The sequence below is a fragment of the Lepidochelys olivacea genome (genome assembly GCF_965140295.1).
Source record: "Lepidochelys olivacea isolate rLepOli2 genome assembly, chromosome: 9".
Lineage (NCBI taxonomy): Eukaryota > Metazoa > Chordata > Testudines > Cheloniidae > Lepidochelys > Lepidochelys olivacea.
This window is the reverse complement of record NC_140419.1, coordinates 5,479,298-5,620,266: the sequence shown is the minus strand read 5'-3', so window position 1 is coordinate 5,620,266 and position 140,969 is coordinate 5,479,298. Positions and strand designations below refer to the sequence as shown.

Sequence of the window (140,969 nt, the reverse complement as noted above, 5' to 3'; positions counted from 1 at the left end):
TCTTTGTTAAATAAACGTACACTTGCTTTCTCTATCAACAAATCTCCGTGCTGTGAGTTAAGCGGAGCCGTCTTCTAAGGTGTAACTGGTAAGCTGGGCTGTCCTGTTCCTTTGGGAACAGAGGGGCTGGGAATTCTCTGAGTGTCCAGTGGATCGGAGGCTGGCCACTCCAGAGGGAAGTTCGGAGGACTCAGGGTTGGTGTATGGCTATCGCCTGTACCAAGACAGTGAGGCCTGCAGCCTGGAAGGCAGCGCTTGTGTTGCCAGAGGCTGCTGGTGGATCTGACCCTCAGCAGGCCCAGAAAGGCTGCCCCACATTAAGGGCAGGTGGTAGCGAGGTTCCTCACAACCCTGGGTAGTCACAGCAACCACATTTGAGAAATGAGTCATCCCTGGACAAATCTCCTAGCCTGTGGTGAACCCCCTGGATAATCCAATGAGGATGCTGATGCACTCTAGAGCTGTGGTTCTCAGATCATGGTCTATGGACTCTTCCCTTGTGAGCTGCAGAATGAGCCTTGGGCGATATTGGAGGAGAAGCTAGTCTATGGGAGGAGCTTTTGTCTCACCAAGTGGGTCACAGAATAAATAAATTAATGGGGTACCGTAAGCTGTGTTGAGCCCCCTTTGGCTGGCACAAAATGGTGATTTAAGGGCAATGGAAGCGTAGCAAGTCAAACCGGGGAGCTTCTTGGAGCTCTGAAGAGCCTAGAGGCGTGGAAGCAGGAAGGGGAGTGAATGCTTACACATTCTGAAGAACTGGCCACAGCTAGTAACAGTCTTTTTAAAACACCGTTGAGCTTTGCATTTCTCTGTCCTGTATCAGCCCCTATCAGGGACCTTGTCAAGGCCTGTTTGTGTTAGATGGATTGACCTTCTGCTCAGAAATTGTCCTTGGCTGGGAAGATCCCGAATTATATGGCATGTATTGGGTGTTAGCCTAGAAAAATGAAATGATAAGAACATGCAGCAGAAAGTAAAGAATTTCTTGTTGAACTAGTTGTGAGAGATTGTTACTCCTCTCAGGGCACGGGGAACTGAGCCCCCTGCAGCGTCTCACAGGAGGAGTTCAGCACCTCACAGGACTGGGACCTGCAGTTCTGTGCGGCTACCAATTTTCCAAAGTTGCCACGTCTCCATATGCAAACCTCACATGCTGCGCTCATGAAATTCGAGTGTTTTAAAGGAAAAGTTGATGCTTGGTGTCAGAGACAAGCTATGTTCCCAGAGAGTCGTTATCAGTGGTTCACAGTCAGGCTGGAAAGGCATAACAAGTGGCGTCCTGCAGGGATTGGTTCTGGGTCCAGTTCTGTTCAATATCTTCATCAATGATTTAGATAACGGCATAGAGACTACACTTATAAAGTTTGCAGACAATACCAAGCTGGGAGGGATTGGAGGTGCTCTGGAGGACAGGAATAACATTCAAAATGATCTGGACAAACTGGAGAAATGGACTGAATTAAATAGGATGAAATTTAATAAGGACAAATGCAAAGTACTCCACTTAGGAAGGAACAATCAGTTGCACATATACAAAATGGGAAATGACTGCCTAGGAAGGAGTACTGTGGAAAGGGATCTGGGGGTCATAGTGGATCACAAGCTAAATATGAGTCAACAGCGTAACACTGCTGCAAAAAAGCAAACATCATTCAGGGATGTATTAGCAGGAGTGTTGTAAGAAAGACACAAGAAGTAATTCTTCCACTCTCCTACGCGCTGATTAGGCTCAGCTGGAGTATTGTGTCCAGTTCTGGGCACCACATTTCAGAAAAGATGTGGACAAATTGGAGAAAGTCCAGAGAAGAGCAACAAAAATGATTAAAGGTCTAGAAAACATGACCTCTGAGGGAAGATTGAAAAAATTGGCTTTGTTTAGTCTGGAGAAGAGAAGACTGAGAGGGGACATGAGAACAGTTTTCAAGTACATAAAAGGTTGTTACAAGGAGGAGGGAGAAAAATTGTTCTTCTTAACCTCTGAGGATAGGACAAGAAGCAATGGGCTTAAATTGCAGCAAGGGAGGTTTAGGTTGGACATTAGGAAACACTTCCTAACTGTCAGGGTGGTTAAGCACTGGAATAAGTTGCCCGGGGAGGTTGTGGAATCTCCATCATTGGGGATTTTTAAGAGCAGGTTAGACAAACACCCATCAGGGATGGTCTAGATAATATTTAGTCCTGCCATGAGTGCAGGGGACTGGACTAGATGACCTCTCGAGGTCCCTTCCAGTTCTACAATTCTATGTTTCTATGTACGTGTAGGAAACACAATACAGAGCCCAGGTTCTGTGGTGCGCATTCTCAGCACAGTCACGCAAGAGCAGAGGTCTACTGCGGTAGAGTTGAGGTAGGTTGGCTACTTTAACTGGACTTTTGACACTGTCTCCCACAGTATTCTTGTCAGCAAGTTAAAGAAGTACGGGCTGGATGAATGCACTATAAGGTGGGTAGAAAGTTGGCTAGATTGTCGGGCTCAATGGGTAGTGATCAATGGCTCCATGTCTAGTTGGCAGCCGGTGTCAAGTGGAGTGCCCCAGGGGTCAGTCCTGGGGCCGTTTTTGTTCAATATCTTCATAAATGATCTGGAGGATGGTGTGGATTGCACTCTCAGCAAATTTGCAGATGATACTAAACTGGGAGGAGTGGTAGATACGCTGGAGGGCAGGGATAGGATACAGAGGGACCTAGACAAATTGGAGGATTGGGCCAAAAGAAATCTGATGAGGTTCAATAAGGATAAGTGCAGGGTCCTGCACTTAGGACGGAGGAACCCAATGCACAGCTACAGACAAGGGACCGAATGGCTAGGCAGCAGTTCTGCGGAAAAGGACCTAGGGGTGACAGTGGACGAGAAGCTGGATATGAGTCATCAGTGTGCCCTTGTTGCCAAGAAGGCCAATGGCATTTTGGGATGTATAAGTAGGAGCATAGCGAGCAGATCGAGGGACGTGATCGTCCCCCTCTATTCGACATTGGTGAGGCCTCATCTGGAGTACTGTGTCCAGTTTTGGGCCCCACACTACAAGAAGGATGTGGATAAATTGGAAAAAGTCCAGTGAAGGGCAACAAAAATGATTAGGGGTCTGGAACACATGACTTATGAGGAGAGGCTGAGGGAACTGGGATTGTTTAGTCTGCGGAAGAGAAGACTGAGGGGGGATTTGATAGCTGCTTTCAACTACCTGAGAGGTGGTTCCAGAGAGGATGGTTCTAGACTATTCTCAGTGGTGGAAGAGGACAGGACAAGGAGTAATGGTCTCAAATTGCAGTGGGGGAGGTTTAGGTTGGATATTAGGAAGAACTTTTTCACTAGGAGGGTGGTGAAACACTGGAATGCGTTGCCTAGGGAGGTGGTGGAATCTCCTTCCTTAGAAGTTTTTAAGGTCAGGCTTGACAAAGCCCTGGCTGGGATGATTTAATTGGGGATGGGTCCTGCTTTTGAGCAGGGGGTTGGACTAGATGACCTCCTGAGGTCCCTTCCAACCCTGATATTCTATGATTCTATGATTCTATGACTTCCATAGTTGAAAAGGTCTGGGTGTCTTGTGTGTTTAACCTTAACTCTGCCTACAGGCCCCAACCAGGATCAGGGTCTCACTGTGCTAGGCCGGGTGTGGAATAGATGCACAGTAAAGCTGTATGGTTATCCCGATTTGACATAGCAGGACCCCAGGCACACAGTGATTAAGTGACTTTTCCAAGGTTACAATAGAAGTCTATGATGGAGCTGGATACTGAGCTCAGGTTTCCTTACTCCCAGTCCAGTGACTGAACTGCAAGGCCATTCTTCCTCCCCCACAGACGGACGTTCTTGATCTCCCGGATATACTGCTACCACCCTCACTTCACTTTAGTGTGATAGAGCCCTGTGTGTATACACTCAAGAGGCAAATTGGCACCATTAGACCAACTCATTTGTGTGCATTGATCTTCTTCCATTCTGGTAATGGAACTAATTAACTAGTGGCCTTGCAGTGGGTGGGCCTGCAGGAGAAGGAGATTAGATTGCCACGCACACACTTGTTAGCCTCTTGCCTTTGTCTTGCTGGCTCCAGGGCAGACTAGCAGGACCCTCCCATTATCTGATTGTGTGCACGGCAGTTATGTGCTGTGCTTGTATTTGTTCTGATAAAAACAGAGCACAGCAATGCCTTCCTGCTTTTATCTCACAGGTCACAGTGTCCTGTCTAACTCCTGGAGGAGTGGGGGGGGTGAGGGGGGTTGGGTAAACCTTGAAGGACTTTACAAACCTCTCAGACTATTTTGTGAAGTCAGCAAAGTGAGTTCAACATGCTGGGATCGAAGCTCATGCCCAGCTTCCCAACCGAGGATGTCGGAGTGGGTCTGCAACTGGGACAAAACACATTTGGCAGGCCCTACGTGAAAGACCTACCTACGGGGATGAAGAGCTAGTGTCATTGCTTAACAAAAGGGTTTCAGTCTTGGACACACTTCTCCAGCAAGGATGGGGCCTAGACGACTTGGGGTATTGATACTTAGAGACAAGCAAGTTTTTTGTCTCTGGTTCTCCGGATCAAATCTGGCTAGGGTTTGCAGGGGCTGAAAGTTGACCATACTATGGTGACAGTTTAATACCTTGTATGAAATGAATGTGTGGTCTCAATCCAGTCCCTATTGCAGGCATTCACATCCCTGCCACCAATTGACAGTCTCAGCTAAGGACTAAGAGGAGCCATATAGGCTAGAGTCTGCTCTCTCCCCTAGAGATGGTCCCTCTGGGTCAGTAATGAAAGATATCAGAAGGGGACAGGATGAGGAAGCATGCATATTTGCATCCCAGGCTGTGGTTAATCAAAGAACTTCAGTTTCCGGGGCTCTAAGTGCCACAATTTTCATCAGCACTGAAAAATCGTCTTCGGTTGAAGCAGCCAATTCTGTTAAAGCCTCTGCAAGTGTTTAGCTCTTGAAAAGCTCACAGGGCATGTACATTCACTTAAAAGGAAATTAAGCTATAGGAAAACAATCTCTCATGGGAAAGTTATGGCTAACAAGTTCCTTGCAGTTGCAGTGAGACGCACGTTCAGCTGGGAATTCTGCTCTGGTAATTGCAGTCAGACCATCCCAAAAGAGAAGGTGCCTGTCTGAACAGTTCTGTAATTAGCAATTTATTTATTACTCTGGTAGGAATTTTTCTTCCTACCTGGAGCAAGTAAAAGCTTGACTAGTTCACTGTGTGAACACAGTATTTAGTGCCTTTTCTGGTTGATTTGAAGCACTACTGAAGCCATACCAAGCTCTTGGGTGGAGGAGTCGCTGAGGAGTGAACATAGGCTTGTGGAATGAAAAGGAGAAAAGGCCTGCCAAGCCGGCAGCAGAAAGAGCACGGAAAGACTGGAGCTGTGCAGTTCAAAGCTGGATTTCTAGGTCAGGCCCAAACTACAAAGTTTGGACCCAGATCTCAAGCTTTTAATTTGATTACAAGTTTCCAGTTTGGACTTATCACTGTTATATGCATAGGTGTGAGGAACTGTCTTTGTGCAAAGTAATGCACATTGGAAAACATAATCCTAACTGTACATATAAAATGATGGGGTCTGAATTAGCTGTTACCACTCAAGAAAGAGATCTTGGCGTCATTGTGGATAGTTCTCTGAAAACATCCCCTCAGTGTGCAGCAGCCGTCATAAAAGCAAACAGAATGCTGGGAATCATTAAGAAAGGGATAGATAATAAGACAGAGGATATCATATTGGATCTATATAAATCCATGGTATGCCCACATCTTGAATACTGTGTGCAGATGTGGTCACCCCACCTCAAAGAAGGTATATTGGAATTGGAAAAGGTTTGGAAAAGGGCAACAAAAATGATTAGGGGTATGGAACAGCTTCCATGTGAGGAGGGATTAATAAGACTGGGACTTTTCAGCTTGGAAAAAAGATGACTAAGGTGGAGGGATATGATAGAGATCTATAAAATCATGACTGGTGAGGAGAAAGTAAATAAGGAAGTGTTATTTACTCCTTCTCATAATACAAGAAGTAGGGTTCACGAAATTAAATTAATAGGCCGCAGGTTTAAAATAAACAAAAGGAAGCATTTCTTCACACAATGCCCAGTCAACCTGTGGAACTCCTTGCCAGAGGATGTTGTGAAGGCCAAGATTAAAGCAGGGTTCAAAAAAGAACTAGATTGGGGTGGCCAACCTAAGCCTGAGAAGGAGCCAGAATTTACCAATGTACATTGCCAAAGAGACACAGTAATACGTCAGCAGCCCCCGCCCCCCCATAGCTCCTCCCACCCCGCTCCCGCCCACCGGCAGCCCCACCGACCAGAGCCTCCCGCTCCCTCCCCGCACCTCCTGATCAGCTGTTCCATGGCGTGCAGGAGGCTCTGGGCGGGTGCGGGGAGGAGCGAGGGCACGGCAGGCTCAGGGGAGGGGGTGGGAAGGGGTGGAGTGGGGGCAGGGCCTGGGGCAGAGCCAGGGGTTGAGCAGTGAGCACCCCCCGGCACTTTGGAAAGTTGGCGCCTGTAGCTCCAACCCCAGAGTCGGTGCCTAGACAAGGAGCCGCATGTTAGCTTCTGAAGAGCCGCATGGGGCTCCGGAGCCACGGGTTGGCCACCCCTGAACTAGATAATTCATGGCAGATAGATCCATCAATGGCTAATAGCCAGGGTGGGCAGGGATGGTGTCCCTAGCCTCTGTTTGCCAGAAGCTGGGAATGGGTGACAGGGGACGGATCACTTGGTGATTACCTGTCCTGTTCATTCCCTCTGGGGCACCTGGCATTGGCCACTGTCAGAGGACAGGATACTGAGCTCGATGGACCTTTGGTCTGACCCAGTGTAGCCGTTCTTATGTTCTTTGTTCTTGTGAAAGCCTAGATCACATGAAATTCCCCTGCTTTTGTTTTTCATTGTTTTTCAAGCCACAGGCCAAATTCCCAGAACATCTTGCTGAGGTTTGCAGCATTTCCCATGAATCTCTGGGACGGGTCTGACCAAAGCCAGGCTGGTTTCTGGTTGTCGACTGCAATCCTGTGAAGCTGATCTGATTCGAGTAGTTCAGATGGGAAACCCAGTGGGGCAGTCTGAGTTCTGTTGTATTTGATTTTCGGGGGTTATCTATGTTGTATGCAATGCTCTTCTTTAGTACAGTACCTCTAAAGGCGTGGCTGGAGAGCTCATGGGCATGCCCGGCTCCCCTGGCATCAACAGGGACTGTGTGTGCTCAGCCGCTCACATAGGGCTTGATGAGCTACAGCTCTGAATAGTGCAGAAGGGGTAGTACGGAGACACAATCCTTCCCTAAGCACCAAGGAACACAGGATAGAGTGTATGCCATGTCCTGCCACCCCTGCAATGGTGCAGTGAGCATCCTCTTCCCTGCCAGTTAGCTCAAAGAGCCAGTGCCAAGGGCAGGGGGATGGGATACTGGCCCTATCTCTTCCCTGCCATTTTCGGGACAGTTTGTGTCCACGGGAAAGAATAAAGGCTGGGAGGAGATGAAGGGACAGTCTGGCCCAGTGTGCACTATATTGGGTTTGAGGGTACATGTGTGCAACCCCAAGGAGCCACACTCTGGCCCACGTTTTCCATTCCTGCGTCAATGTAACCCGTGCACATATATCTCCAGCTACATCAATAGTTAACGTGGCTTGCAGAGTAAACTTGGAGGGGGCCACCCTGTGTGATAAGGGAGCATGTTGGCTTTGGAGATTAACAACAAATGTCTCAGCGCTATGTGTGTGGCATTGCCAGCTGCCAGGAGGTCCTTCGAGAGACAGTTGGTGGTTGCTGCACCTGAGAGATTGCTGTCACTTGCAGACACCAGCCTCAAATGTCAGCATTAATCTGCCTGAGTGTTACTAGGTTAAGGCAATCCCTGGTTTCATGGTGTTTGATTGCACAGATGTCTTCTCCTTGGTGGCGTTCCTCCTTTGAAATCACAGCTGGGGTAATTCAGGGCAGCTGCCTGAGAGCCTTTTGTAGCCTGGAGATTTCCCTCGGTGGGATTAATCGCTTGCTGCTACATCTGAAAGAGAAAAAGGGACTTTAATTATGCTGGGATTAGCACAGGCAGGCTGAGCAAGCACTCAGAAAAGCAGGAGGCTCACGGTGGCCTGGCACATGTCCCTTATTTATGCCACCAGTCGCTCTCAAGCCCGCTCCCAGCTGGCACCATATTGATCCTTTCTGTTATGGGCTCTGGTGTCAGAACCCTTTAGCAGCAGCCACTAGAATGAAAATGTTGGGGAAGTCTGTGTTGCAACTAAAAACCTGCGGCCGGCCCGTGCCAGCTGACTTGGGCTTGCGGGGCTCAGGCTAAGGGGCTGTTTAATTGCAGATGTTCGGGCTGGAGCCCCGGCTTTAGGACTCTGCAAGGTGGTAGGGGCCCAGAGCTCAGGCTGCTGTCCAACACCACAAATAAACTGCCCCTTCGCCTCAGCCCCGCCCGCCGCGGGTGTCTAATTGCAGTGTCGACATATCCCTTGTGCAAGCTAATATACCTTTATGGCCGGCTCCTTCCTAATGCTGAGTGCTCTCGATTTCCCAGGGACACACATGGGAATTGAGGTGCTCACTTCTAGGCCAGATCAATTTATATCTCAGGGTGAGGCCCACAATAAGGATGTCACATACTCCCCCTTTCTAGTTAACATAAATTCTTAACACGGAGGATTAATGTACAGTTCTGTTTGTGTCATTAGGATACTAGGAGGGAAGATGAAAGGAAAATCTACCGAAGACCCCGACCCAGCAAATCCTTACTCATGAGAGTAGCTTTATGCACCCAGATAGATCTCCTGACTGCTCACTTCCATTGACTTCAGTGTGGCTGCTCCCAATAATAAAGTTACTCACAGAGGTAAATGTTTGCAGGATGCAAACTCATGGCCATGTAACATTACTGTCCTTTAGCTTTGTCTGCACCACGGGGGTGAATGTTGCCCCCATGTTAGCCATTGGTGGCCAGCCACTGATGCAGCGTCAGTGCAAATGCCTAGAGTGAACTAGAAAGCAGGGTAACCTGCATCAGTGCAAATCACAGCTTAGCCTGTCTGCCCTATGGGGTTTGCCCCAGTGCAGTTCCACTGATGGTTGAAACCAGGGCACCTCCCCACCCCCTGGGGTAGGGAAGACTTTAGCAGGAACTTGAAGAACTGTAATAATTTAGGAGCATTTTAAACTGGGGGGCAGTCAGAGCAGGACAGTTGGCAAGTCTGAGGGCTGAGTTTCCCGGCAAACTTTTGCACAACACTGCAGACTCAGGCTTACCAGCACAGGAGTGGAGTAAGCAATGCCTTCCTTTTGGAGGAGTAGCACAGATAATTCAGTCATGTTCCAAGTAGCTCTGCAGCGAGTCACATGTAAAGTATCCTCTTATGTGCTGTGCAATGCCTGTAGAGTGGCATCTCAAGGGCAAGTCTTTTGCGCTAGTGGAGGGGTGTGAGAGCCAGGGGAGGAGGGCTCTGAACTTTCCTGGAAATGAGAGATAAATGGCATTGGTCACGGCCAAGTTGATTTCACAGTGCTGCTCTTCCAGTTATTCTGCCCGGCAACAGTCCCTCTATCCCAGCCATGCCTTGCTCCTGCCAATTGTGCTGAACTGCCAAGTGAAGGAGTGATGAGGTCAGATGCCCACCTTGGACTAGACAGAGCCCTCCAAACTCACTTCATTTGTGGCCTAGATCAAGTGTCACAGACTCCCTGTTGTATCCCTGTGTGCACGCAGCACAGCTGGAGTGCAGGTCTCCCAAATCGGCACCTTAACCATTTCTCCGAGAGCTTATGTTTTATGGGCAGCAGTTGCGTCCTTATTTTGACTATCCTTCATCTAGTGTCTTCGTTTGCACTGATTTGTGCATGCTCCCGGTATTTCTATAGCTTCCCAAAGAGCAGCGGGTATTGCATATTATTCATTTCTCAGAAATAATAAAGAAGCAGGCATGTGACGTTGCACTCCATATGTTTTATGGAAATATGCTGACGAGTGTGAATATGATGTAACTGGAATATGCTTTATGCAAAAGGTCTCTTGTAAGGTATCATAACAAAAGTTATAACCTACTGAATATATTCCTCCTATTTGTATGCATGTATCATTCATGTATCTTGTCTCTGAAGCTAGAAATATGAAGTATAACTCTGAGGTCCTATTGTACTTATGCAAAGTGTGGGCCATTAACGGTGGTTTAGAATCTTGATGGCTCCCACTGAGTAGGACAATTGGTTGTAAATAGTTTATTTACCTGCATGCCTTCCTGTGTATGTATGGGCCAACCCAGAAAGAATGGAGGCTGGGGTCTTACATTGACATGTGACCATGTCGCATGATACTGGAATCCATCTTAATCCTTGTACTTTTCCATGATGAAGTGGGGGTGGGGACAAGCACAGACAAAAGATTCCCACCTTGTACCAAAGCTATACAACGGGGTTTAGCAGGATAAAGAGGGTCCCAGTCATGAGAAAACCCCTGCTTACCACCTGAGATGTCTGCTGAACTAACAAGGACTGTACCGGGGAAAGGATTGGGCCCAGACTAGAAGGAGTCTAGTCTGTGAAAGAAGCTTATTGCAACATCTCTGATGGTGAGATTTACCTGTAATCAGTTTCTTAATGTATTAGGCTTAGACTTGCATGTTTTGTTTTATTTTGCTTTGTGACTTACTTTGTTCTGTCTGTTCTTACTTGAAACCACTTAAATCCTACTTTTTATACTTAATAAAATCACTTTTGTTTATTAATAAACCCAGAGTAAGTGATTAATACCTGGGGGAGAAAACAGCTGTGCATATCTCTCTATCAATGTTATAGCAGGCAGACAATTTACAAATTTACCCTGTATAAGCTTTATACAGAGTAAAATGGATTTATTTGGGGTTTGGATCCCATTGGATGCTGGAGACAGGTAACCTGCTGAGCTGTTTTCAGTTAAGTCTGCAGCTTTGGGGGTGTGGATCAGACCCTGGGTCTGTGTTGCAGCAGGCTAGCATGTCTGGCTCAACAAGGCAGGGTACTGGAAGTCCCAAGCTGCAGGGCAAACGGGCTCAGAGGTAATTTCAGCACATCATGTGACATTCCCAAGGGGATCTCTGTGACCGAACCAGTCACAAGGGGGGCATGTGTTGTCATGTCATGAGCATTTCATGTCATGTGCATTAATTTTAGTCATCTGGAGGAGAAAGGCAGCCAGGCCCTGGGAGAACTCTGGGAAGTCTTTGTTTCCTGGATTGCAAGCTCCCTGGTGCAGGAACAGTCTCAATTTGTTGGTACAGCTCCTAGCACAACCGGATCTCGCTCCTTGATCGGGAGCTCACTGCACTGCTGTAATACAAATAATACTTACTACATGCATGAGAGAAGCTTGTTTACTAATATGCCAGCCCCATGTCTTTAATGGTTATATAATTTAGGCAGAACCCTTGTCGAGCCTGCATAGCAAAATATTATGCTAAACTATACCTTGCATTAGGCAATACAAGCAGCTCCTTATCAGATCAAGACAAACCGCGCAGACGGTTAGAACACAGTCATTTCTGCCCGGAGGCTGCACATGCTCAGTGTCCCCTGCTTTGGGGGAAATTGCTTCATTCATAGAGCCAAGCACCTGAATTACCCTCTGCAACAGTCTCGTCTTTTGCTGGAACAGGATGTGCTCTAAACGAAATAGAGGCGAGCGGACTGTGCAATGGCTGAGGTTCTTTTTCTAAAGTCCGGGAAGCTCCAGCCACCACAGCCATGGCCACAGAACAAGGCCCTGAATAGAAGAGAACCTCAGCTGCATGCAACCGGAGAGAGCTCCCACGGGATAGCAGCTGTGTCTTCAGTGGGATTTTAGCTTCTAGGATAGCTGCACTGCAGCAACCCTCCAGTGTAGATACAATTTACATCAGCTCAGCATGATTCCAAGCCACGATGAGTTGCCCCAGTGCAAACCCCCATGCACAAGTGCAAGTTGTGTCCACACACAGAGTCTGCACAGGAGGCTAAAACCCAAATCCACTTAAGGCTGAAAAGCAAGGCAGAGAAATGCATTCCTGCAATGTTGCACAGTGTTAGCGGGTTCAGGAGGAGTGAGAAGAGTTTGCAGCTGTGAAATGCTCGTGATTATTGTGTTTCAGGGGCAAATGCAGGATGAATAATCCTAGTTTATGGAGCGTGGGCTGGGTGTGCTGACATGCCGAGGCTTATTTCATGTTCATTTGCTTTCGGTGTATCTGGGTGCCTTTCTGAGCTGTTACATCAGATGATTTAATGATCTCCAGCAGAGCAGAAGAAAAGCAAAGACCATCAACAGCTTTCCTCATTGCTGGTGAAGTGCAGGGAGCGAAACTTAGATACCACACGGTGTGAGCAGTGGCTAAGCCAGCTGTCCCACGCCAGCCTGCCATCGGAGCTCCGTCTAAGGCTGAGAGACTAGCTCAGGGTCCATTCACTTTAAGCCTCAGTCTCCCCACTGAGCCTGCCAGCAAGAGAGCTAACTAGTGCCCGTTGTGGCAGTAGGTTTGTGATGGGCCTGTAGGTGCCACTGAATAGCCCTGCTGACCTCGGCTGGATCTGAACCCCTGACCATGGGGCAAAATCTCATTCCCCAGGCCCTGAATTACCCAGCCAGGAAATAAAGGTCCGAGGTCCTGCTTCTTTGTCTTTGAGAGAAGAAGGGCAGCAAAGAGCATTCTGCCCCAGCTGGCACCAGGCTGCGCAGAGGCCCTAGAGAAGGATGTTTTACTAGTGATGGTGAGAAGATTTCACCAGCTTGATAGGAGCTGAGACAGCACTACCCATCGGTAATTCACTTGCATAGCTTCTCCGGCCGGAAGGGAGCGTTTTGGTCATCTGCTCTGACCTCCTGGGTCACACAGGCCATAGGACTTCCCTGAATTCATTCTCATTTGAACAATAGCCATCTTGGCTTAAAAATTGCCAGTGATGGAGAATCCACCATGACCCTTGGTAAATTGTTCCAGTCGTTAATTACCATTGGTGCCTTATTTCTAGTCTGAATTTGTCTAGCTTCAATTTCCAGCCTTGTTAGACCTCTGTCTGCTAGATTAAAGAGCCCTCTATTATCAAACTGGTCAGTTTGGATGAGCTATTACCAGCAGGAGAGTGAGTTTGTGTGTGTATGGGGGTGGGGGGGATGTGAGAAAACCTGGATTTGTGCTGGAAATGGCCCACCTTAATTATGCACATTGTAGGGAGAATGGTCACTTTGGATGAGCTATTACCAGCAGGATAGTGAGTTTGTGTGTGTGGTTTTTGGGAGGGGGGTGAGGGGGTGAGAGAACCTGGATTTGTGCAGGAAATGGCCCAACTTTATTATCATGCACATTGTGTAAAGAGTTGTCACTTTGGATGGGCTATCACCAGCAGGAGAGTGAATTTGTGTGGGGGGGTGGAGGGTGAGAAAACCTGGATTTGTGCTGGAAATGGCCCACCTGATGATCACTTTAGATAAGCTATTACCAGCAGGACAGTGGGGTGGGAGGAGGTATTGTTTCATATTCTCTGTGTATATATAAAGTCTGCTGCAGTTTCCACGGCATGCATCCGATGAAGTGAGCTGTAGCTCACGAAAGCTCATGCTCAAATAAATTGGTTAGTCTCTAAGGTGCCACAAGTCCTCCTTTTCTTTTATCAAACTTGTGTTACCCTTGTAGGTACTTATAGACTGTGATCTAGTCACTCCTTAACCTTCTCTGAACCTCTTCACTGTATCAACATCCTTCCTGAAATGTGAACACCAGAACTGGACAGTGTATTCCAGAGCAGTCACACCAGCGCCAAATACAGGGGGAATATGATAACAGGAAGCTTCCTAATATTTGCTGCCGATGAAGAATTAAGGAAAATAGCTAAACTACTCTGCGTCTGAGGGTAAATAACCCAGTGCTCATGGTCTGGATTCTGTCACTGTCAGGTGAGGTACAGTACATGGGGGCAAAGGAAGGGGCTGCAGTTAGCCCTGAGTTTCATGGCTTTTTTGGTCTGTTGCAGATGAGCTTGTGACATTTTTCCAGATTCTTTTGTTTTATCTGTGGTATTTCTTTCCTGATCTCGGTTCCCTTTTCAAGTACGCCATCGCTTCGGAGCAGATTACACATGTCTTTGGGACAACAAGTCATATGCCAGATTTCCACAGGTGAGTCCAAGGGAAACAGGGGGGAGAAGCGGGAATTATAAATCACCATCATTCATTTCCTGCCCCATCGTAGCTGTAACACAACTCGTCCAGTTGCTGAGCTGAACTCAGGAAGTCATCTGAGTCCTTGAGAGAGGTTCTGTGACCTTCCTAACACCACAGAGCTTAGCAAAACTGCCTGCTTCGTGATCTCACCTTTGTAATTGCACGCTTGCATTCTGGACTCTTTAGCCTCGGTGTTAAAACAATACGGACCATCCAACTGAAGCAAAATGCTTGTCAGGATTCAGAGATGGATGAGACAGTTATGTGACTGACATTAGCCTCTGGAGTTACAGAGACCAAAATGACAAGAAATCTCAGCCCTCATGCTGCAGAGCATAAGGGGATTAGCAGATGAGGTCAGGAAGAAATTCACTCACTCCCATGTGGTAAAGCATTGGGCATTTCAGTAGGTGCTTTATGTTTTCTTCTAAGCATATTGTAAAGCTGCTGGCAGTGACTCGAGCGTGAGTACCAGTCTCAGGGCAGACTGCCAAGAAGCAGGGCACAAACACCAAACTGGCTGTGAGCTCTATACTTAGATTTCACTAACCAAGTGTCAAGTGTAAATTCCTCAGGTGTTGTAACAGCCTTAACATGGAATCACAGACGGTCCCCTTGCGTTCTCCGATCTGTCTTGCCACCCTGCCTTTGTTATGGATGGTCCCTTACACCAAGAATCACAGCAACATTCAGGTTACTCTGAGTCCCAAAAAACCGGTCACTTATCCCAGGTCAATTGTACCTTAGATCTTACACCAAAGACAATTCTTGTAGCCAATCCTATAATAAAGTATGTACAGATTTATTAAGTAGGAAAATGAAATGAGAGTTATTTACAAGGTAAAAGCAGGTAATCATAGATACACAAATGAGTTACATTCTTAGCCCTGGTCTACACTAGGAGTTGAGGTCGAATTTAGCAGCGTTAAATCGATTTAACCCTGCACCCGTCCACACGACGAAGCCCTTTTTTTCGACTTAAAGGGCTCTTAAAATCAATTTCCTTACTCCACCCCCAACAAGGGGATTAGCGCTGAAATTGGCCTTGCTGGGTCAGATTTGGGTTATTGTGGACACAATTAGACGGTATTGGCCTCCGGGAGCTATCCCAGAGTACTCCATTGTGACCGCTCTGGACAGCACTCTCAACTCAGATGCACTGGCCAGGTAGATAGGAAAAGGCCCGCCAACTTTTGAATTTAAATTTCCTGTTTGGCCAGCGTGGCAAGCTGCAGGTGACCATGCAGAGCTCATCAGCAGAGGTGACCATGATGGAATCCCAGAATCGCAAAAGAGCTCCAGCATGGACCGAACCGGGAGGTACGGGATCTGATCGCTGTATGGGGAGAGGAATCCGTGCTATCAGAACTCCGTTCCAGTTTTCAAAATGCCAAAACCTTTGTTAAAATCTCCCAGGGCATGAAGGACAGAGGCCATAACAGGGACCTGAAGCAGTGCTGCGTGAAACTTAAGGAGCTGAGGCAAGCCTACTATAAAACCAGACAGGCGAACGACCACTCCAGGTCAGAGCCCAAAACATGCTGCTTCTATGATGAGCTGCATGCCATTTTATGGGGTTCAGCCACCACTACCCCAGCCGTGTTGTTTGACTCCTTCAATGGAGTTGGAGGCAACACGGAATCAGATTTTGGGGACACGGAAGATGATGATGATGAAGTTGTAGATGGCTCACAGCAAGCAAGCGGAGAAACCGTTTTTCCCAATAGCCAGGAACTGTTTCTCACCCTGGACCTGGAGCCAGTACCCCACGAACCCACCCAAGGCTGCCTCCCGGACCCGCCAGGCGGAGAAGGGACCTCTGGTGAGTGTACCTTTTAAAATACTATACATGGTTTAAAAGCAAGCATGTTCAATGATTAATTTGCCCTGGCATTTGCGGCTCTCCTGGATGTACTCCCAAAGCCTTTGCAAAAGGTTTCTGGGGAGGGCAGCCTTATTCCGTCCACCATGGTAGGACACTTTACCACACCAGACCAGTAGCACATACTCGGGAATCATTGTAGAACAAAGCATTGCAGTGTATGTTTGCTGGCATTCAAACAACATCCGTTCTTTATCTCTCTGTGTTATCCTCAGGAGAGTGATATTATTCATGGTCACCTGGTTGAAATAGGGTACTTTTCTTAAGGAGACATTCAGAGGTGCCCGTTCCTGCTGGGATGTTTGCCTATGGCTGAACAGAAATGTTCCCCACTGTTAGCCATGGGGAGGGGTGAAGGGCTAGCCACGTGGTGGGGGGAGGCAAAATGCGACTTTGGAACGAAAGCACATGTGCTGTGTATGTAATGTTAACAGCAAGGTTTACCCTGAAAGAGAGTACCCATTGTTCTATAAAATGTGTCTTTTTAAATACCACTGTCTCTTTTTTTTTTCTCCACCAGCTGTATGTGTTTCAAGGATCACAAGATCTTCTCCTTCCCAGAGGCTAGTGAAGATTAGAAGGCAAAAAAATCGCACTCGTGATAAAATGTTCTCTGAGCTCATGCTGTCCTCCCACACTGACAAAGCACAGACGAATGCGTGGAGGCATACAATGTCAGAGTGCAGGAAAGCACAAAATGACCTGGAGGAGAGGTGGTGGGCTGAAGAGAGTAAGTGGCTGGCTGAAGAGAGGAAGTGGCGGGCTGAAGAGAGGGCTGAAGCTGAAAGGTGGCGGCAGCGCGATGAGAGGAGGCAGGATTTGATGCTGAGGCTGCTGGAGGATCAAACTAATACGCTTCAGCGTATAGTTGAGCTGCAGAAAAGGCAGCAGGAGCACAGACCGCCACTGTAGCTCCTGTGTAACCAACTGCCCTCCTCCCCAAGTTCCATAGCCTCCTCATCCAGACGCCCAAGAATGCGGTGGGGGGACTCCGGCCATCCAGCCACTCCACCCCAGAGGATTGCCCAAGCAACAGAAGGCTGGCATTCAATAAGTTTTAAAGTTTTAAACTTTTAAAGTGCTGTGTGGCCTTGTCCTTCCCTCCTCCACCATCCCTCCCAGTGCTTCTCTCCTCCACCACCCCTCCCAGGCTACCTTGGCAGTTATTCCCCTATTTGTGTGATGAATGAATAAAGAATGCATGAATGTGAAGCAACAATGACTTTATTGCCTCTGCAAGTGGTGATCCAAGGGAGGAGGGGAGGGTGGTTAGCTTACAGGGAAGTAGAGTGAACCAAGGGGCCGGTGGTTTCATCAAGGAGAAACAAACAGAACTTTCACACCGTAGCCTGGCCAGTCATGAAACTGGTTTTCAAAGCTTCTCTGACGTGCACTTCGCCCTCCTGTGCTCTTCTAACCGCCCTGGTGTCTGGCTGCGCATAACCAGCAGCCAGGCGATTTGCCTCAGCCTTCCACCCCGCCATAAACGTCTCTCCCTTACTCTCACAGATATTGTGGAGCGCATAGCAAGCAGTAATAACAATGGGAATATTGGTTTCGCTGAGGTCTAACCAAGTCAGTAAACGGCGCCAGCGCGCTTTTAAACGTCCAAATGCACATTCTACCACCATTCTGCACTTGCTCAGCCTGTAGTTGAACAGCTCCTGACTACTGTCCAGGCTGCCTGTGTACGGCTTCATGAGCCATGGCATTAAGGGGTAGGCTGGGTCCCCAAGGATAACTATAGGCATTTCAACTTCCCCAATGGTTATTTTCTGGTCTGGGAAGAAAGTCCCTTCCTGCAGCTTTTGAAACAGACCAGAGTTCCTGAAGATGCGAGCGTCATGTACCTTTCCCGGCCATCCCACGTTGATGTTGGTGAAACGTCCCTTGTGATCCACCAGAGCTTGCAGCACTATTGAAAAGTACCCCTTGTGGTTTATGTACTTGCCGGCTTGGTGCTCGGGTGCCAAGATAGGGATATGGGTTCCGTCTATGGCCCAACCACAGTTAGGGAATCTCATTGCAGCAAAGCCATCCACTATGACCTGCACATTTCCCAGGGTCACTACCCTTGATATCAGCAGATCTTTGATTGCGTTGGCTACTTGCATCACAGTAGCCCCCACAGTAGATTTGCCCACTCCAAATTGATTCCCAACTGACTGGTAGCTGTCTGGCATTGCAAGCTTCCACAGGGCTATTGCAACTCGCTTCTCAACTGTGAGGTTTTCTCTCATCTTGGTATTCATGCACTTCAGGGCAGGGGAAAGCAAGTCACAAAGTTCCATGAAAGTGCCCTTACGCATGCAAAAGTTTCGCAGGCACTGGGAATCGTCCCAGACCTGCAACACTATGCGGTCCCACCAGTCTGTGCTTGCTTCCCGGGCCCAGAATCAGCGTTCTGCCACATGAACCTGCCCCATTAGCACCATGATGCCTGCATTGCCAGGGCCCCTGCTTTGAGAGAAGACTGTGTCCATGTCCTCATCACTCTCGTCACTGTGCTGACGTCGCCTACTCACCCGGTTTCGCTTTGCCAGGTTCTGGTGCTGCATATACTGCTGGATAATGCGCGTGGTGTTTAATGTGCTCCTAATTGCCCAAGTGATCTGAGCAGGATCCATGCTTGCCGTGCTATGGCGTCTGCACAGAAAAAAGGCGCGGAACGATTGTCTGCCGTTGCCCTGACGGAGGGAGGGGCAACTGACGATATGACTTACAGGGTTGGCTTACAGGGAATTCAAATCAACAAAGGGGGTGGCTTTACATTAAGGAGAAACAAAAACAACTGTCACACAGAATGGCCCCCTCAAGGATTGAACTCAAACCCCTGGGTTTAGCAGGCCAGTGCTCAACCCACTAAGCTATCCCTCTCTCTGGTATTTCAGGCAGGACTTCATGGAGGGAGGTAGGGAGGGGGGAGCAAATGAATACAAAACAAATCTGGTCTATTTCTTGTTTTGATCCACTCCATCTATCTTTTACATCTTTGGCTGGCAGCAGATGGTGCAGAAGGACTGCAAGCCATCCACATCTCCTGACTGCTCAGCAGAAGATGGTACAATAGGCCTGCCATCCACATCTCCTGGCTGCTCGGCAGAAGACGGTGCAATAGGACTGCTAGCCATCCACACCTCCTGCCTGCTCACCATAAGATGGTACAGTAGGACTGCCTGCAGGACTAAAGAGAATGACCTGGTCGAGTCACTCCTAATTTAGTCCCTGCACCCATGTCTGCCGAGGCGCTCCTGACCGACCTTACCGAGGTGGCCAGGAGCACCTCGGACACGATGACGATGGTTTTCAGGCCTCTTGCACCGTCTGCTGCCACAAGGCAATGAGTTGCTGCTGCTGTTTAGGAATGCAGTACCGCGTCTGCCAGCACCCAGGAGACATACGGTGAAAGTGAGCTGAGCGGGCTCCATGCTTGCCTTGGTATGGCGTCTGCACAGGTAACTCAGGAAAAAAGGTGCGAAACGACTGTCTGCCATTGCTTTCACAGAGGGAGGGGAGGGAAGGGGGGCCTGATGACATGTACCCAGAACCACCCACGACAATGTTTTTTGCCCTATCGGGCATTGGGATCTCAACCCAGAATTCCAATGGGCAGTGGAGACTGTGGGAACTGTGGGATAGCTACCCACAGTTGGTGTGGGATAGCAACACTCCGGAAGTCGACGCTTACCTCGGTACTGTGGAAGCACTCCGCCGAGTTAATGCACTTAGAGCATTTTTGTGTGGGGACACACACAATCGACTATATAAAACGATTTCTAAAAAACCGACTTCTATAAATTCGACCTAATTTCGTAGTGTAGACATACCCTTAAGTTTCAAAAGGTAATAGAAGCTTCTATAATCATCAAGCTCTCTATGTCCTTTAGGGCTACCCCAGGCTAAGGACTGGGGACCTCTTGCTTGTGCCTAGAAAGCTGATGAGAGGAATCCACTTAGGCTGACCAGACAGCAAGTGTGAAAAATCGGGATAGAGGGTGGGGGGTAATAGGCGCCTACATAAGACAAAGCTCCAAATATCAGGACTGTCCCTATAAAATCGGGACATCTGGTCACCCAAAATCCACTTGCATGACTCGTCTTCACAGGCAGGAGGGCAGAACAACCAGTGCCTTTTGGCCTCTTTAACGTCCCACAATTGTCTGGTGTTGATGGACCTTTCCTACTGGGCAGGACACCCATCAACACCTTCTGTCAAAGATCAGCCCATCACACTAGTTAATGTCTTTCTCTTGTCTGGTGATTTACATAGGATCACAAAACAACTGCTCAAATATTCCCTTACAATACAGATTGTGACAAAGTTCCTGCTCTACCTTGGTGGGTCTTGCACTTATTGGCAGATTTGCTCGCCTTGGAGCTTCATGGCAGCCCTCAGCTTGGCCGTTTTTCTGAACCCACAGTCCAGGTCGACTCCTCCTGTGTCTGACCAGGAGTTGGGAGGATTTGCGGGGGAACCCGGGCCCGCCCTCTACTTCGAGTTCCAGCCCAGGGTGCTGTGGCATGCAGCTGTCTAGAGTGCCTCCTGGAACAGCTGTGTGACAGCTACAACTCCCTGGGCTACTTCCCTATGGCCTCCTCCCAACACCTTCTTTATCCTCACCATAGGACCTTCCTCCTGGTGTCTGATAATGCTTGTACACTTCAGTCCTCCAACAGTCCGCGTTCTCACTCTCAGCTCCTAGCGCCTCTTGCTCCCAGCTCCTCACACACACACCACAAACTGAAGTGAGCCCTCCTTTTTAAAACCCAGGTGCTCTGATTAGCCTGCCTTAATTGATTCTAGCAGATTCTTGATTGGCTGCAGGTGTTCTAATCAGCCTGTCTTAATTGTCTCCAGAAGGTTCCTGATTGTTCTGGAACCTTCCCTGTTACCTTACCTAGGGAAAAGGGACCTACTTAGCCTGGGGCTAATATATCTGCCTTCTATTACTCTCTTATAGTCATCTGGCCTGACCCTGTCACATGATGTTGTGAGTGAGATTAATGCAGGCAGCAGCTGACAAGCATTCAGTAAAGTCTAAACACTTTCTTTTCATTCTAACCCCTATTTTAACAATCCTAGCACACAGGTGAGCCAGACTGATTCCAGCTCTGAAGCTGGCAGTGTTCCACTGAGACCTGGGGACTCTTGCATGAGCTGTCCCCTGGTCTGCCAGCATCACACGTTGTGCTGGGCAGTGCAGTTTTAAAATTTCTGCCGAAGCAGCTGACATTAAGAAAGACAGGAAACGTGGCGCTTGATTGGGTACTGGTCTGAAGTGGAATCTCCATTGGCTGTTAGCAGTACAGTGCCTATGACACACAGGTGAATAGTTCTGATTCTATCCAGTAAAGGAAGCGATGCACCTGCCCACTCTCTCTCTCTCTAGCTGGTTTGTTACATTGCGTTCTTGCGGTGATCTGAGAGACAACAGAAGGCTTGACTGCGAGGCCAGGAATTGCCTGCTAACCCCGCCAGGCTAAGCCTGGCACAGTGAACAAATGGGCTTGGGTAACTTTTGGACAACCCTAATAACTCACTTGGTTTGTCTGTTCCGTAACTGTGGAAAAGCTGTTGTGAAAAAAATGAGCTGGTTTCCCTGGCTTCCTCTGAATGCTGAATGCTAGTGCTGAGCACTTACCTACTGCTTTCCCTCTTCCACTTGCTGCGGCAGGATTCACGGGTGAAACCCTCACGATACTCCTGGTGAGTCAGTGCTATGATCCTCATTTTACAGATGGGGAAACTGAGGCACAGATCAATGCTATGACATGCACGAGGCCACAGATGGAGACACTGTCAGAGTGGAAGTAGGACTCAAGGGCTCGTCTGTGGTGTTTATGGAGGTACAAGGAGGCAGCCCAAAGTCTCTTCTGTTCATTAGGGGGTGTATGTTATCTCTAGGGTCCTATGTAACGAGTAATATATTAGGACTGCAGCTTTTATGAATCAATTGCATAAGTCACTTGTCATTCAAGAGTGTAACGTCTTGTTGGCTGGGAAGCTCCGCAACTGATCTCTAATCACCTAAGTGAGGACAGAGCTGCACTGCACTTGAAAGCCGGGGGGTAGATGAAAGTGGGGTGCACGCACTGTTGCTTTTTGGAATATGCTAACACACAGCTATACATGATCTCAGGTCACGGCCAGGCCCAGAGTGTTGTGCGCTCTCTATAAGAGTGGAGATCAATCAATCAATCAAATGATTACACGCCATTTTTAGGTTTCAGAGTAACAGCCGTGTTAGTCTGTATTCGCAAAAAGAAAAGGAGTACTTGTGGCACCTTAGAGACTAACCAATTTATTTGAGCATGAGCTTTCGTGAGCTACAGCTCACTTCATGGGCCAGATCATCAGCGAGCGTAAATCGGTGTCGCCCCATTGATGTCAGTGGAGCAATGCCAGTTTGCACCAGCTGAGGATCTGGCTCATGTTGTCGAAGAGAGGTGAATTTTTCACTCTGCTGTGCTTGAGCCATGAAAATTCTCTTAGTGGAAATGTGCTATGGTGACTCTGGGGGTGAATTAATTCTTCCGAAGAAATGGGGGTTTGGGGGGCATCATCCCTTTTTGCTGATTTTCCCTTTAAAAGTAGTTTGGGTGCTTTGGGGGCACTTTTTCTTTTAATCTTCAGCATTTTGATCTGAAGCCTCCTTGTCCGAGACAGACTATAAAAATAAAATGGAAACCAAATAAACCACTCCCAGCCCCAGTTCATTTACCGGGTATGTTTTTTACACCCTCGCTCTCAAGAAATAAAACCATCAGCCCCGACATATAATATTTCAGGTGGCTAAGGAAGAAAAAGACCTTCTGTTTTTAAACAAGGCACCTTTGATTCAGAGGCTGGATTTCATTGAAAGAAATCTAAGGGGTTTAACTTTTACCACCTCTGAGATAAACGCTAACCTTCAGAGCGGGGAACTACTTTCTATGTTTTTTTTGCAAGTGTGAACTGAGGTATGAATGCATAGATTTCAGGCATTGCCTCTCCCTCCTCAGGGGGATCGAATGAAAGGCCTTGCAATTAACAAGACTGTGTTTTAAGGACACAATGCTTTCAGGACGCTGCAAAGCTCCTTGCTGAATGTGCTCGCGGTTTCATTTCAGACAGGAGTAGCACAACACAGGAAATGGGCTTCTGAAGGAAAAGCAAACAGAGTTCACCAGGGAGGAAAAACCAGCGAGGAATTCCAAACTGTTTTATTATCCAGGACACACGCAGCCTAGCTCATTGCAATGGGAATTTAGGATCATGTAAAACATACATTCAGCTTTAAGAAGAGGCATTAGAAAGCTGTTAGATTTCATTGCTCACCGCCTACCTGTGCAGCTGTTATCGTTTGCTGAACACCCACGTGCTAGTTCTATACAGGATATGTCTACACCGCAGAACCAGGCGTGACTGCTGCACCGGTCGGCACACCTGTGCTAGCTTTCATGTAGCTAGAGTGGGTAATAACAGTAAAGCAGGGATGGCCACCTCAGTCCAGGCCTGCCTGGTACCCTGGCTCTGTACTCAGCCTGCACTGATGTCTGGTCCACCACATCTTCACTACCATTGTTACCCTTGTCAGCTAGATTAAAGCCTTATGCTACAAGCACACCTGACGGTGTTTGACAACCCGCAGACAATTAAAATAGACAAGGGCTGACGGTGCAGGTCCCCAGTCCTGCAAACATTTCCTGTGGGCGTAACTGAAGGATGGGAGTTGGCCTATGGACTTCAGTGAGAAGCCTCGTGTATTTCAAGTTCAGTTAGAGTATGTTTGCAGGATCAGGGCCTTAGCGGAGAGGTGATGAGACAAAGAAAGAGACACAGGGAGGAAACAGGCCACGCAACAGCACCCAAGACGGGGAGGCCATGGTGCTGGTGGAGAGACTCCCCACTACGGAGGGCTTAGTGAGATCCATGTCAATATAGCTAGGAGAATTCACCTAGGAAATTTGTCTCAGTTCTCTGAGGACAGGACAGAGTGGCACCACATGGATGAGTGAGGAAAAACCTTCTGGGGATGAAAAGACGTAATCCCAGAAGCACCCGTACTGAAGTATTTTCAGATGAGCAAAGAGCCTAAGATCTCAGTCGATAGGCACTCCTGTGGGCCAGGATTATGTGGGTGTTGTACCCCCATCACAGGGCAGCGGCCGGTGTCTCCTGACTCCAGCAGCTATCCTTACAGGGGCCGTGATGGGAACAGGGGTTATAGCTGTAAGATCAGGAGTTGGCTCGGAGCACCCCCTCCCAGCACTCAGGGAGGAACAGGGTGGTCCCAACTTGGGTTGTGACCCCCAGGCTGAGAAGCTGCTGTAGCGAGAGATTTTACATAGTTGCGTGGCCTGCTGACGCTGAGACAACTCTTAAATATTTCCTGCTGGTGCCTATGTATTGCGATTTCACTTCTCCACGGCACGCCCCTGGCAAGTCTCCAGTGTGCGCCAGGCTGTGCCCTGCAGGGCTGTGTTTGTTACAGCGGATATAGCGGTAGGACCTGAAAATGAATCAAGCCCGTTAGGGCTGCAGCAGAGACCTCTGAGTAGCTGTCTAACTTCACCCCCAGCCCTTGGTGACCTGTGCGCGGCGGAAAGAGGCGTAAGGACGGACGGTTTGCTTGAATTTGGGATTTTAGCCCCACGGCTGGCCTTAGTGGTATCTAAACCCCCCTCCATTGTCTATGCTTGGGAGCTCCCAGCTGGCCTCCTGAATCTCAAGGCAGTCATCCCTTAAGCCCTGATGTTTGGACCCTTTCTGTTCTGGCGGGTTGGGCACCTTCATAATGCCAGTGCTAAGCCTGAGCTACAGAATTCTGATCTGGATCTGGGCCTGGCACACCCCCTCCGCCCCCCAGTGTTCTGCAGAGCTCAGAGCTGGGGGCTCAGTCCAGACCTGTCTCATGAGAACAGCTCGGCCTGCTCTTGTGGTGCGGGACGGCCCAGGTGGGGCTTCTGCTGGCAGCTTTTCCCCGAAGTGAAGCACTAATTTGGTTATCAAAGTTCCCCTGCAAAGCAGGCTCCCTGCTTCTGCCCCGGATGGGGACGATTGACTCAGCAATTGTCAAGGGCACCAGAAATCTTTAGGTCAGAGCCTTTCTGTTTAGTCCCGACCAAATGACCCCCCCTTGGTAGTGCCTCAGTGGCCATTTGCCTCAGCTAGCGAGGGCTGAGGCTGGCAGCAGGAGGAACCAAAGCTGAGCCCATCTGGCTTCAGCAGAAAGCATTGCTACACCCAGGGGAGCCCCCCCAGGCAGGTCCCAGGCTCGCACAGCAGAATTCAAGCCCTGTTCACACCTGCACAAAGGCCCACTGGGGGCCATTCAGGTGACGATGACACTTGTGTCAGGTTGAAGCTAGCACAGGATCACTGACAGCAGCACTGGAAATGCCAGCTCCAGTTATAAATAATACTTGGCACTTCTCGAGCCCCTTCCAGTACTGGCACGCAAGGCATGTTGTTGAATTAAGCCTTGCAACCTTCCTCACCTTTACACGACAGGTCAGTATTATTACTCCTGTTTTACAGATGGGGAAACTGAGGCACAGAGGCAGTCCAAGGTCACCCGGGGAGTCTGCAGCACAGCTAGGCTCTGTGTATGGTAATGACTAGACTGTGCTTCCTAACTGCCACTGATCCCAGAGAGGGATGGACACCCACCCCCCACCCCCAGGATTCTGCCTGCAGACTGTACATCCAGACGTGGCTGCCTCTGAGACCCCACCCAGCGCCTCACAGAGAAGGCCAGAAACCCACTGCAGGAAAATGACAATGTGGGTTCAGTGCTGCTGATTCGAATGGATGGTGCGATTTCCTTCCCAACCCACTACCCCAGTGCCGATGGGCAGTTTAAGCCTGGCATGTATGAGCAGAAACCTGTGTTCTCTGGAAACCCTGCTCCAAAAGTGACAGGCGGTTCCTGGCTGAAGTGAAACTGGTGTGCAATGTGTCTGTTCGCTCAGCCACCTGGATGGCCCTCCCCAGCTTGCAGGCCCTCACTTCCTTTCCTGTGCCATATCTCCTGGGAGCAGCTGGTCAGATTCCAGAAGGGGCCCCGAGAAAGTCATCTGCGGGTAACACATGGCCCCCGGAGGAATCATCCGGCCGTATCGCTCTGCTTGCAACTGGGCAGGGCTCGTTATCGGCAGGAGAGTGGGGCTGGATCCAGAGCGCCTAGGAAAAGCACCACTGTTCCCTGGAACTGAGCACACTTGACCCCCACCCCGGCCTGTGGCATGAGGAGATTGTGACGGGTCCTGTAGTTGCTATCACACTGCGGTGCCAGCCGTGGCTGCAGGGAGGCCTCCCTCCGCAGGGCCGGATTCTGCTCTCGCCACAGCGCAAAGCCGGGCGACGCGTCTCTCCCCGGCCCAGCGGGCTCAGAGAGAGGCGGTGGCCAGAGCAGAGCCCTGCATGAGGGAATTCGCTCCCCTCTTGGTCCAAAACAGCCCGACTCAGCGACCGTGGCCCCTCATTTCACACTGTAGGGCCTGGGTGTGCGCAGGGGGCTGAGATCCCAGGCTGCCTCCTTGAGTCTGGAGACGCTGCTGATTTGCTGTTACTGGGTCATTAATAAAATGAGATGACGGGCCCCCAGAGCTCCGCAGAGGGGCTCTGCTCCGCTCTGTGTCAGCAGTGGTGCTAACCCAATAAACAGACTCACTCCAGAGTGACCCTGGCAGGACTGAAAGCAGCAGCTGGCCCTCCGCCCCTCTCTCCGGGAGCTTGTCACTTCCCCGCCAAGTCACCCCCCCGGCCAGCCAGCCAGCCTCCTCCAAGTGCCAGGAGCAGTAAAGGCCGGGGGGGAGGGGGAGATGGCAGAAACCACCTCGCACTGTGGGGTGCCCATCCCGCCTCCAAGCCCGAATCGGGCTGATGGTACCTGTGCATGTTTGGAGGGACCAGCGGGGCGCACTGCGCTCGGAGGCCAGCTTCTGCTGCTCCCTTAGGACTCGGGAGGACACCCCACGTCTCTGTGATCTGTGCAGATGGACTCTGTGCAATGCCAGACGGACTCCCGGGCCAAGTGCCCCCGGTGTAACAACGGCCCCAGTACAATGACATGGGGGTGGGGAGTGGATTTGCATCAACTCCATGTCTCCTGTGACAGCTCGACCCTAGCTCTTGCTCTTGCTCATTGACACTGGATCCCATGGCCAATGCCGCCTGTTACTCCACCCCTGGAGCGAGCCGGTCTGCCAGGCCATCACCCCCCAGCCTTCATCCACACTCGCTTGCCCTAGCGGCTCCCCGTGGCTTTGTAGCTGCCCCGCTGCAGCCCGTCTGACTACAGGGCTGGAGCAGTGTCTCCTCATTCACACTCGGCGGCACGTGGCACATTTGGGGCACTGTCAAAGATGAGCTGGGGTCAGTCTGAATGAACTCCCCTGGCCTAGATGCAGTTACTCTGGATTGGCACCAGTGTAACTAAGACCAGACTTTGGCCCTTTGATGCCAGCTCAGCTCTTGGAAAAGACACCCTGGAGAGTGGGCAAAGCCCTCACAAACCTGCTGCAGGGGGCGGATCGGTTGTTCCACCCTCTGAAATGTCTCTGCCCCTGTGAACTGACGATCAAGCGAGACCCACAGTGGTTTGGCATGAGCAGGTTCCCCTGCCCAAAGCCAGGATCCTAGCCTGACATGATTCCCTTTTGAGGAGTTTGCGGCCATACGGCAGTCTCCTCTGGTCGGAGGTTCACACCTGTACTTGGACAATTCAGTCCTTCGTTGAGAGGGCTCCCAGGTTCCTTGTTCTCGCTGAGGTCTTGCATAGCAGCATCTGTGAGTCAGGCCTCTGCTAGGCTAGGACACTCCATCCCATCCTGGGACAGAAAGACCTGGCCTCGGTTGCATACACCTGCCCCACCTCGGTGCTGGATGACAGCAATGCGATACACCTGGGCATGCAGCCAGCCGCCCTTAGGAAACGCCAGCTTGTCCTCAGAGCTGCAGCTCAGCTCAGGAACACAGGTGCTGCAAGGACATCAGAGCAGGCCACTCCCTAGAATAGAGAGTCAAGTTCAAGGCCTCAGTCCTTAACTTCATGGTGCCCAATGGCCGGGGCCCAGGATGTCTAACGGAGCCAATGAAGAGTGGGGTCGACAACTCTCCACCATCAGGGGACATTTGTCCAGGGGACAGAGCTTCCTTGGGGGCCGGCCCCCGGCTGTGGAACGAACTCCCTCAGGAACTAAGGTGCATCACAAACCTCCCTGCTGCCTGCCCCAAGGACCAGGGGCGTGCTGAAGACGGTGCAACATCACTTAGTCTCACTGCTGAACTTGGCTGATGTGGGGTGAAAATCCCACTGGGCACGGGGCCAGCATCCCACAAGTCCTTCCTGCGCCCCAAAGGCGACAGAGGCGAGGCCAAGTGAGCGAACGGCATGTACTTTACCGACAGTTGGCCGTCCCCGCTCACACCCGATAACTGATGTGTAACTCACAATGCCAGAGAGCCGCACTGGTGCTGGATGGCCTACGCGTCGCCTGTCCCCCACAAGCAATGCCTGGCTCAGTCCTGGCAAACTCACAGCAGCAAATACGTTGCCTCCACAGAGGACAGCATGGGAGGTCTCCACTGAAAGTGTGTGACTTATCAATGTTCATGATCACAGTGTGATGTGTGTACGGGTAATCGTTAAGAATAAGGTCACTGTACTGAATTTTATGCCCATACAGTCTGAAGGTTAAAAGGAGTCCCCAGGCAGTGATATCACTTGGTGATGGTCTAGTCATGCGGGATGGGGTTGCCGGTGACGTAACATACAGCTCAGTTGTCTACCCTGGCCCCATCCCCGAACAGCCAACGGAAAACCATCAAAGCCAACATCAAAGGCGCGAAACCACTTGGAGGTGAAAAGGAAACGTTGCACCCGACAGAGGGCCCCTTGTGTGTGACTCGGGACGAAAGCCTGTTTCAGTAGCACACCGAGTGGGGAGAGGTCCTCTGCCCCCATTCATGGAGGAGGCAGCTCGCTGAGCGGGGCTGTTCAATGACCATTTGGATCCTGGTTCCCATGAGGCCAGCCAGCTCTGCAACAGCCTGAACGTTGTGGGGAAACCTTTACGAGCTAGGAAAGGGAACTATGGCTAAGCGTAGGGCCTAGTTCGCGGTGGGTGATTTTGTTTTGCATTGTAGCCGTTTGTTTCCATCACTCTCTCTTGTTTCGAGTGGAATCTCCTTAAATAACCCTTTGCTGGTTTCATTACCAGCGTTGAGTGTCCCACAGGAGCTGTGGGCTAAGGTAAAACTGGGGCACGCTGCTCCCCTAGGGGCAGAGGATCTGGGATTTCGGTGATTAGCTGGTGTCAGGGGCTGGGTAGCACAGGGAAGGGATTCCAGGGGATTTGGGGAGTAGGGTCACCCCTTGCTGGCAGGGCTGGGCTGGCCTAGCCCAGAGGAGATTGCTTGAGTGGCTGAAAGGCAGGCGGGGTTAGGGAGCTATCACAAGAGAGATGCCCTCAGGCTGGAGGCAGTTGAGGGAACAGGGTGACTCAGTCCTGGGTACCCCGAGCTCCGTCACACTCCCCACTCCACACGCGCCCCATCGCCAAGTGGGTAACAGAGGCTGGATGCTGCCGGGGGCACCCAGCCTGAGGCTGGGAAGGCTGCGAACCTCTGGCAGGAGACGTCTGGTGAAACCAGCTTAACAACCAACCTACCACTGGGAGCCTGGCCCAGTGAGGGCCCCCCCTCCCTCCCTGCAATTCTGGAGCAATGCCCGGGCTGGGGAAGACGAGGCTGCCTGCCCAGCGCAGAGGAGCTGGAAAGCGGAGTGCGATTCCAGTGCCCGAGGTGCCTCCTCCCTGCCAGCCCCGCCTGCCTGCGCACACGCCCGCCAGCCACTGCAGATAAAGGAAGCTGTTCACTATCGAGACACAGGGCATGTGGGGAGGGAAGGGGGCTGGCAGCAGTTCTGGGGGGGGGGTGGGGTGAGGCAGGAGGTTCATGCCACAGGCTGGATCCTACACCTGCTGAAGTTAATGGGAATTCTCCCGCTGGCTTCCATGGGCCTCGGATCAGGCCCTGCCTGGGCTGGGGCCGTCTGGTGCCTGCAGGCAAAGGGCAAGGCGCGCCCAGCTCCTGCAACCACAAAGCTAAGCCCAGATCCCCCAGCGGCTGCAGGCTGCCCTAGCTGGGCTGCTGTCAGCTGACGCCAGCTGCGGGTCTGGCCCCAAGCCCTTGGCTCCCTAGCGATTACTCTGGTCTCTGTAGCGTTGGCTGCGTGGAACTCGCTGTACCCAGCTCCAGGGATCTGGGTGTGAGGCCCAGTGGGACCCTCCCGCGTGTGTAAGAACAGCCTCTCCAGCTAGCTTCCCTTCCTGCGCAGGGCGACGTCGGGGGGTGGAAGCTTTGCCACTCTCCGGCCCACGGGACACGTGTTGGGCTAATGGGCAGCCAGGTTCTGGTTGGCTCCCGTGCCGTTCCTACGGAGCACGGCTCGCTGGGGCCCGCAGCGTCCCAGGTGTTGCCGGCCCACTGCTTCAGGGTAGCGCTCAGGCCTGCGGAACGGGCCCAACTCATCACAGGACTGGTGGAGCGGCACCTGCTGCCGCGAGATCCTCAGCCCACCTCCAGCGCTGCTGCCATAGCCCACGCCAGGCAGGCCCCCCCGTAAGCTGAGCCCTGCGGGGAGGGAAATGAAACCCAGAACCGGGAACAGAACTGTTGTGATGAACGGGTGGAAACTGCAGCACGCTCCCCGCAATGACTCAGCCCAGGGCACTGGCGACTGGGCCGCTCCTGGCCTGCCACGGCTGCCCCCGTCTCTGCCCTACGTGATCAACGGACCCCCCCCCCCGCGTTGGTGCTCCAGAGCCCCCCCTGGTCCCCCTCAGCCAGAGAGGAATGGCAGATACGTGACTCAAGCCAATCTCTCTGGCCACCTGGTGCCACCCCGCCCCTGCCTCTGGGGCTGGATGAGCTGCCTATGCAGCTCCCCAGAGCCGGGAGTGAGACACGAGGAGTGCCAGGCAGAGCAGTGCCACGCACTAGCTGCCAGGGACCCGGGGGGGCTGAATTTTGCCCTGCCTGCACTGTAGCTGCTTGAATAATTGACGTAACAAATGTCGAGCTGATTTTCCCATCACGCGCCCAGCTCCATGCCTCGCCCTCTAGCATCGTCCTCCCAAAGGCACCCCCCAGCCAGGGCTTGCAATGCACAAGGGCGGGGTGGTGGGGCGGTGGTCTAGGCAGGCAGAAGCTGGGCAGGGCACCAGCAGAGGGGAGCTGCCCCTGCAGGCCAGCACCAAAATGCCCATCATTCTGAGGTCTTAGCCGCTGAGACGTGGACTGAATGCTTGGGGATAGAAACTTTATTCATCAGTTTGTCCAGGGTTTTCTCTTGGGGAACCTTTGTACCTGGAATACAAGGAGCTGCCGTCAGGGGTCCCTTTAAATTTCAGACACTGAAAGGAGCGCGGCTGTGGGCGAGACCACTCTGCTGCTGATGTGTATTTGGGATTTCCAGTGCGCACCTCCTCCGCCATCCGCCATCGCTGGCCACTCAGCCATGCCTGGGACTGGAGAGGAGAAAGCGGAACAATGAGTCCCAGTGAGGAGCAGCTCCCGCTTGTCCCCTGGAGAAGCCACGGCCATCAGCAAAAGAAAGCGGCTCCTGCTGTCAGAGCAGGGCTGGATTCTAGTCCCCTCTCTGCCACCCATCCCCTGCATGGTCTTCGACAAGTCCTTTAGGGCCTGGTTTTCCTGAGAGCTCAGGGCCAGGTTTGCAAGGGCTCAGCGCCCAGCGGGCTGAGCTCATTTGAAAATCTGGCCCCATTTCGATGCTGAAATGGGAGCTGCGCACTTTTGAAAAGCCTGCTTCCCAGCTCTGCTGAGCACCTGACCAGGGCAGTGGCCGTTCAGCCACTCGGTGCCCATCTGTGGCACTCCCTGCACCCCCTCCTCAGGGGAGGGGGCAGCTCAGTTAACGTTCATCACAGAGCCTTTAACCAACAGGCAGAACTGGCAAAAAGAAAAGGAGGACTTATGGCACCTTAGAGACTAACCAATTTATTTGAGCATAAGCTTTCGTGAGCTACAGCTCACTTCATCGGAGGCAGAACTGGGAAATCACCGAGCCGGGAGCACTGGGCCTGGGACCCTACGGAGACCTGGCTGGAGCAGCTGCACTCAGGATCATTTACTAATCATTGATCAAAGCCATCATTACTGGGACTGTCGGGACGGTTTCATGCTAAGTCACCGTCTTTGTCACCCCTTTGCTTTGTATACAGATGCGTTCAGCGCTGAGGGGAGTTCTACGAAAGTTCTAATGAATTCCTGGTCATTAGCAGTGAGCTAAATATTCTGCAATAAAAAGCCATAAAAATCCACATTTTCCAGCAATTAACAAAAAATGCTGAACGCTTGTTTCCCTAGTCACAGGATATACAGGTGTCAGTACAGCACCATGAATCACAGGGTTGGAAGGGACCTCAGGAGGTCATCTAGTCCCACCCCCTGCTCAAAGCAGGACCAAACCCCCATTGTTGCCCCAGATCCCTAAATGGCCCCCTCAAGGATTGAACTCACAACCCTGGGTTTAGCAGGCCAATGCTCAAACCACTGAGCTATCCCTCCCCCCGTAGCCATGGCTTATTGATATGCTGCAGAACCCTGTTTGTCTGAGCCTCCATTATCTGGCGCTCCGTATTACCTGAACCGGGGCTGACAGCCCAAGCCCCGGGTGGCAGGGCTCTGTCTGACAGCCCCAGGCGGGAGGGCACGGGCGGTCAGTCCTGGCTAGGTTAATATGAAGAGCCGGATAATGGAGGCTCGGATAAACGGAGTCCTACTGCATGGTATTATTTTTTAACAAAATGTAAAAGCTAAAGATTCTCTGTAAAAACACAAATTCCGTGTTTTTCCGCAGCAAATGGCTTTCACATAGAAGGTCTGCAAACAGGACATTCCACCCAGTAATGTATAAAACCAAGATCAATCTGCTAAACGCATCTTGGTGTTTTGCTGTCTTTAAAAGCTTTCAGAGTGACGTCAGTTTAACAATCACCTTTCTGCCTGCACATTTTCCTCCCGTCACGGTTACCAAAAGCCCCTGAAGGTGACCAGAATTTGTCTATTTTCTTTATACGTCAGTTTCACCACTTCCCCTTTATAGCTTATTTAGTCAGATTTCCTTTTCCCTGCTGATTGTGTGAGTCCTTCACACAGCAAAGGGGGAGCAGAAACATTTAAAAATAGTTAACTGTGATTGTAAACCTCTCAAAAATAGCAGGAAATGTAGGTGGGTGGGCTGAGGATTTGAATTAATTTAGAATAAAAAATCCATCCTTACTAAGGGGGACTTCAAACCAGTGCAAATCTCCAATGTGTGTTCATGTCTTTTCTACTGTCATTAGAGTCCGGTCGGTCTTGATTAACTTTTTGTATTACTACGGTCCAAATCAGATGGTGATTTATAACATATTTGTTAAAGTAGATAGTTTTAATTTAATAAACACTGAACATTTGCTGGCAAAAAAAAAAAATTCTAAACCTGTTCTTGTTAAAATAGATTTCAGTTTTTCATTGGGTGAATTTTTCTGGCCTGTGCTATGCAGGACATCACATTAGATGGGCACAATTGTCCCTTCTGGCGTCTCAATCTGTGAGTTGGAGCCGGTAGAAGAAAACAGCAAACAGTTCTGTGAAGATCGTCCAATTCTTTGAAAGGGTTTTCAGTACATTTCGAAGTGTGGGACAAAGTGTTTCCCAGGATGGAACTGCGTCGGCCAGCGCTAGTGGCAGGGGAGATGCTCCAAGCATTGCTCTGACTGTTTGTATTGACATTTTGCATTGGGTTGCTGAAATGCCAACAATTGCAGCAAGAAATCAAAACGAGGAAAATGCCAACCAGGCCGGCCTTGAACGGGGCTGACGAACCTTCCTCCAAGGCTCATGACAGCTACTCACATGTCCCCAGTGGAAAAGAGACACAGCGATGCCTGCGACATGCCTGGTGAGTCTTTTCCTTTAAACACGAAAGCCTCAGCCTCTGTGTCGTTGGCTGGGACTTTTCCCATCTTTGTCTCAACCTCCCACCAGCCTTATTGCCTGCTGAAGTGCCGAATGGCAAAGGAAAAGCCTCAGGGCTACAAAAGGCGAGTCAGTGTGCCCTAGGGGATAGACCATCGGACTGGGAGACATAGGCTATATTTCCAGCTCTGCCATTGGCCTTTGATACATCACTTCCCCTCTCCGTGCCTCAGTTTCCCTGCTGTACCGTGGGGATGAAGATACTGCCCTCCTTTGTAAAGTGCGCGGAGAGCTGCTGGTGGAAAGCACTAGAGAAAAGCTAGGTTTCATTCCCATTGTGAACCGGCTACCCCTGGAGCATTGCATGGGTTGTAAGTTCTTTGGGACAGGGACCATTCTGGCCCACACTGAAGTCAATGGGAGTTTTGATTTCAGGGGGCGGGGGCAAGATTTTACCCCTGGACTTTGTGCATGTGTGTGAAGCCCCAGAGCTAAGCCCGGAGGAAAGCAGGGCTCTGGGGGTGCCACGCAGGGTGAGAAGCGGGAGGTTCTGCTCACCTCTCATCGCCGTGTTCGCTTTCCTCTCTGGGCTTGCCGGGCACCAGGTCCTCTTGGCGTCAGCCTGTGGAGAGATGCACTGAGCCATCAACCACGAGGTGCAAACAGAAAGGGACACCCGCCCCCTGCACTGGTGTTGGCATCTCCCCCATACCCCCCCACCCCCGCGGCTTCAACAGGTGCTAAGGGCAGCCGCACCTCTCAGGAGACCACCCATGCTGCTGATGCTTCCAGGCATTCCTGGGTCTATGGTGCCAGCCTGAGGGCAGGGAGCCGGGAATGCGAGGGTGTTCCATGGTGCTGGGCTCAGGGCCTGGAGCCAGGCCTCCCTCACTCCGGCCAGGGAAAGGGGTGCAGGTTCCAGTAAGGAGAGGTCTATGCAGCTGGTCTTGTGACTGCCTCCAGCGGCCACTGGTAACCCTGGCTGAGCCCTCCCCTCCGGGGCAGGCTGCTCTTAAGACCTGGCTCCCACAGGGACCCTGCCCTGCAAGAGGCTTCCCACGGCCGAGAACAAGTAGCCACACACCTTGGCTGCTCTCCCCTGGCCAGGCACGTCCTGGGGGCAGCGGTGGGATGAGAGTCCAGCAGATGCTGTGTTCAGACGTGACATCTGGGGATCGAGCTGGGCCACAGATGCTTTCCTGCTTCTGCAGGTCGCTGCCTTTGGTTTGGCGGCTCGAACCATGTACCTGGAGGGGCAGAAGGCAGCTGCTACCATGCCCCGCTGGGTCACAGCAAGCCAGCTCTGAAGGCAGAGCCCCAGTTGATGCAGACAGAACCAGGGATGGCTCTGATCCAAGACCCACGATAGTGGAACCCCAGCTTTTCTGGGAATGGTGGTGAATTGGCCCCTGCATGAGTGCTAAGTCCAGAGCGCGGCTCTGGGGCAGCCCAGCCTGGGAGCTAGAGAGCCGCAGTGTGTCCACAAAGGATCTCCTTTTCAGCCAGTGCAGCTGAGTTCTGCCTCGTCTCTGCCAGGCAGCAGGGTACAGGCGAGTGTGTGATTCCCAGAAAGGCCAGCGGGGAGGCCGCCTTTTCTTGCAGAAATCCCCCCTTGGAGAGTCACCGGTAACACTCTGCTCAGTACCGCATGGTGGGGGGATGGATCACTGGGAAAGCCCCTCAGCAAACAGCGTGGCTTCTGTCCAGGGACTTTTCCTGGGAAGTGTGCACACGGCCACCTCGATCACTCGTACGTCCCACACCCTCCCACCACCCCGGGTTGGTGCTTGTCTGCTGAGATTGGAAGCTCTTCGGGACAGGGATCAATTCCTCGTATACGTTTATACAGCGCCTAGCACAACGGGGCCCCGATCTTGCCTGGGGCCCCCGGGCGCTAATGCAAGAGAATATGTACAAGATTCCAGGGAGGAGGCACCGGTGGTTGATTACTCAGCCCAGCCGCTGCAGTGCTTAGAGTGGGGGCCTCCAAAGGCTGGTCCATCCAGGGCTGCGATGCCCGTCCCCGCCCGGGCTGGGGTTCGGGACCGCAGCCGATCGCCTGCGTTCTCAGCACGCCCCGACACCCCCAGCTGGGAGCAGCCCAGCTGGTCCCCCAGCCATGGGATTGTGAAAGGAGCGGGGGGGCTAATCAGGGGCCTTGCACTCACTTTGGTCCCTGTGGGGCACACAGGGCCGCGTACCAGTTCCTGGCCCATCCCAGGTCGAAGGGATTCGCTCTGCCCGCCTCGCGAAGCTGGGGACAGAAGAGACACAACGGCGGGAGCTGGGGATGGGGCTCTGGGACAGCAGGGACACAGCGTTGGCACCTGTACCCGCTCTAGTTTCAGAGGCAGGAACTGGCTAGAGAGTAACCAGCTGGGGCGGCCGATGCTTCGCCGCCGGCACCTGTGTCAGCGTGAGGAAGACGACCCCAGGGCCATGCCTCCGAGGCGCTAAATTGCAACGCTGCCTTGCAGCCATCAGCTGCATCCTGGCTGGACTGGTGCAGGGGCTGTGCCCTGAGCATGGCTGGCCTAGCCCCTCCTGAGGGCAAGCCTCCAGCCCTTGCACCCACCAGCGGCCCTGATGCCCCCCCAAGGCGCGGCCTGGAAGGGACCCAGCCTCACACACATGCGCCTTTGATGCAGGCCTGAGCAGGCAAGAATCCCAGTGGTGGGAAAGGGGGTTGGGGTGGGGGGAGTCCATGCAGCAGAGCTGCAGGATCAGGCCCCCTTGCATGCACATCCCATACGCACGCACATGTATCCATGCACGCGTATGCACACATACTGGTTTCTTGGACAGATTTCCCATGGCTAAAGCCTGGAGCAGCTTTTACCCTCTGGTCCTATCACTGCCAGCTGCTGCTCACATGCCCTGAGCCCCGGGCTGGGCTCCCTCCTCCCCGTACCTTGAGCTCAAAGGTGCGTTTAGCCAGAGTGATGAAACTGGCCTGGGATCCCACCAGGACCAGGAGGGGCAGCAGGTAGAGAGCGGCCGGGATGGTCACCATGATGCTGGCAGCAGGAGATTAAGGGAAGGATATAAAGCCCGGTCTGGACAGGATTGTGCTCCTGCTGAGGGGCGAGTCCTCGGCCTGCCCGCTGAGTGTGGGACACAGCCTGTGTGTGTGTGTGTGCATGTGTGTGGCATCCTGGTGGACCACAAAGATCAGCCCCAGCCCCCTGGAGCTCCACAACTCTGGCCTGTGTGGGGTGAAGCTCAGTGTGTGTGCATAGTGCCGGCTGCATGCCCAGGGCTGGGTGCTCTGTCCCGGCTGCGTGCCCAGGGCTGGGTGCTCTGTCCCGGCTGCGTGCCCAGGGCTGGGTGCTCTGTGCCGGCTGCGTGCCCAGGGCTGGGTGCTCTGTGCCGGCTGCGTGCCCAGGGCTGGGTGCTCTGTCCAGGCTGCGTGCCCAGGGCTGGGTGCTCTGTGCCGGCTGCGTGCCCAGGGCTGGGTGCTCTGTGCCGGCTGCGTGCCCAGGGCTGGGTGCTCTGTCCCGGCTGCGTGCCCAGGGCTGGGTGCTCTGTGCCGGCTGCGTGCCCAGGGCTGGGTGCTCTGTCCCGGCTGCGTGCCCAGGGCTGGGTGCTCTGTGCCGGCTGCGTGCCCAGGGCTGGGTGCTCTGTCCCGGCTGCGTGCCCAGGGCTGGGTGCTCTGTGCCGGCTGCGTGCCCAAGGACCCGTGGCAGGGGGAAGCCCTGGCTCATCTCTCCAAGGATACGCACAGATCTTTTCGGCACCGTAGGCCTGGTGGAAGTTGAGCACCAGGTAGGTGATGCATGAAGCGAGAATCACCACGTTGTAGCTGCACAGGAAGGCCACGAACAGGAAGAAGAAGCGGAAGTTGCGGCAGCCAATGCAGTTGTTCAGCCACTTACAGTGGTGGTCGAACTCCTGGGTGTGCAGGGAAAGTGCCCGACATCAGCGCTGCCCATGTCCCCGCTGGGCCACTGCACGGCCCCCCTCCAGGGGCAGCTGCAGCTGTTGGCCCAGTGCCGCGGTGAGCCAGCCTGTCCTATGGCTAGTGGGGAAGTAGGAACAGGCATGGGAGGACTCCCCAGGGCAGCGTACGTGGCTGTGAGTCTATGGAGCTGCGGATCTGTGTGTGCAGGGTGTTGTGTTTGTGTGGCGTGTGTATAGGGGTGTCTGGGCGGGGTGTAGATCTGTGTGTAGAGGGGTGTCTGGGCGGGGTGTGGATCTGTGTGTATAGGGGTGTCTGGGAGGGGTGCGGATCTGTGTGTAGAGGGGTGTCTGGGCGGGGTGTGGATCTGTGTGCATAGGGGTGTCTGGGCGGGGTGCGGATCTGTGTGTAGAGGGGTGTCTGGGCGGGGTGCATATCTGTGTGTATTCGGGTGTCTGGGTGGGGTGCGGATCTGTGTGTAGAGGGGTGTCTGTGTTTGTGTGGCGTGTGTAGAGGGGTGTCTGGGAGGGGTGCATATCTGTGTGTATTCGGGTGTCTGGGTGGGGTGCGGATCTGTGTGCATAGGGGTGTCTGGGCGGGGTGCGGATCTGTGTGTATTCGGGTGTCTGGGCGGGGTGCGGATCTGTGTGCATAGGGGTGTCTGGGCGGGGTGCGGATCTGTGTGTAGAGGGGTGTCTGGGCGGGGTGCGGATCTGTGTGTATTCGGGTGTCTGGGCGGGGTGCGGATCTGTGTGCAGAGGGGTGTCTGGGCGGAGTGCGGATCTGTGTGTAGAGGGGTGTCTGGGCGGGGTGCGGATCCGTGTGTATAGGGGTGTCTGTGTTTGTGTGGCGTGTGTAGAGGGGTGTCTGGGCGGGGTGCGGATCTGTGTGCATAGGGGTGTCTGGGCGGGGTGCGGATCTGTGTGTAGAGGGGTGTCTGGGCGGGGTGTGGATCTGTGTGTATTCGGGTGTCTGGGCGGGGTGTGGATCTGTGTGTAGAGGGGTGTCTGGGTGGGGTGTGGATCTGTGAGTATAGGGGTGTCTGGGCGGGGTGTGGATCTGTGTGTATTCGGGTGTCTGGGCGGGGTGTGGATCTGTGTGTAGAGGGGTGTCTGGGAGGGGTGCGGATCTGTGTGTAGAGTGGTGTCTGGTTGGGGTGTGGATCTGTATGCATAGGGGTGTCTGGGCGGGGTGCGGATCTGTGTGTAGAGGGGTGTCTGGGCGGGGTGCGGATCTGTGTGTATTCGGGTGTCTGGGCAGGGTGTGGATCTGTGTGCATAGGGGTGTCTGGGCGGGGTGCGGATCTGTGTGCATAGGAGTGTCTGGGCGGGGTGCGGATCTGTGTGTATTCGGGTGTCTGGGCGGGGTGCGGATCTGTGTGTATTTGGGTGTCTGGGCGGGGTGTGGATCTGTGTGTAGAGGGGTGTCTGGGCGGGGTGTGGATCTGTGTGTAGAGGGGTGTCTGGGCGGGGTGCGGATCTGTGTGCATAGGGGTGTCTGGGCGGGGTGCGGATCTCTGTGTATTCGGGTGTCTGGGCAGGGTGCGGATCTGTGTGCATAGGGGTGTCTGGGCGGGGTGCGAATCTGAGTGTATTCGGGTGTCTGGGCGGGGTGTGGATCTGTGTGCATAGGGGTGTCTGGGCGGGGTGCGGATCTGTGTGCATAGGAGTGTCTGGGCGGGGTTTCGGATCTGTGTGTATTCGGGTGTCTGGGCGGGGTGCGGATCTGTGTGCATAGGGGTGTCTGGGCGGGGTGCGGATCTGTGTGTATTTGGGTGTCTGGGCGGGGTGCGGATCTGTGTGCATAGGGGTGTCTGGGCGGGGTGCGGATCTGTGTGTAGAGGGGTGTCTGGACGGGGTGCGGATCTGTGTGTATAGGGGTGTCTGTGTTTGTGTGGCGTGTGTAGAGGGGTGTCTGGGCGGAGTGCGGATCTGTGTGCATAGGGGTGTCTGGGCGGAGTGCGGATCTGTGTGTAGAGGGGTGTCTGGGCGGGGTGCGGATCTGTGTGCAGAGGGGTGTCTGGGCGGGGTGCGGATCTGTGTGTATTCGGGTGTCTGGGCGGGTTGCGGATCTGTGTGTATTCGGGTGTCTGGGCGGGGTGCGGATCTGTGTGTAGAGGGGTGTCTGGACGGGGTGCGGATCTGTGTGTATAGGGGTGTCTGTGTTTGTGTGGCGTGTGTAGAGGGGTGTCTGGGCGGGGTGCGGATCTGTGTGTAGAGGGGTGTCTGGGCGGGGTGCGGATCTGTGTGTAGAGGGGTGTCTGGACGGGGTGTGGATCTGTGTGCATAGGGGTGTCTGGGCGGAGTGCGGATCTGTGTGTATTTGGGTGTCTGGGCGGGGTGCGGATCTGTGTGTAGAGGGGTGTCTGGGCGGGGTGCGGATCTGTGTGTATTCGGGTGTCTGGGCGGGTTGCGGATCTGTGTGTATTCGGGTGTCTGGGCGGGGTGCGGATCTGTGTGTAGAGGGGTGTCTGGACGGGGTGCGGATCTGTGTGTATAGGGGTGTCTGTGTTTGTGTGGCGTGTGTAGAGGGGTGTCTGGGCGGGGTGCGGATCTGTGTGTATTCGGGTGTCTGGGCGGGGTGCGGATCTGTGTGTAGAGGGGTGTCTGGGCGGGGTGCGGATCTGTGTGCATAGGGGTGTCTGGGCGGAGTGCGGATCTGTGTGTAGAGGGGTGTCTGGACGGGGTGCGGATCTGTGTGTATAGGGGTGTCTGTGTTTGTGTGGCGTGTGTAGAGGGGTGTCTGGGCGGGGTGTGGATATGTGTTTATTCGGGTGTCTGGGCGGGGTGTGGATCTGTGTGTAGAGGGGTGTCTGGGCGGAGTGCGGATCTGTGTGTAGAGGGGTGTCTGGACGGGGTGCGGATCTGTGTGTATAGGGGTGTCTGTGTTTGTGTGGCGTGTGTAGAGGGGTGTCTGGGCGGGGTGCGGATATGTGTTTATTCGGGTGTCTGGGCGGGGTGTGGATCTGTGTGTAGAGGGGTGTCTGGGCGGAGTGCGGATCTGTGTGTAGAGGGGTGTCTGGGCGGGGTGCGGATCTGTGTGTATTCGGGTGTCTGGGCGGGGTGCGGATCTGTGTGCAGAGGGGTGTCTGGGTGGGCTCGCAGGCTCCCAGGCCAGGGTACCGAGCGCAGCCCCGCCAGCCTCACCTCCACGCAGACGTTGCAGCAGGGGCAGTGGAAGGTCCGTGGCGGGCAGTAGTAGTGACATTTCCGGCACCAGTGCAGGTCGAAGCGGCTCTCCTTGACCCGAAGCGCCCGGATCACTAACTCGGCCCGGCCCTCGGCCCCTGGCTCAGGGAGACACAGCGCGGAGTGAGACTGTTCTCCCAGCGACAGGGCCTGCCCCGATGTGCATCCAGCAAAGCACCGATGGGAGTGAGGAAGGTCGCAGATTATCCCCTGGACCCTCTGCCCAGCCGCAGGACCCAGCGCCCAGCCCTAAGGACGCAGCTGGACCCAGCTGTCTCAGTGGGAGGTGCTAGGCAGTCCTTGGAGAAGCCGGCTGTGGCCCATGCCCAGGCTGGGGGGCTGCCAGGAGATCTGTGGTGCTAGGAGGCGGGTAAAGTGGGGATGGTGGAGGGCAGGGGACAGTGGCTTGTAGTGGAAGGCCACGGAAATCCCACCAGCGCTGGCAGGGAGGCTCGGAGACCTCCCGCCTTGTCGCTGGTGTGTGGGGAGTTTGGAGGGGCTCAGCCTGGCTCCTAGGGGACACCCATGCCTGTCACACACCCACCACTGACGGCACTGGCTGGGCACAGGCTGAGCCCTGGGCTGGGCCTAGTGGGGTGCTGGCACGGCCTCTGCCCAGGCTGCGTGGGCTCCTGTGGGCATATCTGCCTCTGGAGCCGCCCGGCTGGCCCCTTGCACCAGCACAGCCTCACTGGAAAACAAAGCCAGCTTGGGACAGAGCTGTTCCAGGCCTCCTGGCTCCCAGGGCCAGGGAAAGGCCGTGTTCGCAGGGAGGCCTGGTAACCAGACCCGCCCCCTCCAGGCCAGGATGTGTCTAGACCCCTGGGCAGCAGGAGCAGAAACTGGCAGCTGCGCTGGGTGTGACTGGTCTGGCTGCATGCCTGCGGCCCGCACCTGTACGCCTAGGGATGCTCTGTTCCGCTCAGCGCAGACCGCTGCAGTCACACGTGCTGTGCGCCTCTGCGGGGACTTTACTTTGGTTCTTTCTTGCTTCAGTTTTTCCCTCCCGCTCTTTCTGACTCATTGCCGGCAGCTAGGGTGCCAGCCCTGCCATGCTGCAGCGAGGCCCAGGACGGCCCTTAGTCTGTAGTGGGGAGGTGCTGCTCAAGCCAGGAGCAGACCACCCCACCCGTAACGGAGCATCGCTCGGGGAACGTGGCTCTCGTCATTGAAGGGAACGACAGAATGTGCCTGTGCATCCTGCCCTCTGCTGGATGTAGAAGTCACTGCTCAACAGTGTGTCATAGACCCTGTAGTGCTAACAGCTGCAGAAGAGTCTCCCCAGCGCCAGTGGCTGAGGCTGTGTTTTGAGGATCTGAGCTCGCGCCTCGTCACTGACACCTAGTTCCCAGGGGACAGGGATTTAATACGTTATTTTTGTCAAGCAGATTTGCTCATTGCTGGCTTCTGACCTCCGTCTGTGCAGCCGTGGCTGGGTAAGTGGCTCAACAGGGGGCACTGGGGGCCAGTCAGGTGCCCGTCCCTGTCCTGCCCATAGGCTAGGCTTCTGCAGGACCCAGGGAAACCCCAGGCGGTGACTTGAGGCATCCCAGCCTGGGAGCTGGAGTGCCAGGGAGAACGGCAGAGCCCTCAGGAGAAGGCCAGCCTTCACAGCAAAGACCATCTGTCCCTTCTCTGCCTACAGGGCCCAGCTGCCTGGCCCTCCCCTCGGGAGCCTGGGCCATCCTCCTGTTACCTCGGTGAAGGATCCCAGGGTCCGTGAAGCTGGCCAGCAGGAGGTTGGCCACGGCTGGGATGAAAAGGATGCCTGCGACCAGGGGGAAAGCCAGGGACACGTGGACGGCCAGCCAGCTGCATCTGAAACGGAAGGAGAGGGGAGGGTGGTAGCCCACAGCCAGCGAGCTCCGGGTGCAGCTCGGACGCTAAGCAGGGGGAGACCTGCTCAGTGCTTGGAGGGCAGAGAAAGGTGCCAGCAGGGGTGGGGTTGGGGGCTGCACCCTCAGGATCTGCCGGCACCCAGAGGAAGGGGAGATAGAGGCCACGTGGGGTCATTGCACATCCCTGACCCTCTTTCTGAGGCCAAAGGGGTTGCTAATGCTGGTGTCCTGGGCAGATTCCCTCCTGGGCCTGGGTTTGCGCTGGCCTGAGCCCGGGGCAGGCTCCTTCGCTGACCTGTCCACTCCTGCTGGGGGGGAAATTCCCGGCCAGCCCACGAGCACTGAGGCTGGCAGCTCTTGGGGCGCTTCTGCTGGCCAGAGGCTGCCGTGGGCGAGTCTCCACTGCCCCAGGGTCCACGGACGTGTGCTCACGCCAGCCATGCAGACATTCCCGCTCAGCCCCTCCTGCCTGGGGGTGGGGCTGGGCTTTGAGCCCACGTCGCACCGACAAAGCACGAGTACATGTCTGTGGAGCGGGGGGGGAGGAGCGCCCCCAGGTGCCGTGGAGTCGGACCCAGTGAAAATAACACGGGGGACGGGTCCCAGAGTTTTCTGACCCTCAGGGAAGGACTGATCTGGTTTTGAGTGCCAGGGTTCGTGTCCTCTCTGCTGCGGCCCATCCCTTGCAGGAGTGGACGGCCCTGCCCCAGCTGTCGGGATAGATGCCGTGGTGGAGTTAGGGGCTCAGTGCGTGTGGGAGAGATGGGCTTAGCGCAGCCCTGAGCTCTAATCCCGACTCCGGTGCTGACGCCGTCTGAGCTGGTCCCTGACCTCGCGCTGGTTCCACACCTCAGTTTCCCCATCTGTAAAATGGGGCCAACCCGCCCAGCTGTGCAGGGGGCTCATTGGCGCTGGCAGGTGTACAAGGGCCTAGGTCCAGAGGCTGAGCGCTCTGCCTTTCAATGTTGACTCCTGGGGCATTTGCTCGCTGGCTACTGAGATCCATCTACAGCTGGCAGGGCCACCCCAGCATGGCTCTGAACCTGACGCAGATACCGTGCGAATGAAGAACCCTCCCCTACCTGGCTGGCTCCCCACAGGCCTTGGGCCTCTTGACACCCCAGGGGGCTCTGCCCCATAGCACAAGCTGCTCTGCCTGTCAGGGGGACGGGCTCAGGTGCTGGGGCGCATCTGCTAAATTCATCAGGCCCATCCCAGCCCTCTCTCCATGCCCAGCAGTGCCTGGCACTCCAGGGCCTCACCCCCACTCTACAGCCGGACGCCCTCTGTCCTCGCTGCCCTTCAGGAGCCGTAATTCCTGCCTGGAGGAAGGGACCGGGCGGCCATTACAGCCCCTGGTGCTGCTGAGCCAGTTGGGGTTCGAACCGGCAGCCCTGCTTACGGGAAGGAGAAGAACAGGCTGCTCAGGCCCATGAGGGAGCTGAAGTGAAAGGAAGCGAAGAGGCTGGGCAGGACCCAGTGTGGCACCCCCCTGGCAGGGATCATGGTGGTGGCTGTGTGAGCACCCAGCACTGCCAGGGCTCTCCGAGCACCCCCGGAATCTCCCCCCCCCCAGAATGTAGGCACCCCGTTCCCTCGGTTACACGCTGACCTCTCAGAGAGCTCCGCGGTGCTGCGGGACATCACAATGGCACACTGGGGCCTCATGAGAGGGGAGGGGGGTCTAGTGGTCAGAGCAGGGGGAGCTGGGAGCCAGGACTCCTGGGTTCTATCCCTGGCTGTGGGAGGGGAATACGGTCTAGTGTTTACAGCAGGAGGAGCTGAGAGTCAGGGTTCAACAGCCACCCATTCATTGTGTGCGCTTGGGCAGGGCTTGTCCCCACTCTGTGCCTCAGTTTCCCCCTCTGTAAGGTGGGATGGGGTGACAGGTCCCTCCCCAGGAGCTCTGTGGGACTTACTGACTAGTGTGGGGCCTTTAGGAGAGACACACAAAGGCCCAGCGCTGCCGGCGGCTCTGTTTGAACAGCCTCCCAGCATTGCTGACAGCCCTAAGCAGGGCAGTACCACAGCTTCCACAGGAGGGCGGCAGAGAGAAGGCCCCAGAGACCCCCACTGAGCCCATTTCTCCAGGAGAGGGGCTTGAGTGGGTGCCCTCGAAGGAGGCAGAAGGGGTGTTATTAGCCACCCTTCCCACGGGGAAACTGAGTCACAGAGCAAGGGAGTAACTTGCCCCAAGCCTCCCAGGAAATCAGCAGCAGAGCTGGGGAGAGGACCCAGGAGTCCTGGCTCCAAGTGCGACACAGTGGAGTGCCTCCCCGGGCAGAACGCTGCTGCGTGACAGCACTGGGTTCCCTGCCCCCGCCCGGCTGGCACACAAACTCTGCCTAGTCCAAAGTTCACGGGTGCAGCATGCAGCCCCGAGAGTTTCCCCCCTGGCCAGCTTGGGGGGAGGGAGGGGTAAACCCAGCTGCTCTCTCCTTGCCTGCCCAGGGACCAGCGGGGTGGCACCGATCCCCGCTGTAACCCACCGCTTTAGCACCCCGCTGAGCCAACAGCAATCACGGCCCCACTGACAGCACCAGGCCTGGCTCCCAGGGGCCACGGCTAGGCTGGGGAGCAGAGGGCACCAGGATTCCGGCCTGACCGCGGTTCCTGACTCTACCCCCTCTCTGCAGGATCTGGCAGGGTAAGAGCTGCAATGCCCACCTGGTGAGGGAGGCTGCCTCGGGGCCACGACAGGCTGGCAGAACAGACCCTCAGCTGCCTCTCCTGCAGTGCCCGCTGCCAGCGCGGCGTGGGCAATGCGGTGCCAGGGTCACACGGGGCCTCCCAACCAGCCTAGACACAAGCAGGGGGCCAGAGCAGAGCCGCGAGCCCTGGGGTGAGCGTCAGCCCCCACGCAGCGTGTGCATTAGGAGCCATCGAGTTCACTCTGTGCTCTCGACAAGGCCTGAGAGCCAGGGTCCCGGCCCCCCTAGGGACGAGGCGGCCACGGGGTTTGTACTGGTCGTTGCGGCAGGAACGTGTCTGCCCCGGGGGAGTTCGGACACTCTCTGCTGGGCTCTAGAGTCTGGCAACCCCCCAGAACCATCTGTCTCTTGTGGGTCAGACAGAAATAGCCATTCCTCCAGCCAGAGCCCTGACAAAGTGTGGCTCAGACCTGACGGCAAGCTGGGACCGTTCGATCCTCTACTCCGACCTCCAGTCCAGCACAGGCCCTTAACTTTCCCCCAGGGACCCCTGGACTGAACCCCGTAACTTGTGTCTGGCTAATGCAGCAGGTCTGCACTGGAAGCCATCCAGGCGAACCCGCCGCTTCCCTGGGCAGGGTGTACCAATAGTTTGTCACCCTCACTCTTCAAACCGGTTTCAGAGGAGCAGCCGTGTTAGTCTGTATTCGCAGAAAGGACAGGAGGACGCGTGGCACCTTAGAGACGAACCAATTTATTAGAGCATGAGCTTTCGTGAGCTACAACTCACTTCATCGGATGCATGCCGTGGAAACTGCAGCAGACTTTATATGCACACAGAGAATATGAAACAATACCTCCTCCCACCCCACTGTCCTGCTGGTAATTCAAACCTCTTCAAACCGTGGGCCCTAGCTCTGATTTCAGTGCGTCTGGCTTCCGCTCCCAGCCGGCGGCTCCTGTTCTACTGTTCTCTGCCCCATTAAAGAGCCCGCTAGGGCCAGGGACGTCCTCGCTGGGAGGGAACTGGCACCCGGTGATCCAATCGCCACTCGAGCCCCCTTTGGAGAATTGTAGAATCATAGAAGATCAGGGTTGGAAGAGACCTCGGGAGGTCATCTACTCCCACCCCCTGCTCAAAGCTCAAAGTCAAACACCTCAAGCTCTCGCAGTCTCTCTCATTCAAGGCATTTTCTCCAGTTCTCAAATCATTTGTTTGGCTCTTCTCTGCAGCAGTTTTTCAACAGCCTTTTTAAACAGTACTGGCTGCAGTATTCCCGTATGAGCGCTGAGCGGGGGTGGATCCCCCCTGCGCCTACTCACTCCTCCCCTGCTTATACTCCGAGGCGCTCTTTCGCCCCGGTGTGACAGCATGGCTCTGGGAGGTCGTGTGTGTCCACTCTGACCCCTTGGAGTCACAGCTGGCCCGGAGGCTGGCCCCCAGTCTGGAAGTCTGGCCGCGTTCTTGGACCTAGACGTACGTCCCTGTGCGTGGCGGGCTTAAAATGCATTGTGTTGGAATGGGCCCAGCTTCCCAAGCGATCCCTCACCCTGCCCAACAGCTTTGTCCGCATCATTATCCCCCACTCCGCCATCTGTGTGTCCCCCGCGCACTTTGCCAGCACTGGGTCTGTGTTTATCGATGAAAGTGTTGAACAGTAGCTGGCCTCACACCGATCCCTGCTACAGACACCCGCTAGAAAGCCCTATGCGTAATGAGGGTTCCCCGTCGGCAGCTCCTTTGAGATAGCTCCGTTAGCTAGCTCTTAATCCATTGCCCGTGTCCTCCGCTGATATTGCAGAGTGTTAATGTCCTGTGGTGCTGACTCAAACACCTCACAAAAGTCTAAGTCTCTTACATGCAGTGACCTTTAACTACCAAACTAGTGACCTCCCCGAAGAATACAATCAGGTTTGTCTGACAAGACCTATTTTCAATGAACCCATATAGACTGGCATGAACTGCACTCCTAGCTTTGATTCTTTATATTGATTAAACCCTGTATCAGCTTTTCCATTATTTCCCCTGGGACTGATTGATGTCAAGCTAAGTGTCGTGTCTTGAAAACTGTGTTAAAATAGCAATTGCCACTTTAAATTCTCAGAGGTTTTCCTGGTCCTTCCAGGTTAGAGGGCTCTGTAGAGAAGTAGGTGATCAGTGCCTGTCTGCAGAATGACTGCCTAGAGAAAAGTGGGGGCAGCTGTGCCTTTCTGTTTTAGGGAGCAGCCTGCTTTGTCTCTCTCTGGTTTTGGCTCTTGTGTCATTGTTCTGGATTTCAAGAACTAAAGTCATGTTATGTTGCAGCCTTCCAGCAAGAGGAGTTATGGTTTTATCTAGCTTCTCTCTGTGTGCCTTGAAACGTAACACTAACCAGCCTAGTTACCCTGGGCGTCCCACTTGCCCTTTCTGAATACTGGCAAAGCATGAGCGCTCTTTCAGTCTTCTGGAATTTCCCTAGCATGCCACAATTTATTCAAAATTAACATCAGTGGGCCAGAGCTCTCCTGAGACAGCTTTGTTAGGACTCTTCTGCGCAAGTTCCCTGGGCAGGTAGAGCTGGTGGCTCCCTCCCTCCCTGCTGCTATGGGAGGGCTGGGACCCCTCAGCTGCTGGCGGGTGGAGGGCCCAGTGTCCGGCCCAGCTCAGGCCTTGCCCGTTTGTTACGTTTCCCTGTTTCCGGCGTTTGTGGGGCAGAAGAAATTAATCAGACAGCCTACGCACATGTGAGATCCCAGCACTGGGCATAGCTTCCGCCTCTGTTTTGTCCCCAAGCTGTGCCCGGGCCCATCTCACTACAGGGTCTCTTCAATGGTGCTGGAGCTGGGGGGAGGTTAGAGGGACCATGCACCTCCCCCCTTTTAGTATGGGCAGTTTGGGGAGGCAACCCCTGCCAGTATCACTCCAAACCTGCCTGAGGCTTGCAGTTTTGGGGGGCAATGCTACCCCTTGCCCCCAAACTACACCCATGTTACAAGGTGGGGGGCATGGCCCTCCCCTTCTCCCCGGTTCTGTCACCGGTGGGCCCCACCCCCCCACTTCTACCAAGGTTCCAGTGCCCTTGGTCTCTTTCCACCCCTGAAATACAAATGAATGCTCTCCTGTGCCCAGATGTTGCCAAAAATCTTGCCAAAGGCAAGGCTGCTGGTGAGCTGCGGCCGCTGACTACCGCGCTAGCTGCTGCTGGCTCATTGGTTCCTTGTGCTTCCCCCTTGGTCTGGCTGTATCCACGTGTTCTCTCGCACCTTGCACTTAGATTGCAAGTGCTCTGGGGCAGGGACCGTCTCTCTGAGGTTTGTACAGCACCAAGCACCAGGGGCTGACGGGGCACTCTGCTAACACCCGTAAGAATAGTTAATAGAGCAATCACATCTCAGCAGCTAGTGCTGGTCTCTTGTCTAATGCCCCTGCTCACCCCATGGCTCTTCTCAGCATTCGCCCTGCTCCGTCCACCCCCCATGTGCACCGCCTCTGGACATTTTGTCTTCTGCCTTTTCTGCTTCAGCTTTCACAGTTTTTTTCACTTTCCCTGCTCTCACTTTATTGACTTGAACTGGGACCATATAGAACATGGTTGCAACCAAGGTCCTGTAGTGGAACCAAATCTTGCATATAGGGGGTCAAATAAGGTGTCTAAGACGAGGTTATGGTTTGCTGGTTAGGATGATGCTGTCTGTGTGCAGGTATCATTTTTGTATTTAAAGTTATAAGTATTGGCTCTAGACTGTCTGTAGTTCACACTTGTGCTCTGTTTCTGGGGGACACCCCAGACAAGTTGGTGTCAGCTCTGCCTAGCCTGCTTGAGGGCCCATTAAGGACCATCAGCTCCACAACTGACCCACTGAGAGAAGGCAGACACGCCTGGGGACTGAACAAGGCAGGCAGGGACCTGCCTACGGACAGAACTCTGAGGTTTTTCCAGGCCATGGGAGAGGCAGCTTGTCCGTGGGACAAAGAAAGAAAGCAGAGCCCACATGGCAAGAGACTATAAAAACGTGCTGCATCTTGTCTTCAATCCTGCTTCTTACCTCTGGAGGGATTTGGCTACACTGAAGCATTGAACAAAGGACTGAATGACCCCTCCCAGCGGTGGATGTTCTCCAGAGACTTGATTTGAACCTGCAGTTTATTCTATCACTGCTGCAAGCCTGAACCAAGAACTTGGCCATTACTGTATGTCATTGATTCCATGTAACCGAGTCTAGCTCTCATCTATATTTCTTTCCTTTTATGAATAAACCTTTAGATTTTAGATTCTAAAGGATTGGCAACAGCGTGATTTGTGGTAAGATCTGATTTGTATATTGACCGGGGTCTAGGGCTTGGTCCTTTGGGATCGGGAGAACCATTTTTCTTTTACTGGGGTATTGGTTTGCATAACCATTCATCCCCATAACGAGTGGCACTCAATAACAGACTTAAAAGTGGCAATTCTTCAACAAAAAACTTCAAAAACAGACTCCAATGAGAAACTTCAGAACTGGAATTAATTTGCAAACTGGACACCATCAAATCAGGCCTGAATAAAGACTGGGAGTGGATGGATCATTACAAAGACTAATTTCCCCATACTGTTACTCACACCTTCTTGTCAACTGTTTGAAATGGGCCACCCTCATTACACCTACAAAAGTTATTTTTCCTCCCTTGGTAGTCTACTGTTAATTGAATTGTCTTGTTAGACTGACCCCCCCACCCCACACTTGGTAAGGTAACTCCCATCTTTTTATGTACTATGTATACCTGCTACTGTATTTTCCACTCCATGCATCTGATGAAGTGGGTTCTAGCCCACGAAAGCTTATGCCCAAATAAATTTGTTAGTTTCTAAGGTGCCACAAGGACTCCTCCTGGTTTTAGTGTAGACATACTTTGAGATAGAAGTCGTCATGAACCAAGTATTCAAACTCCTCTGTAGCTTGTTAGGACCGCCCTCTAGTGGTGAAGGAAAATATGACCATCTCCTTGCTGAGAGACCCCATATATTTTTCTGAACACACACTGATCGCTTCGTGCTGTAGAGATCTGAGTGCAGACAGACGCCGTTCAGGGCCCAGCTATCTGGTCAGCCTGACCCTGAGCTAGGCTCTCTTTGGATCCAAGCCGGATACAGAAAACTTGAATTTTGACAATCTTCTGACAACACCAAACCTCTCCCTGTGACAAACCTGTCGGTTCAAAGAGCTGGATGGGGACGTCCAGCTCTGAGAAACACGCACACACACACAAAGCCGCATGGCCTAATGAACGGGTACGTTTGTTCTCACTAAAGATACGCAATCTGAACGGCCGGTAGCGCAAACATGGGCATCAGGCAGCCCCTGGGCAGGGCAGTTTGGCTCGGACAACCTAGAGAGTGTAACTAAAGCTGGCAGATGGTGTGTCACTTCTCTTCTGCATCCCTAGATCGAAACAGTCACTATTGCATGGTGCAGGAGCTGGCTGCACCACTGAATCCTCTCTGAGTGCACCCCGCCGGGCTCGGACCTTGGACCTCCACTCCACGGCTGTCATCGCGGATTCGATTTGCTCACGCTCAGACGGGGTCCCCCGTGTGCCGTCCGCTCTGGCCCAGCAGCAGGGCCAACTGGATCAGCAGCTGCGGTTCTTCCCTTCAGGAGCTGTGACTAAGGTTGCCAGGTGTCCGGTTTTTGACCGGAACGCCCAGTCGAAAAGGGACCCTGGCGGCTCCGGTCAGCACCGCCGACTGGGCTGTTAAAAGTGCGGTTGGCGCAGGGCTGGCAGGCTCCCCACCCGGCTCCACGCGGCTCCTGCAAGTGGCGACATGTCCCTCCGGCTCCTAGGGGGAGGTACTGCAAGGGGGGGCTCCACGTGCTGCCCCCACCCCGAGCTCCAGCTCTGCAGCTCCCATTGGCCGGGAACTGCAGCCAATGGGAGCTGCAGGGGTGGCACCTGTTGGCGGAGGCAGCATGCAGAGCCCCAGCCCCCTGCCCCAGCCCTGAGCCCCCCCCCACACCCTGAACCCCTCATTTATAGCCTGACCCCAGAGCCCACACCCCAACCCCCTGCCCCAGCCCTGAGCCCCCTCCCACACCCTAAACCCCTCATTTATAGCTCGACCCCAGAGCCCACACCCCAACCCCCTGCCCCAGCCCTGAGCCCCCTCCCACACCCTGAACCCCTCATTTATAGCCCGACCCCAGAGCCCACACCCCAGCCCCCTGCCCCAGCCCTGAGCCCCCCCCCACCCTAAACCCCTCATTTATAGCCCGACCCCAGAGCCCACACCCCAGCCCAGAGCCCTCACCCCCTCCCGCACCCCAACCCCCTGCCTCAGCCTGATGCCACCGCCCACACTCCCAACCCCTCAGCTCCACCCTCCAGCCCAGAGCCCCCTCCTGCACCCCAACCCCCTCATCCCTGGCCCACCCCAGAGCCAGCACCCCAACCCCCTGCCCCAGCCTGGCGCCCCCTCTGACACCCCGAACCCCTCAGTTCTGGCCCCACCCCGGAGCCCGCATCCCCAGCCAGAGCCCTCACCCCCTTCTGCACCCCAACCTCCTGCCCCAGTCGGGTGAAAGTGAGCAGGGGAGTGAGGGTGGGGGAGAGCGAGTGACAGAGGGAGGGGGGATGGAGTGACCGGGGGGCAGGGCCTAGGGGAAGGGGCGGGGCAGGGGGCGGGGCAAGGGTGTTCGGTTTTGTGCGATTCGAAACTTGGCAACCCTCGCTGTGACCTGTGGCTGCCACTGAGCTGAAACGGCCGTTCTCCAAGCAGTGCCGTTTCTTTAACCCCAGGAGCAGAGCGCTTCGGAGAAAAGGGCTTTAACCCAGCCCCCGTGCGCGGCTGTCACACCTGGCGTCCCGCGTCCTCCTGCTGGGGACCAGGGAGGCCGAAGGTTTCCGGGCCCGCTTGGCAGGGGTTGAGATCCTCACGGGTAGCTAGTCTCCTAACTTGATGGGAGTTGGAGGTTGAGGGCCAGATACCTCCCTCGCCAAACCTGCTCTCTCCTTGCCGGATTGTGGGTCACAGAGGGGACACGTAACTGTTGATGCGGGGAGGGGAGGGGATTTCAAGGTTGGGGGGGCACATGACCGCCCCCCCCACCCGTCACCTCTAGACGTTTCGGGGGGAGCGGCGATGCCAGGTGGCTCGGGCCAGCCCCGCACGCACAGCGAGGCTCGGGGAGGGCATGCCAGCTGTTGCTAACTGGAAGGCAGGACAAGCCCCGCAGCAGTGCCAGGGGAGCGGTTTCCCCGGGGCAGAGCCCCTGCCCCAGGAGTGGGAGGGAGAGCAGCCTCTAGCCTAGGAATAGGCCCGGGCGTTTGCCCCAGCAGGCAGGGGCAGCGGGTATCATTGGCCGGGGGGGCTACGCCTCCCCTAAGCTAGGTTGTGGCCCTGTCCACGCTCAGCGCCCCGTCCCCTGAAGCCCGCAGAGGCTGAGCGCCCGCCCAGGCCTGGAGCTCGGGGCTCGGCCGGCAGCCAGGGGCTGGGGCAGCCATGGGCAGCTCGGGCCAGCCGCTGCGGTGGCTTCGGCTGGTGGGAGTAGGGCCAGCCGGCATAGCCCGGGCTGGCCGGTGGGGGTTGGGCCAGCCAGGGCGGGTCAGGCCGGCTGGCACAACTGAGGCGGGCAGACCGGGGTGGGGGGGTTGGGCTGGCCAGCATGGCTGGGGCCAGCCAGCCTGGGCTCCTCCAGTCGCAAGAGGGGGAGAGGCTCCAGCCACGGGGGGAACGAGGGGGACTCAGGGGCGGGGCCTCAGCTGGGGCGGGGCCAGCAGGCTAGCCTCCCCGAAGCGGGGGTTCACCCCCCGCCCCTCCGCAAGGAAGGAGAAGCAGTCCCATGTAGTGGGCTGGGGCAGAGTCTGCATGGCCCCTCTGCATTCGTCGCTTTGGGACATTTAGCTGTTGCTATAGGGAAGGTAGAAATCCGCTGGGCACGTGACACTCCCCCCACCCCGGCGTTGCCTCAGTGTCTCAAACTCCCCCACGTCTTTTGATTCCCAGGCCCTGACCCCACTCCACAGGGACCAGTTCGCTTCTGGGGGAACCAGCCTGACAGGCCCAGAAGGGGGCTGAGCCGGTGAATCAAGGTGAAGGCTTGTGCGTTGTTCTCCAGTGTCCGAGAGATGTGGGTAGGATACGCTGCCTGCCCCATCCTGGGCGCATTTCCTGACAGCCCTGCTACGCAGGAAACCATCATAATAGCCTGGTTAACACACAATATTCATACGGCGTCCCTGGCAGCTCCAAGCCCATCCCCACGTGCCCACAGGCTGGGCCCCAATTGCAGCTCAGCTCTGGTGCAAATCAGAGTGAAGCCCAGCCTGGGGGGCTGGTGGGTTTCCACACCCCACACTGCAGAACTGCACTGGAGCGGTGGCAAAACCTCGCTGCCGAGAGACCATGACGTGTCCCTGGTAGAAGGTTTCACCGTGACTTTGCTCAGCACCCAGGGAGGTGAAGCCAGAGGCCAGCCGGGAGCCCAGGCCGGTAGTGGTGGCAGGAAGGTTAATTGCGATTCCATCTGTAGGACTGGACGTTAGAGATGGAAATGACCCACTTGCTGCTCTGGTCCGTCTCCTGGGGCCGGGGCTGGGCTGTTCCCTGACCTGTTTGCTGGCAGTTCGTCCAGGCTAGCATTAAGTGCCCCAAGCAACAGAGCTGCTCCAGGGGAACGATTCACTCTCCGGACCCTTTCCCATGTTTTCTCTTTTTAAATTCCACCCCACTGCAGCGAGTGCACCCCCCTCAGGCCTCCAATGAATCCCCTCCCCCTGAGCTGCTGCTCAACCAGTTTCAGCTTGTTCTGCTTCTTTCATTTTCCCTTCTCAGTTGTTCCCCCTTGACTCGCTTCCCCCCACCACCCCTGCTCTTCGCTGAACTCTCTCCACTTTGCCCAGCTGTGCCAGGGCCCAGCCCCACAGAGCAGGCCCCACGTGGGCTCACTACTGCAAAGCCCAGAGCTGAACTGGCTTCGTGCACAGCCGGGTCCCAAGGCAAACTCCTGTCTGCTTTGCCCTCCACTGTCACCCCCAGGGCTCTCTGAATGATGGAGTCACCCTCCCACCGAGCAGGGGGGCCAGAGTTCGCCCCACAAAACACATGCGTGCACACACTGCATTAACTCCACTTTCTCCACGTTAGAAAGCCGTCCTCTCCCTGCTGCGGATGCAAAGTCCCCCGATCCTGGCTGGTTAGTGCTGTTGGGCCCCAGGTCAATAACCTGGCAGCTGATAGCCAAGGCAGCTCCTCTCTGCAGAGCGGGGATGAACCACTTTCTCCTCCAATGAACCTCCTGACACACACAGAGAAGGCGGGGTGGGGGAGTTATTTGTGCAAACCGGTTGACTGAGATTCGTGGTAACCCTTGAATTTGCTCTGCTAGTTGGAGTGTCTGTGTCCCCAGACAGACCACAGCCGGTTACCTACGGGGGATGCACCGTGACCACTGATCCGTTCCCCCCACCCCGGAAGGGGAGTTACAACGGCACAAGGCCGGGCTGTGAGCGCCGACCTTTGGGACTCTGCCCCCGCCTGGCAAACGCTGCTGGAGCCTTTTGCCAGCCAGCAGCTGGGCTTGTGGAAGGTGAGCAGGAGCCAGCGTGATCGCCGGGGGAAGGGGCAGAATGGAGTATTCTGCAGAGCTCCTATCCGACCCCAGGTAAGGGACCTCGAGGCTGCAGGCAGAGCAGCTCCTCGCTGCTCAGCCGGCAGCTGCTTGGTTCTGCACTGGTGTGGGGCGTGCTGGGGGCTGAGGACTGTGTGAAGGAGGAGGGTGAATTCCCTCCCCACCCCCCCTCCGGCCCCAATGCCCTCGGGAAATGTCCAGACACTTGGTGCAATCTGCTCCCTGCTGAGTGCCATTATTTATAAGCCAGGGCAGATCCCATCTGCTACAGAGGGCTGAGTACCCAGGGAAGCAGGATGTGTCACCCTGTTCTGCCAGCTCTGGGGCAGTTAGTGCTGGTCACCTCCGACCACGACTAGGGTGACCAGATGTCCTGATTTTATAGGGACAGTCCTGATTTTCGTGGCTTTTCCTTATTGTAGGCACCCATTATCCCCACCCCCCCAGTCCGGATTTTTCACACTTGCTATCTGGTTACTCTAACTACGCCAGCCCTGCCCAGAAATGCCTAGCCATAAACTCACCTCACCTTAAACCCAGGCCCCACGAGTGATTAGTCATTGGGGCACCTGCTCCAAGGGAACTGGGCTGAGACCTGCCACACTCATTTCACAGGGGTCACTCCTCGTCCCCTGGCCCCTTTGCAGCCTGTGATTGGTTGCTGTTGCCCCGGCTGGGGGGGTTATGAATCAGGGCTGCCCATCGAGTGCTTTCCACCCAGGGAGGCCAGCAGCGCTCCCAGTGGCCATGGGGCTTTGCAGGGGGCCAAGTTGTATGATTAGCCCTTGCGTAGCTGGGCTGGGCGAGCTTGGCCGATGACCCATTGCAGATGGGCAGATCTTACAGCGCCCTGTGCAAGCTGCTGGCCGAGAAGAGCTGGGGCCGCTTTGCACCCCTCGAATCCCTCCCCACAGGTGGGACTGGACTCCAGCCCGAGAGCGGAGCTAACCTGGGGCCTGGTTTTCCTGCAGGTTCTCACCTCAGCTGATTAAGCTGTTGATTACGAATTTCAGCGTCCCCCTGGCCTGTGTCTCCAAGCCGCCCACCTCGCTGCAGCTGCTGTACAGTACGTGGGGGGCGCTGCCCCATGGGTGTCGGCGGGGGGAGGGGAGAGAGTTAGACTGGGCCAGGACTCAATATTGGCTGGGTCACAGAGCAGTCCCGCCCTCTCAGCCCCGGTGCTGGGCAGGGGGAAAGGGCTCCTGGTTGTAGGGCTGAGGGAGAGAGCAGGGAAGTGGGGCAGTGGGGAGGGGCAGGGACCCAGCCCTGAGGACAGGGGAGAAAAGGCAGAGGGACGGCTGGCCAACCACTCACCCTCCCTAGAGCGTGTTCACATCTCATGCAGATTTCCAGGGGGCTTTTGCACTGCATGGGAGGGACGGCCGTGACATCTCTCTCATCCCCTCCCTTCCCTGCAGAGCTGGACCCCATCGAGCTCTCCATCCATGGCCTCATGACCTTCCTGACACTGGTGTCGGTTGCCATCTTCCTTGAAGAAGCCATCTACCTGTCAAAGAAGATCCGATGCGTGATCAAGATGAAAACCCTCATCTGGAGCAGCTCGGCCCCCACGGTGAGCCCCAGCCTTCGCTGTGAGGGAGGGGATGGCAACAGGATCCTGGCGGGCATTCACAGCCATGCTGTGGGTTCCTGTTATGCTGATGGACAGTGCAGGCTGGGAGTGAGCCCTGGAGCTTTAGCTTGCGGAGGGCAGGGGACCGTGCTGGGCTGGTTTATTACATCTGCATTAGAGAGTGGATCCAGAGTTGGGTGCACTGCAAATATCCCAGGGGGATCTGGGATCATGCCAGGTCTCTGAGCTCCCCCAAGTAGCGGGGGTGATGAGATGCTGAGACCACTTTAGGGCAAGGGACCAATTGCAAAATCCAGCCCCATAGAGCTTGGATTGTAAACGGGCCGACCCGTGGAGCTCCAGAGTTCTGCTGTGGGCCCATCTCTGCCATCAGCTCACCCGCCTACCCCAGGGCCTGTGGGGGAACTGGACTGGAGCATGCCTGGCTACCTCCCGTTTACGCTGGGCCTGCCCTCCCTTCTTCTCCAGATGGTCTCCGTGTTCTGCTGCTTTGGGCTCTGGTTACCACGCTCCATGATGGTGGTGGAGATGGCTATTGGCATGTGAGTATTGCTACCACCCGGCCCTGCTGCAGCCTGGGGGAGCTCGGACTGATCCGGCTGCTCCTGGCCTAGCCAGAGGCGGATTAAGATTTATTAGGGCCCTGGGCACAAAGAACGTTCCTCCCGCCGCATAAAAAACATGGATGTATCAAACTGTATTAATAAGATGACTCAATTCAGTGTTTACACACGGCCTTACTAACGAAGCAAATCCTATCCCGGTTCCTTATGCCTATATTAACTGCTCAATTTTTCCACACAGAAAGTGAATCTAGCTAGATCTTATCCATACCATCACACTGCTAACCTGGGCAACCCTGGTATTACAGGAATCAGTTGTTCGCAGGCCAAGAAGTGGGTCTTTCATCTCCCCCAATTATCTTGAACATGGCCAGTGTGCGGTTTTCCCACCTGTTGATCGCGTTATCTTTCAGTTTTTCTATTGTCTGAAAGAACAGGCGGCACCGTTCCAGAAAGTAACTTAATTAAAAGAAATAAGCCAAACCTGAGGCACAATGACTCATTATTCAGAACTGTAAGGTTCAGCCAATGGTGAGAACTGATTTAAAGCAAAGTTTACAATTGATCACTTCAGCTATGAAGAAACATTGAAAGACTCTGATGGGTGCCAAAGTTCATGTCAAACCGTGAGCAAGGTGACATTTTACCAGTTAGCTGTAACAGTTAGTGCTAAAACGTAAACAGAAACGAGCATGTACGTATCCATTCAATCACACTGTGAAGAAGAGGCCAGGTTCTGATTAGCCAGAGCACACCACAGCAAGTTCTGTCATTACTAAGCCAATGAGAATATAGTTTGTCCAATAATCCTGCAGAGAGAGAATATTCAGCACTCCCGTCTCCCAATGCCTCATCATTGGTGTAATGGAGGGAAGGGAAATAAGTCACTGGAGCTGAAGGGCCTCCCAAGATACATTTCTCCCATTTCTATAACTATCTGGGTTTGTCCTTTATGTTTTATCCCTAGCCCGGCTTGGCTTTGGCATTCCCATAGGAATGGATGCCTAGGGCAGCAGTTGTTTCCACCGGCCATCTTTGTGAAGTAAATTTGGGTGGGCCACAATTCATCTGTGAAGTTCATAGTTGAGTGAGTTGGGGCTGGAATCTGGGGCCCCGTGTAAACAGAGCCACATCAGTTCATGCTGGGTGAGGGGGAAACACACACAGAGCTTAAACGTACCGTCGGTAAATAGCACTATGTCTTTCATCCACTGCCGAAGTGGGAGAACTGTACTACGGAAGGCCTCATATCAGCTGAGCAGGGGGTGAATAATGCCCTGTCAAATTGGACATGGCAAGAACCCACCCTAAGATCCCACGGCAAGAACCACATGCGTGGAGAGGTGGGATCCACAACGATCTCACGTGGGGGTAAACAGGGCTACCTCATGACATACTAGGATGAGGTAAATAATGCTGCATTGTGAGGTGCAGAGATAGGGGCATCCAAAGGCCTCGAAACCGTGGCTGGAGGTATGAAAAACCCAGACAAAGCCTCCGTCTCACCATGTCTTTTGCAATCACCAAAAGACACAGGAAAAAACTGGAAGAGGAGGAGAGAGAGAACAGGTCACACCTGGGGAGAGAAGTGATTGAATATTGAGAGCTAAGGCAGAGACCACGGGGGGGGTGTGTGTGTGTGTAGGGTTGGGGGTTTCCATGTTTCCCCCATTGAGGACAGCAGAGAGCCCCCCCTTGGTTCCCCATGTGCTTGTGGGGCTGCATTTCCCTGGGAGCTCACTGGTGGGTTGAGGTAGTGGGGATTTCCCCAGCGCCCCTGGCTGCGGGGAGCTCCCCATCCCAGCAGCCAGCCCACCCCTCTTCCTGTCTACATTCTCCCGGTCGCTGATGTGCTGCAGGCTGCAGCCTGTAGCCTGTGTCCTTGGGCTCGGGGCAGTAGGACTCCAGCCGGGACTGGAGGAGACACAGCAGGAGGTGGTGTTCCCCATCTCCCTTTGGCTGCCCAGCCAGATGCAAGAGCCTCCCGCCGGCTGATCCCCTCACCGGCTCATCCAAGAAGCCTTGCTCCAAGCCCAGCCAGCCCAACTAGCAGAGCAGACGATGCAGCAGCTAAATCCTGCTGCCCAAGCATCATGAGATTTTTCCGGGGGCTGCCAAATTGCCCAGCCCCCCCCCCGTGTGTTAATCTGTCTCTGCACCTTGCAGGAGCGGGGCCTGGCCCCGTGCGGAGCAAACTCTGTGCTGTGGCGTTGTCACCTCCCTGGGCTGACTTCGCTCTCTGCCCCCCGTGCTGCCCCCAGGTACTTCAGCATATGCTTCTACCTCCTCATGCTGATCATGGTGGAAGGCTTCGGGGGGAAGGAGGCCCTGCTCAAAGCCCTGAGGGACACGCCCATGGTGATCAGCACAGGCCCCTGCTGCTGCTGCTGCCCTTGCTGCCCGCGCATCACTATGACCAAGTAAGGCTGCCGGGCCTGGGCGCTGATGGGGGCCCTGGGGCACTATACAGGGACAGCAGTGGCTGGGAGGAATGCGGGTTCCTTAGCCCCTCCCTTTACGAGAATCCGGCCATTGGGCGATGCAGCTTCTCCCAAGAGGTACATTGAACCTCATAACTCCCTCTGAAGGTGCCTGGCCAGAAGCATGGGAGCAGCTGAGCTCTGCTTGCACCACACCCCGTGGAGGGAAGGGGCAACGGTTGGCTTCAGTCCACCTCTGTGCAATCTAGAGCAGCCCCAAGTGTTGGCTCATTGTTTCCATCTACTCTCCAGTCTGTCTGGATCCAGCTGTCATCTTATCTTATACGGAAACTGTCAGCGCTCTGGGGCAGGGGCTGTCTTTTCGTTTGTCATTTGTCCAGCACCTCACACCGTGGGGGCAGGGTCTATGACTAGGGCTCCCAGGTGCTACCAAAAGCCAAGCGAAAGATGTGGGATGATTTATAGATCAGCCCCACAAGGCAAGGTCTCTGCTCCCAAGAGTTTGCTGTCCGATGTGCTTGGCCAGTGGCAGGGAAGGGCTGTACTAGAAATCCCCGTGAATTTCACAAGGCAGTTTTGGTCTCTGGCTCACAGGGCATTCCAGTCTCATGTTATAGTCCGTTCTGCAGGCCTAGAAGGGGTGGCCTGAGGGCAAGGCAAGGTGGCAAGTGGTGGAAGGTTGGGTAAAAAGCAGATTTGCAAGGAGCAAGCTCCTGGCTCCGGAGCGGTCACTGACGTCTTGCTCTGTTGCCATCATAGGAGAAAACTTAAACTCTTTCTTCTGGGCACTTTCCAATTCGCCTTCTTCAAGACAGCCTGTGTCTTTGTGGGGCTGGCCCTGGCTGAAGATGGAAACTACAATCCAGCTGATGTAAGTCATAATCCTTCACCCATCGAAGGCAGAGGGGTTAGGGTACCACTTTAGCCCTACCTCTGACTCTGGGCCATAGTTCCAGCATTAGAAGGGAGACTGCTTCCCTGGTTGTGCAGCGGGAGGGGAACATGACAGCAACTTGTGGGGCTGCCTGTCTTCCTCGGATTCTCCATCTCTCCCCAGTGCCCAGGGGTATCAGGGCAGCATGTCTGTGCCCCATCCTGGACAATGCTCCATCTCCTACTCGGGGCTGGAAATCACAGCCATGCTTCCTTTTCTTCTGTCCCTCCCAGATCTCCGCTAAGAGCGTGGCACTCTGGATAAACACCTGCCTTGGGTTCTCCACCATCTTTGCTCTGTGGGCCCTTGGGATCATGTTCCGCCAGGCGAGGGTGCATTTGGCAGAGCAGAACATGGGGGCCAAGTTCGCTTGTTTCCAGGTAACATTGCTCGGGGTGATTACCGATTGTTAGCATTTTCCTGGCCTCAAAGGGGCTTTCATTGGCCTTTGCACCTATAAACTGGGTCCTTCAAAACTCCACTCGCCCCACATGTGCAGCATACCATATTCCGGCTGGCTGATACCCCAGAGCTGGCTGCCTTTCTATTCCCCTGTCTTGAAACTACCTCGTCCTCTCAAGGAGCATGAGGGGCTTCAGGTGTGGAATGAGCAATAGGACCAGCTCAATGCTTAAGACCAACCCCGCTTTCCCACAAGTACCCCTGCCATATGCGGTGAGTGAGCAGCAGGAGTACACAGGAGGGTGGATCAAGACAGAGAAGGATTCCAGCACACGCTAGGATACCTGGCATTGAAATGGCAGACACAGAAGGGGGAAATTATGTAAAAATGGAGAAACTGACATAAAGATTCCTTTGAGTAAGCAGGGATTTGAAAGTTTAGTTTAAAAAAAAAATGGGGGTGAGGGGGAGGGCAGGAATTGTGGACCAAGGAGAAAAGAGGAAGATCTTATGAAGTCTGCCCCAAAAGAGAGGATACTGTGCTTCTCCCAAGCTACAGCAGGATCAGCAAAGGACTCATATTTAGACTTAACTGGTCACTGTAGTTTGAATAATGTATAGTTATTGCCTAGACACAAAGCTGGGTGGTGTAACCCCTGTAGGGCTCAAGAACCAGTTCCTCACCTGATATGGGAACGCAGGGAGTGGTCCCAGGAAATAATTTAGATGCTTTAAGTATCAGGAAAGTGGGCTAACATTAAACCCCCTCTACTCCGGTTTTTAAGGCTATAGAGTGAGGTACCAGTGTAGTGGCACGAACGGCTGAGGAATAGGGTAGGTGGTGACAGACTCAGCAGCTGAGTCTCTAGCACAAAGCGGCAGCAAGGCTGACCCGTGGACACGTATTCAAAGCAGAGCTGGAGCTTGCTGCGGGGGCCTCGGGAGGCCAAGGGTATGCAAGAAAGCTACTAGCTGCTAGAATGAGAAAGTCAGCGTGAAGGAAGGGGCTAGGCCTTGGATACACCAACACACCCCCTGGTGGGGGTCCCTCAGTTGGCAAGAGCTCTCTCATCCCCACTTCTTCTGGTGGCAGGTGCTCCTCATCCTGACTGCGCTACAGCCCTCCATCTTGAGCATCCTGCAAAGCAGTGGCCAGATCGCCTGCGACCCGCCCTTGTCCTCCAAGACGAGGTCACAGTGTGAGTAGCAAGAGGCCCTGGCCTGGGTTAGTTTAAGGATGAAAACTGGCCCAGGATTGAAGTCGGCCTCTCTCTCCATGGCACAGGAATATTTTCACAATGTTTTTTTCTTCCCTTTTGAAAGAAAAGGAGAAGCTCCTCTTATTGCACTCCTTGAAGGAAAGTGTAATTGCCTTCTTTGCATCTCCATGAAGGGCGGCGAGTTGTATGGGCCCCTGGTGCTCGGGCTCCAACAAATTCAGGGCCCCAGGGACCCGGCTCCTCCAATGTTCAGGGCCAGGTCTCTTCCCCTGGCCCTGCCTGCTGCCCCCGCACCTCTGCCCTGAGTGTCCCTGCCTGCCCCAGGCAGCTGCCCCCTGCAGCTCTGCACTGCCCTCCCTCACTGGCCGCTGCCGGCTAATGGAGTGGCACGGGTGGCAGGCTGACTGCTGCACCCGCGGAGGGGAGGCGGTGCAGCGGCATGGCAGACCCCCTGCCCGGCAACTCCGAGGGGGCTTATCCTGTCTGGACCTCCTGAGCAGCAGCCTGGGGCTTGGGTGAGTGTTGTGCCGGGGAGAGGGAGGCCCCACCCTGGAGCTTGTTGCTGCTGGTGGGGAGAGGGCTGGGGGGAGTCCTCCTCTCTGGCCCCAGCCCCAGGGCAGCCTGCCTGCTGCACCCCAAAGTTTGAACTCCTCATCCCCGGCCCAGACCCGCCCCAGAGCCCACAGCCCTAGCCCTCACTCCCCCAACCCCAACCCTGTAACCCAGCCCTGAGCCCTGTCCTGCACCGTGAACCCTGCAGCCCTCTTCCCCAGCCCTGAGCACCCTCCTGCATCGTTAACCCCTCATCCCCAGCCCCACCTGAGCACACACCCCCGTCAGAGCCCTCACCCCCCACTCGGAGCTCTCACAGCCCAACCCTCTGTTCCAGCCCCAAGCCCCCTCCTGCACAGTGAACCTGTCATCCCCGGCCCCATTCTTTGCTTTGGAGTTGGCATTTCTTTCCATGTGGTTCTTAGGGGTGCATTGCTGTGGGGGGTAGACTGTCTGACTTGTAGGCCTTGTCCGCACTGGGTTATTTTACATCAACATAGCTGCATTTGTGCAAGCCCCTAGTGTAGACAATCCATGCCCAGTTAATCATGACTTGTGCTGGCAGTTTTTGTTAGTGTGAAACCCCAGTGTAGACAAGCCGAGTAAGGTGACACTTTATCTCAAAAATTAGTTTTATAAAAACAAACCCTGAAGACCCACAGAAAAATACCCCCCCTGTTATTCTTTTAAATTCCATTAAAAACACTGGTTTTACAGCAAGGACAAATTTCCATCAAGTGTTCGCAACCCGAAGATTACAACACTGAGAACTTGGAAGCACCTTAATTGATTTTCATTGTCCAAGATAAGAGATGTGCAGACTTAGAGAGAGCCATAAAGAGGTAAAGAAATACTTGTTTACAATACATGGCTTTCAGGCTGGCCATGTCTCCAATAACAGAGTTTCGCATTTACCTCCCTGTGCACATTAATGAAGATTTACCCTTTTAGATTCCTTTCATCTTGGTTACTAGGCTGAAATATTTGTATAATAGTTAAAACAACAAAGCCAGTTAAAATAGTGTACACCCCGCGTAGTAATGCCAGTCATGTAACCGAGTTCTGCCGGCTCTCCAGCCTGGGAGAGGAAAGGAATCTCTTACTCCTCACCCCCCACACCCCAACCCTGAGCCCCCTCCTGCACCGTAAATCCCTCACCCCCCCTAACCCTCTGCCTGAGCCCCTCCCACACCCCAAACCCCATCCCTAGCCCACACCCCAGTCAGAGCCCTCATCCCCCCCACACCCCAACCCTCTGCCCTACCCTGAGTCTCCTCCCACAATTTTGTGTAATAATAATCCCATTAATTTTGTGTAATAATAAACAACAATGGATACATTCTTAATAAAGTTACCCAGAGAAAAAGAACAAAAGGGTAATTCATCAAGTGATGGCCTGCAAACTGAAGTTAAGAGACTGGGAATGGTTGATTCATTATAAAAAGTAACCTATTTCCCCTTGTTTATTCCTCCCCCCCCCACTGTTCCTCAGACGTTCTTGTTAAACCTTGGATTTGTGCTGGAAATGGCCCACCTTGATTATCATACACATTGTAAGGAGAGTGATCACTTTAGATAAGCTATTACCAGCAGGAGAGTGGGGTGGGGGGAGAGAAAACCTTTTATAGTGATAAACACCCATTTTTTCATGGTCTGTGTGTATAAAAACATCTTCTGTATTTTCCACAGTATGCATCCGATGAAGTGAGCTGTAGCTCACAAAAGCTTATGCTCAAATAAATTGCCTAAGGTGCCACAAGTACTCCTTTTCTTTTTACAAAAGAAAGATGTGGCAAATCTAAAAGATCAGAAAAGGAGTTTTCATCAGTCTTAGCTGTCAAGATTTACATGGTTGGAGTCCAATAGCGAATTAGACAGAGCTGTTTCCTTTTGAGGGTTATTGATCCAAGAGTGCTGGGTTGTTTTCGTATTCAAACGAGTATTAATAAAGTTGATACTCTTAGTTAAATAATTTTTTCTTACGATAGTGATATTGTGCAATATTGGAAAACTGTTAAATGTTTACTGTTTCCAGTCTATTTTTACATTATTTAAAAAAATATGGGTTTCAGAGTAGCAGCCGTGTTAGTCTGTATTCGCAAAAAGAAAAGGAGGACTTGTGGCACCTTAGAGACTAACCAATTTATTAGAGCATAAGCTTTCGTGAGCTACAGCTCACTTCCTCAGATGCATATCGTGGAAACTGCAGCAGGCTTTATATATACACAGAGAATATGAAACAATACCTATTCCCACCCCACTGTCCTGCTGGTAATAGCTTATCTAAAGTGATTTCCAGCACAAATCCAGGTTTTCTCACCCTCTCTCACCCTCCACCCCCCCACATAAAAAAATATGTATCAGCTTACAAGGAAGGGGTGTGTGTGGGGAAGGCTGAGGGGGAGGAGGGGGGCAGGACTTGGACCCCTTCTGGGCACCACCAAAAATTATACAAACCTGCGATCTCCACTGTAGCAAAGACAGCTGTAATTTTCAACGTCGTGACGCAGCAGGAGACTAGGCGTATCTACACATTTGCTCACCAATGAAAAACAGCCTGTTGAAGTGGCAACTGTTAGTTTAGTCAATCCAGCTGCTGCTGTATTTGTTTCCAGCCCTTTCTCCTGGGAATTTTCCAGGCCAGCTTCTCTTCAACACTCTTGTAAAAGCAAAGTAGACTGCATTGTCTGCGAGACTAGGCCCCTGCCTTGGGTGAGGGACAAGGCAGAACTAGGCCTTACTCATTAGCTAGACATAGGTACTGTTCACCTGCATGGAAGTGAAATTCTGCTGCTCTAAAGAGCAAATTAATCCTTTGTCCAAAAGGAAATATTTTTAGCCCCCATATGGTAACTGCTGGGAGCTAGTGAATCCTGATTTCCCCTTACCTTTGTAACATACTTCTTTAAACAACTCTACTGTTCTGGCTGGTGAGTGAATAGGGAAGAACGCTAATGAAAGACATGTCAACTAACCCCTCTGTTTCTTGGTTTGTTTTCAGACATGAGTGCGCAGTTGCTTATCCTGGAGACCTTCATCATAACGGTGGTGACTAGGATGTATTACAGAAAACAGGACGACAAGGCAGGATACCAACCTTTCAGCCTTCTGGATGGGGACATGGAAAGCAAAGCCTAGACAGGAAGAAGTGGTGACCAGAAAGGAGCTTCTGAGAGCACAGAGCCATGGCACAAGGAGTTTTTGCCAAAACATGTTCCCTCTGCAATTTCACAGTGATAGAATATTTCCCTAGGTAGCTGTCTGAAGTTTCATTTGGCAAGTGACATATAGGAGGGAAACACAATTTGCATCCAGATGGTAGATGGCTCTGAAATCCAAAGGATATGAACCAAAGTTTCTGTAAACCAGCTTCTTAGTGCAGGGGCCTTATCTGTAAAGTGCCTAGCCCACCTCGAGTGCTGTATAAATACAGAATAAAAATCGATCCAGGCACTTAAACTGGGCTCTTTGCTGTTGGAACGAACACTACTCCTCCATTTCAATTTAACAAAAGGGAAAAAAGTGGGGGCTAAAACTCTGCTTACTTCTGGTCTCAAAGAGCTGAGGGTTTGGCTACCACTTCCATCGGTTTAGACCAGTGGTTCTCAAACTTTTGTACTGGTGACCTTTTTCACATAGCAAGCCTCTGAGTGTGACCCCCCCTTATAAATTAAAAACACTTTTAAATATATTTAACACCATTATAAATGCTGGAGGCAAAGTGGGGTTTGAGGTGAAGGCTTTTGAGGTGAAGGCTGACAGCTTGCGACCCCTAATGTAATAACCTCACGACCCCCTGAGGGGTCCCAACCCCCAGTTTGAGAACCCCTGGTTTAGACAAATGGGGATATTCCAACACTGAGGTGTACAAATGAGTCTCTATGGACTTATGCAGTCAGGGGAAGTGTGAAAAACCCAGCCGCTTTATACAAACTAGTGGCCCCAGCTGCTAGCTTTAATTATGGAAACGTCAGTACCTATCACAGCTACAGCACCACTCATCCAGAGGCCCCAACAGCCTTCACAAAGATGGGTATTAGTATTCCAGTTACACACATGGGGAAAGCAAACCCACAGACGGGCTAAGTGAGTTGTTTAAGGTCACAGTGGTAGAACAGAGAACCCAGGCATCCTGACTCCTAGAGAGGTCTATTTTCCACTGGAAAATGCTGCCACTTTTCTAACTGCAAATCAAACATGGCACAGATTGCATGTCCCCTCTGCTTTAGCAGAACAGACTCAGCTGCCAGGCTGGAATTAAAGAAAGAAAAAGCGGCCTTGCACTTGCAGAGCTGTAGAATACAGTCTGGAATAAACTGGTAAAGAAAAGCGGCATTAACCAGCATGACACAGGGCATGTTTGGTCAGTAGCTCAGGGCTAGTTTCACACATAGAAGGGGAACTGGTGGGAAATCTGTTAAGAAAGGCTACGACTTCAGGAATTCTCTGGTCATGGTTTTACCTTGGATCACCTTTTCAATAAGGGACGGCAGATCAAGGGAGATTAAAAGCACTCAAATTAAGCAAAAAAAATATGTCGGGCACAGATTGACAAGGGTTGGGTAAAATGACTTTGCATTTATTTGGCTAAACATAAAAGCCAAAAGCCAACTCAGAACAAGCCAGGAACATGTGCGCACACACAGAGAAACCAATACAGTTAACAATGATTGAGAGGAGACATCCTGAGGCACCCTAGTGAGAGGAGCAATGCACCACACCGGTGTGTTTGAAGTACGACTGCATACTGTCCTGCTAAGACAACAAAACTCACGTGACTCCTAACTCGGTGCCCTGGCCTAGAGTGTCACGCAACTTGGGATTGCATTGATGGAAAGTCCCACTTTCCCCCTAGCACTCTGAACCACCACACCCTTTAGCTCAGTTCGTATCCCAGCATAAAACCTTATCCTGCAGCACTTTCGGAACAAGGTAAGTGACGTTTCAGTGAATGAAAAAAGCTGGAATTTAAAATGAATTCCAAAATCCACATCGTTCCACGTATTTGTTTTGGAAAATCTAAGCATTGATCTCGTCCCAAGAAAAAACAAAACAACTGTTCTCGTCAAGCTTGACCCAAGTGGCAGCATTGCAGATGAGTTACAAAACTGTGGAGTTTTACACAGCTGGTTATGCTCGTGACAGACAATGTACTGCTGAGAATATTCCTCTCCTCCTCTCTCTCTATGGCTTTCTAGGAGTCAAACAGCAGCCAAGGCGAACACGTGCTCCATGTACCTGGCCATGTGCAATGTTCAAACGAAGAGTTGAAAAGACAGGTTCTGTCTCCTCGCTGGACAAGCTACATCCCATTCTGTATATGAAAGGAAGGCAGGGAATCGGAACACCATTAAAAGTCACAACAAACAACCCCTACAGGGTGGATCTGCATACAGGCTTCCTGCACAAGGCCCCCACCCCAGCGCGTTCCATATATATCGTTACAAAGAGGAGGGAAAGAATACGTTAGAATTATTAACTGCACTAACACATGCTTCGAGTTACAGATGGGCCTTAATCACACCTTCTACACTGGGCCAGGTTTTAAATGATTTTGTTAAAGAGTTTAACCCCATCACACTTTTTAACAGACAGGTTCCACTTTCCCTCCAGAAGCTTGAATAACTTTCTTCTGAAGCCCCAACTCACGTGCTGTTGAACATCACTATCACAGCTTCTTAGAGTCCAATCAATCGCAGCAGAAGCTGCTCACGCTCAGCCTTTGCCTGCTACTATCTCCTGCTTCACCTTTTAGCGTCACTCCACTGCCGCCTTTCCACATGGGACCGGAAGGACATTTGCAACGGCTTGGCTTCAAAGCCAGCCACCATATGCATGAGATCAGAGATCGTTCGAAGCCGCATCTCATATGGTTTTGCAGAAATTGACCCATATGGATTTAGTGGTACCAGGTTCCATCTTATTGCGGCAAATTCTCCATGGAGATCGATCTTGTAGTGGGGGAGAAACACAGACTTCTCTCCTTCCTCTACTCTGTCACTTCCTCAGTAGAGTCTGATTCTAACCAGCCCCGTCCGACACTCATGAGCAGCTGTTCCAATGTGCAGGTGAGGCTCAGCAGAGACGCGCAGAATGAAACAGTCAAGTGATTATGATGAGGTAACACCCTGGGAAACCCAGCCTGTCCCTCATCAATTGTCATGGAGAACTTTGCTATGCTGAGGGTACAGTGCAGATGAAGGATTCCTGGCACTCAGCTACGTGCGGCAACAGACATGAAGTGTGCCAGACAGTGGACTCCATGCGATGACGCCGTCTTTCTAAAAGCCATGATATAAACACTGATTTGGGATTGGAGTGTCCATTTCAATTTGCAAAGTGAAAGGAGGAAGCAGGGATTGTTAGGTACAAGCAACAGTTTTGATATTCCTAGTTACAGGCAAACAACACGCCCCGGCTGCACAAGTGACCCCACCCCGGGCAGAGAGACCATGCAGTAGCTTCCCTGTGCAGGATTTAGGAGTGACTGGACACCATAAATACTGTTATCATCCAAAGCTACAGAATACTGTTCACACCCTGTGTTTAACGTGACTGTCAGTGTCCTGTGCTGCCCTGCCTAAAGTTTGCGATCAGGTGAGAAAACAGACTAAGTATATGCCGAAGGAGAGTGATACAGACATATGCCACCACTCAGATGCCGAGAAATTAAGAATTGTTTGCATCTCACCATTTTGGTGCCACCTCAGAATGCAAGTGCTCCCTACCGCTGCTAAAAGACTTCCCAGAGCCATGGCCATCCCTGCTGGGAGGAATCACTCACACTGGGGTACTGGGAAACCAAAGCTTTCCTTCCCCTTTGCCAGCTCTGGTCTCATGGGAAATATAGGCATGGGGGAAGAATCGGTTTGACCAAGCCTGGTGGAGGACAAGAGTCTACACCAAGCCCCAAAGGTGGCATTTCAAAGAATAGTTTGACAGAGCTTTGAGGAAGCGGCCGCCCCTTTTAAGTACAGGGTGGTCACGTTCAATAGCTGCACATTACTGTGTAGGATGGTTCTAGCATCTGCCTTTTAGTCTCCACAGAATCACTGTTTCCCTGGATCGGACGTCATGGATTTTAACACCCGCAGACTTTGCCCACAAGAGTCTTAATCTGACCCCGTGGTCTATATGCAACATTCAAGGAAGCTCTTTCCAAGCAGGAGATGGCAAGGCAAGCTCAGGCAAAAAAACAACGTTGGGAGTTTCATGGCTGTAGATATGGCAGCTCCACCCCCTGGATGCTGGCTTCCAGGATAGAGTGTGTTCCAACAAGACCCACAACCTGCCTGCCCAAAGGACTTCCCTTGGGCATGCGCTGTGCAGGGACTCAGTGTTTGACACTGTGCTACACAGCTTACCCAGGGGCACTTAAAGCACAATATAAACATTTATTATATAGTTAATAGCAAAGCATCATTGGACGACAATTTCAAAAGAACAGGGGCTATCGGTTAAAATTAAAAATAGTGGCAGTTTCCTTTCATGCTATTTCTGCGCCCCCAAGAAACACCTAACGGACAGAGGTACCTGCATTTAATGCACAAATGATTTGACACCTATGTGAGAACATCGCCCTTCGCTGGGATAACATACCCCAGCATCTATCCGACTGTACATCAAAATGGACACAGAATTGGCCACGGACATTCTGAACAGCTCTCTTAGCAGGGTCTTCACCTCCCCGATAGGAGAGAGATCACCGCTCTCCATCCCTTTGTGCACAATAATGTAAACAAATACGGACCCGCGCAAAGCAGAGCGCTCAGAGTGGACGTTTGGACAGACCGTAATATGGTCAGCACACCAGAGACTGGAGGGAGATGCGAAGGCAGGAAGAGGACCTTTCTGAAGGAGCAGGCATATTTGTTATTGCCTAGCTGAGCGTACGTGCACACAACCACACAACGCATGTCTGGAAAGAAGAGGTGATGCTCTTCCCTCAAACAGCAGCTGATGGGCGAAATGAGGTTCTTGGCCTGAGATTTAGTGATGCTCCTAGATGCCTGCATGGCCGATAGAACATTCTAAGACAGCCTTTCCCTTGCAGAGGTGTACCTATTGTGCAGGTTTACTAGACTTTACAGAACGGCGCGTGACCCATTTGATGCTGGTGTGGCTGCTCAGATGGCGGATTTCCCACACAGGAGACAGGAGGCATGTTTCCACTATGAAACATTGGGAACCTCAGCTAAAAGAAGCAAGGTCAAGACACGGAGAGCTGGGTAGGTTCCTACTGGTTCCAGAAGAGTACGGACGTCTCTTTATAATTAAAAAATAGCTCATCTACTCTACCGCTTCCTGCGCTGTCTCAAGTTCACACCATATGAGGACCTGGCATATCCGTCATTCGAGAGATTCGGCAGCGATGGAGAATCCTGCCTTGGGGCAATAAAAGGCTGCAGTGGGTCTAAACAGCAGACAGACAAAAGGGTCCGATTAACTGTTCTCCCAATACCCCCCTGGCTGAGGTTTCACAGGGCAAAGACTTCAGTGCCACTCTCTTTAAAATACTTAAAAAAAAAAAATAAAACCCACTTTTCTCTTGGAAACCATTGGAACGTAAACAATAAAAAGGGGCTGGGGATAGGGAGAACGTTAGACTGTGCTTCCCAGACAGTAGCCCTTGCACAGAGCAGATGGTGCCTCTTGGAGGGTCGTCAGAAGCCACGTTACCATTGCTCTCACGTTTAAAGTTCCCCTGGGGTGAGGAACTGGAATTCGGCAATCAGCGATTCAGTGTCCGCGGCCAGCCGCCTAGTCCTCCTCATCCTCGCTGATGTCATAGGCGACGGCGGATTGGTTCCTGGAGAGGTTGGCCGGCGAGGAAGGAGGGGTCTTGGTGGAGAAGGGCCAGCGGAAGGAGGGAGAGGGGGAGCGCTCATGCGTCGGGCTGCTGCTGGGGCTCTGCTTTGGGCTGATAGCCTGCAACATCCGGCCTTTGCCCTCCTTTAGCATGTGTTTCTAGCGAGGGGAGGGAAACAGGAGGGAGATTAACATTGTGGCTGGTGGCACGTTCGAAGGTGATGGGAATGGGTGTTGGAGCCAGCACTCGCAGCATTTATGGCTGCTCTGGCCCATCGCCATCCCATGCTGCGATAGGAACCCTATGGAAAAAACTCCACTTGCATGAGCACAAACTTAGCTGCAGTTGGACAGGCTCAGTGTCAATCAGTTCAAGCATCTACAGCACACAGCCTTAGAGGGCTGGGTAACAGAACAGGGAGCATTTCACCACTAGGCGCTCCGTTCAAATTAATGGCTGTAAGTTACCACCCTCCCATGGCTACTTGGTGACGTGTAAAACAAGTTGGAGGGGTCAGTCCAACTCTCGGGGAATCAGTGTTCTGAATAAAAACCAGCCGTGGCAGCTGGCACTAAGTGGCATCCATGTTGGTCATCTCAGACAGGCCAAGGATAAGTGATCCTTAAAGACTGAGCTACTTTTGCCTCTAGCAGGGCCTCCCTTAGCACATGGCTGATGGAGATGGTCTGGGAGGGAAGCTGCCACTGCACCCAGTGCTGTGGTTAGCTAGAGGACTTCCCTCTGCAGGGCTATCACAACAGCAACTCCCAGAAGCATTAAAGTTTACCAGGACGCTTTCTGAAATCCCCCACCCACCCACCCTTTGTTCCCCATCTCCAGGGTGAACTTGTTACCAGTGCTCCTTCTGGTCCAAACATCTCCAGGAAGTTGCCGATGAATTCCCGGGATTTCTCCTCCCATTTTTGAATGAGGTCAATGCTCTTTTCCTCCACTTTCTGGACAAACTCCTTCGATTTCTCCTCCACGTCCTTCACCCTCTTTTTCACCTTGTCCACACGTTCCTGCAGGTGATATTTCTTCTCCTGCAGAAGCAAACAATGCAGGGGGAAGGATTAGGACATGGAACACTTAAATTTTCACCTGTCCCATGGGCAATTACTCTTACTTTTTAGGATTTAAAGAGGCGAAGATAATTTGCTGGCAATAATAAAAGCAAACAGCACTGGCCCTAGTTCTGAGTAGCCAGAGGCTCCTGGACACACACAAGCTACGACTGGGAATGGATGAGGTTTCAATCAAAAACACAAAACGACGACGCTCTGCAACCTGCATCTGCAGCGTTCACAGCACAGTACGCAACCAGGAACTGTTCTGATGCAATCACATGGCTGACTGGCAGAAACAGACAATTTCACAGAAAAATTCTGATTGCCACTTTGTTGGCGTTGAATCTTCTGTGCAGCATTTCAAGGGGGAAAATGATCGGACAAGATCCTAGGACAGCAAAAAAAGCAAATATTGGCTCAGTGTGTGTGTGTGTGTGACTGGTTAGTCCTGCAGATTTATTACTACTTGTTTGTATTGCAGCCACTCCCCGAGGCCTGGGTCAGGATCAGGCTCACACTGTTCAGAAACAGTCCCTGCCCAGGTGTGTTTGCAGTCTAACACATTGAGACTCACATTTATGAAGCTGACGTTCAGCTCCTTGGCAGTGTATCCCCTCTGCAGGTTTCGACGGGCATAGACATCATAGTCCCGTACAATCCGGGTGATGATATCGGATGTGGAGATCCCTTCGGTCCTCTGAGTTGGTGCAAACATGCCTGAAACCAGGGGAACAGAATCCAGGACAGGTGTAGGTCAGATGGAAGTGAGGAGCTGCTACTGACTCTCAATATGCAGGCTGGGGTATTTCACAGGCTCTTAAAGATCATACCCTACTTACTATATATATTTATTTCCCAATTGGCCTTGGTCTATATTTTGACCCTTAGAAACTGTCCAGTTCTGGTGTCCACAATTCATGAAGAATGGTCAAAAACTGGATGCGGTTCAGAGAAGAGCCACAAGAAGGATTAAAAGATTGGAGAGTATACCTTCTAGTGAGGGACTGAAGGAGCTCAAGCTATTTAGCTTATCAAAGAGCGAGTTCACGGGCAATTTGATCAGTTTAAGTACCTACATGGGGAACAGGAATTTGACTGTAGATGGCTTTTCAGTCTAGCAGACAAGATCCAATGGCTGGCAGTTGAAGCTAGAGACACACAGACTAGAAATAAAGTTTTTGTTTTTTTGTTTTTTTTTTTAAAACAGTGAGAGGAATTAACCACTGAACAGTTCACCAAGGGGTATGCGGGATTTTCCATCCCTGGCATTTTTTAAATCAAGATGGGATGTTTTTCTAAAAGATCTGCTCTTGTTCAATCACAGTGACTGGACTTGAAGCAGGAATTAATTGAGGGGAGTCCTCTGGCCTGTGTTCTGGAGGAATCCAGGCTAGCTGATCACAGTGGTCCCGTCTGGGCTTATCTACGCAAACAGCTCAGCAATACTCCTGGGCCTGAAACCTGCACTCGGAGGCACTTGGGCGGTGAGCCAGTGAAGTCTATGGGGTGGCACAGTGGCTGGACCAAGGCTGCAGAGTGCAAGTCAAGGGTACACTTCCATGGGTCTCTTTTACCTTGTGCAGGTGACTCCTCGCTCGCCTAAATGTACCGATTTCATAAAGGATGTAGGGAGACTAACCCATGTCTCCAACACACATCACTTAAAGCACCCCAAAAAATTTGACCGTCAGCCTTAGAGAACCTAACGCACCCAATAAAGGGTCAGGTTGCTGGCAGCAAAAACTTTATTTTCCTTCCCATGAGAAGGGCCCACTGAAGCGTATCGTGCAGCCAGCTGACTGGACGGGAATCTGTGTTTGTCACTGACCGAGCACCCCCTGAGTGCTAAGTAGCATGCTGGAAGGTGGGCTCAGATTCTCCACCCACCCCTCCTTTGTTGGATCTCTGCAGTTATTTAATATAAAACTCAGCGGGGGGGTTGGGGGGGGTAAGCTGATCAAAAGCTGGACTCTAAATGAAGAGGAGCACCATTACTGGGCTCTGAGGAAGAGTTAGCCAATAGACTAAAGGATAACAATCACCCGGAAGAGAGCATGTTTCTAAGAAATGTACTTGGCTGGTTGGTTTGTACTCGTTTCTCTTCGCTATTGTTAGAGACGCGTTTTAATCAGGGAATCTCCAGCACTGAATTTGTGATACTGTGCTGAGAATACCAGCCCATCGTCATGGAATGGGCCGTGACAGGACAAAGGAAAAAAGACTGAGAGGATGCTGCCTTTGTCTGAATACAAACAGCACTGGTAGCCATGTTTACGCTGGAGGTTTGTCACAGCAGGACAAGAGTCAAGGATAGCGTGATTTTCCCATTTGCCCATGTCTTTCTCTTTTCACTCTACTGTGGTGGCTCTTTTTCCTGTGGGGCTGGGCCTAGTGCCCTGAAGTGGGTGCAGCCTGGCACACCGGGTTGCAGTGCCGCTCCAGTTTGGCCCGTACGACCCAAGAGGGTGTTGGCCCCAGCCCTGCGAGACGGGAACTGCAGGGTGAGCTCTCTCTCCAACCCACTCTCCCTCCCTGGTCCTCCTCTCCTCACCCAGCCAGGATTAAGGTACCAGTGTTTCTCTGGGTGCTTGATGCTCCTGGCGTTGGGCAGGGAAAGGAGAGGGGCATTTTTTTAAAATCAAAAATCAGGGAGCGGTCACCCAGGCCTCTTACTAAATTCACCGTGACTGCTCTGTGCTTTGTGACAAACATGCCAAGAGAAATTTGCCGTCCTACCCATGACATCAAGTATGAAAATGTTGCAGTATGAGAAGGTTACATTCATTTAAGCCCAACAGATGTGAAAACTGCATCCTGCATTTTGCTTTTTCAGTGCCATTTTTAACTAAGAGACGAGACATACTTGCTATTTCTAGAATGGAGACTGAGGGATACAACTGTGGATCACTTATTTTGCTAGGTATTAGATAACAAGCATGCGGTCGTTGTTACCTAAAGGATGTATCATGAAAGAGCAGATCCACCATACCAGGACTAATGAACTAAAAAAAAAAAATAAATAAATAAAAAAGAAAAAAAATATTTATTTTTTTAACCGTGACCATGGTATCAGCCTTTGAGACCCAGGGCTTCTGTTTACTCCACGTATCACAGGAGCAGCCATGCCAATGTGGTGCAAGCCTAGTGTGGAAGAATCAAACTTTTAAGCACTCCGATCCCATGGCGAAGGGAGCAGTAAAAGAACCTGGTCAGAGGTGAGCTCAGTCTCCCAAGACATTCAATCCTTGCCAAGCTGGACAGTAACTGGCACCGACTAGAACACTGGTTTTGCTAGAACACCTGCCTCAAGACCCACCAGCTAGTGCTAGATGGTAAAGGCTACAGGTCACCACCACGACTTATGCCTCACCTGCTTCTTTTATGTGTTTATAAACATCGTCACTCCCAGCAGAAGAATATGGGATGTCATCATGGGCAACAAAATCAATCTGGGAGTTGAAGAAAAGAGTTAGAATAAATCTTTCCTTGAATCCACAGAAGGTACCTTTTTATGTAATGACCAAGTAACGGTTAATTACTTACTGCTGAGCACCTGTGTACAGGTACGGAGCTAGCAAAGCAATGAGGAATGTCAATGTGCTTTGCTTTCGAAACAAGATTAACCCTCCACAGCCCAGCCCTCCTACACAACCCTAGACAAGCCTACGAGTGCACGCCAAGGAGGAAGACAACTGGAGTAAGAAGCAAACGGCAGTTTCAAGCTTCAAACAGCGTTATAAACCAAGTGTATTGTTGGCCCGTAAGCAGTAGCCTGGTGCCAGCAGAGGGCAATATCTGATGTCCAGAGGAAGGTGAGAAAGCTCCTTTAGTGCATCTGGACGCAAATTCCTTCCTGACCCCTGCAGCAAATAAGCACGTGTCCTGAAGCAGGAGATTTGATTCACCTTCTCTCAATCTGCACAGCCACAAGTGTTACTACTGGCAGTAAAACTACCAGCCCCTTTTAAAAGCCAGCCATGGTATTTGCCTCTCTAAACTCCTGCTAGTGGAACTTCACCCACGGGCCTGTTACTTGTTTTGCATTTACCTGTCACTAACTTTGAGTGACCCCTTGTTCTCATATTAGGGAACAGCAAAAAGGAGGGCTCACTATGATGGATCCCCCCTGGATCTGGCTTCCTCTCAGATTTTGACAGTACCTGCCATTACAGGCTAGCTCTGCTCAGGCCCCTAACCTCCTCAGAAATGAACATGACCCGTTATACCAACTCATGGCACAGTCTAGGACGTGTAACAGAAGAGGGTTGCTGGCACGAATGATCAGAGGGAAATACAGCAAGTACTCGGAATCCTGTACCGCCGGTGCGTGGAAGGAGCATGGTAGTTACAAGTGTGCGCACACAGCACAGTTGCCTGATTGTCTGAAAGCACCTGGCAGCTCTACTGCTGCGTCTTACCTGGTGCTCTGCCAGGAACTCCGGGGTGAGGGTCCATGGTGCGTTTCTCACCACTTCATCCACGTAGCGACAGTGCTGCACTGCATCGTAACGCTCGCTTTCGTTCATCACCGTGAAGCCTTTGAGGTTATGGGTCAGCTCATCGCTGCACACTGCAGAGCAAAAGGTGAGTTCTGTTAGTCTTCTGAATACCCACCCTGACCCCCTCCACTGCCCGACTCCACCGTCTGCCCCGTGCAGCACGAGAGGACTCTGTGCCAAGACCGTGGCAGATATTCCAAGCTAAGCGGGCTCAGGAGTTACAGTTCAAGTGCCACAAGAGGTCTTGGTGATTCAGGAAGAGAACCCAGCTTTCAACTCCCAGTCTACAGCCCTAACCAGTAAGGCAGGGGTTCACAAACTTCATTGCTCCAAGACTCTCTTCTGACAACACGACCCCTGGAGGGTGGACCAAAGCCTGAGCCTGCCCAAGTCCTGTTGCGCCAGGCGGGAGGGGCCAAAGCTGAAGCCCAAGGGCTTCAGCCACAGGTGGGAGGCCTGTAACCTGAGCCCCCCCACCCGGGGCTGAAGCCCTCGGGCTTTGGCCCCAGGTAGTGGGCTCAGGCTTTGGCCGTGGGCCCCAGCAAGTCTAACACCAGCCTTGCTGATCCCATTAAAATGGTGCCCCGACCCAGGTTGAGAACTACTGCAGTAAAGCATAGGTGTGAAAGGTTTGGAGGTGGAAGGGGAAAGAGAGCGCGTTACGGAGGCGAGGAAGCCTCTCAATTCCACTGATTTCCACACACTGTGAAGAATACAGCATTATTATGCAAAATTGGTCAGTTGACTGGCTGGTAACCCTTCACCCCAGGCCCTCAAAGGCTCTGAAACCCATGCTGCTTGTTGAAAGAAATGATGAATACAGAAAAGTCAACTTTCCTTTAAAAGCTAACAGTGTTCTTCCTCTTTGATTGTCAGTACTGGGAGCACAGGGCAGCTCTATGGACCGCCACGAGGTGGGACACAGAACTGCCTCATTTACATAAGGGATAACTTGGGTCCAGACCCCTGACACCTAGCAAAGAAACATCAGAACCAAACAGGTTTCTAAATTTAGAAATGCCAAAACCCATCTGAACAAATCAAACTAGAATAGAATGGGTTCATGGCAAATCATCCAATCACCAGGCTGATTAAACCATGTGAAATAAAAATCAACAATTCTTTATTAACTCTATGTAATAATTTGGGAAGGCCCAAACGTAAACAGGCCGATCTCAATTGATATATTGCTGCTCCAGCCGAACAGCTGATATAGGGAGGGTGAAATCACTCCCAGCTTGAAGCTAACATTGAGACTACGCACACAGAGGGACAGTTTCTTATTCTTCACCTGCTCTGGTTCTCCAGATGAAGGCTCAGAAAGTCCCCTTTTATTTTTTGGCACTCAATGCTTTGAACAGCATTTCTTGTCACACAAAATTTAGATCAACGCTTAGACTAACTCAGTCAGAATAGAAAGTAGTCCCCATCTTTAAAAAAAAAATTTCTGGAGTTCCATTTTTATAGACAGGAACATTTGTCTCCCAGCACTGCACTCTATCCAATTCAATACTGAAGAGGACGAGATTACAACGTGGCTGCCCTTTGAGGTGCAACAAGTGCAAGGCACCGTGTAAGACGTTAAGGGTGGGACAGTGCAAAGGAAACTACAGGTTGCAATCCTACCTTTGACATGGTAAACTATTCCTGAAAGGCTGCCAAAGTCAAGAGACCTCTCCTTACCTCCCACAATGAGATATGTGTTCGGGAAGAGGTTCTTTGCCTGCATCAAGGCCCGGGCATGTCCAGAGTGAAATAAGTCAAATATCCCATCAGCATAAACCCTGACTGGTCGATCCACTGAGCATAAAAACAAACAGACGTTATTCATGGAGAGCCATTCCTGGGGAAAGCATTTGCTGGCTGCGCAAAGACCTAGTGAGCCTTGGGTTCCTTGTGGTTGTATGTGTTGTTACAGAAACAATTGTCAGAATGTGGAGCTGTAGCCAGAAAAGGTTTGAGAGGGAAATTGCTGGTTTGTTTCCGTTAGGAGTTAGTATATGGGGGTGCCAGACTAAGCATGGAATGACATTCAGAGACAGACTTAAAACCGAAAGTGCCATGCCTGGTGTTCTCATGGGGCTAAGTGCAGCTGCTCTGAGACAAGGTGCACACAGCACAAAGGGAAACCTGGGGAAAATGCAAACATCCAACATCGCCATTCTACAGGAATCAAAATGCAACATGCCAACGCTCTGCTCAGCAACTGACTACCAACAAGTGACTAGCCGAAGACATTTCATGGGTTTGTCTTACGTTTGCCAAGCAGGCTCCTGGAGGAAATCCTGGAGATCTTCCCAATTCCCCCCACACTCCATGCTGAACCTCACTACTATAGCTGTAGTCCTCCAATTCTGGAAGAATGGCCAACGAGAATTCCTGCTCAGTATGACTCCTAAATCAACCAGGCAGGGCTATTACTGAGCCAACCTTTAGTTCCTGCTTCCAAGGAATGACAAGCTGCACTGAAAATCATCTCGAGACTGCACAAAACAGTCCTGCTAGGCCTTGGGGCTGTCAGATAATTTCATGGAGAAGCTACTGCTGTAAAGCTTTCCCTGGATGGGGCCAGAAGGTTCAGCCCCATTCGGATTAATGGCTATTCCATCTCTTAGTAAAGAGCAGCTCGTTTATTTCGATACTTGAGCTCACACATGCTTAACTTTCACCCACTGTTCCACATTCAGCCTAAAGGATATTCGAGAGCCCATATACTACTAAAACCACAATGGACTTCTTAACTTCCACTTTTCTGGGCCAACACAGGACTCTCTCACAGCTGTGGGACACTTCACCCATCCCGGAAGTTATCTGACACACGGCTCTCTGGCCAATCTAAGCCAGCCAGACAAGTCTGAGCCAGTGGGAGGGCACTTGGTAGACAGGAAGTGAGACTGCTTCATATATAGAGGGCAGCATTTAAGGAGGCCTGAAGCTGAGGGAAGGAGAATCAGATAAAGGGAGCAGCAGGAGGATGGGACTGGGGGGCAGTGTGGGGGAAGAATACAGATGTACAGTAGTTAGGGACACTATAGGCCATTGAAGGTGAGACAGAGGCAGTCAATTAAGGTAATAAAGTGAGTTTTGCTGGAAAGGGACAGATGTTAGATGATGCAGATGAGCTGTATAATGAATGCTAAAAGACAGTAATAATTTATTACTTGCAGAGCCAATCTGATTGATCCTGAAGGTGTTAAATGATTCCATAGAGAAACCGAGGAATCAGAGATTCGAGACCTCTAACCCTGATCTGCGGGCCAATACAGGCTTGGTCCCTGGTGTATGTATGTGAGAATGGGCGTCTTGAACTTTCTCAAAGCATGTATCGCAGACAACAGGTTGGAAATCTGTGTGCTAGCATTTAGATCAGTTTAGATTTGACCGTGCAAAGCCATGGGGCTTCCAGAAATTCCCTTGGGAGACTGCTCAGTAGGCCTTGACAGGTCATGAGATGAGTAAACCTCCTTTAATGACTTTATTGCTATTTACAGAAAGAAGTGCAGTGCTTTCCTTACAGCTACGAAGCTGGCACCATGCAGGGCTGGGTACGATCACGTACTTTGAACAGTCAGCAGAGGAGTGCGGCCCCTAGCAGGTGTTACTAGCACTGCCATTTTCATGCTTCTGAACAAAACCTTGACCAGTGAGTAATACACCATTCTACTCATACAGGTGACTAGAAATCGGCACCCTCCTATTCCCAGGGGCAGATCTGCTGAGCATCCTAAAATTGGCTATCTAACGTATGCTGCTGTATCCTTCAGCGTGCAGGCAGGGCTCCTCTCAACGTTGCCACCGTTAAGGGTATTTGTTTTGCTCACACGTCTTATACTTGTCACGAGACAAGTGATTTTTTTTTTAAATCCCTTTTGGCTTCTTTACTAGTCTAACTTTTTAAGTTGTCTCAGTTGTCGCAAAGAAGAGGGTTAGTGTTGATACTGCTCTTCAGTAACTCAGGAAGGTGGCTACAAGCAATATTAGCACTGAGGAGAATGTAAGCTCTTTGGTGCAGGAACCTTCTCTTACAATGTGTACGTACAGCTCCCAGAACAGAGGCCCCAATCTCCAGGCAGTCACGTAATACAAATAATAATAGTCTTAGTCCCCAGGGTGGATATAACGCTCCTAAATAGCTAAGCAGGGCTCCTTCCAACCTGACACAAGGGAGGATGAAACGCTTTAATTCAGCCAGGAGAAATCCTGGAACAGCACATGTGTTTAGGTAACTGCCTTCTCATTTGGTTTTACAGTACTTACAGGGGGTGCCTTGGGTCGCCTCTTCCAACGTCAGTCTGACATACGGCTTACTGTAGTCCACTTCAATTTGATCTGAAAATGGAGCTGGCTCCCTCAAGCCCTAAATAATCAGAGAGAAAAATAGCTTGCAACCCCCCCAAGGTTCAGCATTTTACACAGCCACAGCACAAGCAAACCGGGATGGCAGGGGAATTATGACAGCCCAGCAATTCAATAGCAGACACGCTGCACTAGGAGAGCTTTGTGCAAAAGGTGCTAATGAGATTTACTGATGTTAAGCCCCAACACGGTCCTGGGGGGTAATTATCCCTAGCTTATGGATGGAGAGAACTGAGGTGAGCTGAGGTTAAGTTACATGCTGAATCAAAGGCAAAGCTCAGCAGAGCCCAGGGCACAGATTCCCAGCTGGTGTGAATGGACTTCAGTGAAGCTATGACAGTTCACACCAGCTGAGGATCTGCCCCACGACTCCTTTACTCCCAAGTCCTCAGATCTAACCACTGGACCAAACTGCCTCAGCTGGACCATACTTTGAAACACATCTCCCCACGCGTAGGCTCCAGTGTTGTAACATGCCAGCAGTTACAGGTATCAGAACACAAACTATTAGCACAGAAAGAGAAGCTGCCTATAGCCGGTCTGACTCTCCAGGGAAAGTGTTTAAAAGCACCGATTTGTAAGCCCTAGAAGGCGGGAAACCAGTCATATTCTGTGGGAAAGCACAGAAATCTGATGGAACATTACAGGACTTCCCCCACACCCCTTTGAAACTACCTGCAAAACCAACATGTTGGTGGAGTTCAGAGTGAGAATTAGGAGGCATAAAGTCCAATTATAGCTACTGTAGGGCTGATTTCTTCTGGACCAGAACAAAGCATCTTACCCTCCAATAAGCAGCCAGCTCAGTTTCAGCTAAATGACCATGTGGGGTCTGTGACTGTTAGAGACTAACTTTCTCTTTTAGCAGGAAGGTGTGTCACAGCAGAAGATTGCCCTTCCCTAAATCAGATGATGAGGAATCAATCTTGCTAACCATTACACTAATGTTGTGACTTAAGCCAAACTACAGCTGCAAGAGATTTCTCAGCAATTTCATCCTGCACACTGTGGTGAGCACTGGCAGACCTTCTGCAAGTATTGCAGATGTCACTCCCTATTGGAGTTCTAAGCTGAAATGGATCTCTTTAAGTGCAGTGCATGGGAAGGCAGCAACCTGGCTGCTATGCTGTGGTGAGCTAATGCCCTTCAAAACCTTCTTTAATGAGAGTATTGTACTAAGTTTCTGGCCTCTTACATGCCATCTTGTCCATTACAGTCAGAGGCCTTGGGTCTTCTGGACCTTGCGGGATACAGAGGCAGAAGTGGCATCGTTCCTAGCTCTAAATTTGTAGCATGCTAAATTTGTAGCATGTATCTCCTCACTTCAGGGATTCTAAATTAAACTCTTACATTTAATGAGGCCAAAATCCATTCCTCAATACAGCCTTCAGATTTCCTATTTAACACTCAATTCCCCTTTGATTTTTTATTTTTTTCCCCCAATACTTCCATGCTTGCCTCTGTTCTTATTGTTATGTTACCTAACGGATCACACGAAACCCTCCTCTCTAGATTAAAAAAAACAGTCTTTCCACCAAGTAACAGGGTTGGGGTACACACCCTGAAATACTGAATATAATAGATGATCAGAGCAGGGCTATAAAGTCAACTGGGCTTTTTATTACTGTCTGCTGGGGAACTTTAGCCCTGCAATCCTCTAAATGAGCAATCAGATCTTCAGTTACAAGTATCTGCCAAGAGAGCGTAAAGTATCTGGGTGACACTTTTGCCCTTGCAGGATCAGGGAGCCCTGCTCTAAACTCCTAGGAATAAAACCTTTCATGAAAGAAAAGAAGTAAACTCCAGAGACCCACACGGAGTCTGCACCTCAAAGAGGCTGAGGTATTCTGAAGAAGGCTGGCTAGAGGTAGCATGAGGAAGCAGTATAAGTACAGTTCGCTTTGTGCTTTTTGTGATCAGAAGCCCTTACAGGGCTATGAGTGTAGCACCAAAGAGGGTGGGTGCGCACACGTCCCCTCCCCGTCTTTAGATGATATGTTACAAGGTCTGTTGGTTAAAGCACAGCAACTGAAGTCAAGAAGATCTGGGTTCTTCACTCAGCTCTGGCACAGCTGCTTTAGCAAGTCATGTCACCATTCTGTGCCTCAGTTTCCCCATCTGTAAAGTGAAGACACTAATTTTTACCCATTCAGCTTTGTAAAGCACTTTGAGGTCTTTTAATGGAAGGTGCTATTGAAAGGCAAAGCTTCGTTCGTAAATTTGGGAAGGTAAAAGGTGAAGCTGAAACACATTGCAGGTATTTTTACGAGCAACTTTGACCCCACAGTGATGGGGGAATGGATGGCAGCCAGCTCTGACAGAAAGATCAGGAAGGAAGAACTCTAGAATGTGTGATACACATGAGCCCCATGGAGTAGGAGGGAGAGAGCTGCCACATAAGGACAAACCTACAGAGTTACAGCAAGGGCAGTATGAAGTCAAGGCAAGCTCTGGAAAGAAAGCATAGATTTTGGCAATGGTGATCCCAATAAACCCACCCTTCATGTCTACTTGGGAGGTGGAAGGAGAACACAGATCAGGGTCTGGTACTAACAGTGAGTGAAAACAGTGGGCCTTTTTTGGAGGGGGGGTGGGGGGGAGAGAAAAAGCAACTGAGTTATAGTTTTAGCAGTGTTAATGATTTAAAAATACAAGAAATCAGCCCGAGAGAGACTCTTCGAGAGGCACCATCAGATTAACGGAGGGCTCAGCATTTCACTTTTGTAAAACAAGGCTGTACTGAGCCCAGTACAGACAAGAAATGTTCTCATGGATTATTTGAAAACTCTCCTGCAGTGCTGGAAACACAAATACAGCTTCCTGCTAAATACCTCAGAATCAGAAAGTGAAATCCATTAAACACACAATGAGACTAACCAATTTAGTACCTAACCAATAAGGATCAACCTCACTTTAGGAAAATAACTAAAGTTCAAATGCAAAACAAGATAAAAATTGATTATTTATATCAAGGTTTCCTGCCTGCTGATTGAAATCAATCCGCCTCAAGGCAAGATGTTAATTAACATTATTTTGGTTTTAATAATTTAGCCCCCAAACACTCATGCATGCATGTGACTTTAAAGCCACAAGTAGTTCCATTGATTTCAGTGGCATTATTAATGTGCTTAACCACGAGTAGCTGTAGGAACATGGCCACAAGTGGGTCTAAGGAACCAGTATCAATTTTGTTTAAAATCGCACTTACGTCACTAAAGAAATTAGAACTGTGAAAAGCTGATTTATTTCAAGTCTGTTCACATCCACGCCCAGAGTGAACCACCACAATTACCACAAAGAAGCTTACCTCAGCTGGCTTTGGACTCTATTTTTTTTATGTCTGTGTTGTAAGTATGTACATTAGTGTGAGCAAAGGAGGATTTCGAACCAGCTTTGCAAGAAGCAAACAGCACTAGCCGGGCTGCACTGCTCCGCCTCTTTCCCTGGGCACAAAATTTATTACTATTTTTTGCTAACCCGAGGATACGCTATATCTGTACACATTTATTTAAGCAATTATATAGCTTAACATGCTTATTTGGTTTCTTAATTTTTACATTTTCATGATGTTAGAAAATGGTGACTGCATTCTTATTTGCCAGGTTGATGATTTGTGTGTGTGGTGATTTGTGTCAGGCTGCGTTTGGATGGAAATTGGAATTGCGTTAAAAATGCACAAAACCAGTATTTTCAATTTTTTAATTAGTTAAATAAAACTATCTGAAATGTGCTGGGTCCACACATGGTTTACATTTAAAACGGATTTACTAAACCAGGGAAGTGTTGGCTGAGCTGATTGTTTCTGGTCACCATGTCCTTCAAGATTTTAGAACTAGTAGTTCTCTTCTGCCCAAACCTCCATTTTTATTCACAGATTGGAAAAGGAAAACAAGCTTTCCTGCTCTTTCAGCTCCCAATTTCTCAGCTTTCCATGAACCTAGTTATTGAACTGAACTAGTTGAATAAAGTGAAATGAAGAAAATCTCTCTGAACCTGCAAAAGAGGCTTCTGTCAGTCAAAAGCTTGTTTAGCATTTCAGCAAACTCTGATTCCAGGTGCTTAGCTAGTGACTGCCACAAGTTCACTGGTTTGTCTTTCTTTAAAACTTCCACAGCGAATATGTACTGCTTGAATATTATATTTTTATCTAAATTAAATGATGTTAATAGAATATGGCAAGTTTAGGCTTTCATATAGGTTATCATTTCAAATTTAATTTTTAAATAGGTTTATTTTTTTTAAATATTTATGCTGAATAAAATCTGATTTTTATAAAATCTATTTTTATGCACCCTGGTTTGCCTTCTGCAGTGACATTAGTGTGAGCAAAGGAGGATTTCGAACCAGCTTTGCAAGAAGCAAACAGCACTAGCCGGGCTGCACTGCTCCGCCTCTTTCCCTGGGCACAGAGGATGTTTTACTTTGCCCTAATCAATGTAGCAACATGAGTATCATTCAGCTGCTTTCCAAAAGTGAAACATTTCTGATCAGAAGCCTTGCTTACTTACAAACGAGTGACGGGACATTTTCGGAGGGATTCCATCCAGCTCTGTTGCCCCATTGGGTCCTGACCCATCTTTTCTTCTCTTCCGGGGATTCAGCCTGGACGAACTTGGTGGCTCCATCACAGAAGAGGTGCTTGGCAAGGTCTTTCCAGCAGACTATAAGAATGAAATAAAAAACAAGAAATATAAGAGGTATTTCACTCAGGAAGGGCTAAGAAACCAGCCAACAATGGGCACTATGTACAAAAGATCAGCCCAAAAGCACCTGAATCAGGAGGCCTAGCCAGTTGTATGTGGCATCAGGTAACAAAACTTCTTGACAAACAGTGCCCGGTGGGAACACTGAATAATTTCTCTCTGCAGAGCAGCTCCTAGTCACAAGAATGACGAGCGGGTAATACTCAGCTGGCTGGAGAGAAACTCCCTCAGGCAGGAGTTGCAATATGAGTGATGATATCATTAGCATGAAGCTAGTTATGCTATTTTAGTATCTGAGTGGCAGGCCAAAGATTAAAATATGCCCAGTCCACATGTCTGAAGGGTAACTGTGTACAATTTCCCAGCACTCATTTCAATGATAAACTGGATGCACAAAAAGAACCCCCACACAACAAGACAGCTGATGGGTAAAGCTGGATTTCCTTTGCGGGGGCGGGGAGAGAGAAGAAACCTTGCCAATGAACTAATTCATGACTAGGCTATTTGCAGTGATCTCTCAGCTGTTAACTTCCAATATGCCAGGAATTCAAGGAAGCCCCACACTGCTTGCTGGTGAAGTGGAACTAGGCATTTACATGAATGGGTAACACTGGAAAATCTCAACTCCAACTGCCACAAGATTTAAAAGCAGATGCTGGATTTGCAAATTTGTGACTTAAGACTGGGTTGAAGTTTTTCCTTTACTAAATCAGCTATATGCATCGCCTCTCGTCAGAGAAGACTGGCATGCCTGGGAAATATGGTTCACACCCAAGTCTAGAAACTCTAATAATAAATGCTCTGTGGATTTAGGACTCTGCCCCCCCCCACATGCAGTGGGTCTCCTGGAACACTTTGTAGGGAGCGTCTGGATTCTCTGGATTGACAGTGAACCTACTGCACGAAGAGAGCAGGCTTATACCATCACTTGAACGCTACCCTGACCCTCCTTGAAGCATATGATTGTATATTATCAATCTCTGCAGACTATCACTGCTCAGTTACACCTACTGGATGATTTAACATAAAGTGGTGTTGGATGAAGCTCCATCAGCCAGATCCTACAGAGCTTTTTGAAAGATGGGCCTTTAAAGGGACAACTATTGGTGGGCACTTTAGGAGCACAGAGGATTCTGTGTTTGGGAAAGTTCCGGAGTAATGAGTCAAGCAAAGATAAAAGACTACTTAGGAATGGAGACTAGAAATGTGCTTTATAACATTCCCAATTTAGATTCAACATGGCCTTACACAGTGGTCTCCAAAGTGGCCTGGACTACTATGTTCAGCTCTAGGCAGCTCAATATCAGAAAGGTTTCAGAGTAGCAGCCGTGTTAGTCTGATGGAATTCACAAAAAGAAAAGGAATACTTGTGGCACCTTAGAGACTAACCAATTTGTTTGAGCATAAGTGATGAAGTGAGCTGTAGCTCACGAAAGCTTATGCTCAAATAAATTGGTTAGTCTCTAAGGTGCCACAAGTACTCCTTTTCTTTTCACGAATACAGACTAACACGGCTGCTACTCTGAAACATCAGGCTGTATCTAACCATAGGAATTCTTAACCCACCCAATTTCTGAACAGAATGTGCTCTTCTTAATGTAGCAGCCTGCCTAGGAGCGATCTCAGAGTGACTCAGATTTCCATTCACTGTATTTCAACCAGTGCATGAATGAGCACAAACGCGCTCCTTGCTGAGATACTGCAAGTGTGTTGCTGCCAGATGTAAAGGCTACCGCAAGTCAAAGAACTGTAAGTTCCTCCAATGGGCAATGCTGTTTTATTGATTTCTGTCTATGGAATGTTTCAGAGTAACAGCCGTGTTAGTCTGTATTCGCAAAAAGAAAAGGAGTACTTGTGGCACCATAGAGACTAACCAATGCCATAAGTACTCCTTTTCTTTTTGTCTGTGGAATGAGTGACTGCCTGCGTTCAGGGCTAACCCTATCCCATCCCCCACATCTGTCAGCGCCTCTTCACCACTCACTCTCCCTTTTGTGTTTCCTCCCCACTTACACTCTTCCTGTGCCCACCTGACTCATCTCTTTTGGTGCATGCCCTTCACCTCCTCCCACTTTGGCTAAGGTAGTTCGGTGGAGAGCAGCACCCCTGGGTGATGGGGTGGGTCAGCAGGGGAAATGGCCACACATGCACACAGCTTAGGGAAAAACCTGCTTTAGAGTGTGCCTACACTGCAATTAAAAACCTGCAGCTAGCTCGTGCCAGCTGACTCGGGCTCGTGGGGCTCAGGCCAGGTCATGTTTAATTGTGGTGTAAATATTCCGGACTGGGCTGGAGCCTCAGCTCTAGGACCCTGCAAGGTGGGAGGGTCCTAGAGCTCAGGCTGCCTGAGCCCAAATGTCTACACTGCAATTAAACAGCTCCTTAACCCGAGTCAGCTGGCTTGGGAGAGTCGCAGGTTTTTAACTGCAGTGTAGACATACCCTAAAGCCACGTACATGTAAGTTTTACCAACATACGTGGAAGCGTAGGCCTGGCCTCAGACAATGACTCAAGTATGCACTAGCTACATCAATGTCAAGCACCAGATCCAACTCTGACTGGAAATCAGAGGGAGCCACTTCCAGAAGAACTGGATTGGACACTCAAAGAGGAAGTACAATTCCTGTAGACACGAACATGAATGCAGCTATTTGACAAAGCAAATTTTGCAACATTGCAGGCGTCAGAACTCCTCTTGCCTGTGGTGAGTGAGAAGCTGCCCCCCAGTGAGTGAGAGCTTTCAGCAGCTAATTTCTGCAGAATTTAAGCTTCCATTGAAAAAAGAGTTCTTGCTCTTCTGGCTGCAAAGAAAGCCTTCCAAACGTGAACAAATTATTCTTTTTATCATCATAGCGCTTAGGAGCCCTTCTCACGGATCAGGACCAGTGGACGCTGTGTAATCTCTCTGACCCTTAGGACACAAATCTGCAGGGCTGAGAGCAGCATTCTGTTAACTTCACTTCACAGTGAGCCTTCGGCACAGTTTCAGAGGGGCAGCCGTGTTAGTCCGTATCAGCAAAAAAACAAGGAGGACTTATGGCACCTTAGAGACTAACACATTTATTTGGGCATAAGCTTTCGTGGGCTAAAACCCACTTCATCAGATGCATGCAGTGGAAAATACAGTAGGAAGATTTATATACACAGAGAACATGAAAAAAATGGGTGTTGCCATACCAACTGTAAGGAGACCAATCAATTCAGGTGGGCTATTATCAGCAGGAGAAAAAAACCAACAACTTCTGTAGTGATAATCAGGATGGCCCATTTCAAACAGTTGACAAGAAGGTGTGAGTAACAGTAGGGGAAAAAGAAAAGGAGTACTTGTGGCACTTGTAACACGGCTGCTACTCTGAAACCTGTCAGTAGGGGAAAAAACATTTCCCCATGCTAATTTTCCCCCCCTACGGTTACTTGGAAATGGGCCATCCTGATTATCACTACAAAAGTTTTTTTCCCTCCTGCTGGTAATAGCCCACCTTAATTGATTGGTCTCGTTACAGTGGCACTGCATTCTGCATCTTGAATGGTGCAAGACAAGGGGGGGCAGGGAATGATCCTCTTTAAAATGCTGAAAATACCCTTCAAGGATGCCCAAGTCCCTTACGGATACAAATGCTACAGAGCTCAAGTCACCCACCACAGAAACACAGCCACCTCTGGGGTGGAAAGTGGTAGGCGTTTCACAGAACACAGAAACACTACACAAACATTTGAGGATGGGAGTGAAAAATAAGGTAGACAAATGAGATTACGGGACACAATTAGCCGAGTTTGGCCAGGACATGAGGATTAACCTCCATGTGGAATCTTTAGTAACCACCAGTGGCAATTCTTGTTGCTAATTTGGGGGCTGATCTCAATGGAGAGATGTATATTCCTTGATGAGGGTGTTAATGTTTTGTTAGCCAGGTGTTGTAGTACTGCTGAGAAACAGACCCTACAATTTTGAATATATACCATCGAAACACAGCAATGGAATGAGGAGCTGGCCCAACTGCATTCCACTGGAAGAAGAGTTTCATTAAGAGAAAAATGTTGTTTGCATATGAACAGGGAGGGGCAGAGAATAAATTCCACTGCTTCATCATGAGGCCTCTCTAATCTGCCTGAGCATTTCACAGTCACTGTTACCATCCTGGTCAGGTAGTCTGTAATGTATCCCTACTGCTATATTCTTATTATTCAAGCATGGAATCACTAGCCATAGAGATTCTACGGTACAGTTTGGTTCATTTAAGATTTTTACTTCATTTGTTCCACACTTTTTTTCACATATAGTGTCACTCCCCAACCAGTATGATCTGTTCTGTCCTTCCGATATATTTTGTACCCTGGTATTACTGTATCCCACCGATTATCCCCATTCCACCAAGTTTCTGTGATGCCTATTATATCAATATCCTAATCTAATACAAGGCACTCTAGTTTGCCCATCTTATTATTTAGACTTCTAGCATTGGTATATAAACTCTTTAAAAACTTGTCACTTTTTAGCTGTCTGCCATTACATGATGTAATTGAATGGGACTTTTTTTCTTTTGACTGTTTCTCAAAGTATTGTTACCGGAATACTTTTTGCCTCTCCATTAGGGCTTTGGCCAGCACAGCTATGTTGGCATAGTCACAACCCCTTGTCTGACATAGCTATGCTGGCAAAAATTAAGCATAGATCAGGCCTTTGTCATGTCTAGATTGGACTGCAATGTGCTCTAGGTGGGGCTACACCTTCACTCCATTTGGAAGACAAAAGCTAGTATAGGATGTGATGATTTTGGCCGTGTCTATCTTAAAAAGTTTTGCTGCTTTAGCTATTCTGGTGTAGTTAAAGCAGCAAGCTACAATACTGCAAATTCATTTATGCTGGTATGAAAGCTTATACCAGTTCCAGCTCGGCAGAGCCGAACAAGCTATACCAGCCATATAACAGTGTAACAGCTTCTACACTGAGGCTTTTACCAGCAATAACAATGTTCGGAAAAAAAAATTTGCATCCCTTAACTACCATAGTTATGCCAGTTAAACTTTTTAAGGGTCAAGCAGACCTTGTTTGTTACAAATGACACCAGCACTCTGTGATCTGTGGAGTTCAGTGTGTTGGTTTTAACGTATGAAGCCTTAAATGGCCTGAGACCGTCCTATCAGAGTCCCCCTCTCACCCCCAAATAAGAGCACCACATTTGAAATCAGCAAAGGCACCTCAGAGGGAGCTTTTTTGGTATTTAAGAGAGCTGTGGGTAGGGCATTCTCCCTAAAGGCCACTCATCTTTTAAATTCACACCCCTCCTTCGTCCAAAATAACCCAAATGTGGTGTTGATGGGCCATACATGCCACACGGCCCATCTGTTGAAGCAGGAAAAAGGAAAGGACAGAGGTGATAGGGGTAAGTTGTATACAGCAAAAAGAAAAGGAGTACTTTATGACTTGAGAGGAGTACTTCTCAAATTGGGGGTTGGGACCCCTCAGGGGTCACGAGGTTATTACGGGGGGTGGGGGTGGGAAGGGGTTGTGAGCTGTCAGCCTCCACCCTTAACCCTGCTTTGCCTCCAGCATTTATAATGGTGTTAAATATACTAAAAAGTGTTTTTAATATATAAGGGGGGGTCGCACTCAGAGGCTTGGTATGTGAAAGGGGTCACCAGTACAAAAGTTTGAGAACCACTGTTATATACTCAGTGGTGGACTAATGCCAAGAAATTGTTATAGAATGACCAGTCAGTGACAGTTTGAAGGTGTAACATTTTGCAAACCACTAGAGCTAACCAGCTACTTATTTAGATTTAAATGTACTAAAATAATAGTAATAAAAAACCTTTTACCCTGGTCTCTAGGAGCTGTGTTATCAATTTAGAAAAACAATACAAAAGCCATTACCAAACCAAAACCAAAGCACACCTCCCTGTCCCTCATACGAAGTGCCAGTCAGCAAACACAGGTAAGAAATCAAAATCTCCCCTCCTACTCCCTATACCGGGGTTCCCAAACTTCACTGCACTGCGACCCCCCCTTCTGACAATGAAGTTACTACATCACTCCAGGGGTGTCAGAGTCAGAGCTGGGGAGGAAAGAGGGCCGCACCCAAGCCCCACTACCCTGGGTGCAGGTGGAGCTTGGGCTTCAGTTTCAGCCCTGGGCCCCAGAAAGTCTAATGCTGGCCCTGGTGACCCCGTTAAAATGGGGTCACGACCTACTTTGGGATCCCGACTCACAGTTTGAGAACCGCTGCCATATACAGGTTTCAGAGCGGCAGCCGTGTTAGTCTGTATCCGCAAAAAGAACAGGAGGACTTGTGGCACCTTAGAGACTAACACATTTATTTGAGCATGAGCTTTGGTGAGCTACAGCTCACTTCATCGGATGCATTCAGTGGAAAAGACAGGGGGGAGATTTATATACACAGAGAACATGAAACAATGGGTGTTACCGTACACACTGTAACCAGAGTGATCAGGTAAGGTTAGCTCTAATGGTTTGCAAAATATTATACCTTCAAACTGTCACTGACTGGTCATTCTATAATAATTTCTTGGCATTAGTCCACCACTGAGTATATAACAGTGGTTCTCAAACTTTTGTACTGATGACCCCTTTCACATACCAAGCCTCTGAGTGCGACCCCCCCTTATATATTAAAAACACTTTTTAAGATATTTAACACCATTATAAACGCTGGAAGCAAAGCAGGGTTAAGGGTGGAGGCTGACAGCTCAAGACACCTCCCCACCCCAGGTAATAACCTTGTGACCCCTGAGGGGTCCCAACCCCCAATTTGAGAACTCTGGTATATAAAATTCCAGACACCAGACCAATGTAGTTTTAAATCCACAAACTCAACAACTCTGTGATATACTGCACACATCTTCAGGTGTATAGGGTAGACTTTTTTTGGTCTGGATTTGAGCCAAACATGGTGCCCACATTAGCCCAGAAGAAGTCAGGAAAAATAACCCTCCTACCACACAGCTAGATAAAATAACTCATCTGTGTACTCTGCTTCAATTCAACCAACCCTAATCTCTGACTCTGTCACAAGCCACAGGGAAATGGAGCACATATGGGTGGGAGGTATGGGGGAGGGTGTGGACTCTGATTCTGCCATTACTACCAGAGATAAGGAAACGGAACAAAAGGAAGGACATTCAAAAGCAAATACTGTAATGGGGCACCCTTAGCAGTCCTGTCTGGACACAATAATGGGCACTGAGATGAGCAGGGTGGGGAGTTTATGCTCCTCTCCTGGAAAATCTAAGGGAGGAAGCCAAATCTCATTATACCACCCCTTACGCCCCATACATTCCCAACCAGTGCTCCCCCGAGCCAGGTATCCCCTGCCAGTGGCCCACCCAGAGCTAAGTTGCCCCCATACCCATCCAAACCAGGGTCCCTTCAATGCTCCCAGAACCAAGTACCCCCTTGCTCCCCAGCCAGTTACCCCCCACCGAAATAAATGCCTCCTGTACTTACCCAAGTCAGTGCCCCCTCAACCCACCCCAGAGCCAGGTACCCCCCAGCCTGTGACCCCATGTTCCCCAGAACTGAGTGTCCCCAAGCCAGTGCTCCCATGCTCCCCAGCCAATACCCCCCCCCAGAGCTACATGCCTCCTGTATTTACCCAAGTCAGTGTCCCCTCAACCCCCCCGAACCAGGTACTCCCTAGTCAGTGCCCCCAGCCACAGCCCTTCCAGAGCCTAGTACCCCCCCACCCCCACCCAATGCTCCCTTAACCCCCAGAGCGGGGTACCCCCCACCCAGTGCCCCCCATGGTCCCCAGCCAATAGGCCCCCAGCGCCGAATGCCCCCCCACACCCACTCAAGCCAGTGCCCCCCCCGCCCCCACAGCCGGGTACCCCCCAGGCAGCGCCCCCCCGGCCCCGGAACCAGCGCCCCAGGCAGCGCCCCCCCGGAACCAGCGCCCCCAGTCAATGCCCCCCCGGAACCAGCCCCCCCAGGCAGCGCCCCCCCGGAACCAGCCCCCCCAGGCAGCGCCCCCCCACACCCACTCAAGCCAGTGCCCCCTTCGCCCCCACAGCCGGGTACCCCCCAGGCAGCCCCCCCGGAACCAGCCCCCCAGGCAGCGCCCCCCCGCTCCGACCTGCCGGGCCGCTCCGCGCTCCCTCGCCGGCCGGGGCGGGGCGGGGCTGGGCGCGGCCGCTCCCGGCTCCCTCGCTGGCCAGCGGGGCGGCCGCCCAGGGCGCTGCGTGTCGGGCCGGACCGCACGGGAAGGGACCAGCCGCGCGCGCGGCTCCAGCGGGGCCCCCGGGAAACCGCAGCCGGCACCGGCGTTCCGGGCAACCCCCGGGCCGGCCGGGCTTGTTGTGGTAGGGTCGCCCGGTGGCGCCGGGCCGGCTGGCGTAGGGCTGCAGGGCGGCTGGGTCTCTTGTTGTGGTAGGGTCCCTGGCGGCCCCGCCTCAGCGCCCTGCGCTTGTTATTGTAGGGTCGCCCGTGGACCCCTGGCGTGCCGCGTTGCTGGGGTAGCGTTGCCCGTGCGCCCCGCATTGGGTGTCGTGGGGTCGCTGCACACCCAGGGCCAGGGGGGCCGGGCTCGCTGTAGGAGGACCACGGATGGGCCGCAGGCCCTGCGCAGGGGGGGTTTGTTGTTGTAGGGTTGCCGATGGGTTCCACCTTTATCATTGCGGGGAGGCCGAGGGGCCCAGTTTTACAAAAGGGTTTCCCGGTGGCCTCCAGGCTCAGCAGAGAAGGTTTGTTCTCTTAGGGTTGTTAGTAGTCCAGCCCCACGTCCCCTTGCGCATTTTAGATTCACTCGTTAATTCTCAGCCTGTGCAGGCCACGGATCGGAGCGGAGGGTCAGGCTCAGGACCGCGAGATGCCCAGGCCGAGTCTGTTATGGCAGAGTTAGTCCTCAGCACTGGATCGTGAGCATCATAGGAACGGCCGTAGTGGGTCAGATCAGTGGTCCACCTAGCCCAGTATCCTGCCTCTGACAGTGCCCGGGGCCAGATGCTTCAGAGAAAATGGACAGAACAGGGAAATTATCTAGAGACCCATCCCCTGTCATCCTGTCCCAACTTCTGGCAGTCAGGGGCTTAGGAACATCTAAGGGCTTAGGGTTTGCGTTCCTGACCATCTTGGCTAATAGCCCTTGGCAGACCTATCCTCCATGAATTTACCTAATTCTTTTTTGAACCCAATTATACTTTTGGCCTTCACAATATCCCCTGGCAATGAGTTCCACAGGTTGACCATGTTTGTTATTGTAGGGTTTCCTGTGAGTGCTGAGCCACCTGCTAGGTTTGTTTGCCAACCTGGGTCCCTCATGAGGTGTGCTATTTGCATATTTAATATCAGCACGGGGCTGCATGGACAAGAGTGTGTTTCAAGCTCTGCACCCACTGCAACATAAACACAGCTCCAGCATTTTAATCAGTGTCTGATTCTTAGCAATTGAGCATATCACACACAGGCGAGGTGTGGCACGTATCAGTTACTCACAACAAACTGCAGAGTGTCTGTTGAGGCCTTGATCATGTAGGCAGTTGGCAGGGGCATCATCTTTTGATGGAAAATCTTGGTGAACTGGTGTGAGGGCTTTGAGATCAGGAAGGAAAGCACCTGCCTGAGGAACTGGGATAGGAGCCTGTGAAACTCCTTCCCTTCATAAGAGGGGGGCTTTGCTTAACTTACCCAGCGTGGCAATGGTGGAGGAGTTTCCTCCTCCTGTGAGTCCCACGGCTCCCCGCTGGAGTCCTGGCTACGTGCAGGAGATACGGCCCCATCACGCCACTTTGACTCAAAGCCCAACCCTGTGACAGAGAAGGGGGAGGCGGGCTGGCAGCACATAGGACACAGTTCTCCCTCTGATGTTCCTGGAAAGGGAGCCTCACACACTGAGCACCTTTTGGATTTGCTGTGGTGCTTTCGCGGCCGATCTGCCATTCTGAGGGTGCAGAAGAAGCCTGACAAGGTGAGGCCGTGCCGGAAGGGCGAGAGGGATTAAAACCTCAGTGATCCACCAGAAGGAAGGAAGAGAGACAAGATTTAAAACAAAGGGAGCTGCAGTAGTTGCATTGCTGGAAGAAGGGGGTTGGAAGTGAGGGGCGGGGCTTAGTGTGGGGCAGGATCCCCAGGCAATAGTGCTATGGGGCCTCTGAGATCCACAAGGGGGAAACATAGCTCATTTATGGAGGACTGTGTCAGGAAATGACAGGTTCTTACCATGGCTGGGGCCAGCCACTAGAGGGAGACAACCACATGCACTACGTCTCATATTACACGCAAATGTCTGCCTTGGGGCTGGAAACACGTTGCTTTGCCTTAAGGCCTGGGAGACCCTTTGTGTGTTGATGGATTCTATTAGCCATCAAAACCAAACCTAAAAATGGAAGGATGCTGCATCACAACTTGTACATTAACTTATCTAGGTTTCAGGGTAGCAGCCGTGTTAGTCTGTATCCGCAAAAAGAACAGGAGGACTTGTGGCACCTTAGAGACGAACCCATTTATTTGAGCATGAGCTTTGGTGAGCGACAGCTCGCTTCATCTAGGCAACTAGCATAGTTGGGGCAAAGCACTGTATTGCAGTATGTTTTCTCTAGAGCCGGAGCTGTTACATTTTTCTTGAAAAAGGGGGAAGATACCCTCAGTTAGCTTGGGTAGATTATAGTAGGGTTGTGTTAGGGAGTTCGATTTGACAGGAGCGTTAACCCTTTTGTTTGTAAAAATCCCATTTTCATAAGAAATCTAATTTTTCACAGTGGTTTGGTGAAAAATTAATTGGTATAGAAAGAACAAGAGTTTAAAAATCACCCCTCCTGGTCCCTTTTCACTGGATTGTCTCACTTTTCTTTGTACCTCAGCTTCAGCCAACTTGCAGCGTTAAAGCAAAATAAATTCCCAAATGCATGAATGGGTGACAGTCAGATGTGCTGATTGGTTGATACATAAAAAGCATATGAGGTCACTGCCAAGGTTTTGTAGCAGAGTTCAAGTTGGATGCAGCCAGGGTACGTATGGCTTTTGGGTAGCTGGTGGCAATTGGAGTGAAGCATTATGGCGCACTAGAGTGTGTTAGCTCTCTGTTGCAGGTGATGTGAAGGTGGAAAGGAATGCACACGTCTTTCCCTTAATTTCCCTGTTTTTAAGGGTTGGGATGGAGGGATGTGCCCTGCTGCAACCTTAACTGTCACTAAACGTAGTTTTTGTTTGCTAATTTATACTGTGGTAGCATCCAGCGATCCCACTCAACATTGGAGTCCTACTGTGATGAGCTCTGCATGGACAAATAAGTAGACTGGGTCCCTGCCTCATAGTGCTTAGAAACTGAGGCCACGATCCTGCAACCCCTTAAGCACATGCTTAACTTGGCAATGAGACAACTCACATGCTAAAGTTAAGCATGTGAGCTGTCAGTTTTTGCAGGATCTGGGCCGAATGTGAAACAAGACGCAACCAGTGAATTTAGCAAATGACAGGAAGGAAGGATGAGGGTAACGGTCATAGAATCATTAGTCACACAGCCTAATAATGAGTCCGACTTAATGGCTCTGAATCATTTAAATTGTTTTTCTTCTTAAATATCAGCTCTCCCCAACTGGCCAATTAACGTTAGCTAGATTGAACCATGGTTTCTTATAAGCATCACAGCCATAGGTGGTCTTGAGGAGGGATTTACAAGAGGACAGAGTAGTGGCCTTCTGGCCTAGCTGAAGGAGGGCATTCTAGCCATGGCAGGAAACATGGAGACATTTGTGGGAGAAGCAGCTATATGAACATTCAAGGCTGGCATATTTGGTGGAGTTGAGGGAGCAGATGCTAGTGCTAGAAGAGACAAGATCAGACACATAGGTATGGACAAAGCTGGGAAAAGGTATAATATATACATTTGTATTTATTATATTACATTGATCATAAATATTTATTACATTATGGAAACAAGTCACTACTAATAAAAGCAATCTAGTCCTTTTAAGGCACTATATCTGGCTCCTAGGAGTTAATAAATCCATTTTGCACAAAGCAGGAAGGATGATTAAAAAGACAAAAGAATAACAATATGCTACAAAGCTATATTTATACAAGCAGGAAAGAAGAGGAAGTTGTGGACACATCAGTGTATTATAGAGATACAGTGAGCAGGCTTTGTACAATTGTAAGTCTGCTACTTTGAGAAAACATGAGTACACTCCTCCTTAGTATAAATTATTGAAGAAAACCAAACAAAATAACTCCTCTCTAAAATTACTGTAGTACTTTTCTGCAGTCTTCACTGGCATCAGTAATAGAAACAGCCAAATGCAGCTACCACGCAGAACAGACTGTCCTGAGAAAACAATAGAGAAGCATATTAGTTTTAACAAAAGTGTACTCCTCTCACTGAAACAAGTGATCATATTGAAGCCCAACTAAAAGTTCAAAGATTACATTTTTGTTATGTCCTTAATTTGGTATAAAGAAAATCTAGACAAGAACTTAAGAGTGTTTAAAAAAAAAAACAGACTAAAACAACTTGCACACCAAGTTTTTGTCTTTTATTTTAAAGTCATTTTATTATCCACTAAACTTAGAAATCCTGATGCTGCACTAAATGGTTAAAGATGACAAATAACACAGGTTCAAGTTTTGCAGAAGACATCCTTATGGTATCTGATTCACTTTTAACTGCTTAAATACTTAGAATGTAAGCAGGGCTTTTCTTCTTCACAATACTTTACAAACATTAATTCTCAGCACCCCAATATTATCTTCATTTTGCAGAGGAGTTCAGTGACTAGTTCAAGGTCAGAGGACAGTCAGTGGCAAAGCTCAGGATATCCTGGTTTCCAGTCCTGTACTCTGACTAGCAAAGCATTAAACATGGCCTTAGGTAACTTTACCTCCTTGTGCTACAGTTTCCCTAGCTGTAAAATGGAGCTAAGAATACCCACCTCCTTTGTGAAGTGCTTTGAGATCTTGGATGAAAAGCACTATGTAAGATCTAAGTACTGTAGTATCATCATCAAGTGCTTTGCTGAATAGGGACAGACTGCTGAATTGGGGCCTATACAAATTCCACTGCTGACTATTGGTATTTTTTTCCGTATTGTCTTGGTACTTAGTACAAACAAATGGCCTAGAGGTTAATGTATCAAGTCCACATTCTGTGATCAGAACCTCTCTCTCTATAAATACACACAGAACAGATTCACTTAATTTTCCCCGGGAAAAATTGCAAATACTCACATTAATAAAAACATCCTGGGCATAGTTGTCAGTGTCAGCATCCCAGAAACACCGCGCAGCCATGCTAAACAAATGAATTGGGATAAGCCATTAACACGGCAACCTGGGGGGGTAAACTGAGATATGAATACCTGGTCACTACTTTCCCTGAAAGCCAAGAGTTGTTTTCCTTTGAAGAACAAAACCAGCTCATTTGGACTTGGGAATGTGACTTTGTGCTGGATGAAGTTGATGTTTTTCAGAGAGTTAGGGAGAGCATTACTTGCAATTTCCCCACCTCAGACACTATCCGAGTCAATAAGAGCTCAGGGCGGGCCAACTTGATACCCCATAGCAAAGAACTTAAGGTTTTAAGACCAGAAGGAACCATTATGATAAATGTAGTCCATCCTCCTGCATAACAGGCTAGAGAATTTCCTCCAATGGTTTATACACCAAGTTAAGGGCGCCAGAACCTTGTAGAAGTGAGGGGGTCATCAGTGCTGGAACTGGGGGGGCCCAGGGGCCCTGCCCCCCACTTTTTAACATGGCTGTAGTTTGGAGAGTAGGGAGTTGCATTGCCCCCCCAGACTGGAAGCCTTGGGCAGCTGCGGAGCAGCACCGGCAGGGGATGCACTTTGCAGTGGTGCTGCCCCCCTAAACTTCAAGCCTTCGGCCAGCACCGCCCCACTGCCCTCCAAACTACGCCCGTATTAAGAAGTGGGGGGGCCATGGCATCCTGGGCCCCCGGTTCTGGTGCTGTTGCCTCAAGCTCAACAACACAGGATTCATCAGATTGGATTACATCATTGGTCCATCGAGTTTGGTATCCTGCCTCAGACAGTGGCCCGCATGGAGATGGTTTAGAGGAAGGGGACCACCACACACACATTATATCTCGCCAAATGTACGTGATGTAATGCACAGGGAAGAGGTATTCTTTCCTGATCTCTAATCAGCTTACACAAAGGGTATGAGATCTGATTACCCTTATCTGTTGCATTTATCTCATTGAGGAGCACACAGATACTGAAGATAAACCCAGCAGATACAGATTACCTACTTCCTGGGTTGTTCAACACGTTCTTTTCTTAGCTCAGCACTAGTGGAAGCCACAATCTTTCTATGTCAACATGTAAGAATTCTTCTCTAATCACCAGCATTTGGGGCCATATTTTCAAGTGCTCAGCACCCACAATTGAGGTCAGATTTTTAAGAGAATTCTACATGTTGGGTGCTAAGCTCTTTTGAAAGTCTAGATACTTATTTGGGGGCCTAAATGGGAGATGGGCACTTTTGAAAATCTGGCCCTTAGTAAATTGCTGCCTAACAAGAGGATACGAACAGCCTTGCTTTGCTAATTACAGCAGAGAGAACTCTGTGACATGAGCTATGTTTTAAAGATTTTAAGTCCAGAAGGGACCATAGTGATTATCTAGTCTGACCTCCTGCAGAACACTTGCCTGTCTCAGAGAGTTAGGAGCAAGGTTGTGTTGCTGTATTAACTCTTGAGGAGGATGACAAAAGCAAGACACCTGAAATGCACAAAACTTACTTCACTCCTTCACCTCTCTGTTCTCCAATCACAACCTGCACCACCATTTTATATCGGTGAAATCCCTCTGCTGCAGAGTAAGAGGGAGAAAAATGAACAGTTTCAAAATGGAAGAGTACAGAATTTTATTATAGTCAGACAGGACACAGGGAGAGAGCTATTTATTTTGTAACTAGAAACTCTTAGTTTCCAATGGGCAGTGAAATGAATGCTATGTACAGTAGATAAGCTGCCTAATGGCCTCACTTTCATAAGTGCTGAGCACCAGAATCTGATTCAAATAAATGGGAGTTGCAGGTGCTCAACACCTTTGAAACACAGGATAGGGAGAGGAAAAACCTCTCAAACAGATACAACAAACACCAACCATGCCAATTAGACAACTTTCCAGGGTTAAAAAAAAAATCCCATGAAAACAAATGGGTCAGAGTAGAAGCGAGGCTGTTACATGAAACCCAGAAGTTTCAAGTCATCTGAATTATTTTAAAATTGTTCTGATCTTGAGGAAATTGATTGCTGTTTCTGCCATGTATTACTAGTATCTTTAACATTCCTGTTTTAGTAGTAGAGCATGAGAGCATGCACAGATCTGAGCTACATGACTACAAAGCTGTCTGGTTCTATTCCAAAAGAACAGCAAATAGATACTGTTCCATCAGGTATAGGTGATACCAATTTGGTAGAGGGGGTGAAACTGGCAACTCGCCAGAAATGCAAGAGCCAAAACAAATTTGCTTAAAATAGAACACTGCCTCTATCTTCAATAAGGCAAGACTCCAGCATGCTACACTCCATTTGTATCTCCGCTGCAAGATGCAGTGTGACATGCGAGATCTGGTAGTGCTCACAGCGTCATTCCTTATTCAAGATGACAGCAGACACAGAAGTCAGGCAAAATCCTGTGGGCTGTATTGGGCCACTCCTGCCTCAGGGCACCATGTATATCTTTATAAAGCACTGAAATCAGGTCCTGGGTATAGCTCAGACGACGTATGCTACATAATCTATTTTAAAATTAGCATCTCTGTAAGGGAGATCTAAAACACACTATTAATGCAGGAACTCATGATATTCTGGTTCTCTTGCTGCAAAGGCAGACAGCAGAGAGAGTACAACCCTATTCCCAAAATGATAATGCTGACTCTCATCTGTGTAGTTATTCCAGAATTGGATGTGGGGAACATTTAATGGGTCCTGAAATAACTTCTGGAATCGAAACATGCAATGTTCTGAAACAACACTGCTATGCTGCAACATGCCATCAGTACATGATGATGTCATGACCCACAGCCTCTTGCTCCCTAGTCTCTTACCTTTCCCTCAGCTGCTCCCAATGAGTCTGATTCCCAGTGTGGTCCCTTTGGACCTGATTCTGATCTCATTTACACCAGGCTAAACCAGGAGTGATTCCATTTATGGAAGTGAGGTCAGAATCAGGTCCTGGTCTCGCTCTCCAACTCTCAGTTATGCCCCTTCTTCCATGCTACCCATGCTCCATGCATTCTACTTCTTCCATGATACTTCCTAAGCTGATCTCTCTCACCAGTGGGTCTGTATGTAATCAGATTTGTCTGAATTAAATGTTAAGATCCTCAAGACTGAGACCAAGTTGTAAAGCACCATGTACATATATACTAGTTTATTAAATAATATAGAGTTGTGGTCAGTCATCAGTGATCGAGGAGTTTTAAAAAACAGAGGAGAGAATCAATACTTGCAAAAGAAAGGAACAAATTCAGTAAGGAAAGAGGCAGTTTCCCCACCAATCCTCATTACCTTTCAGTCTATCTTTAATTGTCTCTGATAAGGACTGTGTAAGCCCCGGCGTTTCCTCTGGGTTGTATTGCACATTGGCTAGATTCTCTTTCAGTATCGCATGGATGCACTCTTTTACTGCAGAAGATCGGAATCTAACAGGGGAAAAAAATCCTAAATCTCAGAAAGTTCACAGTACAGGATGAAATGTAGCTATGTGGAAAAATTCACCTTTCATTCTCGGCAAGTGGAAATGCATTAAAAGAGCAGCAAAAGTGGAAGCTAGTTAACCAACCTTGCAAAACTGTACACACCCACCAGCTCTACATTCTAGTCAGGTAGATGGGCAAATAAAATCTAATACTGGATCATAGTTATACTGTGATAGGGTGGACTAGGCCCAAAGGCCCCCTGCTGGAGGAACTCAGGGTTCTGCCGCTCCCATCCCAGGAAAGGAGCAGTAGAGAGGCCTCCAAGCAGCTTAGAGTGGCTGCAGGGGAAGCAAACAATCAGGGCCCAGGAGGGCCATATAAGAAGGGCTGCAGAACAGAGCAGTAGTTAGTTGCTGCATGGAGCAGGAGAAGAATGGACTGGAGGCCTGGAAGAACAGCAGAACTATGGACAGCCAAGTCTGCTGGCAGGGACTTGGGGGGGCTCCTGGCTGGCTGCTAGGAACTGAGCCTGAGGAGGGCTACAGAAAGCTAGTGTCTCCAGGGAGGAAGCCCTGGGGATATGGCCCCATACCAGGGCTGGACTATATAAAGGCTAAAGCCAAAGGAGGGCTAGAGAGAGACCACCAGAGGGGTACTGAGCTAGGTCTCTGTGGACTGTATACCCAAGAAGGGGTGTGTGCTGGTTAACATGCAGACAGTGTCACATGGCCGGAGGGCTGAGTGCTTGAGAACCACGGAAAGGGGGCTCCTGACCTAAAGAATGCTGAGATGCCCAAACCGAAGGGGGCACTCCTGAGAGGTGGGTGCCAACCCTGTTACACATACCTCCAAGCATAGATGAGAAGGGTAACTGTCCACACCCACCTTCCCTTCCCCACACAGAATTGAGGGGACAGCGAATGGGGGGCAATGGCAACCTTTCCTCTGGACCTCACAAAAAACGGTGTTCAGGGAGGTGGCGGGGGGAGGAGGGATGGGGCAGGACTGAAGATTTGTGAGCCAGAACCTTGATTCCACCCCCCTCCCCAGGCCCTCGCTACTCCCCACCCTCCAGGGGCCCCCTAGCCCCCCCACTCCAACATCTCCCCACCCCCCAGGGTTCCCCACTCCATCCCTCAACACCTCACTGCTCCCCATCTCCCCCAGGATCCCCCCCACTCCATCTCCCAACACCTCCCCGCAGCCCCCCCACTCCAACACTTCCCCCCACCCCCCAGGGTCCCCCACTCCATCCCTCAACACCCCCCAGGGCCCTCACTGCTCCCAGCCCCCCCCAGGATCCCCCCCACTCCATCTCCCAACACCTCCCCGCAGCCCCCCCACTCCAACACTTCCCCCCACCCCCCAGGGTCCCCCACTCCATCCCTCAACACCTCACTGCTCCCCATCTCCCCCAGGATCCCCCCCACTCCATCTCCCAACACCTCCCCGCAGCCCCCCCACTCCAACACTTCCCCCCACCCCCCAGGGTCCCCCACTCCATCCCTCAACACCTCACTGCTCCCCATCTCCCCCAGGATCCCCCCCACTCCATCTCCCAACACCTCCCCGCAGCCCCCCCACTCCAACACTTCCCCCCACCCCCCAGGGTCCCCCACTCCATCCCTCAACACCCCCCAGGGCCCTCACTGCTCCCAGCCCCCCCACTCCATCTCCCAACACCTCCCCCCAGCCCCCCCACTCCAACACTTCCCCCCAGGGTCCCCCACTCCATCCCTCAACACCCCCCAGGGCCCTCACTGCTCCCAGCCCCCCCACTCCATCTCCCAACACCTCCCCCCAGCCCCCCACTCCAACACTTCCCCCCACCCCCCAGGGTCCCCCACTCCATCCCTCAACACCCCCCAGGGCCCTCACTGCTCCCAGCCCCCCCACTCCATCTCCCAACACCTCCCCCCAGCCCCCCACTCCAACACTTCCCCCCACCCCCCAGGGTCCCCCACTCCATCCCTCAACACCTCACTGCTCCCCATCTCCCCCAGGATCCCCCCCACTCCATCTCCCAACACGCCCCCCCACTCCAACACTTCCCCCCACCCCCCAGGGCCCTCACTGCTCCCGGTCCCTCCCAGCCCCCAAACCAGGGCCCTCCCAGCCGGCCGCGGCCGCTCACTTGTGCTGGAAGGCCGGCCGCAGGCTGTACGAGTTCTCGAGGCTCGGCGGGCCCAGCGGCTCCCCCATGGCCACGGCCGCGCCGCGTTACCACAGCAACCGGCCCTCCCCGCGGCCGGCGCTCCTCGCTTCCGCTTCCGGACTCTGTAAGCCTCTGGGCCCCCCCCGTCACGTGACGGGGGAGCCGCGCGAGCCAGTGCCCCGCCCCCCCAGCGCCGCGCGGCACCGGGCGGGGCGCTGACTTCTGCCGGCGGGGACGCGCCCTTGTGCGGGGCGGAGGCCTGCACATCTGGACGGGGGGGGCCTACGCCCGGGGCCTGGGGAAGGAGGCACATCTGGCTGGGAGGGCAGGGGCCCAGGGCTTGGAGGAGGGAGGATGCACATCTGGATGGGGACGGAGGCCTGCACATCTGGACGGAGGGGGCTTACGCCCGGGGCCTGGGGAAGGAGCCACATCTGGCTGGGAGGGCAGGGGCCCAGGGCTTGGAGGAGGGAGGATGCACATCTGGATGGGGACGGAGGCCTGCACATCTGGACGGGGGGGCCTACGCCCGGGGCCTGGGGAAGGAGGCACATCTGGCTGGGAGGGCAGGGGCCCAGGGCTTGGAGGAGGGAGGATGCACATCTGGATGGGGCGGAGGCCCGCACATCTGGATGGGGGGGCCTACGCCCGGGGCCTGGGGAAGGAGGCACATCTGGCTGGGAGGGCAGGGGCCCAGGGCTTGGAGGAGGGAGGATGCACATCTGGATGGGGCGGAGGCCCGCACATCTGGATGGGGGGGCCTACGCCCGGGGCCTGGGGAAGGAGGCACATCTGGCTGGGAGGGCAGGGGCCCAGGGCTTGGAGGAGGGAGGATGCACATCTGAATGGGGTGGAGGCCCGCACATCTGGACGGAGGGGGCCTACGCCCGGGGCATGTGGAAGGATGCTCATCTGGACAGGGGGGCATGTGCCCAGGGAGAAACGTGCACATCTGGACAGGGGACCTGCGTGCCAATGTAGGAAGATGCCCTAGAGCGACTTTTTTGGTTACACGCCTGCGTGGCAGCCTGCAGCGAACTGGGAAGAGAGGTGACTGACAAACAGTTCTCTAGTCTAGGCCCAGACAAAGCCTGCGGGCATTCAGTGAACAGCAACAAAATGCCTATGACTGAAAGGGAGGTGGAAAGAGATCCCCGCCCGTGATACATTTTGTAGTGATGAAATTCAGTTAAAAAGCAGATATTTGGGATAAAGAGTTGAAGGGACCCACTTGTGGACAAATACCAAGTGGGGCTGGTGAACATTAAAGATCCCATGGTGCTACTGGTAAAAATAAAAGTGCTGATTCTGTTGTCTTGACCGAATTCCAGCTCAGGCAGCTGCCTTTTGCCTATTTAAGTTCCTCCTGCAATTTCAACTAGGTGTGTTATTCTTTACTTCCTGTCCTAAAGAGCTGTGCTCTGTGAAACAGCTGCCTGCCCCTGTTCCATTCCCAGGAGCAGGAGGGGCTGCACTGCAGTGGTTGATGAGGTGAGCCCTCTCTGCTATGGGATCTGGTGGGGTAAAAGATGATAAGGAAATGCAGGACCTTACTTAGGAAGGAACAGAACAATGATGGCAGCCTTTGCTTTGCTCTCGCCTGTGAACCATGGTGAAGAAGGCAGAAATAGTGTCTAAAGATAAATGATCTCACAGCCAAGTGGGTTACAGGGAGCTGCAGTTGAGCTGCACAGCAGACTCCCATGCAAAACACCCACGCTAAGCTTTTTTTCCTCTCTCACTACAGTGTGAAGCATCGCCTGGAAATGATCTTCTGGCAGATCAGAAATCTGTATCATGTCTCATCTCAAGGAGGAGTTACTCTGCAGTTTGCTGTGGGTACACAAGTGTATCTTCCTCCCCATCGAGTCATTGGTCGGAGGAAGGAGCGGGGTAGGCAGCTATCCTCTGGCTGTAAGTCAGGACTCCTAGGTTCCACTCCCAGCTCTCCCACTGACTGGCTGCTGGACCATCCCAACCCCCATCCCCTTGCTGTGCTTCACGTTTCGCCATCAGGGAAGTGGGTCTAAGACAGTAGTTCTCAACCAGGGGTCCGGGGCCCCCTAGGGGACCTTGAGTAGGGGTCAGGGGGGCCTCCAAGGAGGGCCAGCATTAGACTCCCTGGGGCCCAGGGCAGAAAGCCAAAGCCCCACCGCATGGGGCTGAAGCCCAGGGCCCTGAGCCCCGTCACTGAGGGCTGAAGCTGAAGCCTGAGCAATGTAGCTTCATGGGGGCCCCTGGCAATTGCCCTGCTTGTTACCCACTAATGCCGACCCTGGCTTTTAGATGCAGAAAAACAGTTACCGTGGCACAGGTGGGCCGTGGAGTTCTTTATAGCCTGTTGGGGGGGGGGGCTCAGAACAAAAGAGGTTGAGAACCTTTGGTCTAAGATTCCATATTTACCTGCTTCATAAGGAGGCTGGGAGGATGCGTGGGGAGTACATTGGAAGTGCAAAGGCCTACAGGGAGCATCTGCCTGGGAGTCAGGAGACCTGGGTACTATGACGTAGAGGTAGGGGGAACTTCTCTGCTTTCCCTCTACACGTGAATCCTGGGGTAGGATAACTATAAAACCTTAAACGAACTAGGTCCACCAAAACCATGTGGGATACATGGCAGGATGTCAGACGGTTCCATGTGCAGAGGAGCTAGAGAGAGAGAGAGACTGTACAGCCTAATCCCCATAGTGCTGAGCATTTTCGCTCCCACCTACTTCCATAGGAATTTGCAGTGCTCAGCACCTTGCAGGATTAGACTTCTTAGAAAAAAACAGTAGCCACTATTTGGTAGAAATATTCTAGACCGAGGCAGTGTCTTGGAAACAACACACCAATAAAATATGACTTTTAAAGGCCACCCCCTGGAGAGGGTCCTACACATCAATGAAACCTCGGAGAGCCCAGAAAGAAGGAGCCAGCCTGCAGGGGGAACAGGAGGGAGGTGTGCAGTGACTGTGGCAACATTACTCCGCAGAATCTTCACCCCCCTAGTTGGGTTGCAGATCATTTATACAACTCGCCTGCCTACTGGCATTTTCCTTTCAGTTCTTTACACGTTGCCCTGTACGTTTAGGTGCATATGCTCACACCCGGGGTGGCTTAAAGATGGATCGAACTTTAGGCAACCCGTGTTTAAAAATGTTGGCCTAAGTGGCTTGCTCCAGGTCAGAACAGTGAGTCGGAGGAAGACGCTAGGAGAGAACGGTTTGACTTGCCGTTCCAGAACCCTTGGAGGAGACCTGGTTAATTGACTTCCTATTAGAACTCTTTTTTGTCAGTTTCCCACTTTTTTTGCTCACCAGACTCTTCGCTCGCTCCCTCGGACCCCTGATCTCTCACGTTTATTTCTACGTCCCCCCAGTGCTGGGTGTTATTCTTAGCCTTTTTTTCATGGCAGCTGCTTTTCCATCCCTGTTCTGATTCCGAGGCACAGCAAGGCATGGAAGGAAGAGCAGAGAGCCCCATTCATCAGGGGTTGGTTGGGCTTCAAAGGGTGAGATTAAGGAAGGAAGACGATAAGTCGTGTGGTAATTAAGTAACAAACCATGATAATAAGTAGCTCACTTTTCCGTCACACCTCCTCCTCCCAGCACAGGCCTATACCTGTGTTACTGGAAATGCAAGGCCGTAATATACCTTATCGGAACTTGTTTAGTTGTTGTTGTTTTTTTAGCAGCCCCATGCTACTTTCTTTTTTAAAAAAATGAATCATTTGATTATTTTTATTCAAGGGGAAGTGAATGTGGCTGAATGGTGATGGTGTGAGATAGGACTCCTTGCTAGGGAGTCAGCCAGGAAGAGGAGATGCTCAGAGGCCTTTATGTTGCATACCCATTGTGGGCGCATCCAACAACCCTGCCCGGCCAGCGTCCTCTGCAGGGCTGAATGGAGGACCTCTGGAGTTAAAAGCATGAATCTCAACTGCTTAAGCTAAAGAAGCACATACGCCCGCGCAAAATGTATTAGGAGCAGCCCATGGAATGAGAGACTCAAAGGAAGAGATTTCGTAGCTCATTTCCCAGTGACCCACGCCCTCCTGGGCAGGATTGTTCCCAGCAGTACATGCCCCAGTAGGCTATCCCCATTTAATTACAGAGTGGGGCGAAGAGAATGGAGGGGAGTGTGGGGAGTTTGAGGGGCAGCCGAAGTCGTAGTTTGATTACACTGGCAAGGTTGGGAAGGACTGCTGCATGCTCCATCTCACCATGCTACAGGCCACCAGAAGGTGCAGAGAGACCCAGATCTGCAGTGCATAGCATCACTGTGGGGCCATATCTGCACAGAGGGTCCAGCTAGTCATATGTTCTTATCTCTAACAGGGCCATGTCCTCCCTCCTGCATGCAGCCTCAGCACCTGGGATATGCTCGGGGGAGGAACATGACAATCCTCTCCCCTAACAGGGAGGGGAGAGATGGCCATGGCCATTCTGTGCCATTGTGGCTGCCCTGCACCTGCAAGGGGAATGGCTTCCTCTGCATGCCGGGGTACAGGACTTCATCAACTTCACCCATGCCCCTTGTGTAGATTCTCTCCACACCACCCGCTGTGCTGGTGAGGCCAGCGTCGGGGAAAGGATTTGGCCCACGGGTTTCTTCCTAAACCCCTCATATGACGCCTCAAAAAGTCCTGATTCGTCATGCAGGAGTGTTTCTTTTCTTTTGCCCATTGTGGTTTCTGATCAGCAGCTCCTTGCAGGTGTCCCAAAGGAGGCTGGCAAACAGCCAAGCTTCTAACGCTATCTTCTTCCGAGCAGCTCACATCCTGCTTCCTTTTTTGTTTATCTTGATACAACCAGCATCATGAGGACGTCTCGTGGGTACGGTGCGTGGCACCTTGCCTCCACAAGGGTCTCAAAGCATTTGTCGAATGGGTTTAGTCACTGCTGAAACTCAGCCATCTCTGGAGTGGAGTGGCGCATCTACCCTAAACAACAGGTGAGGGTAGGAGGTGAAAATGACTGTCTCCAGCTGAAGCTGCTGATTGGAGACCATTATTACCCAGCTTGGAGTTTGGCCATTGGGGATGTTCACACCCTGACTCTTGCAAAAAGTGCCAGGGAATCTTCGGTGATGACAAATGGACAAGACCGTGGCGTTGCGTCAAAGATGGTACCTCTGACGGCCCAGCTCCCCCTATCTCCACAGGGAGAGGCTGCAAATAGTAAAAGGACACGTGTTTCATTTTTCTGCATCATTGCATATACTTTCCAAATGCAGTGGAGTTAACTGCAGCGGGAAGTTCCCTTTAGTAGTTCAGATTGAATGCCTGGGACTGTTTGTTTGTTTGTTTTCCAGTGTCTTGCGGTGCGTTGCTGCTGTGTTTTGTGGGTGCCGGGCAGCCTTTGCTTGACATCTGCCTGTACAATCTCATGTTTCCCATTCAAACCCACGCCTTTCCTTTTCAAATAATGACTAATTATTACCTTTTTCTCTAGCAGCAACAGATCGAAACTTCTGATCTCCTTGTAAAAGCACAGCCCCTTCAGCAAGGGGGGTGTCTTCTGCATAACTTGTCAATGAGTTAGCAACGCACAGAGCATATGCGCTACAGTAGACTACCAAAGGAGTCTGTGGAATCCCCATTATTGGAAGCATTTAAGAACAGGTTGGACAAACACCTGCCAGGGACGGTCTAGATTTACTTGGTCCAGCCCAGCACAGGAGGCACCTTCCAGCACTACATTTCTGCGATTCTATGCTTGAGAATATATTGTCATGAACTAGCTAGCACCAGTGGCCCCTATTGCATAGACTCAGACCTGCTCCTTTCTAGGCAATGGGTCTTGTACTGCTGACCCTATAGATATTTTCCCTCTAGTTCATGAGATAGGATATATGGTGGGGCTAAGCAGACAGCATTGCTTGGAGCAGGGGATCTGATCTCTGTTACTGCTGACATATTCCCGCTGTGGCTGTGATTTGCAGCATGGTGGCTCCTACTTGCCCAGGGATTGCTTTCAAGTCGATCCCGCCAAAAATGCCCACCTGGGATTTTACCAACCTTTTCAGTTTGGGGCTAAGCCCAAGGGAGAGATAGTTCAGCCTAAGGAATTATTTTGGACTTTGTAGTTTGTCTAGACCAGTCTGAAATGCCCCAGGCGACAGAGTTAGTTACAGCTTCCTTAGGGAGACGAGTCCACAGTCAAACGGATCTCGCTGCCAGGCCGGTTCTTGCCTTCAGAAGGGTAACAAACAGGTTATAATGGTTGTGCCTACAGGCCCTGCTCAATGGCAGTACCCCATTGTGCTAGGTTAGTGGTTCTCTGCTGGGGTACACAAGGGTCTTCCAGGGGGTACATCAACTTATCTAGAGATTTGCCTAGTTTTACAAGAGGCTCCATAAAGAGCACTGGCCAAGTCAGTACAAACTAAAATTTCATACAGACCATGACTCGGTTATATGGCTCTATATACCATACGCTGAAAGGTACAGACAATATTTATATTCCAGTTGATTTATTTTACAAATATAGGATAAAAAGGAGACAGCAAGCTATTTTTCAGCACTAGTGGGCTGTAACACTTTTGTGTCTTTGTCTGATTTTGTAAGCAAGTAGTTTCTAAGTGAGGTGAAACTCGGGGGTATGTGACACAAATCAGACCCCTGAAAGGGGGACAGGCGTCTGGAAAGGTCAAGAACCGCTTGGCTAGATGCGGTACAAATGCATAACAACAGAGTACCTGTCCCAAGGAACCTGGCTCCCATCGTGGAGCAATCACACTATTGCTGAGAAGCAGTGCTAGGTTTCTGAGCCCAGGCTAGGCCCCTGTGACACAGTTTCTGCAGCACCACGATTAAACCCACTGGGCCTGCCTTCCTAGGTCTCTGTTGTCACAGCTAGGCCACCTTGGCTCCTACATACAGACCACACACTATGCATCTGAAACCCTTTCAATCACCGCAAACCGAACAAAGGAAGCAGCCTGCCCCGAGCTTGCACTCATCAGAACCTCACGAACATTCACTTTGCAGGAGGGATTGGACAGTTATAACCTCAATAAAGCTAGAGGAAGGATCTCATTAGGGCCCAATCCTACAACCCTGCTTGCAAGAGTCGGCCTTACAGGAGTGGTCTAATTAATTGCCTAATTAAAGCTTCCAGGGTAGGCCCTTACTCTGGAATATATGATAGGTGCAGATAAAGGATGCCCAGCATTTGTGAATAAACTTGGATGGTAGGAGATGATGGGGAGGGCTATCAAGCTAGATTTGAAGCCCTGTGGTCCTGGCCTGCAGAGACATTAAAGATCCCTGTGTAATATTTATGTGCTGGAAGCTTGCCTTGCTCTCCTGCCCCTTATCACATTGTGCCCTGTCTTCCGTCTGAGCGCCCAGCTGCTTCTCTCTCCTCCAGAGGTGGTTGCATTTCAGTGGTAAAGTGATCCCAGAAACCAAATCCTGATAGTTTTACCCTCACAAGCAGCCCCACTCACATCAACGGGAGGGGGAAGTCCCTGTCTGTATTTTCATGAGTCAGGGGAGAAGGAACAGGCCTATGGAGTTTGTGCAGTGCCTTGGGGTCCTGCAGGCCAGAGAAAGGTTGAAAAGGGCTTCCAGCAGGAAGGCTGGTTTGAGGATTAACACTGGATGGGAACTAAGGAGGGCTATGGCTCTGCCACAGATGCCCATTGTGACCTTGGGTACGTCACTTAAGGTATGTCTACACGGGCTTGGAGTGAGTCTCCCAGCCCAAGTAGACCGGCTTGTGCTAGCAGCGTGAATGTTGCAGCTGCCGCGGGGACTTGGGCTAGTCACGCAAGCTCAGACCCTGAAGGGCCCAGGGCTAGTCTGAACTGCAGTGCAAGCTGCCACGTCCACACTGTTCTTTCTGGTGCTCTAGCTTGAGCCCTCTAGTCTGTTGTGCTGGGTAAGGAGGGTCACTCCCAGTTGCAGCTTGGACATACCCAGCGTGTCTTGGGGATGGGCCTCTGTTACCCATCTGTCAAATGGAGCTAATAATCCCTCCTTTGTCTGGCTTGTCGATGTAGACTGCGAGCTCTCTGAGGAAAGGATTGTCTCTAATGTGCAGCCCTCTGGCCCGTTGAGCTCAGTCTTTGTTGTCGCCTCTAGGTGCAATTGCCGTACAAATTATAACTGACTATTACTATCGCTGTCCTGTAGATTCATTGCTGGGTGAAGACAGTAAGCAGTTTAATTCATTAGCTAGCATCCCCCTGATTTTTGTCATACAAAATCGCTCTGGGTGTTTGGTGTTTACTCCTTTAAAATATAAAAATGCCCTCTGGCTCTTGCTGCTCCTTACTCTCAGCTGTGCTCTGAGCAACCTGGCCCTCTTTCCCCACAGGGTCCGCTGTGCGCTTCATGCAAATCAGCTGCACAAACCCTCCTAATTTCTGAGAAATATTTGAAAAGCACCAAGCATTCTGCGCCTTTATTTGCAAACACTATTAACCATTTCCTGTTCCTGCCCCAGCCAGCCTCTGCTGCTGCCATTTGATTAAATGTGCCTTCAGTGGCTCTAATTTAAATGGAAAAAAAGACTCTCAGAGGGCTGCAGGTTTCTATTTCTGAAACTTACGATCCCTAAGTCCTTCTGTGTCCTCCCGGGGAGCTAAATGGACTGCAGAAGCGGCTGTAGTCATTGGAGCTGCTCTGTACCCCAAGGCCCCAGGGTACCACTAAAGTGCCCAGTGTACCGGGTCTTGGAGAGAAGCCCTGGTGGGTGCTAATAACCACTCAGGTTTATAGATGGGCTGGCAGGAAAGGGTGCAGTTGCCATAGGTACAGAGTCTTAAAGAGTTACAGAGTTAAAGAGCTCCCCCATGAGTGCTGTGTGATGTCCTGCAATCTTACAGCCTAGTCCACAGGCGGCCCTGCGCACCACTCCGAGGGCTTCTCTCCTGCTGCCATGCGGCTCCCTCTCTCAGAAAGAGCCCAGCCACCTCCTGGTTCAGGACCTTTCCCTTTCCCTGGCCAGGGGAAGGGGAAGTGCAGTGGGGAGAGGGCTGAGGAGAGTTGTGGTCCCCTGCTTTGCAGATCCACCATATGGGCTTGCAAATTCCAGCTGTGACTGAGAATGTCTGGGGTGTGCCGAAGCATTTTTTTTGCTCTCCCAAGATTCCCCGGTTTTGACATTCCTTAAAAAATATCTGTGACATTTTTAGCCACTCTGGGCCTGATGCCAAGCCCGTGGAAATGACGGCAGAGGGACCTGCTCACAACAAGGGGACTGTGAGCTTCGCAAACAGGGCAATGGGGTGCAGCGGTATGGGTTGAACAATTTCGCAGAGAGCCATGGGCCTGCTCCAGCTCCCAGTGATGTTAGTGGGAGTTGTCCCTGGGAGTTCCACGAGGGGGGAAATCGGGTGCCTTGAAGACCTGGCATGTTTAACACTTTCCTTGCTGGAGGGGACTGAAGAACGGCAAGTACTCACTCTCCTAATGAGAGTTAGGGTTCTGTGGTATGGTCATAATAGGTGGGTGGGGTCCCCAGATTCGTACAGAAATACTACATCCTCCTCAGAATTATTATAGAATCATAGTATTGTCATTATAGCTAGGGTGACCAGATGTCCCGATTTTATAGGGACAGTCCCAATTTTTGGATCTTTTTCTTATATAGGCTCCTATTACCCCCCACCTTGTCCCGATTTTTCACACTTGCTGTCTGGTCACCCTAATTATAGCTATTTATCTATTTGTATGTTTGAACTGGTTGAGATTTTTCAGTTTTTGTTGCTGAAAAATGGCCTTTTTATGCACACACAAAAAAGTTCATTGTCATTTTTTGATGAAAGCTGAATTTTTTTGGTTTTGTTTTAATATTTTGCTACCCCCGTTTCTCTTCCTTTTCCCCTCTTTTTCCTTTTTTGCCATCTTTCAGAGTCCAAGTGAAAACAAGGAAAGAAATCATGGGAAGGGGAACGGGGGTGGGGGTGGGGGTGGGGGGAGGAGGAGGAGGAGAACTGATAACTTAAAATGTTCTGTACTGAAAAGTTTTGTTGAAAAAACTATGGAAACGTTGGGAAAGTTCTTTCTGAGAACTTCAAACTAAAAATGTTCTCAAACTTTTCAAAAACTTTGCTTTGATTTTTTGACCAGCTCTGTTCTTTCCTTCTATGCGTTATACTGTGCCCATCCTTGTAATCTCTTTGTGCCTTACTCTTATCATAGGATTCCAGCAACAAATGCCAAGGTTGTGGCTTAGGAAGAACTTTCTGGTTAGCCAATTTTTAGTTATCCAAATGTAGGAAAAATCATGTTTTTCATCCGTTTTTGGTTGCTGCCGGTTTCAGAATGGAAGAGTTGGTAAGGCAAATTCTGATCTCAGAGACGCTGATGTAAAACCTGGAGCGAGTCCGTTGAGCTGATTGTTTTAAGCTGGTGATGCATGGTGCAGTGGTGATGCACAGAAAGACTCAAATCACCTTTTAAAAATACATATTAAAAGTGTCAAACAACAATCATGCCTATCCAGACATTTGGTCATGCACCGACTGGCTATTTCTCCCTCTTAGAGAGATATTACCTAATAAGGAGAGTTTGCCAGGCTTGAGCAGTTTCTGTTATGTACTGAATAGATGTGACATTACCAAAAATGTCAGGTATTTCTGAAAGGGAAAATAATTACATTGGGGTGATAGTTATCAAAGCACTTTTAGAATAATACCTGGCGATTTGTGCTCTATTTGCAAGGCTAGCAGTTACCACATTAGTCATGTAGGCGTTTGTTTATAGCTCATGTGGATCGATTAAATACAGCTCCTTCTGGGTATGGCTGCAAAGCTGCTAGATGCAAACATGGAGCTGTATTATGGTGAGGTGCAGCCAATACTTACTCATGTACACTGGCCGCTTGGCATCTGCTCCAAAACCCTTCAGAATGTGGGGTCTAGACACTGCACAGGGTTGCCCTAGGGAGTGTGTGGTGCTGTTCTTTTTCCATTGGGGTTTGCAAGAGAGGGAGGCAAAAAACAATGGAAGAAGCGTGCTGATTACATTGCACTTCAGGCCCCCCACCTGTAAAGCAGGGACAATAATATTTGCTTGTCTCCTGGTGGCGGCGGCCAAACTGCTAAATTTCAAAATGCCTACAAAGCACATTGGGTGGGTGCTAGAGAAGGGAAAAAGGGTGTAAGAAGCCCATGGCCATGAAGGATCTTCATGGTGGCCCCTGTGCTGGACCCTATGGCCACTGAGCATTTAATGGAAATGGTGAGGATAGAACCCAGACCTTCTTTTTCCAAAAGCGCAGGCCACTACCCCTTGAGCCGAAGGAGAATCCCTTTTGCCACTACATGGCCTATGACACACAGCTGAGCTGTTCTGGTTCCATCTAGTAGAGCGGATCGATAGCTTGTGGTTTGATCCCAAGTCCACTGAAGTCTTTCCATTGATGACAGCGGGCTCGGGATAGGCCTGGAGTCACCAGCCAATTTATTGTATGATATTATTGCTAACAGAAACACATTTTGTAGCAAAGGCTCTTTTTGTTCCCTTGCAAACATGCTGGCCACTTGCTCAGCCCCCTTGCCCCTGGCTCACCCCCTCACTCCTGTGGCCATGCCTGCTGCTATTCCAGCCCACAGAGCTCCATCTTATTTGTTAAAACTAAAAGGGGAAAAATGTTCTTCTGATAGGGTTGCCAGGTGTCTGGTGTTCAACCGGAAGGCCCAGTTGAAAAGGGCCCCTGGCAGCTCTGGTCAGCATCGGGCCGTTAAAAGTCCGGTCGGTGGTGCTGCAGGGCTAAGGCAGGCTAGTCCCTACCTGTCCTGGCACGTGCTGCGCCCTGGAAGTGGTGATGAAAAAAGAAACATTTTATACTGGAACAAAAGAGTTGATATGTGTCTGGATTTGCCCTGGACAATGTGCTTATCTTTTCTATTCAAATGATTTCCCACAAAGCTCGGCGTAGAAATTACTTATTTTTTCTGTAAAAATGCCTATAATTTTGGCTGCAGATAAGCGTGATGCTGTGATGAAGAGAGGCACTGGCCATTCAATTAATTGCTCGATAAAGACTCTGAAGACTAAGGCACATCAGCTGCATTTCTAAGCAAACAGCAGCCTGCTACGCACACCATACAGATTCTTCTCTGCAAATAATTGTTGCCCTGGCATCTAGGGCCACAGGAAATAAAAATCGAAACACAGGTAACAGTCCAGACCATGAATTTTGCCTGAGTCAAATGGAATCCTCACGTCAAAATTTCTGAGTTCTGGTCTAAATTTAGAAGCTGTAAGTTTTGAGTGGATACAGCAGTTTCCCTACCCCAGACAAAAACAATTCCCATGCTCCTTATTTTTAGGACGTGCTGGAAAGTTTGAGCAATCGTGCTACAGTCTGAATCAGACTCAGACTTTCAATGCATAGCTATAACGTCATAATGTGGGCACGCTGCAGTATATAGAGATGAGACCTATCTAAGATACAATGTAACAATTTGTACTTCTGGAGCATCTTGCATCTACACATACCCAAGCACTAATAAACCCTCACCACCTCCATTGGAGGCAGGAGGTTATTACCTCCATTTTACAGGTGGTGAAACTGAGGCACGGAGGGATTACACACTAAGTCTGTGGAAGAGTCAGGAATAGAACCAGGTCTCCTAACTCCCCGTTCTGGACTTTGACCATGAGACTGTCTTACCTCTGATATTTAGTTACTAGAACTGGTTGAATTATGTGTTGTGAATAAATCGCTGTGTTGTGAATAAATCGCCTCTGTTTGATGGCCAAATATTCACGAACAGGTCCTGATTATGCAAATGTCTTTGTTATCCATAAATGTCCATTACCTTGTTTGGTCCAACAATACCTGCGCTATGGAATGTTTGTGAACTACAACTGGTTCGTTATTCATATGTGTGATTGGTCCCTTACATCACATGGTATTGCTTCTAGGTTCTGGATTGGATGATGCAAACTTTTAAACAGGAAACTAGCAAATAGTGAACCGCACACACTCCTGTTCACATGCAGATGTGGGTGTCTGTTAGGGTTGCCAACTTTCTACTTGCACAAAACTGAACACCTTTGCTCCCCCTGCCCCACCCCTCCTTTGAGGCCTCACCCCTGCCCTGCCCCTTCTCTGAGGCCCCACCCCCACTCACGCCGTCCCCCTTCCCTCTGTCGCTTGCTCTCCCCACCCTCACTCATTTTCACTAGGCTGGCTCAAGGGGTTGGGGAGGGGGTGAAGGCTCTGGCTGGGGGTGTGGGTTCCTGGGTGGGGCCAGAAATGAGGAGTTCTGGGTGTGGGAAGATGGCTCCGGGCTGAGGCAGTGGGTTGGGATGCAAGAGGGGGTACAGGCTCTGGACTGGGGGTGTAGGTTCTGGGGTGGGGCTAGAAATGAGGGATTCAGAGTGCGGGAGGGGGCTCTGGGTGTCGGGTGGGCCTGGGGATGAGGGGTTTGGCCCACGCTCTCCTCTATCATGATGACGTGTGTGGGGGAAGGGGGCACCTGACAAAATTCTCTGTTACACACTCTATGGGCACCCACCTTTACCACTCTAGGGGCATCCACCTTTACCCTTCCATGGGCTCAAGGCGTAACTCTCTTAATTTAGGCACCCATCCTTGCCCCATTCCTAGGGCTCAGGAGTAACCTTACACCGTAGGTTTGCAGGGTCTTTTACCAGTGAAAGAGCCTTACACAGTAGTATCCTACTTAACCTCTATTTATTACCAAAACAAAAGAATGCATTTGCTAAACATACAATGCTCACCACACCCAGTCTCAATAAGACAGATGAACTTTTCTTGATGGCTAGTCAGGATCAGGTCACCTGGGGGACTCCAGTTTCTGCAAGGTGTCATTGGCAGAGTGTTGAAATCTGGCAGCTCTGGGGCTGTGCCCTGCAGTTGGTTCCCAAGAACTTCCTTTTGGACCCCAGTTTATATAGTGAAACTTGAGTCTTGCTTAGCTGTACCGTAACCAATCATTATACTAAAATATTACTAACCAATCCTAACATATTGTAACAAAATTCTCTAACCAATCCTATCCCACCACCTTAATTGATTTACACCTAGCAAAATTAATTGTGTAACAGACAGAAAGAATCAAAGAACCAGACAGAGACCATACAGACAAACAATAGAGAAGTGGGGACCATAAAGATAAAACAATAAAGAAATGAGGATTTCACAACCACAACTATTGATCAGTGGTTTCTTGCCTGACAGAATGCTATCAAACTAAGTTTTCTTTAATCATCTTAAGATCTCTTTCTTTATCTGGTGATGGTGGACAGGATCGTCTTCTGAACAGCCCGATATTACATTGTTTTAATATAATTTAGATGGAATGTGAGGATGTGACTTTAGTGCGCTTTCCTAATATGGCTGCAGACACGGGCCTTAGGCCTTACAATATGGCTACAGGAAAAGGCCTTTTCCTTACAGGGCCAAATGTGAGCAAGTGGCACTGTGACCCCATGTGCCAGGTTGCAATGCCACGCACACAAATTTGGGCGAGGGGGCCAGGCCAAACCTGAGTGGTGCTGTGATCCTGGAGGTCACAATGCTGGGTGTGGGGAGCTGAGCTCAGCTAGCCCTGCAGGACAGAAGCTGCAGGAACTGGGACTATGGTGTACTTAGTACGGTGTACTTAGTTAGTACTTATTATGTTAATGTGTATATTATATATTGTGGGTAAAACATATTTAATAACTCAAGTGTTTTGTACTAAAGCTATTCGCTGGATTGCAACAGGCCAGCCGGGTTTATAAACGAGTTCTGAAGGTTGAGAGCCACCGTAATAGAGCTCCAGGAGGATTTTAGGGAAACAGAATATAGTTACCCCAATTAAGAACTAGCCAGTGCCCCAGGCTAGAGAGGAAAGAAGGAGAAACCCAGGGGGTGAATAAGAGCCCTGGGCTCCTGTCCCTGAGGAAGGGCGTACCAGAAAGGTGATGGATAAGGAAATGTGATAAAGCTCTGTGGTAAAGCACAGTGGGCCATGAATGGCTGCAGGGTTGCAGTTAACATCTCCCCCAGATGGGGGCACAAGAAAAGCAGAAGCCGTGGGGAAAAGTCTCAGATCGGGTTTGACATTTCAAGCCCTTTTTTGGCCTCTTTCCCCCCCAGACTCAGCGTCTGATGCAGTGCCTCCCCCCACAGACACACACGCTCATGTGCAATCAAAGGCCTCGCATTTAGCACAATCAGCCTTTTTTTCCACAGCTGGTAAAATCTAATCCAACAAGCCCGGTTAGAGTGGGCAGCAGCCGCACGGGTAGAATGCAGCCGAAAGCTGGTGCCCCGGGGAGCCTGGCCTCTGTGATATTTTAGACGTTTCTACCTTGTGCTTAAGGAAGAGGCCCTTGTTGTGGCATTCTTTTCCACGCGTGCAGGGAAAGAAGACAAGGGACAAATCAAACCGACCAGCAAGTGTTGCCAAAGCAGCGGAAAGTTGCTGCTGCTGGGGTGTTGCTGTGTGGCTGCACTGGGGCAGGAGAGAAGCCAGGGGAATATCTGAGGGCTTGTGGAGGGGCAGCGCTTCAGAGTCAGGGACAGGGGGCAGGCAGAATGGGCTGTTGGAGAGGCCTGTGAAGGAGCAACAATTGCTGGAATTGTCAAGCGAGTGTTCTAGGAGCAGGGACAGATTAACCCACCCCAGGGCTCTAGGCAAACATACAGTTCTCCCACCCAGGGCGGATGCCCGCCCCACACACCCCATAGTGACGGCTCCTCTCCCATGGGGCTGGGCCCGGCTCCCTGCTCGGGGGGGTTGTGACCTGGTGCATGGGGTTCCGGCCCTGCTCAGGTTTCGGCAGCTCGTCTGCATGTGAGTGAGGCAGGCCGTCCCTGTCACTAAGACCTTGCACAATGTCTGCATTTGGGACCAATTTTCAAGTGTTCATAAAAAACCCAAGCCCCAAACCCCTAGAACAAAAACAGGCTGGATTTTTGATGGACACTTGAAACCTTCCAACTCGCTTAGATAGATGCTAGAGAGAAGGGGCCTCTTTTTTAAGGTTATGGTGAGGCCAAAAAATCTCCAAAGAACGCTCTTTCTTGTGAGATTTTGGCCCAAGAAGGCAGAAATCTCACAAGCTCACCTGAGTTCACATGATTTCTGCTGTGGATGGTTACTGACATTTCAAGAACGCAGAACACAAGTTTTCCTTGCCATTAAGTTCTGTCTCAGGACACTAGCCCAGATTCAGCCTCGGGTCTAAACCCAGATCCCTGGCGTAATGGGTTTCCCTTTACCGCAAGCGCGCTTCCTCCTGGCCAGGCATCTAGGGTATCTGCCTGGTCTGACACCCCCTTCTGTCTCTTGTTTGTGCTGTGTCCCCGTTCACGTCCCAGGAGCTGCAGTGCTCCCTGTTGGTGGCTTGGCCCTCCAGCCAGGTCACCATAGTTTTCCCCTTCACGGGTTTCAAAGTCTCACTGGACTGGACTGGCTGTGCAGGTATCGTTCCCAGCAGTCCTCCAGTTCAAGGCTATGCCATTTTGTCAGTGGCTGCTAGGGGGAACACCGGCCTGCCCACTACTCTGGGTTCCAGCCTAGGGACCCTACACTCCACAGCCAAGGTCTGCTCCATCCCAAACTTTGCTGCTGTGTCCCTAGACTGCTTCCTACTTGTCTCTATCACATTTCCTTATCCATCACCCTTCTGGTATGCCCTTCCCTCAGGGAGAGGAGCCCAGGGCTCCTATTCACCTCCTGGGTTTCTCCTTCTTTCCTCTCTAAGCCCAGAGAGTGCCTGCAGGCTTCCACATGGCAGCTCCCTGCTACTACAAATTTCCTCTCTTTATAATCCTTTCCCAACTTCTCTCCCACCCAAGCTTCATCGGCAATTAGTAATTTATAAACCCCTGGGCCTCCCCCCAGGTGCAACTGAAAGGGTTCATTAGCCTCTTCTGGGCCACCTTAACCTTTTCAGGGCTGATGTGGGATGAACATCCCATCAGACCTACGTTACATTAGATATGCTCCAGCCCCAGATCTGAAATCTTACCATTTGGCCCATCTCTATTTAGCAGACTGGCCCTGTGCCATCTAGACCAGTGGCTCTCAATCTTTCCAGACTACTATACCCCTTTCAGGAGTCTGATTTCGCTCATGTACCCCCAAGTTTCACCTCACTTAAAAACTACTTGCCTACAAAATCAGACCTAAAAATACAAAAGTGTCCCTGCACACTATTACTGAAAAATTGTTGACTTTGTCAGTTTTACCATATAATTATAAAATAAATCAATTGGAATATAAATATTGTACTTACATTTCAGAGTATCGTATATAGAGCAGTATAAACAAGTCTGTATTAAATTTTAGTTTGTACTGACTTCACTAGTGCTTTTTATGGAGTCTGTTGTAAAACTAGGCAAATATCTAGATGAGTTGATGTATGTACCCCCCGGAAGACCTCTGTGTACCCCCAGGAGTATGCGTACCCTTGGTTGAGAGCCACTGATCTAGGCCACCCTGATGCTGGATTTGAATGCTGTCATTGAACTAACCACAACAGCCCGGTTCATTTCTGCAAGCACGGAAATTTATCAGATCACAATGACAAACAAGAACAAATCACAAATTTTCCCCTGAGACTTTCTAAAGGTAATGAGCTTCCATTCAAGAGATGCAGGAAGAACCATAGAACGGGGCGGTTTCATCATAGTTGATTTCCTATGCAAATGTTAGTCAGCACAGCAGACACATAGAAGCAAAGTTGGTTAAGATGGAAAAGACTGAGGTGCTATGGGTCATCTGTCATAGCTTTTTCTAAGGCCCTTTTTCACACTGTGGTATCTAATTGTCCTCTAGCCCTCTTCCTTGCAAAACTGGCCTTAAGATTTTCTGTACACAGTTCCTTTGTGTGTGTGGGAAGCACCTTCTGAATATAACATTTATCTTTAGGTTTCAGAGTAACAGCCGTGTTAGTCTGTATTCGCAAAAAGAAAAGGAGTACTTGTGGCACCTTAGAGACTAACCAATTTATTTGAGCATGAGCTTTCGTGAGCTACAGCTCACTTCTGTAGCTCACGAAAGCTCATGCTCAAATAAATTGGTTAGTCTCTAAGGTGCCACAAGTACTTCTTTTCTTTTATCTTTAGTCCTCTTCATTTCAGACAGTTATAGTTTGGGAGAGGGGTTGGCAGAAAAATCTACCATCATCATCTTCTTCAAACTCTTGAGTGTGGGCACAAGCTGGTACTCTTGTTGGTAGTCTCAGCTCATGAAGCTATCTCTCTCTCTCTCTCTCTCTCTCTCTGTGTCTGTCTCTCTCCCGGGATAACTCAGGGGATTGATAAGGGTCTGTAGGTTGTAGGTCTGAATCCAAGCTAGGTGGGTGATGAATCAAAATGGCTGCCATCTAATGGCTGTTTGGCCTACATGAACTGAGTTTGGTGGCCTCACTCCAGTTCCCCGTCAGCAAGTGTCCCCATCTCAAGCCATTGGCATTAGCTAATGCCCCGGTTGGGAATCTCAGCTGAGAAGCCAAGGAGCAAATGGAGACCGTGGGGACCGAGAGACCCTTTCTGCCGCTAGAGGTGACCACTTAAGGGCAAAGGCTGAGGGGACCTGGTGGGGGCTTAGGGGAAGTGTGATGTACTTGCTGTCTGGATAAACAGAGGAGTCCCGTCTCTGGAGCTGTCAGCCCGGGAGCTGTCAGCAGCCCTCTAAAAAGTCAGAATAAATAATACAGAGATAAGCGCTCCCCCAGCCACAAGCAGAAAACGCAGAGCCGTTTGCCTGGCAGGAGCAAACCTGTGGGTGACGTCAGGTGTGGGGCAAAGGAAGTGCGGCTCCGGGCCCCCTCCCCCTTCGCTTGTGGTCTCGTGCCTCAGACCCCTAACGTTCTGCTGATGCCGCTTTCTCTTCTTTGCGGGTGGATGGCGCGTGGGAGCCTGCCGAGGCTCCTGGGTGCGGAGCGGGGGAGCGGGGCCGGGCGCAGCTGTCGAGCTGTGTCAGAGGAGAAGGAGGAGGAGGGGAAAGACGGGGGCGGGAGGCAGGGAGGGTTTCCCTCTCAAGCCGAGATGGGTACGTTTCATTTCCACTTCTGCTTCAGCTGCAGTCAGTCGACAGCCGCCGTGCGGCCCCTGGGGGGAACAGTGCCACTGGGATACGAGGTGGCCAGGCCAGGCCTCGGAGTGCCCTCCCGCCACACAGCACAGACATAGCAGCTTGGATCCTGACTGGTGCATCGCACGTGCAGGGGAGGAAGCCAACCCCCAGAGGGCTCCCGGCCCCTCGAAGGCGACGCCAGGGACGATGCTTGTTCTCGTGGTCGGCATCTGTGCGGTGCTGCTGACCTGCAGGCCAGTGCTGCTGCTCTCCCAGCTTGGTATGTATCTGGGCCGCGCGACACGCTCACAGCGCTCCTGAACACAAAGCTGGTGCGGCTTATGGCTGGCGGGGAGCGTCTGCTAGGCTTAGAGCCGCGCAAGCAGTGGCAGCGAGAAGGCAGGAAAGCCAAATGCCGGATCTGAAATGCCCAGGCAGCCAGCATCTGGGAAGAGACCCTGGGATAGAAACAAATGCAAATGTTTGGCGTGGATGCGGGGCCCCAATCCGGCCCCCATCACCACTCAGTTTGAAGGTAGAAGCCTGAGAATAGTGGAAGGGGAAACGAATAGTTGGAGGGAGCTGGGGGGGAAGGCAGTGGAATGGGTAGATGTATTATAATATTAAAAATTGGGTTTGGCAAAACTTTTTGGACCTTCCCCCTGCCCTCCAATCCCCCCTTCATTCAGGGCCTGATCTCTGAGGTTCGGGCCTTTAATCCATTGTTGTTCAGGGGATCTTCTGAAAATGGAATGTGGTGTGGTCTGGTACAGATCATGGGGCTGAGAGTCAGGACACCCAGGATTCTGTGCCTGCTTTGCCCCTGACTTGATGTGTGGCCAGGCCATGTCCTGTCTCTGTGCCCCGGGGGGGGGGCATCAGTAAAAGGTGGTCAACGAGATGTACCCACATTTGTAAAGCACTCTGAGATCCGTAGGTGACAAGCCCAGACAAAATGCCATGGCTGGAAAAATGAAACAAAAATATGCGACTGTAAGTGACTGGCACCTTGTGCCATGGGAACAATAAAGACTCTGGCCTGAAAGTCATTGTCTGGCTTCAAGGCTGAGCTAAGGGGAAAAAAAATCAAATCAAAGGCATGTGAAAGCACAGAAATCATATCTGGCAGAGCCAAAATGAACTCCAGCTGTGACGAGTTCTTGAGCGGGTTCTAAATGTGGTAAAGTGAGTTCTGGAAATGAGCAATGTCTGGATTTTGTTTTAGAACTAGTAAAAAAAAAGCAGTGTCAGGTCATAAAGTCCTTTACCCGCTGCAGTCAGGGCAAACAGCTGCATTTTGTAAAAAAACCCAAACCCCAAACCTGTCTAATATTTTCCACGTCAAATAAAATCCAATCACGCAGATTAAACCATATTGACAAGTGCAAAACCCAGACAAACTCTTTTGCCTACTTAAAGAACAGGAGGACTTGTGGCACCTTAGAGACTAACACATTTATTTGAGCATGAGCTTTCGTGAGCTACAGCTCACTTCATCGGATGCATTCACTTATGCTCAAATAAATGTGTTAGTCTCTAAGGTGCCACAAGCCCTCCTTTTCTTTTTGCGAATACAGACTAACACGGCTGCTACTCTGAAATTTGCCTACTTATTAATTATTATTATTATATGTGTGGTACCGTAGCACTAGGAGCACCAGTCATGGACCAGTATCCCAGTGTGCTAAGTGCGGCATCCTCATCGAGCAAAAGGACAGCCCTTACCCCAAAGAGCCTACTATGGGAATCTGCAATGATTCCCCAGTTGTCTCTTCTCATCTGAATGTCCTCAGTCATTTATTCATAACCAGGGGATATGCCGTCTCACAACAGACCAATTGTCCTTCTAATTCCCTATCTCATAAGGAAGCCTCGTAACTTCTGTAAACTTCCTTGCCTGTCTGAAATGTCCATAGAAGCTGAGGGAAATGTGTGCCAGCATTCACGATTGGACCCAGGAGGTTTTGATCTTCTGTGTTTAATAAAAGGGATTTATGTGTTTATTAATCTCTGGAGCTTTCAAGGGGATTGTCAGCTCGGATCACTGGCTCTTGTAATCTGTGAGAGAAACGGCTTGTTACTACTTTTCCCTGGGAAATCGGAATGACCATTAATTTAATGTCTGTCTCTCAAGATGCGTTAGTAAGGGGCTCAAGTCAAAAATCTGGATTTAGATCTGGATTTCCAACACTGCTATCTAGCTGGGCTCAAGACCGGGTCTAACCTGGAGAGAGAGATTTATTGGGGAAAGTGCCCGAGAAGCTTATTATCAATAATTCATGATAATAATTGTGGGGCGGACTGTGAACCTCTTCCTCCCAATGAATCTAGCTCCATTGGCTTCAGTCAATGGAATTAAAGGCTTCCATTTTGGGTTTTATATATGAAGCCCTTCCCTCATCCAGTATTTTGCCAATGATGCTGATAAGCCATTAAATTACAATAATAAAATAGATCATGTCAAATGTTAAGTAGTGGCCGGGTTAAGAGGATTAACGTTAGTGTCCCTAGAGCATATGGCTGCAGCCCTGTACACTCCTGTAGCCGAAATACGAGCACTACCCACCAGTGTGCCCATCTGCAAGGCGGTGCCAATTCTGTTCTGGGCTCACTAGTGTTTATCAGCCGGGCGTCCGTGCACCAGTGCTTTGAAGAAGTTGTCCCAGCTTTTGAACAGTCTCTGGGAGGAACCCCTCTAATGTGCCAGACCCCCAAGGGGTCCCACTCTTTCTTCAGAGTTGGCCATACTGCCTCGCTGCTTCCTAGACTGAGCTACTCAGCTCCAGCACTCCTGTTTCACACCAGGAACTCTGCTCAGCGAGTCCAACTGAGACTCCAGGTCAGCACTGGTCCCCTCCTGAGGGACTAGTTCACCTCATCTTGTGTTTCCAGGGACACTCAAGCAGCGTAGGATTCATTAGTCACCTGGGACACAGCACTGGAAGTCCTTGGGTTAGTGCAAACAAATAGAGGTGAAAGCGTCGTCCATTCTGGTCAAGCCAGAGCAATTCCCCAGCCAAGCTGTTGTGAGTTCCATTTGCAGGCTCTGTCTCTGTCTGACTGCCTTAGTCAGTCCCAGGAGAGAGTGTAAAGCTGCCGGCCGTGACTCAAGAGCGTGCATATCAACCTCAGGGCAGACTGCCAGGAAGCAGGGCACAAACCCCAAACTGGCTGTGAGCTCTATACTTAGATTTCACCAACCAAATGCCAAGTGTAAGCTCCTCAGGCATTGTAACAGCCTTAACATGGAATCACAGACGGTCCCCTTGCGTTCTCCGATCTGTCTCGCCACCCTGCCTTTGTGATGGATGGTCCTTTACACCAAGAATCACAGCAACATTCAGGTTACTTCCAGCCCCAAAGGACCAGTCACTTATCCCAGGTCAGTTGCACCTTAGATCTTACACCAAAGACAAGGCTTGTAGCCAATCCCATAATAAACTATGTACAGATTTATTAAGTATGTAAAGGAAACAGGAGAGTTATTTACAAGGTTAAAGCAGGCAAACATAGATACACAAATGAGTTATGATCTTAAGTTGCAAAAGGTAATAAAAGCAAGTTCTCTATGTCTTTTAGGGCTACCCCAGGCTAAGCACTGGGGATCTCTTGCTTGTGCCTAAAAACCTTGTCCCCTGGAGTCCAAGCAGTATGGACATAGTTAGTTCCTTCTCTTTGGGGTTTTTATCTCCCTCCTGCCATGTGCTCAGGGCTGCAAACTCAGCTGATGGGAGGAATTCCCTTGCATGACTCCTTGCCATGCAGGGTGTGGGGGGAAGAGCAGGACAACTGAGTCTTTTGTCCTTTTTAATGATAATAGTTGGGCAGGGCATAACACCTTCTGTTAGAGATCAGCATTTTATACTAGTTCATGTCTCTTTCCTGTCTGGTGATTTACACAGCCACAGAGGCTCACAATACAAATATTGCCATACACTATGGGATACAGATGTTATAAGTGAGGTTAATGTAGGCAGCACCTTACCAGCATTCAATAAAGTCTAAATGCATTCTTAGAATTCTTACACCTATTTTAACCATATTAACACACAGGGGAGCCAGCCTGGCTCCAGCTCTGTATCTCTCAGGCATGGGGATCTGGCATGAGCTAGCACCTGGTCTGCCAGCGTCACAGAGAGCCAGAAACCAGTGCTGTATTCCCTGCTAGTCACCTCTTAGCCCTTTGTTCTCCAGGCCAGGCCATGCTGAGTTCGCAGCCCTCATGCACGGATGCCCAGCCGATAAACACTAGTGAGCCAAGACCAGAATGGGCACCTCCTTGCAGATGGGCACACGGGTGGGTATCGCTCGTATTTAGGCAACAGGAGCGTCTGGGTCATTGATTGCTGGGTGTAAGTATTTGGCCCATTGGGGTTTTCCATTGTCTTCTCGCATTTTCCATTGATATGATTTGGCCTCGGTCAGTTCTTTTAATGAGCCATGCAGTTTGTTCAGACAGCTCGGTGACACCTATGTCTCTTAGTCTGTCCTGACAGCCAACTTAATTCTTTCCCCTTTGCTGGGTAGGTTTTTAAGGCCTGGCTTGACAAAGCCTTGGCTGGGATGATTTAGTTGGTGTTGGTCCTGCTTTGAGCAGGGGATTGGACTAGGTGACCTCCTGAGGTCTCTTCCAACCCTAATATTCTATGATTCTATGAGTCTATGAATGCAAAACATAGGGGGAAACCGAGGCACACATAGGCTTCATGTTACAAAAAATTCCCACTTTGTCACAGGGGAGCTCCCACAGGGATGGAGCATTTCCTTGCTAGGCAATGAGTTCAAGTCACAGGCTGGTCATTGTCTGCCAGCAGCTGGGTGGCCTCAGGGAAAGGAGCTGGTGGTCTCAATCCAGGGCCTAGCGGGCACGTCTGACACGGTTGCTGGCAGTCTCAGTGGAGTGGCTGAGGACTGTAGTTTCCCTGGTGGCTCTTGCTCTGATCCCACGGGGTGATCCCTCCAGGGCTGAGGCACATTAGACGGATTATTAATGATTGCAGGGGACGGGGGCAGATGGGGACAGTTAACACTTTATTTAAAATGATATTTTAAAGTGATCATGATGATTACGATTGGTGTCGCTGTGGTTGCAGTAGTGCTTAGAAACACGCAGTCAGAGAGCCGTCCCCCTTCTGCTAGGACCTACGCAAATATTCAGTGTAAAGACAGCTCCTGCCCCAGACACTTACTTCACTGCTGAGGCTAAGGCAAGAAGCAGTGGGTGGGTGGGTGAGGCAAGAAAGGTGACAATAATGGATACAGGCCAAGATTTGGGGCAAGGGAGGGGCCAGTGCACCTTTAAGGAGCAGGGCCAGTGCATCTGTGCTGGACCAGCTGGCCCAGTGGGCTATAAGAGGAGGCCCCTGGGGCCCCTGGGTGAATCAGGGCACAGAGTCAGTCTGGAAAGGGGGAAGAGAGAGAACAGATGTGGGGTACTCACTGGGACTAGGGAGAGAGGCCAGAAGCAGGAAGATCCTTGGGAGTGACTACTAGAGTCCCCTGGGACTGGAGCGTGCAAGAGAGACCGGATGAGACAGAGGCCGCAGAAGAAGGGCTGGAGATGGGAGCTGCCAGAGGTGGCGGGTTTGGGACCTGGGAGAAGGCAGAAGAGCAGCGGAGGAGCTGACTGTTGCTATCTCCAGGGCTAGAGCGCTGGACCCCAAGGAACTGGGAGAGGGTCGGGGGGTGGGTGGTGTGTGTGACGGATGCTCGGCTGTGTGTGTGGGGGGGGGTTCCCGCTGAGAAGAGCAGGGTTGCACTCTAATTAGAAGGACTGGGGTGGCTGTCCTGGGCCAGAGGAAAAGACAAGGACTTACAGAGAGTCCGGGCATGGTCCAAGGTGCTGGGCTGTGTTAGGTGGGCATGGAGGGATGAGATGTCTTGAGTTTTAAAGATGGCTTACACTGTGTATTGGAAATAGATAGTGATTGGGACTTGGGGTTATGGACTTATTTGCATCATGTTTTCTTAATGAACTGTCCCCAAGGAGGGATATTATTGAAGCAAGAGAGCCTGGCGTAGAACCCATGGGTTACCAGAGGGGGGAACTGAGGCATGTATGCCTGACATGCTGTGGCCTGCCGCATGGGAATTCTCTGGGTCGGCCTGTTCAGTACTTGAAGATCAGGTCCCTTGCGGTGTCTAGTTGGGCGCTTAAAATAACTATTCATTTTGGAAAGCCTTGGCCCTCGGGGGTCTCTGTGTATGATCTAGAGTCCACTGTCTCCCTCTTTGCACCCTTGAATCATCACTTGCCTCAGTCCTGCGGTGATGCCATAGGCCATTCTCTACCCTCAGTCGTTGGCCCAGTCCACGCAGCTGACGTCAACGGGAGTTCCATAGGCCGAGCACAGGTACGATATGACCCAGAATTCGGAGCTTAGGGCATCAGTCTGTTGCTACAGAGTTGATTGTGTTATTACCCCTTCAACACCCGGCGGAGAGAAGAGGTGACAGAGAGCGACAAATGAGGCATCACGCGTACCTTTCCAACTAGCCATGTGGGCTTCTCAGGGTAGGCAGGGTAGCTTCACGCACCCTGACTGGAATCAGGTACACAATCAGTTATGCCCCCACCCCACCCTGTAAATCAACTCTGCGTCAGTTTCACCTGCTGGCTTTCAGAGGCAAAATCAGCCACAGAAAGGATGACTAACATGGTATAAAAATAGATCCTAATTTTCATATGAAACAGCTGGAAGTTCCTCTGCGGTCAAGTGGGTGCAACCGAGAGCTGAATTTGGCCCCGTATAAACATTTAATAGAACAGTTATTACCAATGATTAAACGTTAGCTAGTTATTTAGCACCAATACCAGACCCTTTGTTGTCAAGATCCCATTGATTTCAATGGAGTTAGGCCAGCAGGGCTTTGTATTCAGTGCCGTGTGGCACATACAGATAAAGAGCTTCCGCTTGAGAAGGTAGACACAACAAACAGTTAATACATATCTTTTAATTCCGGCAAAAATCTGCAAAAGTGACTAGAGATTTTGAAGACCTGGCTTGAGACACCCAAGTGCGCCCCACTCATTGGGAACTCCGCAGTACATAGAGCTCTCCGGGAGATTTCCAAACCCTCAGTGCCCAGAGGTTTTCAGAACAGCCAGCTGCCAATGAGGCCGGGGAAGGTGAAGCTCTTGTAAATTTCCTAGACTCTGGGTGGGCCCCATATTGCTGACGAACAAGGAAAAGAACCAATGCTAAATGTTTTAGCTTTAAATTCTGGTCGCTGCTCTGCATACATACCATGGAGGAGACAGAGCGTTAATCACCACTTAGACTCATGACACCTTTTTGTCTGACAATAATGAGTCAGTAATAAATTAACCAATTAATTACAGATGTGCAGCACTTTTCATCTTCCCCTGGCTTTACAACACTCTTCTATCAGTTGCTCTCAAAGCACTTTAAAAAAGAGGGATCGTTAGTCCCATTTTATAGAGGGGGAAACTGAGGCAAGTGACTTGTCCAAGGTCACCCAACTTGCCAGTGACTGATCCAGGAATGTAACCCAGCTCTTCTGAGTCCCAGTCTAGTGCTCTACCCACTGCATCACACTGCCTCTCTGTGCACCTTTGAGGTAGGAGGCTCAGGCATAGACTGAGAATGCAGCATCCCTCACAAGGACTGCACAGAGCTTCCCAATGCCTGTGAGACAGCCACAACAGGGACAGGGGTTGAATTTCGTTTTGTCTAAGGGGAGCAATGTTTGCTGCGCTGACGCATACCCATGGTTAACCATTTCTCAGGCTGTCAGCACATACATTGCGGCTGGATCCTCCCTCTGTTTTTAGTGGTGGGGGGATTGGGAAAGGCCAAAGATCCAAACACTCCAGGCTAGGGACTGCCTTTGTTCTACTCATTCATACAGCACCTTGTACGATAGGGCCCTGATCTTTGACTGAAGCCTCTAGGTGCTACCACCCTATCAATAATAACGATTGTCTGTTCTGTGTTTGTAGAGCACCCAGCGCAGGGGGGTCCTGATGCAGCACGAGGGCTGCTGGGTGCGCTGGTAATTCAAAGAATAAATAAATAATAATGGTTTGTGCAATGTGCCTGCGAGGCCCATCAGTGTATCGGCTCCTGCTGATCACGGTGTCCTGTTCTTTGTGTCTTTCCTTTCTCAGAAACAGTGACGTTTTCTCCGGAGAAGCTATCCTTGCCTGTGGGCGACACAGCCAGCTTCTTCTGCAATATTACCACGGCGAACTTCCCTCAGTTTGATTATAGTTTAAACTGGTACAAAAAGATCAATTCCACTTACACACAAAAAATTGCTGAGTTTAATGGGAATGCAAATAAATTCCCGAAGGAGAAATTCACCCTTATCAACCATACCTCGTCTGTTGAGATAAGGATTCTGCACCTAACTGAGAATGACAGTGGCAAGTACTACTGCGGGCTGATCGCTTTCTCCTCGCCCAGTAAAGTGGTGGAAAGCAACGTGTCCCAGCTCATAGTTACAGGTTTGTTTCAAAGATAGTATAACGAGCAAGCCTGTATGTGTGTCTACCGCAGCCCTCTGCTGGAGGGGCTCAGAGCAGCCCAGCTGTGTGCCAGAGACCCTGCGTTAGTGGTAGGGGCTTGTGCTTTTGGAGCGGGAGAGGCTGAGCTCTGTCCTCCGTGCTGCGGGGAAGTTCCAGGCGTCCATGTGACGCAGTGAGGCTGAAGATTTGCTACAATGCTCTGTTGGCTGTGGGCTAAGTGATATTTCCAGTCCAGAATTCCCCCCACCCCGTGATGCCCTAACGAGCTCGGTTAGAATGTGCAGTTCCCAGCTGCTCAAATCAATCAGCATCTCTGGCTGTGGAGTTTGTGTCTGCTGGTGGTCAGCCAGAGCCTTCGCTTGCTGCTCTGCAGGGTGTATGTCGGGGCTCCTCTTTCCAACCAATATATTACGGTAGCACCCAAAGGCACCACTCCGGGACCACGGACCCCAGGGTTAGACACTGTTACGTGTGATTTCCTGGCCAGAGTGAAAGTAGTAATGGTCTCTGGTGTGATGTTTACAAACCACACGGCCACATTTCCAGCAGCTGACCTGAATCGAGGCCAGATCTGTGCTGGGGCAGGCCCCACTGGGCTCACTGCGGGTAACTGAAAGCAAGTTGGTGGGGGGAGAGCTTGACCCACATCAAGCACCCGGTGCACAGTTGTGATACTTCAGAAATAATAAACCGTGGCATTTTACCTGGCAGCAGTCACTCGGCCATGGATATTTTCTTATTTTACTGTCCCAGCCCAGCTAATTATCTGCTGCCACTGTAAGGACCTCTCACCCATGGCCACATGCTTCCTGACACCACAGTCAACAGGGAGGTGGAAGCCCAAGTCCATAAGCATCTCTTGCCCTTCCGCTAAAGCCCAGCTCCTTTACGTTGCATGTTTTAGATGCTGAAGGCTCACGCCCCTGACAACCCTGTTGTCTGTATTTATGCAGCTGTCGCGTATTAGAAAAGGGTGCTGCAGGTGGAGTTTGAACTCCTGTAGATCTAAGATGCATGGGACGAGCAGGGACTATTATTATTATTATTATCTTTTATGGAAGCACCAGTGAGGCCCCATCATGGGCCAGGACCCCATGGTGCTAGGCGCTGTACAGACACAGATCAAAAAGCCGATCCCTGCCCCACAGAGCTCACAGTGTAACATAGGTGCTGGAACTAGGGATGTGCGGGGGGTGTGCAGCCCCACCACATCCCCTGGCTTGAAGTGGTTTCCATTATATCCAGGGCTTACAGTTTGGTTCAATGGCTCTCAGCACCCCCGCTATACAAAATGTTCCAGCACCCCTGACGTGTCAGAGTACAATACCTGCCCTTTAGAGCTGGATGAAACTTTTCAATCCCATTTTTTGGGGTCAAAAGTGGCCTTTTTAGAAAGGAAAAATGTTGTGAAAAACCGTTTTTGGTGATGGTTTTGATCGAAGACATAGAAACGGTCATTGAAATGGCTATCGGCATTCTTTCGTTTGCCAAACACAGGAGGGAGGGGGCTTTTATGCTCACCAAAAGCACGTTTGTCAGTAAACAACATCGACCACTTCAGGAATCTTTTTGATTTGAAAATGTCATGAAAGTTTTTGAAAAAAAAAAAAAAAAGAGAGAAAAGGGGCCATTTGCAGCCTGTGAAATGGAAATATTTCAATTTGTTTTGTGAATTAAATTGCCCCCCCCCACCAATCTAGCAGCTCTAATTGCCTTAGTCCGTGTGACTATGTGTCCCTCTGGCAAACAACTCAAGTGACTCTGACAGCCTGCTACTTACACAGAGCTAATGGGATTACACCTGTATCTCCCAGGTCCCTCAATGGCTATTAGTCAAGAGGGTCAGGGATACAACCCCATGCTCTGGGTGTCCTAAGCCTCTGACTGCCAGAAACTGGACAACAGGGGATGGATCACTTGATAATTGCCCTGTTCTGTTCATTTCCTCTGAAGCACCTGGCATTGGCCATGGTCAGAACACAGGATACTGGGCTAGATGGACCATTGGTCTGACCCACTATGGCCATTCTTATGTTCTTATCTCAGCTGATATAGATGTGTGCTGGGTGCAAAGGTTCTGGGTTTGGCTGCTAATATTGATGGATGGTGCCTGTACATATGTGGCCACCAGTTCGTTACACAGTCTTACACTGGGCCAGAGCCTCTTCCAGCTGACCCTATTACCCAGAACCGCCGAATCGAATGGAGGCAGGGGGGCACGGGGTTACTTTGAGTACAAATGTTTCATCTTGCCTTTGTTTTGATCAAATGAAATAGAAGCTGGAGCTAAGCAGGGGCCTGGACTGATTGGGTGGCACTAGGAAGATCTAGGAAGACAGGGCTGGAAGAGACACTCTGGGTCATTGAGTCCATTCCCTGGCTGTCATGGGCAGTCCCGTCATACGACCCCACGGTGTGACGACAGCACCAGTGCTAGGTCTGACAAACGGTGTGAAATTCACCTTTGTCCAGCGGGCTGGTGCAAGCCGGGAACACCAGTTAAGTCCTGCTTATGCCACAGGTTGAAACTCAATGGGTGTAGGGCTCCCTTAAGAGCTGTGAACTCCAGCCATGCGGTGCAAATGACAGATCAGTGGCGCTGAGGCTGGGCCGTGGCCCCTCTGTGAGGAGGCAGAGGGGGCGGCTTGTCGTGCTGGAGGAGAGGACTTGGTTTGCTTTGTATTTCACAGAGACTGCAGTGGTTCTCCTTTTTTATTTGCAATTCCCTAGAAGGAGGGCCCACCACCATTCCCAACGTGACCGAGGACAACCAGGCGGGCGACTTTAAAGTGCCAGTCATCATTGGCGTGAGCATCGCTGCGGCCATGCTGCTGGGGCCGATCACCTATGTGCTCTTCATCACCACGCGCCGGACGGGAGGTGCGTCGTGGGAGGGCGAGCGCGGCCCCGGCAGTCTGCTGCCCTTCCCAGCCGGTGCCTCTGCTGGGGGAAAGCCAGGGCTAGCTGGAGAAAAAAGGGTGCGGGACAGGAGGGGTGCTTAGGGACTGTGGTGAGCAGAGGCTTGTATAGACGGACCTGACAGGGCCACTGTGGATGGGAGGGCTAGCTCAGCCATTCTGCCTCCATCCCGAGAGGTGCTGAGTGCCGTGGAGCTTGGTGGGCCGAACGCTGAGGCCCTTCCGGGGTGTTAACGCGGGCAAAATTCCCCTTGGCTTCACTGGGAGTGGACAGTGCTCAGCGCCTCCCAGGATTGGGCCCCAACTCTCTGACATTCCCCCAACCCCGCATTAGACTGGCTCAGCCCATGGTAGGGCCAGTGTGGGGGACGGGACAAGGAGCCTACCCCCTGCCTGGAGCCCCTGTGTAAAGGGCAGCTAGCCCCCAGCCCTGCAGGCATGTGGCTGGCTCCCTGTCTGGGTTGGGCAGGGCTGTGGCCTGTGGAGCTGGCTCTGCGGTCCCAAGGGAAGGCGTGGTGGGTGCCCTTCCACGGGAGTGGGGTTGTGCCTCCCAGAGCTCTCCTCCACACTGCCCCTTCCTCAGGCCTGGGCCTTAGTGAGCCCACAGTGGGCAGGGCTGTCTGAGTGCAGGGTCCCCAGCTGTTCAGCTTGTCTGGTCCGTCGGCCCCACAGCCACTCAGTGCAGCGCTCTGTCCCCGTCCAGCGGCGGCTGGACTCGATGAGCCTGCTGCAGCCTCGGCTAGCAGAGCTGGGGCGCATTGATTGTGTATCCATCGGCTGGTCTCTCCACTAGGCAGGCTGAACGTTGGCTGCTGGCTACCAGAAACTGAGGGCGCAGCGTGGCCAGGGAGACGCCCGGCGGCTGCCCAGAGACCTGTGAGGAGATTCCAGCCCACCAGTCCCAGCAGGGCTCTTCAGCCTTGATACCTGGGCTAGTGGCTTGGATCCAGGAGCTCAGCTCCTCACACATGCTCATGGCATAAGAACCTGAACAGAGCAGAATAGGGTCTGGCCCTAGTGATCAATTGCTCATGATCAGGGCGTTAGAGTAGACAAACAGGGCACGATTCTCCGCACAATGGGTCTCTGCTCCAGAATGCTGGGCCCAGCCCTGCAGTTCGTGCGCTGGTGACTCTCCTGCTGGCTTTCAGGGGAGCCTAGGGGACGTATGTCTGGATTGGTGGATGCCGGCACACCCTCCAGTGGGATCTTGCACAGGGAAGGGGCTGGTGTGGGGTGGAGTCTGTGCAGCCCCAGAGTCGTTTGCAGGGAGCTGTAATGCTGCGGGAAGCTGAGCTAAGTCTGACGCCCACTCCCCCCTGTGATGTTCGCTGCAGCCCAGCTCCTGTGCATGGTCTAACCAAATGTGTTACTTTGCAGGGCAGCAGAAACCACATCGTGAAAACGCACTCTTGGTAAGTTCCCTGTCACTCACATGCGGCTGCACTGCTGTGGAGTGTCGCCGGGCGGGAAAGAACCTGGACTTGCCAGGTCTTTAGTAGCAAGTGCCCAGATTTACGCCAGGACCCGCAGCCAGAACTGCACAATGCCATAGCTTCTCACCCGTCCCCACAGCCCAGTCCGAGTCCTTCAAGGGCCAGTGCAACCAGGCACCTTCCAGCAAATGAGGAGAAACGAGAGAGAGAAAAGAAACAGAATGAAAGACTCTTAGATGCAGCCAAAGTACTTTGGTTTGCAGCCAATGTATCATTATTATCAATAATCATAATGGATTGACTATCTATTTATATGGCCCCTTTTATCTTCAAATAGCCCCCAGCGCTCTGAGCAGCAACACAAACACTTCTGATAAGGATTGCTAATGTGGTGTGTGTCGGTGTTCAGCAGCCCCATGGCACAGCGAAGAATATTGCATTGGAAATAGCCAGGGGGAGAATGCAATTCTCTGAGCTGCAGTTGGACTGGGACAATTGGATTAACGTCCCTCCTCTTGATAAAAGGGCCATGAGTGTGTGGACCTTGATTATATGTCAGCCCCCAAAGGTGGCACCCGCAGCTCACAGTGTGTCCGACTGCCATGCTGGGACACCTGGGCCAGCCTTGACGCAGAGAGGAGTGCTCCCTGCAAAATCACTAGCACCTCCTGTCCTTTGCAGACGTCCTGTCCAGTTACTAGCCAAGTCCAGTCCTCTGAGTTTGTGAGAGCTGACGGGATTACAGTGCAAGGTGCTTTGACTGCAGCCTTGCTGAGTTCATAGAGTTGGTTGCTCTCTAATAATGCCTTATAGTGAGAGACTAAAGAAGCTCAATCTATTTAGTTTATCCAAGAGGAGGTTAAGAGATAACTTGATCACAGTCTGTAAGTATCTACCCAGGGAAGAGATTGAATCTGGCAGAAAAAGGCATGACTGGAAGCTGAAGCTAGACCAATTCAGACTAGAAGCCTAGTGCATGTTTTTAATTCAGGGTCATTAACCACTGGAGCCACCTACCTGGGGAGGTGGTGGATTCTCCATCTTGTAGAATCTATACATCGAGGCTTTTAAAAAGGTACCCTCCTGCTCAAAGAGAAGTTCTGGGCTTGAGGCAGGAATTATTGGCTGAGGTCCTCTGGCTTGTGCTATATGGGAGGTCAGAATGGCTGGTCACTGTCGTCTGTTCTGGCCCTAAAAGGTCTGAATCTGTGGGAGCATGCCTGCGTGTGCCTGTGTGTGGGGTACATAGAGAAGCCAGGCGTGTGTGGATGTGACTCTTCATAAGCATGCCCCCTCTTGTTGTTGTGCAGAAGAAAGAACAGGTGACGACCTACACAGTGGATTATGGCGTGTTGGAATTCCAGCAGGAGGAGCACACAGAGGCTCCGGTGGAGAGTTACCCACCCGACAACACAGAATATGCCGTCATCGTGTTCCCTGAAGAGAAGCCTGTCACCCCAGAAAGGGGGAAGAAAACGAAACACCAGAGGACCTGTCAAATCTGAGCCCAGCCCTGCTGATGGGTCAGGAGCCCGACCGTGCTTCTCCTTCTCCTTTGTCCTCTCTTTACAGCTTTCTCGGAGGCTTTCGGACAGGAAGGCCTGGCAGCAGCATCTGCACTATTTGTGCACGCTGCGCCCGGTTGTACGTCAGCCCCTGACTCTCCTTCTTCCCCGATTTGGACAGCCGCTCGGATGACTGACATTTTACGGCAGCCGTCATCGGGATCCTTCCCTCCTCCAGCAGGTCGCAAGCAATTGTTTGCTGCTAAGGAAGACATGCGGTCAGAACACGCTTCAGGGTCTGGACTAATGGACATGTGGTTCGAGCCCTGTGCTGCCGTGGCGGAGAGCCATGTTCAATCCCGGTCCTTGGTTTCTTGCACTGCAGGGGTGTATCGTGGAGGCGGCATGATCCAGCCCTGGGGGTGGGGGAGAAAGAGGTAGAGTCATGTGTCACTCAGCAGTTACCCTATTGGTCAGTGATGCTGGGCTCCAAAGAGAAGCCTTGCCAGTCCTCCTCGTTCATTAGGATGGTGGTGGCAAAGCTGGGTCTAAAGGATGGGAGAGGGTAAACCAGTGGAAAAGCATGGGATCTTTAGGGCTGGAAGGTGGATGCAGGGGAACCTGCATGGAAGATGCTACCATAAACCGTTAGAGCCCAATTCTGCCTTGCTTACGGTCTAGGGATACAAGCTGCCACCTCACAGATAAACTAATGCTGACCTGCAGCTCTGATATTTCAGTCCTTGGGCTCCCCAGTCATGCCAAACGGAGCGCAAACCTGCCTCTTTTGACTTCCTGCTGGGTTTGACCCGACTAAGAAATCTTAACATTGGGAGAAATTCGTGAATGCATGCCACTGGCTGCAGTGTAAAAGGATACTATGAAACAGATTGCAGCTCTGATGGGTTCTCATCACCACAGGGGCTGCAGCACCCAGCTGAAGTCAGTGGGTCTTCTTGGGTGCAGCGGACTGGAGCAGGTTGCTCCTTCTGTATTGTACCGAGCTAGGGGCTTCTCCTAGCTTTGTGTGAGAAGCTGCGTTGCATGTAACTGTTTATTTAAAAAGACTAGTGGGAAATGTACTGTAATGTGTTTTTTCTTTTCTGTAGTTTTTGTCACATATTTGCACTTGAAATTTAAGAGCTCCGGGTGGATGGAGCTGGATTGGCACCAAATCAGGTAGAAATCTGACCAGTGCACGGGCAGAGGAGATGGCAAGAACGCCGAGTGATTCTAGTGAGGCACAGAGACTGTGAAACTCTTAGGAACGCCTTACTTCTTGACCAGCCCTGCCGGACTCAATGGGGCTGTTAGAACAGTAAGGTGTCACTCCTGGGGTTCACAGTCAACCTGGGGGCTTGATCCTGTTGAGTGGGTGCTTTGCCCTTAGCTTCGGCTACAGGGAGATCAGGACCCAGGAATTTACACTGAAGTGGTTGAAGGTCTTTGTGAATAAAAAGAAGCTTTAACTTTACCTTCAGTTTTGTTCCTTGCTTCTGGACTAATATGAGGTGAGGAAAAGGCTGGAGATTGGGCTGGGGCTGTCTTTTTGTCCTGTGTCTGTACAGCACTTAGGGCAAGGGAGTCCGCAAAAAGGGCACAGAAACCAACACTGGAAGACAAAAGACATACCAAGGAACGGACATGCCTGTGATCTAAACTGACTACACATCGCTAGGAACAGGGGCGGCAGGTTTGTATAATTTTTGGTGATGCCCAGAATGGTCCAAGTCCCGCCCTGCTCCCTCCACAGCTGCCCAAGGCTCTGGGAGGGAGTTTGGATGCGGAAGGGGGTTTGGGGTGCAGGCTCTGGGATGAAGTGTGGGTGTGGGAGGGGTTCGGGCTCTGGGATGGAGTTTGGGTGTTGGGTGCAGGCTCTGGGCTGGGGCAGGGATGAGGAGTTTGGAGTGCAGCAGGAAGGCTGCCCTGGGGCTGGGGCAGAGGGCCAGATAGGAGAACTCCCCCCAGTCCTCTCCCTGCCAGCAGCAGCAAGCTCTGGAGGAGAGGGGGACAGGGGGCCCCCTCCCCAGCACGACACTCACCCAAGCCCTCCTAAGCTGCTGCTCAGGAGGTCCAGTCAGGCTAAGCCCCCCCCCCCTCCCTCGGAGTCAACTCGGAGTTGCTTGCTGCCCGGGGGAGTGGGGGGGTTGCCATGCACCTGCTCCCCTCCTCCCTCTGAAGGCGCAGCAGCCACCTCAGCCTGCCCCCAGCGCCATTCCCTTGTAGCGGCCAGCGAGGGAACACAATGCAGAGCTGCAGGGGGCAGCTGCTCGCTGCCCAGGGCAGGCAGGGATGCTCGGGGGAGGCACGCGGGGGCGGCAGGCGGGGCCGGGGAGAGACCAGATCCTGAACATTGGTGGAGCCGGCCCCCTGGGCCCTGAATTTGCTGGAGCCCAGGCACCACGGGCCCATATAACTCGCCGCCCCTGCCTAGGAAAGGATCAGTAATAACCAATCTCTCATGCATATTGAGTGATGCCCATTGGTTTCTTTTTCTTACCACTGACTGAATTACCTCATGAAATCTCAAATTCCCAGAGAGGGTTATATCC

At 51.2% G+C, this 140,969-nt stretch overlaps 4 protein-coding genes across 5 annotated transcripts; 2 read left to right on the top strand and 2 right to left on the bottom strand.

The window, feature by feature from the left end:
- Positions 1-54,859: 54,859 nt before the first annotated feature.
- SLC51A (solute carrier family 51 member A) lies at positions 54,860-66,336 on the top strand. The gene is made up of 9 exons (XM_084638271.1): positions 54,860-55,204; positions 56,143-56,237; positions 56,590-56,744; positions 57,234-57,307; positions 59,590-59,748; positions 60,529-60,640; positions 60,937-61,083; positions 62,199-62,304; positions 65,879-66,336. Exons 1-9 carry the CDS (start codon positions 55,170-55,172, stop codon positions 66,013-66,015), a joined length of 1,020 nt encoding a protein of 339 aa, XP_084494397.1. The 5' UTR covers positions 54,860-55,169; the 3' UTR covers positions 66,016-66,336.
- A 1,099-nt stretch (positions 66,337-67,435) lies between these two features.
- Positions 67,436-94,558, bottom strand: PCYT1A (phosphate cytidylyltransferase 1A, choline). 2 transcript variants are annotated; one of them, XM_084639580.1, is made up of 9 exons: positions 94,405-94,558; positions 86,117-86,269; positions 81,510-81,609; positions 78,936-79,052; positions 77,172-77,323; positions 76,124-76,202; positions 73,328-73,470; positions 72,541-72,729; positions 67,436-71,844 (listed from the first exon to the last, which is right to left on the bottom strand). In XM_084639580.1, exons 2-9 carry the CDS (start codon positions 86,231-86,233, stop codon positions 71,638-71,640), a joined length of 1,104 nt encoding a protein of 367 aa, XP_084495706.1. In that variant the 5' UTR covers positions 86,234-86,269; positions 94,405-94,558; the 3' UTR covers positions 67,436-71,637. The 2 variants fall into 2 exon arrangements, with proteins under 2 accessions (XP_084495706.1, XP_084495707.1); XM_084639581.1 differs by having other exon boundaries at positions 67,436-68,191.
- A 3,574-nt stretch (positions 94,559-98,132) lies between these two features.
- On the bottom strand, positions 98,133-105,221 carry DYNLT2B (dynein light chain Tctex-type 2B). Its single transcript, XM_084639586.1, has 5 exons — positions 105,064-105,221; positions 102,799-102,932; positions 101,023-101,092; positions 99,489-99,552; positions 98,133-98,589 (listed from the first exon to the last, which is right to left on the bottom strand). Exons 1-5 carry the CDS (start codon positions 105,129-105,131, stop codon positions 98,542-98,544), a joined length of 384 nt encoding a protein of 127 aa, XP_084495712.1. The 5' UTR covers positions 105,132-105,221; the 3' UTR covers positions 98,133-98,541.
- Positions 102,946-138,436, top strand: LOC311526480 (programmed cell death protein 1-like). Its single transcript, XM_084639579.1, has 7 exons — positions 102,946-103,749; positions 106,832-106,977; positions 124,072-124,347; positions 132,199-132,537; positions 135,289-135,438; positions 136,857-136,891; positions 138,223-138,436. The coding sequence occupies exons 2-7, from the start codon at positions 106,851-106,853 to the stop codon at positions 138,415-138,417; spliced, it is 1,122 nt and encodes a 373-aa protein (XP_084495705.1). The 5' UTR covers positions 102,946-103,749; positions 106,832-106,850; the 3' UTR covers positions 138,418-138,436.
- The last annotated feature ends 2,533 nt before the right edge of the window (positions 138,437-140,969 follow it).

Coding starts and splice junctions, on each gene's coding strand:
- SLC51A (XM_084638271.1), top strand. CDS start 55,170: ATGGAGTATTCTGCAGAGCTCCTATCCGACCCCAG. Junction 60,641..60,936: donor GAAACTACAATCCAGCTGAT/GTAAGTCATAAT, acceptor TGTCCCTCCCAG/ATCTCCGCTAAGAGCGTGGC. Junction 62,305..65,878: donor CTCCAAGACGAGGTCACAGT/GTGAGTAGCAAG, acceptor GTTTGTTTTCAG/ACATGAGTGCGCAGTTGCTT.
- PCYT1A (XM_084639580.1), bottom strand. CDS start 86,233: ATGGAGCCACCAAGTTCGTCCAGGCTGAATCCCCGGAAGAGAAGAAAA. Junction 72,730..73,327: donor TGAACGTCAGCTTCATAAAT/GTGAGTCTCAAT, acceptor TTGCTTCTGCAG/GAGAAGAAATATCACCTGCA. Junction 71,845..72,540: donor TTGGACCAGAAGGAGCACTG/GTAACAAGTTCA, acceptor TCCCCTCGCTAG/AAACACATGCTAAAGGAGGG.
- DYNLT2B (XM_084639586.1), bottom strand. CDS start 105,131: ATGGGGGAGCCGCTGGGCCCGCCGAGCCTCGAGAACTCGTACAGCCTG. Junction 99,553..101,022: donor CAGAGAGGTGAAGGAGTGAA/GTAAGTTTTGTG, acceptor TCATTTGTTTAG/CATGGCTGCGCGGTGTTTCT. Junction 98,590..99,488: donor CCCAGGATGTTTTTATTAAT/GTGAGTATTTGC, acceptor TTGTTTTCTCAG/GACAGTCTGTTCTGCGTGGT.
- LOC311526480 (XM_084639579.1), top strand. CDS start 106,851: ATGATCTTCTGGCAGATCAGAAATCTGTATCATGTCTCATCTCAAGGA. Junction 124,348..132,198: donor GCTGCTGCTCTCCCAGCTTG/GTATGTATCTGG, acceptor TTCCTTTCTCAG/AAACAGTGACGTTTTCTCCG. Junction 136,892..138,222: donor ATCGTGAAAACGCACTCTTG/GTAAGTTCCCTG, acceptor GTTGTTGTGCAG/AAGAAAGAACAGGTGACGAC.